Below are 120596 nucleotides of genomic sequence, written 5' to 3'. Positions count from 1 at the left end.
GATCCTGGAGGCAGGGGAAGAGAGGAGGCAGGAGGGGTGAATAATGGCTCACAGGCAGCATGGGCTGGGTCAGGGCACTCTCCTGGACGGCCTGCGGCCAAGGTTGGACAGAGAAAAGAACTCAGTGAGCGTGGTGGTGAGGGTCTGTGGGTGGAGGGGTTGGATGAAGCCCTGGTGATGGTCTGAGGCATTCAGGCATCTGGCCAACAGAGGGCACTGTTGGGCCTGGAACTGAAGACAAGCTTGACTCCCACCAGGAAATTCTGTCCCCAGCAGTGGAGAAAAGCCTCTTTTTACCAAGGGGACACTGACTAGGTGATCTCTTAAGGACCAGCCTGACGGAAGGAAGCCAGACAGCCACACGGACTGTGCCAGGGAAGGGCGCACTCTCCCCTCCGACTGCAGGAGGAGGCTCGGTGCCTCCGAGCCTGGGCCCCGCTGTCCTGCAAGAGACCAGGACATGAGGCCCGTGTCCACTGCCACCCGAGTCTCCTGAGACGGTCCAGGACCATGAAGGTCACTCTTGGTTCCCACAGCTGGGCAGGCCTCACGAGGAGGAGGGACCCGTGATGGCAGGCAGCTTTCCCCATCCTCGCTGAGAGAACCGAGCCTCTGGCTTTCAGATAGTACTTGTCCGGCTTCTACCAGGGTGGACAACACTGTCTGGAGCTGGGGGCGGGCGACGCGGGAGGCCACTGTCCCTGTTCTGCTTGAGTGTGGACGGAAGTGTGTTGGGGGAGACAAAGGGTGCCGTGAAGAGGGGGTTGTACCAGGCCCAGGGGTCAGGTCACCTTTGTCTTTCGATGCTGTGATCTTAATACTTAACCAGTCCACTGTGCTAAACTTCTGTCCCTAATCTGCTGGGGGAGGGCAGGGAAATGTGTGTTGGAAGACCTTTTGCAAGTTAGAGCAGCCCTGCTCATTACAGCTACGTTGCTCCAGCCAGCGTGGTGGCGCGCGCCTTTAATCCCAGCACTCAGGAGGCAGAGATAGGAGGACTGCTGTGAGTTTGAGTCCAGCCTGAGACTACATAGTGAATTCCAGGTCAGCCTGGGCTAGAGTGAGGCCCTACCTCGAAAAACCAAAACAAACAAACAAACAAACAAAACAACTATGTTGCTCCAATCTTCCCTCCTTTCTTCCAATTCTTTTTTTTTTTTTTTTGGCTTTTTTGATGTTGGGCCTCACTCTAGCTCAGACTGACCTGGAATTCACTGTGTAGTCTCAGGGTGGCCTTGAACTCATGGCATCCTCCTACCTCTGCCTCCCAAGTGCTGGATTAAAGGTGTGCGCCACCACACCTGGCTCTGATTCTTTTCTTTCTTTTTTTAATTTTTTTGTTTATTTTTATTTATTTGAGAGTGATAGAGAGAGAAAGAAGCAGAAAAAGAGAGAGAGAATGGGCACTCCAGGGCCTCCAGCCACTGCAAACAAACTCCAGACGCTTGCGCCCTCTTGTGCATCTGGCTAACGTGGGACCTGGGGAATCGAGCCTCGAACCGGGATCCTTAGGCTTCACAGGCAAGCGCTTAACCGCTAAGCCATCTCTCCAGCCCTGATTCTTTTCTTTATAACCAAATATACATAGCAAAGTTTGCTATATTGGCCATTTCCAAGTGTCCGGTTCAGTGCCATAAAACACACAATTTCATGTAACTATTATCACTGTTCATTTCTAGAACTTTCTCATCACCCCAAACAGAAATTCAAACAATTGAGGCGGTGAACATAGTGCTGCCCCCGAGGGTCCCCGTCCACGAGCCACATGGGAGAAGACCTTCTCCTTTTTGTTCCTCCTCTTCCTTAGTGAGACATGGTCTCACGAAGCTCAGGTTGGCCTTGAACTCACCAAAGCTTCTACCCTTCTGCTTCCACTTCCCAAGGGCTGAGGTTTCAGGTACATGCTACCATGCCCAGGCTCTTTTTGTTTGTTTGTTTGTTTGTTCGTTTTTTGAGGTAGGATCTCACTGTAGCCCAGGCTGACCTGGAATTCACTATATAGTCTCAGGGTGGCCTTGAACTCAAGGCGATCCCCCACCTCTGCCTCCCAAGTGCTGAGGTTAAAGGCGTGCGCCACCACTCCCAGCATGCCCAGGTTTTATGTGGCACTAGAGATCAAACCCAGGGACCTGTGCATACTGGGAAAGCACCTTGCCCACTAAGCTACAACCTCAACCCAGCCCTAGGCTTTTGTTTTGTCTGCCAGATAGATAGTGCCTCCGCCCACGTCGGCCTGCAGCATGACATCTAGGGTCATGTCCTCTGTCCACACAGCTGCACTACGAACCCCTGACCATGGCCAAGGCTGCCGGTCCTTCTTATCAAACAGACGAGCCCAGGCGCCATCCTGGCTACTTCCCACACCAGTGCCAGCCAGGGGAGCTCTCTAGCTTATGCATACTGGCAGCACACCCCAGACATAACCAAGAAGCCACAGGAGCCTCTGCCTTGGCTGGCACTCCTCTGGGAATGGCCCGTGCCCCTCCCCCCGGCCCCTGTTTTGTTTTTCTCACATAGAGGCTTGATGCGTAGCCCAGACTGGTCTTGAACTCTAAGTGATCCTCCTGCCTCAACCTCCTGAGTGCTGTGATTACAAGTGCGTGCCACCATGCCCAGCGTCCACTCTGTCCTGCCCTCCCCCCTCCTGCTTGTCTGTGGTGAGAAGACACTAATATTTGTCTTTCCAAATTTCTTTGCTAGTTTTCCACAGAAAAAAAGAATGGATCATTGAATAAATATTATTCCCAGAGCTCAGTTTTCGTAAGAGATAGCCTGTCAGGTGGAGGACAGCCCGTCTACCACCACAGCAGCGCAAGGGGCTCCGGTGGGAAGACACTGATGACATTTTTCCATTGGGATGGCCATGGCTTATCTAAACTCATTGAGCCGAAGCAAAAGTGTCCTCCAGTAGACTTTCCCAGCACCGACGCCAATGCAAACACGGAGTTTGGACCAGGACACATGGCTGTGAGCAATGGGTGCTAATAAACCAAAGTGGGGAACTGGGATTTAGAAACAAGCCTTTGTCTGCTGGCATGGACGTCACTGTGCCACCCTGCCCCGGGAATAGCACCAGAGAGGCCGCAGGGAAGAGAGTGCAGGAGGGAGAAGGAGAGAAGGCGCAGAGAGAGGAAGAGGACGTCTGATCACAGGGCCATCCCAAGTGGAAATCCAGCACAGACAACAGCTAGATCCTTGTGTCACAAACCTCCTCACCAGCTAAACATCGACTTTAAGATTACTGTTGAGGGCTGAGGAGATGGCTCAGTTGACAAAGCGTTTGACTCAAAAACGTGAGGAGCATGGTGACACATGCCTTTAATCCCAGCACTCAAGAGGCAGAAGTAGGAGGATTGCTGTTGCTGTGAGTTCAAGGCCAGCCTGGGCTATAGTGAGACCCTACCTCAAAAAAAAAAAAAGCCAGGCGTGATGGAGCATGCCTTTTTTTTTTTTTTTTTTGGTTTTTCAAGGTAGGGTCTTGCTCTGGCCCAGGCACTCAGGTACTCTGTAGTTTCAGGGCAGCCTCGAACTTATGGCAATCCTCCTACCTCTGCCTCCCAAGTGTTGGGATTAAAGGCATGCGCCACCATGCCCGCTTTAAATAATAAAATTTTAAAAATATTTTACATCTTTTTTTTTAATTTTTATTAACATTTTCCATGATTATAAAATATATCCCATGGTAATACATCTTTATTTATGAAAGAGAGAGAGAATGAGCCCACCAGGGCATCCAGCAGCTGCAAACTCCAAACCCATGTACCACCTTGTACACCTGGCTTACATGGGTACTGGGGAATTGAATCTGGGTCCTTAGCTTCACAGAGCCTTAACCACTAAGCCATCTCTCCAGCCCAATAACGTGTGTGTGTGTGTGTGTGTGTGTGTGTGTGTGTGTGTGTATTTTTTTACAAAGAGATGTGGTACACAACAACCCAGTATCACACTCCTCACCCTTGAGGAGGAAAAGCCACCAGCGGCCCTGACGCAGATGGACCTTATGCTACGGAAACAAGCCTCATGTCGCTCAGTGCAGAATCTAGTGGAAGAGGAGTTCCCCACACTCCTATTCTTCCTTGTTGCTCGAACCCCATGAAAATCTTTCCCCTTCAAGGGTAACTCCTCGGAACCTCACCACCCCACCCCCTAAGAAAAAAACAACAGGCTGCTTCTCTTCACAAGCCCACAGCATTTTGTTTGTGCCTTTCAGTATGGCTGCTCCACTATGGGAGTTTCTCAGCCTCCTCAGCTGAACCAGAAACTTCCAGAAGGTGCCTCCTATTGAGAGTGTCTTCACAAAGGCCTTTTACAGAGCTGCACACTAAGGCCACGGTGGCTGCTGAGGGCTGTGCGTAGTGAGAAGCTGGCCGTGGGCGCTTGTTCCCCTGCACCCGGGGCTCTCTTCCAGTATAGCCTGAGATGCTTAGAAACGCATCGCAAGTAGCCTTGGTGTCAAACCTGAGTAGCTAGCCCCTGTCTGTCACAACCTCGCTGATCCTGTGACCACGTGAGTAAATGTGTAACTGGTTGCAGCATTCGCCCACCTCTCCCAGAACCCATGGGTCACCGGGCCTTCCTGGAAGGGGCCCAGCAGGACATCTTCCTGGCCTTGGTCCATTCTGGCCGAGCTGGGCTTCTGCAACCCCTCACTTGGATCCTCCCCCAGGCTGTGTACAGAGCTGCCTGGGAACCGATCCATCTCCACCCCTTGGGTACAAATAGGCCTGCTGCCTGGCCAGGGGACAGCTTTGTTCACTCCGGCTAACGTCGAAGGTAAGCAGAGCCTCTCTCTCCTATGCCTCCTGTGGGCAGTAGCTGAGCTGGGGTTGGGAGAGGCCAGGGAGGCAGAAGTGGAAGGCACTGGCGGGCTGAGTGGCCTTTTTTCGGGAGCAAAGAGCTGGTGGTGGCCAGAGAGTAGTTCGGTGGTAGGGGACATGGTCACTCGCTGAGTCTCTTTTGCTATGAAGCCAGGGGTCCCAGTGGGCCGCCCTCCACTTAGCACACCCTGGGCTCACTGGCAAAGCTTGTCTTCAGCTAGCCTGGGGAACCAGGGCCTTTCTCCTCCGCTGAGCCCAGCTAGGGTCTCAGAGGCAGATGGACTGGGTCAGGGTTAGTGCCAGGCTGGCCAGCCATCCCCTGGGCCTCTTCCAATGCCAGGGAAAAACAGAGCTTGTTGTTGCGGCTGTGAGCAGCAGGTGGAGTTGGGTCACAGGCCTCAGTGGGCACAGGGGACGGTGTGGCTTTCCTATTTTGGTTTAAGGCCTGCGTCTATATCACAGGGCTCCTTACTGTGTCCTTCAGAACCTGGACTTGCCCCCCTGTAAACCAGGCCTCCTCATGATGGCCCAGGCTCTTTGGCTGGGCATAAGTCAGGGGAGCCAAGCGGCATGAAAGTGCTTTGCCAACGTCAGGCTTCGCCAAACCAAACAGCACCACAGTTCCTCATCTCTTTCAACAGACAACGTAGGCTGTGCGTAAGCGCTGCCCATGGAATCAGGTTTGGATCTGAGTCGTAGCCGTGGGACCTGGAGTGAGTCTCCAGACCTTTCTGTTCCTCTGCATGAATGACTCCATCCAACAGTATCTTGCTGAAGACGTGCCATGTCCCAGGACTATCTGAGGGGTGTAGGCCTGCGAACCAAAGGGCTTTTTTTGGGGGGGGCTCAAGTTTACACGGGAGGAGACAGATGAGCGTGGCACGTCATGAACGCATGGCTGCAGGGTGCAGGCTGCTCCTGCGGGCCAGTGCCACGTGGGCAAGGAGTCGCGGAGGCTGAGGCAGGCAGGGCCTGGGAGAGGTGGGGCAATGACATAGAATAGAGCTAAGAGGGCACCTGGCTGGCAGCAGGCAGCATAGCTGTGAGCTTCTACTATGGTGCCACAAAATGAGATATGGGGATGGAGAGATGGCTCAGTGGTTAAGGCACTAACTTGCCTGCAAAGCCGAACGACCTGAGTTTGCTTCTCCAGTATCCACATAAAGCCAGATGCACAAAGTGGTGCAGGTATCTGGAGTTTGTTTGCAATGGCAGAGGCCCCAGTTCTCTCTCTCTCTGTCTCTCTCCACTGCTCTCTCTCATAGCAAATAAAAAAATATTTTAAAATTGAGGTGAGAAGTCAGGCATAGTGGCACATGCCTTTAATCTCAGCACTTGGGAGGCAGAAGTAGGAGGGTTGCCTTGAGTTCAAGGCCACGCTGAGATTACATGGTGAATTCCAGGTCAGTCTGGGCTAGAGGGAGACCCTACTTTGAAAAGCCACACGCACAAAAAAAAATATTTTTAAAAAAATGAGGACAGAACTGGAGAGATGGCTCAGCAGTTAAAGCATTTGCCTGCAGAGCCTAACACCAAGTTTAAGTCCTTAGTACCCACCTCAGGCCAGAGGCACAACGTGGCGCACGCATCTGGAGTACGCACCGTGTGCAGCGTCTGGAGACTCTGGCGTGCCCGTTCTGTCTGTCTCTCTTCCATCTCTCTCTGCTTGTAAATAAATAAATAACATTCTGTTTTAAAAATAAGGAGATACAGAAGAGGCTGGCTGGGAGGGGCCAGGAGGGCTTTGACCCTGTTGGCTGTGGGGACCTTGCTGTGGGTTGACTCAGGGTGATCTTTACTGGCAGCAGGCCACAGCTGGGAGCAAACGGCCATCTCGGGCTGAGGACAGCTCTGACATGCTTCCTGGGACAGTAGTCCTGACAGTCCCATGGGACAGATGTCATGGCACCATACCTATGACTGTTTACACGCAGCAGCAGCAATGTGGGAGGGGAGGCGTTCACCTGTATGGCACATACTGCCCCGTCGGCACCTGAGGTGGGTACTGACCCCACCACGCCTCAGTTTACATCAGCACAAGCAGGCTCAGTCACTCGTGTGCATAGGAAAGTCTGCTAGGAACAGGTAGAGCTGTCTGCGCCGTTTTCGTCGGCCAAGTCGGATGCATGCGCAGGAGGGCTGGGCGCTGGCAGGTCAGACTCCAAAGGTCCTCCGGCAGTCAGATGAGCCGAGCAGAACAGAGAACAACTTGCAAAGTCCGCGTGGCTGAGGTGGGTCTCCTGACCCTGAGGTAGGAGGCCAAGGTGATCTCATAGCTTTGCGGTACTATGGTGGAGTTCTGAGATCACTGACTGGTGAAGAGGAAGGGGTTGTGTTGACGCATGGTGCTGGAGTTTCCAGGCCATGGTGGACTGAGCCTGTGGCTCTGAGCCCTTGGTGGGGGTGTCAGATGGCAGTGGGGGTGCTGGGAGGGACGTAGAGTAGAGCAAGCTGCTCCCTTCGTGGCCAGAAATAAATACATGTAGTGTGTGTGTACGCATGTGTGCGAGGTGTGTGCGCACCTGTGTGCACGTGCACGTGGAGGCCTGAGATTGACGTCAGACGTCATTCTCAGTTCCTCTTCCTCTTATGTTTTTAATTTATTTTATTTATTCATTCATTTATTAGAGACAAAAAGAGAGAGTTTGAGAGAGAGAGAGAGAGAATGGGTACACCACGGTCTCTACTCTAGCCACTGCAAATGAACTTTGGAAGCATGTGCCACTTTGTGCATCTGGCTTACATGGGACCTGGAGAATTGAAGCTGGGTCCTTAGGCTTTGCAGGCAAGAGCCTTAACCACTAAACCATCTCTCCAGCCCTCCTTTTTTTTTTTTTTTTTCAAGGTAGGGTCTCACTGTAGCTCAGGCTGACCTGGAATTCACTATTTAGTCTCAGAATGGCCTCTGGAGAGTTCTACCTCTGCCTTCCAAGTGCTGGTATTAAAGGCATGTGCCACCACGTCCGGCTCCTTCCCTCTTATTTTTCAGAGCACGTTTCTCACTATCCAATTCTGTTACTCACTGATTCTGTTTAACCAGCCAGCTTGGCTCCGCCTCTTGCCTCCCGAGAGCTAGGGCTGCATACCTGAATGAATCTCCATGCCCAGCATTAATGTGGGTGCTGGGGATCCAAGCTCAGGTCATCATGCTTGTGTAGCAAGTTCGTCTTCGAGCCATCTCCTCAGCCTTGGCCTTGCCACTTTCACGTGTGAATTCGGGGAACACTTCTGTCCATGACAAGTGTGTTTTCACTTGGACCACGCCCATGTTGTCCATGGAGCTCTGAGTCCATTCTCCTCTCTACTTGCGAACGTGAGTGGATTCTCTTGGGATGAATATGAATGGCCACTGAGTAATTAATTACCTGTCACTTTCACAAATGTTCTTCCAGGACCGGAAGTGAGCGTTTGAATCAGCGATGGCTCCCACTGGCGTGGGCCTGAAGGCTGCCTTCGTTTGCCTCCTGGTCTGGGCGAGCCTGGCGGCTGGCGACCGGGTGTACATCCACCCTTTCCACCTACTGTTCTACAGCAAGAGCGCCTGTGCCCAGCTGGAGAGTCCCAACACGGAGATGCCCCCAGAACCAACCTTCACACCTGTGCCCATCCAGGCCAAGACCACCCCGGTGGATGAGGCGACCCTGCGTGACCAGCTGGTGCTGGCTGTGGAGAAGCTGGGAGCCGAGGACCGGCTGCGGGCCGCCGAGGTGGCCATGATGGCCAACTTCATGGGCTTCCGCATGTACAAGACGCTGAGCGAGGCGGGAGGCTCGGCCAACGGCGCTGTCCTCTCCCCGCCAGCCCTCTTTGGCACCCTGGCCTCTTTCTACCTGGGTGCCTCCGACCCCACAGCCAGCCAGCTACAGGCACTCCTGGGTGTTCCTGGGAAGGACGGGGCCTGCACCTCTAAGCTGGATGCTCACAAGGTCCTCTCCGCCCTGCGGGCCATCCAGGGCCTGCTGGTGGCCCAGGGGGGCGCCGGCGGCACAGCCGAGCTGCTGCTGTCCACGGTGGTGGGCCTCTTCGCGGCCCCGGGCCTGCGCCTCAAGCAGCCGTTCGTGCAGGGCCTGGCCCCCTGCGCCCCAGTCGTCCTCCCACGGTCTCTGGACTTGTCCACTAGCCCAGGCCTTGCCGCCGAGAAGATCAACCGGTTTATGCAGGCCGTGACCCCGTGGAAGATGAACGCACCCCTGGCAGGAGTCAGGGCAGACAGCACGCTGCTTTTCAACACCTACGTCCACTTCCAAGGTGAGGCTAACCCTCTGGTCAGCACGGGTCCTGGCTGGTGCTGGGGCCGGAGGGGGACTGGGGAGGGTTCTCATTTGGGGGATGGGCAGGGGTGGGGGAGGGTTCTCATTTGGGGGATGGGCAGGGGTGGGGGAGGGTTCTCATTTGGGGGGATGGGCAGGGTGGGGAAGGGTTCTCATTGTGTGGGGGATGGACAGGGGTGGGGGAGGGTTCTCATTTGGGGGGATGGGCAGGGTGGGGAAGGGTTCTCATTGTGTGGGGGCTGGGCAGGGGTGGGGGAGGGTTCTCATTTGGGGGGATGGACAGGGGCAGCATGTTCCTGCTTATGTTTACTGGTGAAGCAATGGAGACTTGGAGAGCAAGGCCCTCCCTGTGCAGCAGCTCTGCCCTGTGCCAAGGCAGGCTCACATGACTTGAGAGGTTTGGGTATGGGGTGGCTGACCCAAGAAGGGACACCCCGTTGGCTTACTCACATCCCTCCCGGTTTGTCAAGGTTGTCACTCTTACTCCTTGTATGACTATGGCCAGGTGCCTTGTGGGGGGCAGGAGGCCCTCACCCCAAGTTGTTTGTTCAGCAAGGATGATGTATTAGTTACTTTCCTTCTCTCTGTGACCAAATACCTCACAGTAAGCGGCTTAAGGAAGGAAGGGTCTGTAGTCCACGGTGGCGGCAAAGGCATGGAGGCAGAAACACAGAGCAAGCTGGTCACACTGCAATTGCAGTCGATCAGGAAACAGAGCAGACAGGAAGTGGGACTATCTATCGTTTTCAAGGGTCACCCCTGGTGACTCACTTTCAGCAATGTTCCACCTTTTTAAAATTTATTTTTTGTAAGAGAGAGAGAATTAGAGCACCAGGGCCTCCAGCCGCTGCAGTTGTACTCCAGACATGTGCGCCCCCTTGTGCACGTGTACGACCTTGCACGCTGTGTCACCTTGCGCGTCTGGCTCACGTGGGACCTGGGGAGTTGAACATGGGTCCTTGGGCTTCACGGGCAAGCGCCTTAACCACTAAGCCATCTCTCCAGCCTGGGTCCACAGGTTACAGTGCCTTTTGCAACAGTGCTATAGACCAAGTATGCAAATCACGAGCCTGTGGGGGACCTTTGACATCCACATCACAACAGACAGACGCCCCATAGGCTAATGTCAAGGATAATACTGCAAGAAACAGTTCTCCATGGGAGATCAGAGGAAGCCAGTCACCAAGTCGGGGGGGGGGGGCTGCAGGGCACGAGGGGAGTAGACTGGAGAAGGCCGAGGGTGAACGTCTTTGCAAAGGCTGAGGAGATCAGGAGGACTGAGGGCAGAGGGGCTGGCTTGGCTAAGAGACGCCCAATGCGTTGCAGGAGGAAGGGTGCTCCTGATAGGTGGGCCAAGCAGGACCGTCCACTGCAAGTGGGGACGACGTGATGTCCAAAGGAGGGCAGTGGACGAGGTGCACTGATGCGAGACGTGCCTCGGGATTGGACCTGGTCAATGGGTGGGGGAGGGGCTCACTGATGAGCATCATCAGGACCATGCCGCCATGGTGGTGCAGACAGAGAGGGGTTGATCCACGACAATACCCTTGTAGTCTGTAAACTCACGTGAGGAAAGACTTCGGTTTGCCTTTGGGGCTGGGGAAGGGAGAGGCGTGATTGCTGTGGACAGAGGGAGCCCTGGGGCAGATGGAGTGCAATGGATCGATTGAGCTGTGTGTGTGTCTAGTGAAGCTTTGAGGCCTTGGGTGCAAGGTCCAGCTTGCCCTCTGCCCGGGATTTGCTGTCCCCTAAGCTTGAACGGCCCCAGCAGGTTCTATGACACCAGAGGATGTGGACCAGAGACATTTACTCAACCATTGGTGGGGTCCAGAGAGCTGATTTCAGGGACAGTGGTCACCTGATTCAGGTCCTAGCGTCTCTCTGGAGTCTGTGTTTTGTTTCTGTTGTAGTTGTTACAGGGAAATTTTAGTCCCTTCCCCTGTAGATTAAGAAGTCCTGCTCAGGTCCCTTGTGGACAAAGAGGACACCCTAGCTTCCTGCTCATGTGGCCTTGGTGTGTGTGAAGGGGCAGATATCTCACTCTGTAACCCCAATTTTCTTGAAGTCACAGCATTCCTCCTGCCAAGTACTGGGATTATAGGCACAGTCTTTTGGGATTGACTGGCTTTTGTCAATCCTGCAGGAGCTCTGAAGAAAAGCTAAGGGAAATCCAAGCCACACCTAGCCCACTTCCTAGTGGATCATGTCATAACTGCCCCTGATCTTCACTCGGGGGGTCCGCAGTGCAGCAGGACACTTGCTCCTGAGGTCTCTGCAGACCCAGGCCTGATCCTGCACCCTGCGAGGGACCATCTTCAGTTTCACCCCAATCTCTTGAAAATGACCCTTGTGATGCATGGGAGGACGGGGGCACATGAGTCGAAGTTCAGTGACGGGCCGGCTGTAGTGGAGGAACTCCCCGAAACAGGGACCAAGCTTGGGCACTGCTCTGCCCAAGACAACTCGGAGGGGGCGGGCTTCCTGTCCCCTCTCCGTTCACAGTCGCCCTCAGCCTGTGTGGGGGAGGGAAGAGAACTTCCCATTGCTCCAAGGCTCTGAATTCAGGTCTGTCAGCCACCATTGGGTCTTATCTCTGTCTTCATGGTAAAGAATGCCAAGAAATAGAGTTCCTTTTCCTGAACCTGGCCAACTATAATTAATGATGTGGGGTGGGAAATGGGGACTGAGGATTTCCAGTAGGCTCTGTCATTGTTGGACATGGACAGAGGGGAATGACGCTGGGTGATGCCACAGGGTGGGTTCAGACCATTGTAGGTTTCTACAAGCCCACAGATGTCCAACAAGAATGAACCCCAAGCTGGGTGAGGTGGCGCATGCCTTTAATCCCAGCACATGGGAGGCAGAGCTAGGAGGATCTCCATGAGTTTGAGGCCACCCTGAGACTACAGAGTGAATACCAGGTTGGCCTGGGCCAGAGTGAAATCACCCTCAGTGTGAAATGTTGAGAGTCAGGGGTGGAAGAGCAGGAATTACATAAGAAACCTCTACACTTTCTGTTCCATTCTGCTGGGAATCTAACACTACCCTAAAAAGAAAATATAATTTTTGTTTGTTTGTTTGTTTGAGAACGACAGACACAGAAAGAAAGACAGATAGAGGGAGAGAGAGAATGGGTGCGCCAGGGCTTCCAGCCTCTGCTAATGAACTCCAGATGCGTGCGCCCCCTTGTGCATCTGGCTAACGTGGGACCTGGGGAACCGAGCCTCGAACTAGAGTCCTTAGGCTTCACAGGCAAGCGCTTAACCGCTAAGACATCTCTCCAGCCTGAAAATATAATTTTTATTTTGCATGTATGTGTATTGCTTTCTCAATGCTGAGATAAAATACCCAACCAGAAGCAGCTTACCAAAGGAAAGGATTTATTTCTTTAAAAAAAATTTTTTTTGTTTATTTTATTTATTTATTTGAGAGTAACAGACAGAGAAAGAGGCAGAGAGAGAGAGAGAATGGGTGTGCCAGGGCTTCCAGCCACTGCAAACAAACTCCAGACGCATGCGCCCCCTTGTGTATCTGGCTAACATGGGTCCTAGGGAATTGAACCTTGAACCGGGGTCCTTAGGCTTCACAGGCAAGCGCTTAACCACTAAGCCATCTCTCCAGCCCCAGAAATAATTTATTTCATCCTGCAGTTGCAAGGGAAAGATTCATCATGACAGGGAAAGTGTGACAGGAGCAGGAAGGCTGTGTTACATCTTCACGTCAGCAAACAGGAAGTAGTAAGAGCCACTGGGGTTGGGATGTGATACCGCAGGGCCCACCTGCCAAGGTGTACTTCCTTTTACAGGGCTCTACCTTCTAAAGGTTCCATAATATTCCTCAACAGCGCCACCCACTAGGGACACTTATTCAAACTTATGAGGCTCTGAGAGCCATTTTTACATTTAAACTACCACATTCTGCCCCTGGCCCCCATAGTAGACACATGGCCATCTTATGATGCAAAATGCATTCAGTCCAACTTAAAGGCCCCCATAGCCTTTACTAGTTCCAACACTGTTCCCAAGTCCAGAGTCTCATCTGAGACTTAAGGCCGTTTCTTATCTGTGAACTCTATAAAATAAAAACACAAGTCACATAATTGTTTTTGTGCTTTTCAAGGTAGGGTCTCACTCTATCCCAGGCCAACCTGGAATTCACTATGTAGTCTCAGGGTGGCCTCAAACTCATGGCGATGCTCCTACCTGTGCCTCCTGAGTGCTGGGACTATAGGTGTGCGCTCCACGCCCGGCTTTCGTTACATAGAGCAAACAATGTAAAAGGGGCGAATAGTGAGACGGCAAGGAAAGATTTGGCCAATGCAAGACTGAAACCCGGCAGGGCAAGCACCGAGTGCTGTGGCTCCATGTCCAGTGTCTGCAGCTCCTGACTGAGTCATCTGAGCTTGGATAGCTCCGCCCCTGAAGCTCTGCTGCAGCCCCGGGCAGGATCTGCTCTGAGCCCACAGCTCTTCCTGACAGACACCCATGGTCCTGGTATCTCCATCAGCCTGGGGTCTCCACTGCAACCTGCAGTTCATCTTCTCAGCTCCACACAGTGTCTCACAAGGTCTCCACGCAGGGACTTCGACCCTGCCTCAAACTGCTTAGCCTCAGCAGCTCTCTAGAACTGTGGTGAGATCCATGACCCTCTATTTCTTCCAAAATGCTTTCAAAACTGGTAACATGTAGGCAATGCTGCCGAGTTTTTCTGCCACGTGAGAATGAAACTTGACCTTGAGGTGCAGGCAACTCATCCAGCATCCTTTCTTTAGGCCTTTTCCATGGGAAAGAAAAAAAACAAAGAATTTTTTTATTCCTATTAGCTAGAGCCTCCAATGGGCAGTTGGTCCTTACTTTAACAATAGCAACTGAAGCTGTTGCATCAGCCCCCGGGCCTGGGACTGCAAATTTGCTCCCATTTCTGTCTGTGTCACTTTAATGGTCCTTCATGTCTTTCTCCTCCATATTTTGTTCTCTTTCATTGTAGATCTATGTCATCAAGACCACACACTATGCTTTTCTGTCTTGAGATTTCCTCTGCCAAACACGTGATTCCATTACTTGTAAGCTGAGCTTTGTTCAAGTTCTCAGGACAGGGTCGGGACAGGATGCAGCCAGGTCCTTTGCCACAATACCCCATGAGCTGCTTCTAGCCCACTTCTCAAGTAAGTCCCTTTTCCCTCTGAAACCCCATAAGCCAAACCTGTGCAGTCTACATTGTTTTTGGCCATCTCATCTTTCAAACTCTCATCAGAATGGCTTGTTAGGCTCTCATGGCAGCATTGAACAACTTCTCCAGCTCAAAGTTCCAAATCCTTCCATTTTCCTCCTACAAACTAGTTCCAAAAGACTAGACCACGTGGTCACGTTTATCACATCATAGCCCTACTTTTTGGTACGGATTTTCTGTGTCAGTGACTTTCTCATTGCTAGGACAAAATGCCCAAACAAAAGCAGTTTATTCAGCTTGCAGTTTCAAGGGGGTGCTGTATCATGGTGGGAAAGCGTGGCTGGAGCAGGAAGGCTGTGTCACATCTTCCCATCAGCAGGAAGGAAGCAAAGCCGCAAGAGCCAGTGGGGTTGGGCTGTAACACGGTGAGGTCCACCTTCAGTGATAACCTCCGATAGCGAGGCTCTACCTCTTAAAGGCTCCACATCCTTCAAAAGTGCCTTCAGCTGAGGATTTAAGTACTCCAACACACAAGTCTCTGGGGGACGTTTTATATTTAAACCACCACTGTGTGTGTGTGCTTAGAGTGGACACACATGTTCATTTGTGCATGGGTGTGTATGCTTAGAGTGGGCACGCATGTTCATTTGTGTGTGGGCGCGTGCGTGTGGGTGCATGTGTATGTGAGCATGAGGAGGTGAGAGGACAACCTCAGGTGTCGTCCTCAGGAACACCGTCACCTCCTTTGAGACAGGGTCTCTCGTTGCCTGGAGATCACCAGCTAGGTTAGACTGGTTGGCCAGTGAGCTCCAGGAATACTGTCTCCACCTCCACAGTGCTCAGACCTGCTGTTTATTTATTTGTTTTTGTTTTTCGGGGTAGGGTCTCACTCTAACTTAGGCTGACCTGGAATTCACTATGTAGTCTCAGGGTGGCCTTGAACTCACAACAATCCTACCTCTGCCTCTAAAGGTGTGTGCCACCATGCCTGGCTGTTTTTTTATTTTATTGTTTCGGTTTTTGGTTTCTCGAGGAAAGGTCTTACTCTAGCTCAGGCTGACTTGGAATTCACTATATAGTCTCAGGGTGGCCTCAAATTCATGGTAGTCCTCCTACCTCTGCCTTCCCCCTGGGATTAAAGGCATGCACCACCACGCCCAGTTTTTTTTTTTTTTTTTTAATGTGGGTTCTGGGGATGAAATTCGGGTCTGTAGGCTTGCAAAGCAAGCACTTTATCCATGGAGCTATTGTCCCAGCCCTAATGTCTAACATTTTATTTATTTAGTGATTTATTTTGGTTTTTCAAGGTAGGGTCTCACTCTAGCTCAGGCTGACCTGGAATTCACTCTGTACTCTCAGGGTGGCCTTGAACTCACTATGATCCTCCTACCTCTGCCTCCTGACTGCTGGGATTAGAGGCGTGCGCCACCACGCCGGGCTCTAACAGTTTTTTAAAAAGTGAATTTGCAATACAGGACAGATCTGTGTTGAACTTGCCCATTCATGTAGGAGAAGGCTGAGTCCCTGCAGGTGACAGGTGTGAAATCAAGTCTTCTGTGGCTGGCAGAACCTCTGTGGGTAACCCAAGCAACCAGCCTTTGCGGAACGGTGCCTGAGGTGCCCCAGGGTGAGGAAGGTCAAGTCCTGAGGTTGGAACAATTCATCAGGGGCAGGGCAGGGGGAGGAGCTGAAGCGCAGTGAGGTTGGGAGACACCCATGGGCTGCTCGGTCCCTGTGCTGCCGTCCGCCCGGCCCTGACCCTCCCTCCTCATCTCCGCTGCTTCCAGGGACGATGAAGGGCTTCTCCCTGCTGGCCACACCCCAGGAGTTCTGGGTGGACAACAGCACCTTGGTGTCTGTCCCCATGCTGACGGGCACTGGCACCTTCCAGCACTGGAGTGATCCCCAGAACAACTTCTCGATGACACGAGTGCCCCTGGGTGAGAGCGCCACCCTGCTGTTGATCCAGCCCCACTGCGCCTCTGACCTGGACAGGGTGGAGACACTTGTCTTCCAGCATGACCTCCTGACCCGGATGAGGAACCTGTCTCCTCGGTAGGAAGCATGGACCCTTCCTGGAAAGTGGGGTTGAATGATACCGGCTGTGTGCGGGTGCGCACACACACACACACACACAAACACACACGCACACACGTGTCTGTTCACGCACTGTGCCTGTGGCCCTCGATGATGAGCAGTGTGGCTGTGGATGTGGCTCACTGTTGCCCTCTGGAGGTCTGGCTGGGGAAGCAGCTCTAGATTAAGAGAGGGAGCTGATGGGACAGGGTGCCACATAGGCCTGTACTGGGTGCCAACTCCCTCCATGGAGAGGCAGTGAACAAATATGGCCTGTTATTTTATCATTGTCATCATCTTGGTTTTCTTTTATTTTTTTTTCGTTTTTGGTTTTTTTGAGGAAGGGCCTCACTCCATCCAGGCTGACCTGGAATTCACTATGGAGTCTCAGGGTGGCCTCGAACTCACAGCGACCCTCCTACCTCTGCCTCCCAAGTGCTGGGATTAAAGGCGTGCGCCACCACACCTGGCTATCTTCTTGGTTTTCTGAGGTTTGTTATGTAGCCCAGGCTGGACTAAAACTTGTGGCAATCCTCTTGCCTCAGCCTGCCAAGTACAGAAGTGATAAGGATGAGCCACCAAGTCTGTCTGTTTTGCATGCCATTACTTATCATGACTTCCTGGCTCCCCAGAAGATACCTCCTGCAGGGCCAGGCTGAGAACAGTTCACTGCCCTTGGTAGACAGTGTTTCTTTCCCCCCTTACAGTCCACATGTAGGTTTTCAGTGCATTTGTTGTTGAGGTTTTTTCTAGGGAAAAGTTTGTCATCATGCACTGATGACAAACCACAGAAATGATTCCATCCATCTAGCTTAGTCAACCAGCGAGTTTATTGGGGTTACTGAAGGAGCCTGACTCAAAGGCATCACTGAGAGGCCACCCTGCGCTCTTCACAGCTCATGAAAGCTGCATCCCTGGGAGCAGGGATGAACAACTTGCAGGCAGCTCCACTGAAGAGCCTCCTCAATAATTGCTTACTGGGGTGGGGCCTTAGGAATCTTGTAACCTTTGGTCTCATTAGCTTCCTGAGGCTTGAGTCTTCCTCCAAAAGGAAATATTGACACCACAGCCAGGCTGGGCAAGGGCTTGATGCCCCCTTCCTTGGTATCAGGCATAAGTAGTATGACACCTGCTTTCCCAGGAGCCTTCACAGTGTACCCCAAGCCCCACAGTGGGCGGGAGCTCCCCCGAACCCCTCACACCATTATCTCCACAGCGCCATCCGCCTGAGCCTGCCTCTGCTGCGGCTGCAAGGATCCTACAACCTGCAGGACCTGCTAGCCCAGGCCAAGCTGCCCACCCTGCTGGGCACCGAGGCGAACCTGGACAAGATCAGCGACCCCAGCCCCAGAGTGGGAGAGGTGGGTGGCGCTCTGGCTGCATCTGGGGGAAAGCTGTGAGGTTGGCGGGGCAGCAGGGAGTGAGCAGGGCTGGGTGGGCGTGGCCGTCCCTCTCTCTGCTTCCTGGTGGCAGTACAGATTAGCCACAAGCTCCAGGTGTGTCCTTGACCCTGCTAGGCCTAGCCTAGCACCCTCCTGGAAACTACAGCATGTCAGGACTAGGGGAGTGACCACCTGGTCTGTGCCCAGTCCTGTGGCTCCTTCAGGGAGCTACCCCCCTGTGGATCTGAAGGATGCAACTCAAAGGATGTATCAGCACTGTGCTAGGTGCTGGGGAGCAAACACATTCACTGTGGGGGCACACGTCTGTGTTAGCCAAGTGGCACGTAAGGACAGGGATTTAGGGAACACTGGGCGTTGGCGGTCCATGCCCACTGGGAAGGCAGTGCACATACAGATCTTCCCATCAGGTTGGGCAGCATCCTCCCATACAGTTGTCCCGTACCCTCCTTGTGCCTTGACCCTGCGTGCCCTCTCATAGGAGAGAGGCCAATGTCCCTATTTTTTTAAAATCTTATTTATTCATTTATTTGAGAGAGATACAGAGACAGACTGGTGGGGGGAGAGGGGAAAATGGGCGTGCTGGGGCCTCTAGCCACTGCCTACGAAGTCTAGACGCATGTGCCACCTTGAGAATCTGGCTTGTGTGGGACCTGGAGAATGGAACCGAGGTCCTTTGTTTGGCTTTGCAGGTAAGTGCCTTAACTGCTAAGCCATCTCTCCAGCCCAGTGTCCATGTTTTGTAGGTCCTGAACAGCGTTCTCCTTGAACTCAAAGCGGATGAGGGAGAGGAGCCTTCTGAGTCTACCCAGCAGCCGGGCGAGCCCGAGGCCTTGGAAGTGACCCTGAGCCACCCGTTCCTGTTTGCCATTTATGAGCGAGACTCGGGAGCGCTGCATTTCCTGGGCCGTGTGGATAACCCACAGAGCGTGGCGTGAGCTCTTACAGCACAGGCCCTCGAGGCTGCAGGCTCGGCCATGGAGGCCAGCCGGCTGCGAGAGCAATCCCGGGCAAAAGGCCAGCGCTGTCAGCACCGGGCTTCCACCTCACTTCTAAGGAGGCAGCTCTGGTGGGAGGCCGTCTCCTTGGTGACCGTGCCCCGTGAATAAAGAGCAGCTGCACCGGCCTCCCAGGCAGTGAGTGGCACTGTTTGGAAACTGGGGTGGGAACTAGGAACCCTTTTTCAGCACAGGACAACCCGTCCTGGAAAGAATTCGAACAGAACAACTTTGTGAAACCAAAATGCATTCCCTTTTTAATCCAAGAACAGAAATTGGGTTTTGACATTAAAAAACACATTGTTCCTTTGCTTGGGATTTGTATTTAGCTCATTTGAGTGTGAGACTGTGACCTCCATGGAGTCCCACACCATCTTATTCTTTCTCATGGTTCAATGTGAGTTTTGAAAAATGTACTACAAAAGACCCTAGCATCTGAATTTATGCTAGCGAGTGACACCATTCTGGTTATCGCTCCCATTCTCAGTAACTGACTTGGAAAAGCAAGGCCAGCGTCCTTACCAGAACAGACATGCGCAGTTTAGCTTATGGACAGTGCAGACACCAAGCGCTCCTGAGGCTCATGGCACGGTCATCTGGGGACAGCTGAGTGATTTCTCTCTCTGAACACCTGTGCTGTGTGCGGGCATGGCCATCTGTGTCAGCCACAGGAGGGAGGGAGGGGAGGCCTATCCCCATGCCGCTCTCGCAGAGGACCTGGGCACAAGTCATTTCTTCAACCCAGATTGGGCCAGGTGAGGCCCTTGCTTGTGCCTGTGGGATTAGATCCCCAGCCTTCCAGATCTGGGCAAAGCTGAGGGCGTGTGGCAGGCGTGGTTATGGGGTAAGGACACACTGCCTCCTCCCTGCGCAAGCAGGGCACGGGTGAGTGATGCACATGGCGGGCACAGGTATGGGCCAGAAGGGCCCCCCCCCCCCCCCCCGCAGTAGTGAGGGGGCGGGGATGGGGCTCACAGTGGGGATCCCTGGTCATGCAAATGTAGCCTCTCTGGCTCAGACAGGACTGCTCCAGAGGCCAGTGTCCTGTGAGGACAGGTAGAGCATGTTCTAGTGACAGAGGCACAGCCTGATAGAAAAGCCACCACTTCCTTGAGTGTCATTTTCCCCTATGTCCCTATGACTTCCAACCTGGACACTCCTCTCTGCTCCAATGCCACCATGATGGATTAGATCTGATCCAGGGAGTCAGACCCCAGGCTGGGGAAGGCAAAGGCTCGAGGAGCTGGAGAAAGCAAGGAATTCCTCCCTCTAGCCCCGGGGGGAGGGGGGTGGGGGGATACGTCCCATGCAACCCAACACACACACTCGTTGCCCTCCTGGGGGTCCTCACAGGCTGCCCTTCACACAGCAGCCTAGGCTCTTCCAGAGTGGAACTGCGACCTCCTCTCTCCACCCCCACCCTGGGGTCCACTGACCAGGGAACCAAAGGCGCTAGCACAAGGGACAGGGGAGGGGCTAGGTCTCCCTTGGCTATTCTGGGGGTCCAGACAGGAGCACCCTTGCTTTACACCTGGTTGAGGATGTTTTTGAGGGGGGGGGAGGGAGGGAGAGGCAGATAGAGTGGGCAGATCACGGCCTCCAGCCACTGCAAACAAACTCCAGATGAATGCACCATCTTGTGTATCTGGCTTACATGGGTATCGGGGAATCAAACCTGAGTCTTTAGGCTTCACAGACAAGCACCTTAACTGCTGAGCCGCCTCTCCAGCCCTGGGTGAGGACTTGAGTTTTGTGGGAGCCCACAAGTGCGACCCCCCACTTCCCTTGCTCCTCAGTCACACCATGAGCTGATACTCCACAGCTAATTCCTGAAGCCCGGGGCCTGGGCAGGCCTGCACCATCCTGCTACCCACCCAGGGGGCATTCCATGTAGCTCCTAAGGGAGAGCAGCCTGCAGCTGGGCTCCTGTGACCTGGAAGCCAGTGATGTCCTAGTGGTCAGGGCCCGCAGTCCTGTTATGGAACATCCTGTCCAGCTCTGGCTTACTCACTAGTTTGCCAGGGCTCTGTGGCTACAGCAGGAGGGCTGCGGCTCGGAGGGACCCCAGCAGGTCCCTCCTGCTGTAGCCAGGTTGAGCAGTGGCGGGGAACAGGGAAGGACCTCCAGATGTGACCTTGTACTTCTGCCTTCAGAATCGGAGGACTCTGTTAGTAGTGGTCACTGGAAGCAGCCCAGGAAAAGAACACAGGTGTCCTCTCAGTGCACAGGAGGGAAACAGGTTTCCTTGCTTGCAATTGATTTTAATTTTATTTATATTTCAGAAAGACGCAGATAAAGACAATGGGTGTGCCATGTGCTACCTTGTGCATCTGGTTTATGTGGGCACTGGAGAATTGAACCTGAGTCCTTTAGCTTAGCAGGTTAATGCCTTAACTACTAAGCAATCCCTCCAGCACCAGTGCTTAATTTTATTTTATTTTTTTAACTTATATGAGAGACTGGGACAGAGTGACTATGGGTACATCAGAGCCTCCTGGTACTGCAAATGAACTCTAGAGGCAGGCACCATTTTGTGCATCTGGCTCTACATGGGTACTGGGGAACTGAACCTGGGCCACCAGGCTTTGCAAGCAAGTGCCTTTAACTGCTGAGCAATCTCTTTAGCCCCATGATTCTTTTGAGTCTGAGGTTTGAAGTCAGAAAACAGGTAGTTTTAGAGAAGTATCACCTCATCTTCGAACTTTACTGAATGAAAATAGTAAAGCTGATGAAGACAAGCGGAAGTGTTCTAGGGAGACAGACACACTTCCAGGAACCTTTAGATTTAAGCTCAGAGGCAGAGGACTGTAAGGCCACCACTGAGACAAGCTTGGAAGGTCAGCCCCACAGTATGGGACCTGTGAGCTCTGTACTGAAGCTGATGTGCATGTGACCACCTAGGGTTAGTGACTGGGGTCTGGAGCTTAAATTCCCCGTCAGCCATCCCAGTGACACACATGTTTACTGGTCTACAGGATAAGCCACATCTCTCCTCTTTGTAAGTAGGTAAGAAACAGCAGTCGGGGGATGGGTGTGTGGGGGGGGATACAGTGTCACCTCAGGTGAGGGATCTGCTCCGTGACGGAAGCCTGTGACCCAGCTGACTCCAGAGCCGCTCACCACCACCAGCTCCGGTGGATCCCTTCCCAGGTGCCTGCTGGTTCTCACCCTTGGGACAGAAACACCTGCTACAGGGGCTCTACAAATCAAGACCCTTCCAATTGTGCTGAAAGGAATGTGTGTCCCTACAAGGGATGCACGGGAGCCACTTCACTTGTATTGAATTTACAATACAAATCTCACGCTTGTGGCAGACGCTTTTATTTGGGGAAATCAATTTTTCCTACAGTTTCTGGCTCCTGACTGAGGTTTGGATGACAAGATCTGAAGTGCTGTTCTTATAAACCAATTGAGAGACAGGCTAGTCAACTTGCAGCCTCAGGAGGGTGGGGTGAAAGTGGCTCCCAGGTCAGGCTTGGCATTTGCACACCGTGGGGGCACCACACTCTCCAGCACTCCTCCTGTAGGGCCAGGACAGCCAGATACTCACACCTCTGTATTTATGTAACCCTACTGTAGAAATTGGCTCCTCCACACTAAGATTTACAATAAAAATAAAATTTGTTCTGTAAACTACAGTAAAAAGGCTCATATGTCTTAAAAACTATCTTCCATATAATGGAAAGGCTTTTGGTTCTTTCTGGGTGAAAGATGGCCCGTGCATGATGGCAAGGAGCTGGCCGCTGCTGAGTGACCAAGGACAGAGCTGCTTTCTTCCTAGTCCAGGTCCTGAGCGCCTCCTGGTCCTCCCCGAATGCCTAGGACTGCTCGGCTGCTGCCTGGTCCTTGGCAGCGAGGACGAGTTCTGCAAGGGCTGGGAAGCTTTTGATGTCACTTGTCTGAAGGCCCATCTTTTGTATCTGCAAAGGCCACGAGAATGAATGACATTACTGCAATTCAAGAGCCAAGTTGGAAAAAAGACTCAAAGACAAAAACCTCCTCCCTGCCTCCTATGAGGCCAGAAAGACAGCTCCCTGAGACATGTGGGATACTTTTACTTCTTGTACAACCTTATGCTTTGAGTCAGGTGCTTTACATTTCAAGAAACCACCATGACCACGTCTTTCAACCCATCACATTAGGCTCTTTTGTGGGTTTTAGAAAATGCTAGAAGAGAAAATTCATGCAAAAACAAATTCTAGAAAGGGAACTATTCTTTAAGTAGTTTTGCAAAGTGCCTTAAACGAGCTCCCATGTTCTCAGCCCATCACCAGTAACCTTTTTTAGAACCTAGTGACAGAAGACCTGTTGGCTCAGCCGGCTCCCAGTTTTAAGAGCAGCAGCAGGAGCAGCAACACGATCCTTCCCTCCTTCCTTTCGCAAGCTCTCCGGCCTTGAAAGACTTTTCAATTCTCTTATGAAATAAACGTGGTAGCCAGTATTTGCAGACTCTCTCTCATTTTATTTTTTGAGGTAGGGTTTCACTCTAGCTCAGGCTGACCTAGAATTTACTATGTAGTCTCAGGGTGGCCTCGAACTCATGGCAATCCTACCTCCGCCTCCCGAGTGCTGGAATTCAAGGCGTGCACCACCACGCCCGGCTTCTCTTCTGGCTTTTATGAGACAGGGTCTTACTACGTAGCCCAGGCTGGTCTTGAACTATGGCAATCCTCCTGCCTCAACTGCCTGAGTGCTGAGATGACATTTAGGAGCCATCACCATGCTTGGCTCAGAATAGAACTCTAATTTCACCTCAGGGTAGTGTGGGTTCAGAACTGCAATGGGAACTCTGACATGCTATAGACACTCCTGAAGAGACTACTGTGACGCTTTCCTTCTGGGCCCACTGCTACACGAAGAACCAGGATGCTGAGAAAGAAGGCTTGCTACATTTGCACGTTTCGTGACACTGAGGAGGTCATCTCTTCACGGACAGTCTACACACTGGTACTGGCATTGGCCTTGTCTCTAAAATCCTTTTCATGTGGCCTGGAGCCACATTCAGGCCCTGCTCTGGCCTAGGGCTGGGGGCAGTGTGAGCATACCTGTGATGCCAGGCGTCAGAAGGGAAGCCCTGGCACCTTGTACCCCTTCTTTCCCAGTACCAAGGCACAGAGCCTCATTCACAGCCATGTGGGCCTAACTCCTCCCCCAAGCCTTGGGGAGTCCACGTTCCTGCCTTGGTATGCCACCTTGGGGCTCAATGGAGCTTCAAGGTCCCAGTTAGGCCCCCAGAGCCCAGCCTCAGGCCACTGTCTGTACCTGCTCTCCCAGGTACTCCACATCCAAAGCCAACTGTAGCCGGATTTTGTCATCATCGCTCATGCCACTGCTGGGGCCAACAGGGTTTGAGGTGGTGGCTCTCCTGGCTTGTTTGAGCCTCTTCAGACTCTCCTCCATCTTCTTCACAGAGCTCAGTACATCTGACACGGTCTCAAAGTACCTTGAGCACAGTAGAGACAGTAGTGAAACCAATACTAGCGACACCAAAAAGGACCCAACTCTGTGAACAAGAGACTTCAGATGGAAATCCATTTACAACAAACTGTAAATACTTGATGGTTCTTGACCTTCTCTTAAGAAAACCAAGTCTTCTGCACACTAGTCCCTGAGAACTTAAGAAACCACACTCATCCTGAACAGAGAGGAAGCACGCGGGCAGTGTCCTTGCACACGGAGGCACCGCCGCACAACAGACAGCAGATGCATCTCCAGACTCTCAACAAGGCTCTCTGCCCACCAAACTTTCAATGTAACGTTCAAGTTACAAGTGAGTTCTTGTCTAACCTGGTCAACAAGCTGGTCCCTGACAACTGGAATGCACTGACCCACAGAACTACAGGCTTTCCACAGCACTGTAGGATCAGAGCTTACCTACCAGGGGGAGCTTAACTTGTCATGGAAATGGTGACTAATCAGTCAGTGAAATCAGAACCAAACAGCGGAATATGCTCTTCCACTTCCTCAGGAAGGGCTCCCGACATCTGGGGTGACCAGAGCATGCTGGACTGAAAGTCGAGAGGAGGCCAGGCTGGGCCAAGTGACAAGACAGGAAAAGCGGTGCCAGGGAGGGACGGGACAGAGGGCCCGCTGGAACCTCACTTCTCACCCAAGGCAGGGCCGCTGCGAGCGCTTACTTGTGAGTGCTGCTGGACAGCGCCCCCCGCAGCCACTGCTGCAGCACGGCCGGCTTCACCTTGCTTCCGTGTCTGCTCTGAAGCTGGCGACATGGCTTCAGCGCACTGTCCACGTAAGAGGAGGCTGTGGTTGGGACCTCCTGGAATGAGATCATTGGCAGGAGTTGAAGACACACAGAGAAACACAACTGAGAAGCAGGCTGGAGAGACGGCTCAGTGGTGAAGGTGCTTGCCTGCAAAGCCTAACAATTCAGATTTGATTCCCCAGAACCCACGTAAAGTCAGATGCACAAAGGGGCACATGCATCTGGAGTTTGTTTGCAGTAGATGGAGGCCCTGGTATGCCCACTCTTTCTTCTCTCTGCTTGCAAATATATATATATTTTTAATGAGAATCACTGAACCACCTGGGTTATGCGCACAACTCCACCTCTCCAGCACATACCTTGATGCCCACAGAAAGTCTGGGGGCAGTGGGGAGTGAGCAGCCAGGCTGCACATGCTGGGCTCCAGCTGCTTTGCTCACTTCCCCCGGGCACTGCATCCCATCATTTCCAGTAACAAGAGTCACCAGCCAAGACCTGCTCAGTGCAGGTGATTCGGCAGCTGCGTGGGGTTGAGTGCTGAGACCGCACCTCTAACTCCCCGCTCCAGGGGAAGCCGGTGTTGGTCTATCCCTGGCTAAGAAGGAAGCCAGGATAGGGCAGGCGGTTTTGGTTTATCCACTGCAGGAGAAAACACAGTACCTGACCTAACCACAAGGGAGCAGTGAGAGTCTGAGTTTACTGCCCAGTGCCCCACATGCAAACTCCCAATAAGCACATTATCAGGATGGCTTGAAAGGGAAGTCAACAGGTGACAAAAGGGGAAATCGAGCACTTGGAAATGTGATGCAGACCCCTCCCACTTCCCAGTGGGAGCGTCCTATCTGCCAGCAAAGAATGAGAAGAGGCCTTCACTACAAGTGGTGACTCTACTACATGTCCACATCTTCTCTTTGCTAAGGAGTTTAGGTTGGTCTTGACCTTGTGCCTCTCCTGCCTCAGGTTCCCAAGTGCAGGAATTATTATAGGCAGCCCAGACCTTAACAGGAAAAGAGAAAGCCAAGTATGGTGGCTCACGATCCATAATCCTAGCACCTGGGAAGCTGAGGCAGGAGGAATGCCATGAATTTGAGGGTGACCTGGGATACACTGTGAGCTCCAGACTAGTTGACTACAAAGAAAGCCCTGTCTCGGGCATAATAATAATGATAATAATGACGACAACAAGAGAGGAGGAGGCCAACTAGAGGAAATTGTGGCTAACATCAGTGAGAATGTGAAGCCAAGTAAGGGACAACCAGGAACCAGAGGAACCACAGCCCTCCTCACTCTCTCCAAACGAGCACACAGGAATGCTTGCCGCGTATTCTGACTAATGTGCACCACCTTTTGTCTTATAAATGCCTTGACAACATTTTTCTTTTATTATTATTATTTTATTTTTGAGAGAGAAACAGAGGAAGAAAGTGAGAGAGAGCAAGAGCCCAGCGTGGTGGCGCACACCTTTAATCCCAGCACTTGGGAAGCAGAGGTAGGAGCATCACCATGAGTCTGAAGCCACCCTGCGACTACACAGTGAATTCCAGGTCAGTCTGGGCCAGATGAGACCCTACCTCAAAAAAACAAAACCATCCCCGCCTCCACCCCCCCCAAAAAAAAAAAGAGGAGAGGGAGAGAATGGATGTGCCAGGACCTTTTAGCCACTGTAAACAAACTAGACACGTATGCACCCATGTGTGCATGTGCAACATTGTGCACTTGTGACACTGTGTGTCTGGCTACATGGGACCTGGAGATTTAAACATGCATTCTTAGGCAATCCCCTTAACTGCTAAGTCATCCCTCCATTCTTCTTTTTGGAAGTGCTGGAGTGAACTAAGGACTTGAGCATCCAAATGCTTTACTGTTAAGCTCTGCCTCCAGCCTGTACCTGTTCCATATTTTTTTAAATTTAATTTAATTTTTATTTATTTATTTGGGAGTAACAGACCGAGAAAGAGGCAGATAGATAGAGAATGGGCAGGCCAGGGCCCCCAAACCTTGCAAACGAACTCCAGATGTATGTGGTCCCTCGTGCATCTGGCTTACGTGGGACCTGGGGAATCAAGCCTCGAACCAGGGTCTTTAGGTTTCACAGGCAAGCGCTTAACTGCTAAGCCATCTCTCTAGCTATGTACCATATTTTTTTTTTAACTTTATTTATTATTTGAGAGAGAGAGAAAGAAGCAGAGAGACACAGAAAATGGGTGCACCAGGGCCTCTAGCTGCTGCAAACAAACTCCAGACACACATGCCCCCTTGTGCATCTGGCTTAAGTGGATTCTGGGGAATCGAACTTGGGTCCTTTGACTTTGCAGGCAAGAGCCTTAACCACTAAGCTCTCTCTCTAGCCTGTTATTGTATTATTAATGCCTCTTCCCATCTTTATCAACAAAAGGACAGGGAAGACCAGGGATTTCCAATGATATTGTGCAGGAAGCAAAATAATTTTTTCATACATTAAGACAAAAAATGAATTTTAAATAGGACTTCGAAATATTATTAAAATGTTTTCATTTGGAGAAAAAAAGTACTGTTCTTAAGACCAAAAGTCCACATGGTCTAAGCCCACCATCTGGGCTGTGGTGGAACTGGTCTTCTGCCCCTCCTGGACTTCCACCCTCAGAACTCTTCTCTGGGAGTGACACCAACCTTATTGGTCCGGCGGTAGAGACGGGGGACCTCCAGGGCACTCTTCAGGTAACTGAAGCAGGCCTCGCTCAAGTCCTGGGTGATCCTGCTGCTCAGGGCTGGCACGTGGGCAGACAAGGCGCTCCGAGAGTCCTCCAGGGCCGCTGCAAACAGGACAGCTAGACTGAAGCACTGTTCTGGCCCAGGGCAAGCTGTATGTTGAAGACTACCTACTATGGGACTTAGAACACTCTCTAGTAATCCACACCACATCATCAGGGGAATACAGAATGTCTCACATGGGGAAGCTAAAAACCACCAAGCAAAATGCAGAAACAACTAAGGATTTACAATTAGAGATAAATATTAAGTTAAATATATCCTATAGTCTGAAATTTTATTTTACATTATTTCTTATTCAAAGATTTCCTGAGTCTAAAAATTTAATTTTTACCTGAGATAGAAGAAAAATTCTTAAAGCCAACGACTTCAAGTTTTAGCTTGATTGTCTCCAAGAGTTCTGGAAGCTGAAAGGACACACACACTTGTTTGTACAGATGGCAGGAAGAGGCAGCTCTCTGCATGTCTGCGCGTGGAGCAGGAGCAGGAGCAGCAAGACAAAGCCGGACTGCCAGTGCTCCCATCAGGAAAGCAGCCAGTCTCACGCTGTCACAGTAAGAGACGCTGACAGCCCGGGACCACAGGCTTCACGGCCATTGAAGGCACAGCAAAACCCCCTTTTACAGTTAGTTCTCTGTGACACTAAATAAGTTCACAGAAAACATCATATTCTTACTGAAGCATCATACTTATTCAATCACACGAAATGTTAAGTTTGTGGAAACCTATCTAAAGGACATGAACACTGAAATCGTCCCATAAAAATTCTCTTAATGCTAAGAGCACAATATATGGGACCAACAGAGGAAACAGTTTCAAAATGTCAACAGCCAACTTCCCAACATGAGGCAAAGTGGATTAAAGCAGTTAAAACCCTGCCCGCCACAGGTCACGTCATGCCTACAAGGACATGGGGCACAGGGAAACTCAGCCAGTACCAAGAGCACCAGGGAGCGGACACATAGCACTCCAGCTGCTGGGGAAATAGCAAGCAGGGCAGAGGTTCACAGCCTTCTCTGGGCGCCTGTGAGCCCCACAATTAAAGGCCCAGGAGGCCAAACGGCACCGGCGCTAGCACTCTTAACCTTCGCTGAGAGCCGGCCGGCCGCCCGCACGCTAGGCAGTCTCACCTGCTCCTGTAACCTGTCCAGGTCTGCAACGGCAAACACCAGCTGTGTGCTGGAAACACACACAACTGGCTGTGCTTCTGAAGGGCGGCCCCCGTGGTCTTCACCAGCTCCTTGGGAAACGGAAGACTCTTTACTCCCAGCTGCCAAAGGCTTCTTCACCTCTTTGGAGTTTTCATTAGAAATGGGCCTGAGCAAAAGCTGCAAAATGATCGAGGGTTAAATGTTGTGCCACTAGCAAGATGTGTGGGCACTCACACACATGGATCAGTAACTCAACACGCAATGCTAGCTGTGCGCAAAGTGCACATCCAGGGAAGGACAGTGTGTCTGCCCCAGGCAGGGATGGCGATGAAAAGAATGACAAGCCAACTGACTGTGTGCAGGAACTTCAGGTCTAGTTTCCGGCAACAAAAAGTAACAAGAGAAAAATAGCAAGTCCATAAGCCACAGCACAATGAGCTTCTGGAATACCAAAGACTTAAAAAATGATTAGCTACCCCAGGTAAATAACTTACCAACTCATCTACTAAGTTGATAGCTACTTCATGTAAAACAATTAAAATGCAGGGCTCTAACATACCTCACAGTGCTTTGCCTAACAGGTTGCTCAAGGGACCAAGGGCAAGGGAAGCACATGGTGTCCAAGGGGAGAGGAATGTGGAGAAGCCACGTTGCCTTTCAGACACGGAGGGACAATGCCTGCTGTAGTGCGCGCTGGCCTAACCCAAAATAGATCTGGCCCTGCTGTCTCCAGAACCCCTGAGGTCTGCATTCTGCTAAACCTGTGAGCAGAGGGAGGGAAGACGGAAAAGAAGCTCTGGGTTCCACAGAGTTCCTGCCCCTGCCAGGCACCTCAGCCCACAAATACATCTTTACCACAGCCACACATAGGAGCTATCCGATCAAGAACTGGAGGCTCGAGGAAGCTACTGTTCCACATCCATCATGAGGGGCAGCAGAGCCACGGATGGACCCTGGCCGCCGGCACCTGAGCTTCACCCACCCCACAGCAGGCGGCAGCACACTACGCCCCGCGCGTGCTCACACTGCGCCGCAGTCCTCAGTGGGACTGGCACCTGCTCTGAAGACGCCTTTCTATTTACACTCTGCACTGTGAGGACTGGCTTTTCTAATCCTATGGTCTTTAAAAACTCACAAATATTAAATACCAAAATACATTTACTTGGATTTCTAATCCTCTTCGTTAAAATGAATATTTAGATTGGTAAGATGGCTCAACAGTCAAAGGAGCTTGCTAGTAAAGACTGCTGGCCTGTGTTCAATTCCCAGGATCCACATAAAGCCAGACCCAAAAACTGGTTATCTGTCCGGTGTTCTTTGCAGTGGCAAGATACCCTGGTGCACTGACACACACACACACACAAATTAATTTTGAAAACTGAACATCTGTTTTACTTAAAAGATGCCTTACAAATCTGGCTCTGAGAGGGAAATGGGCTCATTAGGGTGGGCTTATCATAATTAAACCTTGAGCATGTGAGGATAGGTACCCCACAGTTGGACATGGCCCCAAGAAGTCAGCCCACTGGAGTCCAGGGAGCTCTCATGTTCATGGACACTTCAACTCTCCCTTGGGTGTTCACCTCAAGATCGTTAACCCTGACAGGTGCTGGTTAGGGACGAACAGCACAGTGAGCAATTACCTCGCTGATGAACACAGAGAACCGGGCCAAAATCTGTAGCGTGAGCCTCCACAGCCGGTGTGCCAGCAGCGGCAGAAACATCTCATCAGACCAGCATCTCCTCAGGCTACTCCATGTTTTGTGAGATGCCAAGAGGCAATATGGACTTCCAGCTAGCAAAAACACAACAAAACAAAAACAAAACCAAGGACAGGGAGCACTGGTCAGTTATGAATGCCATCTAATGCTAGACATAGATCAGCATGCAACTCTGAGAAAGTGCCGGAATGATGTGGCTAAAAGAGCTGCTAGCAGAGCCCCCAGAGCATGTGGCATCTCCAGCATGTCTCCAATACCACACATGTGGTACTTTACCTCATGCCATCCCCAGGCATGGCATCCCCAGCATCGAACGCACACAGCACTGGGGCATCTTTTAATGACGAGTTTATCACACCACAGCTACCTATGCAAGCAAGGGTGGCGGTTTTGAATCTGCCCTATTTCACATGTCTAACTTTCTTCCCCACCTCAACGTGGTTACTGGCTACAGACAGGAAGTCATCTCCTGATGGCCTCCTACGGCAGAGACTGAAACTGACTCTGCAGCTGAGCAGGAAGGTTCAGAGCCAGCATGCTTGAGGCTGCACTAAAACAGACACTCCAGACTTTCATATCAAACCCAGAGCCTTTGTGGCTGCAGAAATAGCCACACTGCATTTCAGTGATCACTAGGGATGGGGTGAGATGAAACAAAAATCAATGAGGCTGTAAGGCTGTGGACACATTCTCTATGTCTGTATACCAACAACTGCCACTCGCCTAGTGTCCCAGCACTGAGGGCCGGAGCTCAAGAGGGCCAGGACTGTGCACAGCCCCTGATGCAGCCTATGGAGGGAGGCAGGTCACTGGAGCCTACTACAGAGTGCTAACTGCCTTTGTGGCTATAGGACCCTGACACAACCCTCTCATCAGAGTAATCATGACCCTGACACACCCATATGCCATCAGAGTGGAACATGGTGATGAGAACACACAGGGCTACAGCCCTCAATGGCTTATGTTCAAAGCAAAAAAGGTCAGTTTTCTATTTTGTAAAGCAGAAAACTCAATGACTACTTTTTTTGGGGGGAGGGGAAGAGCATGATTAAAAAAAAAGGAAACTGGCTAGGTATATAGCTCAGTGGCAGAAAGACTATCCAGCATGTGTGGGGCCTTTGCTTCAATCCTCAGCATTAAAAAAAAAGACATTATAAGCTAAGTGTTCTTGGACTGCTAGGCCAGCTGCCATGTTTAAGAAACATGTCCTTACAGTACAACTGACTCTACGGCAGTACTCTGAGGACAGGTTAAACTGGCTCGTGGACTCAACTAAGTTAGGGACTCCTGCTATTTCCTTTTAAAAAAAATATTTATTTGCAAGGGGGGGGAGGGAGAATGAGAATGATAATATAGGTGTGCTAGGGACGCCAGCTGCTGCAAACAAATTCCAAATGCATGCACACTTTCTGCACCTGGCTTTACATGGGGAATCGAACCCAGATTGTTAGGCTTTGTAGGCAAGTGCTCAACCACTGAGCCATCTCTCCAGCCCAACATCTGCTATTTCCCTTCTAAGTAGGTTACCTGGGGCATCTTCTAGCCCGTCTGCGAGTGCTGCTTCTAAGGATCCTGCCACTTCTCTAAACCTGCGAAAACAAGGCACAGATCAACGCTGGGGGCTGTCAGACTATTTGCCCTACCTGTCCTCGCTCTTCCCAAGTAACAGGACCCATATTTGCCCAGTGACACCCAATGTTTTCTGGAATGCCCAACTTGCCTTGGGAAACCTCCTTCTCTTTTTATTCAGCAAGAAATAAACTATCTCGATTTTGGAGTGCTCCCTCTCTCTGGTCTGAATCCTGCAAAGCACATGTTTCTCACATTAAACCCAGTCACAGAAGGCTAATCCAGAGGGAGCCCTCAGCCCCACTTGGTTGTAATCCTTCAGTTACTTCAAAGCCACACAAGTGCCACCGCCGTGCACTTGAGGCTTGCAGGAAATTTTGGAGGCACAGTTAACCCTGAGCTCGTGGCTTGTGCTCTCCAGCTTCTGCTGGCCTTCCCAGGCACCTGTCCTGACAGCTTTCCTGGATGACAGGTGGTCCCAGGGCCGCAGGTGGCCTTGTCAGTCCTCACCTGCACTAACAGAGATGGGGTGCTTGCCTGGCAGTGGAATGCAGTTGTTTTGCTCATGTGACAACTAGCTGCTTCCGCAAGCACTGTTTCCATCTGTACCAGTCTATATGTTCTCATCACTTGCTAGTTCCCTAACAGTAAAACTGACTTAGGTGCGATTCATCCAGGTGACACTTTGGGGAGCAAAAAGCCCCTCCAGCTGCCAAGGAAGCCTACAGCTGGCCTTTGCAAATGCAGGGAGGTAGCAGAGAAAACTTGTGAGAGCCTTGGGGGTCAGCCCAGGGCCAGCAGCAGGAAGGGCACAAGGACAAGAGGGCCTGCTGTGGGGGAGGGGCACACACCACTGAGCCCCTGGGCACCTTTCAAAGTCCATACCAAATACAAGAAAGGAGCATGGTGCAGTCTGAGGGCCAGTCCCATCGTGTCTATAATAAGGAGAGGTGGAGGAAGCCAAATGGTTCAAGGTGAGGCGACGTCCCAGCTATGGTACAGCTGGTAGACTAGAACACAGAACTCACACACAGTGGTGCTAGAAGGAGTCAAGTTTAACTGCAAATGAGGCGGATACAGGACAGCCCTGTGTGAACATTTATGACATTCTGAAACACACACACAGGAAAAAGCACAGGAAACAATGGCGGTGGAGCCTCAGCTAACATTTCACATAGCCAACAGCAAGGCTGTGCAGGATGGGGGGGAGTCAGATTGTGCTTATCAGAAAGGGAGGGGGGAGGGAAGGGGAGGGAGGGAGGGGGAGAGAGGGAGGGAGAGGGAGAGAATGCCTTCTACAACTGTGAACGGCCATGCCGTGGCTTTCAGATGCTCAAGAGTGTTATTCTTCTCTCCAAGGGATCTCAGGAGGAGGGACAGGGCTCTGAATTCTTCACTTTGGTTTGGGGAGAACTCCACATACCCCTCTACAGGAAGGCAAAGCCCACGGGGGATGGAAGCCACAGCAGGGGCTGCTTCTCTCTGCTCCAAGTGCTAGGCCGGCCCCTGTGCCTTCACACTGATTCCACACTGAGGGAGGAACATGGAAGCACATTCTAGACTGACGTCAATTCGGGCTCTGTCATCTAAAGGGCCAACACTAGCCCCTATGGATTCTAGGCAGTGACGAATCTGTGCACTTTTGTCTTCCTTGGGAGACTTAGTCCCACACCTACGGCCTAACATACTTAGAGGCCAGTGACAGGCAAGACAGCATGGTCTGTGGAACAGGGAAAGGGACAAAAGCTGAACTCACAGAGGGAGTGGGTTGGAGCTATTTTGTCCTGGTGACCAGGGTGCAGGCACATGTCACATGCAGGGTGTTCAATGCTCTTGAGACTGCAGCACTAGCTTTACTTAGGCAAATGTCAGAATTTTTTTTTGTGGTAAGCCCAACAGACTGGCCCCTCCTTTTTTTTAAATGTAGGGGGGCAGGGGAGGAGAGAATTGGCATGCTAGCACCTACAGCCACTGCAACTGAACTCCAGACAAGTGTGCCATCTTGTGCATATATGTGTGAACTTGCGCACTTGAATCACCTTATGCGTCTGGCTTACGTGGGACTTGGAGAGCCGAACATGGGTCCTTAGGCTTTGCAGGCAAGCACTTTAACCACTAAGCTATCTCTCCAGCCCTACTCCTGATCTTCCTGCCCCCACCTCCCAAGTACAGGATGGCAGGTGTGTGCCACCACAGCCTGCCTCAGGTGTACTTAATGTCTCTGAAGAAAAATGTGACAACAGTGCCATGTTTGTAGAGTCTCTTGTCTTTCTTCAAAGTAAACACCCAACACCCAGTAAAAATCAATACACAAATCTTATAATCCTTCTTGAATCATATATATATATACGTGTATGTGAGTGGGTAAGAGTGGGTGTGTGTTTTGAAACAGGGTCTCACTCTAGCCCAGGCTGGACTCAGACTAATGGTGATTCTGCTGCCCCAGCCTCCTAAGTGCTAGGACTAAAGGTATGCACTACTATAAATTTTTTTTTTTTGAGTAGAAAAACAAATGTACTGAAAACAAGTTTCACACTTTATAACTTTTTAAATTTTTCACAAATTCTAAATCAAACTGTTTATAAAGAAAAGCTCACCAATTTCTTTGAAAACTTAAGCAGGGCAAACCTGGGGACAGCAGAAGCTCTCACAAGGACTGCCCGAGTTCAGCACAATTTTAGGCCTCTAAGACATGGAACTGGAGGCAGGATGGCTGGTGCAGTGTGGTGCAGAGAATGGCAGAGGTGTATGTGGCAGCTGTTGGTTCCCATGGTAGTCTAAGTTCAAAGGCTACGGGAGAGACGGGACTCTAAGCACGTCTTCCTATCATAGTCATAGCTGTCAAAACAGTGCTCCCGAGGCAGAGGAGTCTGGTCCTGGCTGCCTTGGGGCTCAGCTAACAAATGTTTCCCGCAGACCCTGACCATTCCAGGTGAGTGGATGCACCGTTTCCTACAGGTGACATGACTGTGGAAGACTGCACGCAAGCACTGGGTCCATGTGAAGTCACCTCCTGGCTTCAGAGCACTGGGCCTTCACTGCCCAAAGACATGTCGCTTCTGGGGAAAGGACTCCATCGCCACTGTGTCACGTCCCGAAGCCTGGACACCGAAGTCTGTGATTCCACAGACTACTCTGCCTGACCCCTTCAGCAAGGTTGCTCCAGGCAGGAACTTCATGCTTTCTCTCAATGTCAGGACACTGCAGAACAGCTGCTATAGTGTGCTTCTCAGGGCAATACACCATGAAGACCCATCTGAATCTTCCCAGCATTTTATGGGCTTGCTTACTGACACAGGTGACAGCATCATGAGATATAGAGTGAAAGTCACTTTTCTGGTCAGAAGAAAACTCATCAGTAGAGGAAATAACCACCTGCTCTTCCCAAGTTGATGGTGGGACATCCAGCTGAATGCAGGCCCAGGACTAGAGGCTGATGGAGAAGTGTGCAAGGAGAGAAGTCCCACCCTCTGTGCTTCCTGCCACAAACAAGGAGGGACTATGAGGGATGAAGCTAGTCTCGAGCCCACTGGCTCCAGATTCAGCTCGTTCCATCAACAGAACAAATGCTCAACACCATGACATTTGCACATTCTCACTTGTAATCCTGTCCTTCCAGAGAAAGAGCTGCTGACTGGGGCAACATTCTCATCTAGCAAAATCTACTTAGCTGGGCAGAGATTTGGGTCTGTAATCCAGGACTTGGGAGGCTGAGGCAGGAGGATCCGGAGTTTGAGGCTAGCTTGATCTACAGAATAAGACTATGTTTCAAAAAGCCCAAAAGGGGGCTGGAGAGATGGCTTGGTGGTAAAGAGCGCTTCCTGCACAAGCATGAAGGCCTGAGAGATAGCTGTGAGCTCAGTCCCTAGGTCCTGCACCACCAGCAGATGTGGCCATGTGTGTCTCTACACTAGTCGTATGGGGAAGAGACCCAAGCATCAGTGGAGCTCATGAAAATGGCAAGAAACTCTGGCTCAAATAAAAACAGGTGGAAGAGAGATGGAACAGGACCCCGACACTGTTCTTGTCACTAAAAGCAAGCACACTCCACTGCAGGCAAGTGCATGGAGCACCTCAGGACACACAAACACATACACATGCATACACCATACAAACCACACAGCAGAAAAAGTTCTTTTAAGTAAAATAAAAATTTAAAAAATGCCCCACCTCCCGCCAAAAAAAAGTCCATTAGGAAAGTGGGTGGGGTGCAGGAGTGACTGACCTTATCTGAAAATAAACAGGCAAGTTCCACTTATTGCTGAGGCTGAGGTAGGCCGGGTGTGCGCGAAGCCTCTTCACACTGGCCTGGGATCCACACTGCCGTTCAAACTTTCTTACAAAATCCATGCTTACCGTGTATTTCTATAAGAACAAATTGCATAATTTTCTCTATCAGCAAGCTGGCCTGAGTCAGGAGCTAAAACTTCATCTAAGACTAACAGTCGACAGACCTGAGGCAGCTTCCTTTCAATGCGCCACTTACTGTAGCCGAGTCCCTGCTCAAAGCACCTGGGTGACAGGCAAGCCCATCTGGACGGGGCAGTGCTGTAAGTCCAGTGCTCTTTCAAGGCCAAGACACCCAGCGCTAGCATGGGGATCCAACAGGCAGGAGACTAAGTGGAGTACTTCATCATAAGCTCCCCAGAAGAAAATTTTAAAGGAAACAAGGAGAGAGAAGAAACCTTCACTCCCTGCACCACAGCGAGAGATGAGGACTGACAGGATGGACTGACATTATCAAGGCAGCAGGTGACCATTAACTCTAACCCTGTGACTGTCCTACAAGGGAGCCAGTATGACACTCATTCTCTTCTACAAATGTCATTGCCATTAGGCTCAGGTACACAGCTAGGAAATGAACATGGCTGCACTTGCCTTCTGTGGGGTCCCCATCCTCCATGCCCTAGTTTCCCCCAAAACCATGCTGGACTTTTCAGCCTCTTTTCCAGCAGAAGGGACTCAATCTTATGTCACCAAAACATGAGCCTAACTCCAAAGTCCACAAAGACAGGAATTTCAGTACAAGAAAAACGACAGGTCTTAAACTCCTTGCAGACAGTGTGGGCAGTATCCACTGCGATTTTCCCTGGGAGCTGCTCTAGTTGAGGAGCCGCAGCAAAGCAGGGACAGAGACTGTCTCCGAGCAAGATGCTGGAGGAACGTGAAGACGCCACTGTCTGGAAGAAGTGTGCACCAAGGCTTGAGCTGAAAGTGCTTCCTGAAGGAAGTGACACACACCTGTGCCAAGTGCAGCCAACATTCAGTCCTCATCTAGAATTCTGGAGTCCAGGTTTTCTCAAAACAGTTCTCTTCTGCGCTGAAAACTCTGCAGCGCCCCCTGTTGTCTGAGTTCTCTAAAGAGCCCAGCACAACAGAAAGCTGCCCAAACCGCCAGCCCCACTTCAGACTGGACAAAACCACCAAAGGCACCACGCATTCCCCTGCTAAGCATGGGGCAAGCAGCAGAGAGAACAACAGGGGTTCCCCACAACAAAACTCCAGATCTGTTGACAAGAATGGTCTGATGTCTGCCAGGCCACAGGCTCTGTACATATCCTGTGCTTTTCTATTTATCTAAATTAACAACAAGGGGCTGGGAAGATTGCTCAGTGGTTACACGGGCTTGCTTGCGAAGCCTGTTGGTCAGGGTTCAATTCTCAAGCCACTCACACAAGGGGGATGCAAGGGCATTCAGCTGCAACAGCAAGAGGCCATGATGCATGCATGCACATGCACACATACACAAATACAAATCTAAGAAATAAATTCATACATATTAGAAAAAGCAGCCACGAGAATTCCATGTGTACACTCAGTGCCCAGAAAACAGTTCAGACACGAGGGAAAAGCATCAGCAAGCTGAATGACAAGTCCTGAAAAGTCATTCAGAATGCAGCAAGTACCAGGGGTGAGGGAAGGAAAATCAAGAACTCTAAGAGTTTTTGAGGAGTGAAAAAAAAAATTGTAATTAAAGAGACAATGGAAATAAGTGTCCCAAAGTGGATGAAAGACACTAATCCTCAATGCAAGAAACTCAACAAAGCTCAGGTCTGGTCAATCAAAAGCAGTTCACAGGAGACATGCTCAGTGGAGCCTGGCATTCCAGCCCAGAAAAGCTCTTACAAGCAGCCAGAGGAAGAACAGTAAGAACCTGCTTCTCAGTGCACACATCTCCACATGCCGAGGGCTCTACCTACACCATAATCACCTTCCAGGCAGAAAAGTAAGGTCGTATTTTAGACAAGCCCAAAGTGAGAGCGAAATACAAAGACATGACATTTGCTATCAATGAGCCTCTTGACAAAGCCTTGAGTAGATGGAACTTCTTTGAGAAGGCACACGAAGAGTGGACAGGCTAACCCTGGGGAGGGATCCACAGAGCACGCCAACAGAGAGCCAGGAGAGAAGTGCCTAGTTAGAACATGAACATACCACAAGAGCCCAGACAGTGGTGGAAGCATCCTGTCTTGTTCTACAGATCAAAGAACACGGCATCCCTTGTGGTTAAGAAGTGAGAACTAGCATTCTTTCCATGGCTACTTCCTTTGTACAGAAGCAATAAGAAAGAGTATATTGTCTACATGAACAGAAGTTAAAAATACACAGTAAGGGCTGGAGAGATGGTTTAGTGGTTAAAGTGCTTGCCTGCAAAGCCTAAGGACCCATGTAAGCCAGATGTACAAGGAGGTGCATGCACCTGGAGTTCATCTGCAGTGGCTGGAGGTCCTGGCACACTGTTCTTTGTCCCTATCTGCCTCTTTCTCTCTCTCAAATAAATAAATTAAAAAAAAAATAGAGTAAAAGAAAAAAGTCTCCAAAAGTCTAAAATACAAAGGAAACAGGAAAGGACGGGAGGAAATAAAAGAGGAAAGTAATCTGTGGCAAAGACAATGACAAAGTAAGCAGTAACTTTTTTATTTATTTTTGGGCTAGGGACACGGTACAGTGGGTAAAGGTGCCTGCCTGCCAAGTCTGCTGCCTTGAGCTCAAGTCCCCAGTAACCACATAAAGCCACATGCAAAGTGGACCAAGTGTCCGGAGTTTGTTTGCAGTGCAGGTGGCAAGAGATGCGGGCACACCAAGGGTCTCTTGGGAACACCAGAGCAGATAGATGTGCGTGCTACCTTCTGTGTCTGGCTTTATGTGGGTGGCTGGGGAAGTGAATCCGGGCTGGCAGGCTTTGCAAACAAACTCCTTTAAACCACCAAGCCCAGGCAGGAACTTTTTAAAGCCATCTGCTTAAAAGACAAACACTGCTTATTACGTAAGAAACCCCAAGGCCAAGGTCCAGGGCAGGAGAGCACACAGCTATCAAGAGCTGCATGGTACCCAAGCAGCAGCTGGCCAGGCTGTCGCATGCTGAGCCCTATCCACATGGACACTGCCTCTGAAGACAACAGATGGGAAATCTTAGCTATGGGATCTTTCAAATAACAGTGTAAGGGTTTTCTTTAAATGCATTTACTTATTGGGGTGGACCAGGTGTCCCTGTCGCTGCATACAAACTCCAGACACATGTGCCCTTTTGTACATCAGGCTTTGCAAGCAAGCACCCATGAAGCTGCATGTGGTGGCACAGGCCTTTAATCCTAGTATTCAGGTGGCAGAAGTAGTGTATCGCTGTGAGTCTTAGGTCACCCCAAGGCTATATAGTAAATTCCAGCTTAGCGTGGGCTCGAGTGAGACTCTACCTCGAGGGAAAAAAAAAATCAAGAGCTGAAGAGACAGCTTAGCAGTTAAGGCATGTGCCTGCGAAGCCTAAGGACTCAGGCTCAACTCTCCAGAACCCACATAAGCCAGATGCACAAGGTGGTACTTGTGTCTGGAGTTCATTTGCAGTGGCAGCAGGCCCTGGTGTGCCCATTCCCTCTCTCAAACAAATAAATTAAAAAAATATTAAAATGACGACAACAAAACGCCCAATCCAACAAGAAGACACCCAATCAACCCGGGCACAACGGCGCACACCTGTAATCCTAGAACTGGGGGAAGGGGATACAGGTAGAAGGATCGCTGTTGAGTTCAAGGCCAGTCTGAGACTACAGTGAATTTAAGGTCAGCCTGGGCTAGAGAGAGACTCTGCCTCAGAAAACAAAAAAAAAAAAAACAATCAAGAGTTTCTATTTTCCTTCAAAATTACTCCCTAACAGTACACACTTGATTTTCATGAAAAAATAACCACATTGATAGGGGCTTTAATAGGCCCTTGGGACTTTTTAAAGTTAGAAAATGATGAATATAACTGTTTCTAAATCATGACTCTTATTTCTGATAGCATTACAGATAGCATTCTATTAAAATTGTGTATGTGCACGCATGAACACATGTGAGGAAGGGATGGGGGGAGGGCATGGGCATGCCGGGGCCTTTTGTTGCAAACAAACACCAGATGCTTGTGCCACCTTCTGCATCCAGCAGGCAATATTCTTTAACCACGGAGTCATTTTCCCAGCCCCTAACGTATGGGTTTTAAGGTAAATGCTCAGTTAATAATCAAAGTTTTTGTTTTCCAGAATCTAGGGGTCAAGACTGTAGGTGAGAATGTTACTCTTCCCAAGTGTCAGGAAGCTCAATGATCAATTACCTCGTGGAAGGTGTCAGGATCTCCAGGATTGAAGAGTGAGGGCAGCTTTTCCTCTAGTCCTCGCACTATTTCTGGCCACACAGAATTCACCAAGAAGTCATACCCAGGAACAATAGTACCTTTCTCACTGCAGGACAGGGGCAAAAGTTCAGTCATATTCATCAAAATCTTTCACTTACAAAAGACATATTTCCACTGTGTTAAGCCTACTAAAAGGCTCTCAGCGTACAATGTATTGCAACTGTTTTCAGGGGCCATATTTTGATTCTAGACTGTTTCAACTTTACCCATGGGTCTCAGGGTCATTTTCACTTTACATATCCCCTGGATCCTGTCTCCACACTGGTGTCAAGAAGGCAAAGTTAGCTGGGCGTGGTGGCGCACACCTTTAATCCCAGCACTTGGGAGGCAGACGTAGGAGGATCGTTGTGCATTTGAGGCCACCCTGAGACTACATAGTGAATTCCAGGTCAGTCTAGGCCAGAGTGAGACCCTATCCTCAAAAAACAAAACAAAAAAAAAAAAAGGAAGGCAAAGTCACTACATAAAATCAAAGCAGCTTTTCCTCTCACATACCACCTAGACTCTTGGTTTGGGACAGAGTAGACTCAAGACTCTGTGTGGTGGCATAGGTCTACAATAAGCCCCACTGTGTTCAGGAGCCCCAAATCCAGGGAGAAGGTCTTAGAACTTCCGAAGGTTGGCCCTGAGCAGGAAAGCCTGGAAGTCCTGAGAAAAGGGGGGGGGGTCCCACTGGGTTGGACAACAAACAAGTGAGTGTGGCCTGATGGTGACCACAGCAAAGTTAAAACAATGGGCTATTTATCAGAGAACTTGAACTTCAGGGAGACTGATCAACAGGAGGGGAGAATAAAGATGGTTTCCTGATTAAGTCTAAAATTTGTTCAACTGTGGATGCTGGGTCCTAGCTCAGCAGTAGAATGTCAGCCTAGCAATGCACAAGGCAAAGTCCTGAGTGGGATTCCCAGCACCACAAAACAAGAACAAAAGAGGTTATTTGTATGGTACGAAGTGAAGATTCATGGAAGGAACACTTTCAACTGCAAACTGGACTTGGGAAGAAGGCAGTGCAGAACAGGAAAAAGGTCAGCTGTGCATTCAGACACAGCAGTCTCAGCTTCACTGAGCCATCCCTAAGACAAAGCTAACGGTGACCTACAAGGCTCCTGGTGGACCTGCTCACACACTCAGGCCGTGCCTCGAGCTTACCTGGAGACAGCTCCTCCTGTGACTTCCCGGAGGAGGCGGCAGTGGTGAGGGACAAACTCCAGGAGCTTGTTGTACATGAGCTGAAGGCCATTGGGTTGGGACTCAACAAACTGCTGAACAATCACCTATGAAAAGGAGTATCATCTTAAAACAGCTTTTACAGGGCTGAAGAGACAACTCCGCAGCCAAAGGTGCTTGCTTTCAAAGGCTGACGGCCCAGGTTCAGTTCCCCAGTGTCCACATAAAGCCAGATGCACAAAGTGGTATAAGCATCTGGAGTTTGGTTGCAGTGGCAAGAAGCTCTGGTGCACCTACTCACTCCCACTTTCTCTCTCTCTGCTTCTGTCTCTCAAATAAAATATTTTAAACAAACAAACAAAAAAAACCCAGCTTTTAAAAGGGAAGTACAATCATATACTACAGAGGAAAAAACCCTCAAACATGCATCCTTAAAGCCACCATCTGCTAGGCTGGCTTGTTCTCTAAATGGTAGCACAGGGCAGGTCACACTTGGAGACAAGCACCTTAACAGGTGAGCCATCTCTCCAGCCTTCAGGTCGTATTTGGAACCAGTTGCTAGTTTTAGCTGCTGCTTTGACATGACATGGGGGTGACAGAGACTGGGCCAAGGCTGAGCAACCTGTACAACCACCTGCTTCCGCTGAGCTGCAAAGACAACAGCATGTTTTGGAAAATGTCCAAGTCAGACCATGGCTCCCACGATGGCTCCTCACAGCCTGGCCCTGGCTCCTTCTATCACCACTCAGTTTAGGGGCAGGATATGAGACAAACATGAAAACACAATTGACTTCATGATTATATTTTTGGCTTTAAAGTTTGGTATGACAGGAGGTATCTGTAAGTTTAGTAAGGCAGAGCTATGATTTACTTAATGTACCACAAACTTCAAATACTCTTTAATTCTGTTCACCAGGCTCAGTTCAGTGGAAAGTAATGGCATGAAGTTCTACCTAGAATATTTTTATTAACTGACAAATGATTGCATGATCTGCCCTCTTTCCTCCAGGGAGCTAGAAAATGCAGAAGAGATAAACAGGAAACCAAACATCACTTACTTTCATAATCCTAGTAAGGCTGGTCAGAGATTATTAAAATTAATCCTTAAGCTTCATTTTTGATTTGAGGACTCAATATTCCTACTTAAGAAATTAGATTTCAAGCCTGGCATCGTGGCTCTTATCTATAATCCCAGCACTCAGGAGGCCAAGAAAGGAGGATCATTGTGAGTTCAAGATCAGCCTGGACTACAGAGTGAGCTGTGTGTCAGCCTGGGCTACAGTGAGACCTTCCCTCAATAAAACCAAAACAAAAAAAGAAATTAGATGACCTTGTAGCTGTGGTGATCACAATCTCTGAAGATAAAGCCCAACAGCAAGCAGGACAGGCTCCTAACACGAGACCCCTGGAGGTTCCCAGCATGACAAACTGACTCCTACACACTAACCAAATGCAACCGAAGGACAATGGCCCAAGACTCACTCTGACTTGCTTTGGGTCCTTCACCTCAGAATACCCCCACTTTCCTGGGTCACCTACTCCTTCCTACTTCTCCCACCTTGGCCCGTCATCCATTACCCTCCCTTCTATATGCCTCTCTGTTCTGGTGCCCTCTTCAAATGCTGCTCTGGTCATTTGCTTAGTCTATTCAACCCACAAAACCAGTACTCCAAATATTTTCTAGTGCCTTGACTGGGGGTCATTTACATACTACATAATGGGACTAAATACCTCGATGCATGCCTTCCTCCTGGGTTAGACTCACCGCTGAAATGAGAATGCCACCTATAGAACCCCAGAATGCCCTCCAAGTTACAACCAGCTCTGGGCCACCAAAGGCCTACATGGCAGTGTTCCTTTCCTACAGCTGGACTGAAGGTACAGGGCTCCTCCCAGGCAGACCCCGGGGAGCTTGCCTCTGCCTCACACCCAGCAAAAGGCAGCAAACACTTCTCTGGGAACAAAGGCCACATGGGGAATACAGACCTCGTCTATATACGGCTTCACCAGGACCTGGCCAACCAAGGCCTCGGCATCCCGCGTCTTGTCAATGGTGGCATAGGTGCGCAGACAGTGTCGGATGATACTGATGTTGGAAGTCTGCAGGCCTTCCAGCAGGAGGCCCTCCAGAGACTGCTGCAGCATGGCTGTGATGCCAGCTATGCGCTGTGAGAACCACCAGAAAGCTCACATTAGAATGCCTTCCACACCAAATGGCTGTGTGCACACCCACCCACACACGGTGGAGCCTAAACCTGTAGGAGACAGCCTGTGTAAACTGAAAAAGGTAACTCTGCTGGGGTGTAACAGAAACCCTGCTCTCCACAATCTCTAAGCAGATCTCTGGTTCATCAAAGAATTTATAGCATTTCAGAAAAACGTTCTTTCCCACTAAAGCTACAGCATAAAAACTGTAAATAAACAAGGGGGAAAATCCAATGTGTCTACACCATATAAGTTCATAATGTCAATCTTTTAATTTACAGAATATGACTGAGTCATTACACAAAATCTGTAACATTTGACACTTGGGAGCAGAAGTCACCATCCCCAATCCAAGCCTAGCATCAAAATTCTGTAGCTCTCGCTGGGCATGGTGGCGCACGCCTTTAATCCCAGCACTCGGGAGGCAGAGGTAGGAGGATCGCTGTGAGTTCAAGGCCACCCTGAGACTCCATAGTGAAATCCAGGTCAGCCTGGGCTAGAGTGAGACCTTACCTCGAAAAACAAAAAACAAAAAACAAAAAAAAAAAAAAAAAAAAAAAATTCTGTAGCTCTAATGAGAACCAGACAGACTGCAGACAAAACTAGAATTACTGAGTTCCCAGGACCGAGTGGCGTCACCCCAGGCAGCACTCACTGGTCTCACTTTGTCCAGGAGGGGCATGCCTTTGCTTTGCACAGCATGGAACTGCAGCTGGTTAAACTCTGTGGCGATTCTTTCCAAAATCTGTCCAGTCAGGAGTGGGCTGTGGAGACGACAAGCAGAGAATGTATCCCAAGGGTGCTGACTTCCCACAGAATATGCCACACGACTAGCTACGTGGGGTCAACCCACTGTGTCCATCCTGGTCAGAGGTGACTTCCAGGGCCACCTTGCTCCAAGTTCAAAGCCAGCATTTGTACCATCAGTATGGTTCCTTCTAAATCACATGCCAGTGCCTCTAGCTGCAGCGCAATCCGTAGAGTGTAAGAGACTGGTGCTGCCAGGCAGGGAGCCGCAGAGCCGGATGGAAGCAGGGCTGCCTCACTCACGGGACCGGGTGTTCTACTGCCTCCTCCAAACGCCTGCCCCGTCTCCCTCACGGGCCCTCCCTCTACTAGGACCCCAACCTTCCACTTCTTTATCCGCTCACCCTCTTCTTCTGAAACACCTGCCATGCTTCTTAAATACATGTGACACCTTAATAAAAGTGGCCTTCCAAGAGCAACATGTTAAATCTTTTTTTTCTCAATTTTTATTAACATTTTCCATGATTATAAAAAGTATACCATGGTAATACCCTCCCTCACCCCTCCCACTTTCCCCTTTGAAATTCCGTTCTCCATCATCTCAGTCTCTCTTTTATTTTGATGTCATGGTCTTTTCCTCCTCTTATGATGGTCATGTGTAGGTAATGTCAGGCACTATGAGGTACGTTAAATCTTTTAAAGAGCTCTACATTTAGCTAGCAGCTTAAGGTTAGGTTAGCAGTAGTTGAAAGAGCAGTCCCTGCGTGCTGTGGGTCCTAGAGAGAAGTCACCCAGTGTGTGTCTGGTACGAAGTGGAATGAATGCACCTTTCCATAAAGCACATTACAAAGCATTAACGCCACTCAAGAGGAAGCCAGGCAGCAGGAAGCATGAAGGTTCTCCTGCAGGAGTGAGGCAGGACAGCCGTAACGCGAGGACGCAGGAATGCTGGCCTGTACCATCACATGCAAGGGCGGGGGAGCAGCTGCCCAGATGCGCCGGTCTTCAGGGTCCCTGTTTCTCATGGGTTCACCAGTTAAACAGCGTCTAAATGTGCCCTGGCCTCACAGGTACAAGCTGACTATTCACTAACACCCTAGCTCTACCTTCCCTACAGCCCACAGTGCTGATCTGAGCTAAGACGAGCCCTTCACAGGTAATCCAGGCGGCAGGCACAACGTCTGCCACGTTGAAGATGGAACTCCCCACCAGAGCAACACCTGTGGAGTCACCAAGAGAGCCGCCAGCTCCCTCTTCACTAAGGGCACTGCCTGACACCTTCTTCGGCACCCATTGGCACTGAGCCCTGGGAGTAAAGGACTGGCCTCACATCTCATGACCTGACAGGAAAGGCACACCTGCAGGCCTGACAGAAGCAGAGACAGAAGTCAGGGCTCCTTCCCCGAGGAGGAGGCTGACGCGTGGGCTCTGCGGCTGACTTCAGAGCAGGAGGAACAGCAGCACCACAGCGACAGAGGACAGGTGGCGCTTTTCAACTACTTCTCTCCCGCTTAGTACAGTGGGATGAGCAGCTAGCCGCCGCTCAACACTGCAAGTGTGTTTTGAGTGGATTTGGAAGATGAGAAATGAAAGGGGCAGGTTTTACAGCAGGAGGTACAGCGGAGGAAAAGCCTCAGCCAGCCAGCTGTCTGCACCCTGCAGCAGGAGCGCAGGGAGGCACAGGCGGAGAATGCCAAGGTGGCGAAGGACAGTGTGAGGCTTTAATTCAGGGAAATTTCATCTCGGGAGATGGGATCGGGACCTGACTGGGAAGATGGGAGGCCAGGCCTAAAACAACTTGCAAGCACTGAGAGAGAGAGCTCAGCAGCGCCCTCACCACTAGCCTGGTGTGTTTTGGAGAGATGAGCCACAGAGCAAAGAATGGCTTCCTCAAGACGCAGAGCGTGGCCCGGGGAAAGGGGGACAGCTTCCCAAGAGGAAGGGAAGGAAGCATAGAGCTCTTCTGTCCTGGAAGAGCAGGGAAAGAACACATGAGGCATTTTCCCCCCAAGATGAGTGCCAGGTGCCTGCAGGAGCAATGGCCAGACTGACCAAAGTCTGAGGCTGCAGGAGCTTGTGTCCTAAGAGCCCAGTGTCCCCAGGGTGTCAAGACTGCAAGGTCGGATGAAGTCACCCAGGTTCAGGTTAGGAATGGAGCAGTTTGAGAGCTGGTGACCCTGAGGTGAGCAAAGCAGGCTTCCGGAGAAGGTGGGTCGGGCAGATGGGGGGCCAGGAGAGGGGAGTAGGGAGGGGCTGTGGAACACAGCAAAGGCAGAGCAGGCAAAGCACAGTGGCCATCGCACTCCTCAGAGCAGAGTCCATGGTGACTCTGACAAGGAAAGACACAAGCAGAGGACTGCAGGGCTGAGCCGTAGTGACACCTGATCTGGACATGGAGGCTCCCGTGCAGGCTTCAAGGCCCTCTGAGCCCACACACAACCCACTCCAGCTCTCCCTGATGGCATGGCCAGCCCTACCCGCAGGTCTACTGTATTTGGTCTAGGTGCTTTCCTAGCAGCTGCTCCCCTTTCCCCATGCAGCATGTTTGGCTGTCAGAAGCAATGCTCTTAGACCAAACTTGGCACACCTGGAGGCCTGCGCTACGACCAGCGAGTGGCTCCTAAATGGGTATCAAGCAACCTTCAGGTTGGGTTCCTGAGACGTAGTCTCATCAGACAACGTTGCCAAGAGCTGCAGCACTCACGCCCAGGGACCCTATGTGCTCACTGTGAAGCTTCCCCCAGTGTACACCCCACAATTCCTGAGTCACTAAGCACCCTGGCTAGCTTTAAATTCAGAGGAGGACAGCAGTAAAACCTGTACAGTAAACAAAGGAAATGGTCATTGTTTTCTCTGACTATCAGCTTTCTCTTTGCTGTTTATAAATTCAAACTATATGTGTGTTTGTATATACAGACACACACTCACTCCCCAACCCCCCAAAATAGCCCAGGCTCTAGCCCAGGCTGACCTGGAATTCACTATGTAGTCTCAAGGTGGCCTCGAACTCACAGCAATCCTCCCACCTTTGTCTTGAGTGCTGGGATTAAAGGTGCGAGCCACCACGCCCAGCAAAATACTTTTTTTTAATGAAATGTTAGTGTCACCAGTAATATTGTGGGCCTGTCAAAGAATCCAAGATAAATATTGTTTCCATACTTTGAAGATCAGTAAAGATTCTGTTAGCCCAAAAATGTCTCTAGCAGAAAGCACAATGCCAGCCAGGAGTGGTGGTACACGCCTTTAATCCCAGGACTTGGGAGGCAGAGGTAGGAGGATTGCCATGAGTTTGAGGCCACCCTGATACTACATAGTGAATTCCAGGTCAGCCTGAGCTTGAGTGAGACCCTACCTTGAAAGCTCCCTCCCCCCCAAAAAAGAAAGCACAATGCCCCCAGCTCCAGAGAAAGTACAGGCGGAAATTGACTGCAACCACCCAGCCTTTGCAACAGCATGCATTGGCCATCTTTCATTTTTCGTTCTTTCTCTTCTCTCCACCCCTCTTGCATTTCTGAGTTAGAGTTTCCTAAAACCCAAGCCCCCTAAGTGCCAGGATGACAGAAGTGTATCACCACATCTGGCTGTAACCATTTTCCCTAAGCTATCTTTAAAACTACTAAACCACACACTTGAGTTTCTCTCTCTCTCTTTTCTGAAATGAGTTCAAAAAATGTTTTTTACCCTGGGCATGAAATATTTAGTAAAAGTACTTACCTGCTTGCTTCTAGTGAAGATGTTTCCTTAGAACTTTGAGAGTTTAAGATTTTTTCAATTTTCTCAACTGAGCGAATAACTTGTATGAGCCTTAACACACACATCTATAAAAATGGAAGTTAAACCATAAAAGTTATCATAACATTGAATGCTAATTATTTTATTTCCTTATCCTCATCTTAAGTAAGGGAAAATCAAAAGTCAACATTCTACATTTTAAGTATTTCAACATAATACTGGATTTCCAAGAATGTGAATTCAATTTACCTTTGGGAATAAGTATATTTCAAGACTCTATCATAAGCTTATAAGGAACAAAACAAAACAAGGCACTTTATTGCCTTCTTATACGGTTCACACTCCTTTTTAATTTCCTCCTCAAATGAACCTTTCTTTTGGCATCACTATACTGGGAACTAAACATAGGGCCTCAAACATGTTAAGTAAGAGCTCTACACTGAGCTATATCCTCAGCCTCTCTTCATATTTTACTTTGAGGGGCTGGAGAGATGGCCTGGCCATTATGGCACTTGTCTGCAAAGCCTAAGGACCCAGATTCAATTCCCCAGTACATATGTAAGCCAGATGTACAAGATGGTACATGCATCTGGAGTTCATTTGCAGTGGCTGGAGGCCCTGGTGCACCCATTCACTCTCTCTCAAAAAAAATATTTAAAGTTTACTCTGAGAGCAGATCTCACTAAATTGTCCAGGCAGGCCTTGAACTTGTAATCTTCCTGCCTCAACTTCCCAAGGATCACAGGCTGTGCCATCACACTTGGTTTATACTTATTTTCTGCAGATGAATTTTCATATTGAGTTTTTATGTATTTATTACAGAGATAGCGGCTAGGATATGAATATGGGCATGTCAGGGCCTCTTGCCACAGCAAATGGACTCCAGATGCATATGCCACTTTGTGTATATGGCTTTACATTGGGTACTGGAGAACAGAACCCAGGCCACCAGGCTTTGCAAGCAAGCTAAACCATTTCCTCAGCCCACATTTTCCTATTTTTCTTTTTTTGGTTGTTTTAATCTGGAAGCTACATTTTACCCTTTATAGTATTAAATTTGATTATAAATGTTCCTACCTTTAAAAAACACATATATTTTGTTTACTTATTAAACGGACAGAGAGAAAGAAGCAGAGAGAGAGAGAAAAAAAAAAAAGGGCATACCAGGGACTCTAGCTACTGCAAATGAACTCCAGACGCATATGCCACCTTGTGCATCTGGCTCATGTGGGTATCGCGGAATCAAACCTGGGTACTTAGGCTTCATAGGCAATTAACTTAACCACTAAGCCATCTCTCTAGCCCCTGTTCCTGCTTTTTAAAGACTTTAAAATTTTATTATTTTTTTTTTTAACTTATTTGAGAGAGAGAAAGGCAGGTAGAGAAAGAAAGGGCCTTTAGCTGCTGCCGCTGAACTCCAGATGCATGCACCGACTTGTACATATGGCTTACGTGGGTCCTGGGGAATTGATCCTGGGTCCTCTGGTTTTGTAGACAACCACCTTAACTGCTAAGCCATCTCTCCAGCCCCACATTTTCCTATTTTAACTTTAGTTCCCAATATTAGTAGTCTCCTCTCTAATTTCATGAGCACAATATACCTATATACCCAAGTGTCCATTCATTAAAAACACTCATTACCCAAGGCAAATACTATCAGAGTCTGGGAAACATTGTAACAAGAGATACACAGTTACTTGTTAAGAGTCACAAACATCTATTATGAAGCAAACTATTATTCTAGGAACTGGGAACACAACTCAACAGAAGATCCAAGATTCCCTATTCTCATGAGAATTGTGATCTTTTCTAGAAACATATTATGTGACTCTGGGGAAAAGCTAAGAAGGGGTCTAAAAGAGAATAATCAGAACCTCTCTCAAACATGTTTCTCTTGAGATTTTTTTAAAAAATTTCATTTACTTGTTTATTTGAGAGAAAAGAGTGAGAAAGAGGCAGAGAGAGAGAGAGCATGGGCACACCAGACACCTGGCCACTGCCAATGAACTGCAGATGTATGCGCCACCTTGTGCATCTGGCTTTATGTGGGTCCTGGACAAATGAACTGCAGTCATTGGGTTTTGCAGGCAAGCGCCTTAACTGATGAGCCATCTCTCCAGCCCTCCAGTGAGAGTTTGAAAACATAAGCTAAGGCATCAATTTAGAAAACAGTGAGGAGAGCAGGCTAGAGTGAGTCTTGTATTCCAATTCCTATTCTGCCACTGTTATTATGTCCATAAAAATGATAGAACACACACACAGGACTGCAGCATAGGAAAGGCACTGTGTGCAGGCGTCTGTGGGGGGGCAAAGGTAACCATACACATGCAGAGTGAAAGGACTCGACCCCCCCAATCCTTCATCCACCTCTCAAACGAGCCAGGTGCGGCCCTGCTGAGTAACCAGCTTGCGACCTGAGCTTCAGAGCACTTCCCTCTGGCACTCGTGGGCTTCCTTTGTCAAAACGAGGACTTCTAACCTAGACCACTCCGGCTGCCTCCTTGTTTTGCCAGGTCACAGAACTGAAGGAGAATGTAAGACAACCAGGAGAGGCATTTAGACACTGAGTTCCAGCACGTGGAGGCGAGGAAGCGTGAACACCACGGCTTCAAGGCCAGCCTGGGCTACAGAGTGAGTTCCAGGTCAGCCTGAGAAGGAATGAGACCCTGCTTCAAAAAAATTAAAAAGGCACACGCCTTTAATCCTAGCACTTGGGAGGCAGAGGTAGGAGGATCGCCATGGGTTCGAGGCCATCCTGAGACTACATAGTGAATTCCAGGTCAGCCTGGGCCAGAGTGTGTCCTTACCTTAAAAAAAAAAAAAAAAATTAAAAGCTATAAAAATTAATGCTATTATGAATAAATAAAGCTTAAGAAGAATATGCAATTTTCTTTGCCTTTTGAAAAATTACCCCCCCCCCATCCATAGAAGAGGTATGAGAAGACCTGGGTGCTGCCCTCTCTAGCTATACAGAGCTACTGCCACCACCACATCTTACACGTCACCCCTCTCACAGAGGACCTCAGGACAGTGGGTCAGACCATATGTCCGCAGTATTAAGAAAAGATGCTGAGTGAGCCATGTAGGGATGGGATACCACAGCATACCTTTTTCTTCCTAATGTCCTCTTGTTTAGACATTCGTTCATCTACTGCCCGAATTCCTTCACTGACAGATGACCTGAGACTCTTTAAAAGAATAAAGAAAATGTGCTGAAAAAATGTTGTATTAACATGGAGGTGGAAAAAGGACATGTGAGTCTGTGTACAGGGGCATCTGGGTAGAGATGTGGGATACAGGGTAGACCCTGAACATCTGTGGATGCTGAGGAGCAGAGGAGATTCTCAGAAGGCCAAAGAAAAGGGGACAGACACACCCATGGTCAGTGAGGCGCATCCCCGTGCCCCACAGGCTCCATTTTAGAGAAGAAATGAAGAGGGAGTTTGACTTAGGAGGGCTTCACCCAAAGGTCTTTGGAATTGGTCACGATCAGAATGCTTAGGGAAATCTAGGAAGTAAGAAGTCAGGAACAGATGTCAGAAGAAGGGAGAAAGCTAATGTTCAGAAGCGACTGAATTAGGCCAAGTATGAAGGCAGGAGCAGAGCGAACAGAAGAGCTAGACACAGGCAGCCAGAGCAGTCAGGAGAGCCTCTCATTTCCAGAGGGAGAGCTGAGGCACTGGGAGAGCCAGGCAGAGCCCGGAAATGTGGAACCCAGCACACCACCCCATGGAAAATGACTTCAAAGAGCCTCATCAAAGTTTAACAAGATGCCAGCACTCAATATCACTTGCAGGTTTCAGGACATAGCTCAAGACGTGGTGCCAGGTTACTTCTTTCTGATCATCCTCCTACGGACGCCCGGCACTGACATTGCTGATAGTCGCCATTTTCCCAACACTGCACAGGCAGTGAAGGTCCTCCTGTGTCATGTGCTCAGAGGTGACTATGTGCAGGCCTGGGGAAGGGGCTACTACACAGGTGACCCACACAGTCATCAGGGGCCGTGTCCAGAGTGTGCTCCTTAGAAAAAAGGGGCCTGGAAGTCAGAGGAACTGACAGACTGTGGAGTGGACTGTGGCCAGAGGACAGTGATGCTAAAGTCCCCTCAAATATGCACCCTGGAGGAATTCATCTCCACTGGCTTCTTTTCGCTGCACAGCATCTCAGGGAAAGGTTAAAACACCATGTGGACTGGGTATGATGTTACCTTGGTATCATTCTTCAGTTGCTCTAGGGATTAAATAGTTTTGTGGACTGGTCTAGGAATCTAACCATACTTAGGAAAATACTTGTAGAATTACAAATGCTTAAGACATAGGCTTTTTATAACCTCATGACTCCTTTCACTAACAGGCTAAATTTCAGCTCCACCCACCCACATTTTAAGGCCATCTATTCTAAGAATATGTCCCCTTCACATCAAACATGTTTTAGGTTTAAACACAAGCCAAAAATAGGAGAATCATTTGCAACATTTCTGAAGGGGAGGAGTACAACCACTAACCATGCAGAAAACAAACCACAAGCTAACAAGGGACAGGAACCCTAAGCAAACAAGCATATTGTGCTTTTGGAGACTGTTTAACATTATTTGGGGACTTACCAGAACCTCTTCTCGTAATTGTCCCAAAGGCACAGAAAGCTGGTTGAGGGCTCTGTCCATGCCAACCTAAAGGTAAAATCATGATGGCTCAAAATAATCACAATTAAGAGAGATAAAGCCAGGTGTGGTGGTTCCCACCTACAACCCTGGCACAGGAGGGTTGCTTTCAGTTCAAGGCCAACCAGACCTACCAGAGTTCAGCACAGCTTGGGCTATAGAGTGAGACCTTGCATCCCATTTTTGCCCTTCAGAAAAGAGACAGTAAACATGCTTAAGGATCAGGGCAGAACCAGACTTCCGCCATGGTCACTGCTAACAGGTTATGAGAACAACTGTGGACACACATGAAGGCCACAGAAACAAGGGCAGTGAGATTGAAGGAAGCCCCTTATGCACTGTTTGCCTTTGCATGATTTTCTTACTTTCTTTTGTAGTGCTGGGATGAACCCAGGGCAAATACTACTGAACCACAGCCTTACCCTATATGAGATTTTTAATGACTGAAAAAGTACATTTGAACGCTATCTGAAAATGATGATATTCAACTGGTTGACTGAAAGTCTAGTAAATATTATCTTGCCTAATATTGGAAATTTTGGAGAAAATCCAGTTAAACACAGTGGAAGTAGCGGTCCTGGACGCTGATCCAAGCACCGCAGGGCACTTCCCAAAAGCACATGGCTTGCTACTTCCATGCCGCTTACCGATTCCATAGGCATGCTCTTTTCGTACTCCTTTGGACAAGCATTTTTAATTTTACTATTATTATTATTATTTTGGTCTTTCAAAGTAGGGTCTCACTCTAGCTCAGGCTGACCTGGAATTCACTATGTAGTCTCAGGATGGCCTCAAACTCTCAGCGATCCTCCTACCTCTGCCTTTTTAAAAAAAATTTTTATTTATTTATTTGATAGCGACAGACAGAGAAAGAGGCAGACAGAGAGAAGTAGTGGGAATGGATGTGCCAGGGCCTCCAGCCACCGCAAACGAACTCCAGATGCATGCGCCCCCTTGTGCGTCTGGCTAAAGTGGGTCCTGGGGAAATGAGCCTCGAACTGGGATCCTTAGGCTTCACAGGCAAGCGCTTAACCACTAAGCCATCTCTCCAGCCCGACATTTTTTATTTTTAAAAGATATTAGTATGTGTATGTATGTAAGCCAGAGTCTCTTGCTGCTGCAAATGAATGCCAAGTGCCTGTGGGTGCTAGGGAACTGAATCTGGGTTGGCAGGCTTTGCAAGCAAGCATCTTTAGCCACTGAGCCATCTTTCCAGACCCATAAAACAGATTTAAAAGAAAACTAAATATGAACAAGACTAAAAAGAACTTTGGGAGTATTAAAACTCAAGCTACTTTTACAAGTAGCAGACACGCTCTTCACATTTCCTGAGAGCCAGCCTCCTGCAGGTCAGTGCTGGCCAATGCTCCTGGGCAGCATGTGCCCATGTCTCCAAGCCAATGAAGCAGCTCCCCAAGAGTGGCTGTGACCTGCCAGCAGCCCAAAAAGATGGCCTGTGGTGATCTCATTTAAGTGTTCCCCATAAACTTATGTGTTCTGAATGTGTGATCCTCAGCTGATGGCAATTTGGGAACTGGAGCCTCCTGGAGGTGATGTTGGGGCAGGCTTATGGGTGTAATAGCCAGCTTCCCTTTGCCAGTGTTTGCACACTCTCCTACTGCTGTTGTCCACCTGATGTTGGCCAGGTTGTGATGTTGACCTTCTGCTCATGCCATGTTTTTGCCTGCCATCATGGAGCATACCCTTGAGTCTGTAAGCCTTTTCTCCCACAAGCTACTTCTGGTTGGGTTCTGTCAGCAACAAGAAGGTGACTGCACCATGGCCACCCCCTGCTCCTGCCTTCACTTCACTATTTGCTGATACCTGACAGGCGTGCAAATGCACGCCTGGAACCCCAGCACTCTGGAGGCAGAGCCAGGACTACTACAAGTTTGAGGCCAGCCTAGGCTACATAGTGAGACCTTCAGCAAAGCCAAATTAGGACTTGAGAAATGGCTTAGCAGTTAAGGTGTTTGCCTGCAAAGTCAAAGGACTCAGGTTTGATTCCCCAGGACCAATGTAAGCCGGATGCACAAGGGGGCACATGCGCCTGGAGTTTGTTTGCAGTGGCTAGAGGCCCTGGCACACCCATTCTCTCTCTCTTTCTCTCCCTTCTTCTCTGTCAGGAAAAAAAAAGCCAAATTAAAAAAGAATGAATAAGCCACAACAGTCTTAGGAGAGCATGGACTAAAAGCAAAAACAGCAATCAAGTTCAGTTCTTCTGTGACTGACGCTAGTGACTGCTTGGAATTAGAAACTAAGGTTTCTGAAAGCACTGTACTTTCAGCAGCGAGTGTGGGAGAGAGCTTGTGCACAGAGCGCCCGCAGCAGGAATGCGGAGTGGGGCTCACCAGGTTTGTGGAGAGGTTGACGAAGTCTGCGTAGTCCTTGTTGATGAGCTCCACCATGGCCGTCTTAAGCAGCTTGTAGTACAGCTCCAGGTCGTCTCTCAGCTCTTCCAGCTGCACCCGCTTCCTGCAGTCAGACACGAAGTGGTCCACGTCGAAATCCTCCTGAGAAGCAGAAGAGCCAACGTTACTGCCACAGTGCCACAGGACGTTCAGACAAAGAGAAGGGCACTGCTGCTGAACGCACCTTCTGCTCTCACCCACCAGGGCAATGCATTCCAGCGACACGCCTGAGACCTCTGCCACAGACAGAGACCGCTTATAGCTACAAGGAATTTAGTTCCAAAATGACAAAATAATAAGCCAATGATGAAAATAAGACAGAAAAATAAAGAAAATAAGAATTTTAAAAACAAAACTTTCATGCTTTATAAAATAAGCACAATTAGTATTTTCACCATTTAATACTGTGTTGCACACGCTTCCAGACTTTTCTATACATATGCATAAACACACACACACACAGAATGCTAACATTTCTCCCTAGATAATGACACACCTCTTGCATGTGCTTTATGACTCATGGGTTTGCACTAACATGTACACAACAAAGGTATCCACAGAACAGACACAAAGCCAGCTTAAGCCCTTTTTTATGCTGGTCTCACACGTGGGTCACACCACCAGCTTCCTTTTGGCATTCAGAAGCTTCTGGTAGCCTGACCCACTTAAGCTAACAGGTTACTACTATAAATTTCACCTGGGACTTGTCTCTTACTAGCTGATCTGCTTGGTCACCAACAATCTGATGTGACAGTCCCCAGGCTTGTTAAAACTATCAGAACACAGTCATCATTTCATTAAATAACTATATAAACCATAAAAATATGACTGAGGAGATTATTTTAGGAAAAGGCAGAGGCCCCAATACAGGAAAAGACTTGATACAGACAACTTGCTAAGGCAATTTTCACAATATTAGATTTGGGTGAAATAAGCCCAGGAGGTTCAGGAGGGTCACAAAACCAAAGGTTCCTGCAGATTTTTCAGAAATGCCCTCAGGTTCTCATTCCACTGACAGAAACAAACTGGATACCTGAGACCACACAGAATCGGAACCAGCAGATTCTTAGTACTGGAATTGCAGGTGTGAGTCACCATGCTCGGCAGAGCTCAGGAGGAAGGGAAGCCCCCAGAGCAGGAGAGAGAACTGCACAAATGACTGCAGGATGAAGGAGGTGTGCTTCTCTGCAACGTGATGTCACATGATGAAGCAGAACAGATGTGGCAGCAATATACCCCAGTACCATTATGACTCAACTCTGTCAGCAAAACAACTTTTTTCTACACCACTGCATTGACACCTTACATCCTAATGTGACTGATCACTGGGTGTCAGTTCTCTTCAAGAGTGTCAATGGTCTCTTGCCACCAGTCAACTTCAACACAATTGATGCAGCCATATAATATTCTACTTAAAAGTTGATGGGGGGGCTGGAGAGATGGCTTAGCAGTTAAGCGCTTGCCTGTGAAGCCTAAGGACCCCGGTTCGAGGCTCGGTTCCCCAGGTCCCACGTTAGCCAGATGCACAAGGGGGCGCACGCGTCTGGAGTTCGTTTGCAGAGGCTGGAAGCCCTGGCGCGCCCATTCTCTCTCTCTCCCTCTCTCTGTCTTTCTCTCTGTGTCTATCGCTCTCAAATAAATAAATTTAAAAAAAAAAATAAAAAAAAAAAAAGTTGATGGGGGCTGAAGATACGGCTCAGCGGTCAAGGCACTCGCCTTCAAAGCCTAACAACTTGGGTTTGTCCCCAGGTCCCTTGTGAAACCAGGTGCAGAGTGGCACACGCGTCTAGAGTTCATCTGCAGTGGCTGGAGGGCCTGGTGCACCCATACTCTCTCTCTTTGCAAATAAACAAAAAAAAGGTGACTGGGACTCTACACTGAACAAACGGGGCACAAGCCCCTCACATGTCACATTCATTTCAACTCGCAGCTCCACACTATATACCTTTCCAGTCTCTTTCTTAAAAGACTTTTTTTTTGTTTGTTTTTTCAAGGTAGGGTCTCACTCTAGCCCAGGCTGACCTGGAATTCACTATGTAGTCTCAGGGTGGCCTCGAACTCACAGAGATCCTCCTACCTCAGCTTCCCAAGTGCTGGGATTAAATGCGTGTGCTACCACGCCCGGCCCTAAAGACATTTTTGGTATTTATTATTTACTTATTCGCACATGTGCACATGCACCAGGGTCTCTTGCCACTGTACATGAATGCCCATCTGGCTTTCTGTGGGTGGCTGGGGAGCTGAACTTGGGCTTGCAGGCTTTGTAAGCAAGAGCCTTTAAGTGCTGAGCCATCTCCCCAGCCTCCCTACCCCTTTTCTGGTCTTGTTTGACACTGAGGTTCCTCCACACTGCAGCCACTATGGACTAAGTGCAGTTTCTGGACCCATACATTCTTCCTCTCACTATGCTCCAGAGCCAAACCACACCTTATTGCTATTGTCCTTGTGTGTCTAGATTTGTGGCTCGTGCACAGTAAGTGGTAAAACAATGGCTACTACAGTACTAAGCAGGCTGCCATGATCGTGACAAGCAAGTGACAGTCTGTAGTCAAATGAACAATTTCAAGTGATCTCAATTCTCCTAATGCATAACCTAACCTCCTCACACGCAAAATTCCCTTCCTATTTCAAAATGTGTTAAGTGAGCTGGGCGTGGTGGCGCACACCTTTAATCCCAGCACTCAGGAGGCAGATGTAGGAGGATCGCCATGAGCTGGAGGCCACCGTAAGACTACACAGTGAACTCCAGGTCAGCCTGAGCTAGAGTTGAACCCTGCCTCAAAGAACAACAAAAATGTATTAAGTGAGACACAGATGTATAAATATAACCCAGAAAACAAGCACTCTATCCACCCTTTCTGCCACTCCTTTTTTTAATGGGAACACCAGCAGCAAATGACTTTTAACTTCCTGTTCCACCTACAAGAACCAACATTTTACACAGATCAGCTGTTCTCTGTAGTTTCCTCTGCACATGAACTGGGTCACATTTATTTGCACTACATACAAACTGCTTGGCATATTCAGGGGCTTAAGAGCCATGAAAAAAAAAACCAGATGTAGTAGCTCATGCTTGTAATTCAGCACTCATGAGGCTGAAGAGGAGCATAGTGAATTCAAGGTCAGCTTGGGCTAGAGCGAGTCCTAGCTCGAAATAATTTGTTTTTGTTTTTGTTTTTGGAGGTAGAGTCTCACTCTAGCTCAGGCTGACCTGAAATTCACTCTGTAGTTTCAGGGTGGCCTTGAACTCTCAGTGATCCTCCTACCTCTGCCTCCCGAGTGCCGGGATTTCGAAAGAAAAAAAATTTTTTAAAAAGGAGCCATGAATAAGCATCCCCTCAGTTTGCTGTATGCTGTTTGACTAGCTGCCCTTTGATTTCTACTTCCTGATGCAGCATTTACCAAAGACATCTGTCAGAGTGAAAAGAGGGTGGAGCTAGTGAGGCAGAAAGGCTACAGGCACTGAGCCTGCAGGAAGCCTAGGAGGTGGACACATTATTTTCTGCACTCTTAAGCTTCTGAAAGTCAGAAAAGGTCTTAACATCTAGGCATGCCCTTTCTTTCTCCAGCACCTCTGGTTCTTTCTATCCTCGTTTCAATGTTGGTGAGTTGATTCTGTATACTTTAAGCATGTCATTCAGATTACACTTACTATAGTGGTTTAGCAGGAATGACACTATATAAGATGTATGTATCCCTGGTTCCAGATGAGCCCCATATATGTAAAATATTAAATATATTTAATAATAAACATACTAAAATATAAAATTAAAGAAGACATAGATGTAAGTAGCTTTTCTTTTTTTTTGTACTTTTCAAGGTAGGGTCTCAATCTAGCCCAGGCTGATCTGGAATTCATTAGTCTCAGGGTGGCCTTGAACACACAGTGATCCTCCTACCTCTGCCTCCCAAGTGTTGGGATTAAAGGCATGTGCCACCACTTCCAGCCCGCTTTTCTTTTTTTAACCAGAGCTTTGGTCATGTGATCTGAATACTGACGTCAAAAGAGAGAGGCCTGGGCTGGAGAGATGGCTTACTGGTTAAGATGCTTGCCTACAAAGCCCAAGTACCTAGGTTCAATGCCCCAGCACCCACATAAGCCAGATGTACAAGGTGGCACATGCATGTGAAGTTCATTTGCAGTGGCTAGAGCACAACCATTCTCTCTCTGCTTGCAAATAAATTAATTAAAATAAACCAAAAGAAAAAAACCCAAATGGAGCTGGAGGATGGCTTAGCAGTTAAGGCATTTGCCTGCAAAGCCAAAGGACCCAGGTTCGGTTCCCAAGAACCCACAGAAGCCAGATGCACAAGGTGGTCATCTGCAGCAGCTGAAGACCCTGGCACACCTATTCTCTCTTTCTATATCTGCCCTCCCCAACAAATATGTAAACCTCAAGGCCACCCTGAGACTATAGTGAATTCCAGGTCAGCCTGGGCTACAGTGACATTCTACCTCAAAACACAAAACTTATATATATATACATATATGCATGGAGATATATATATATATATATATCCAATTGTAAGACTTGCACTTGGCTCAATATTTTAGGTACCTAAGGAGCCCAAACTTTTTAAAGTTCCAAACCCCCAAGCTACCTACAAAATGACCTCCAAAATTTCAATTTTTCTTAATATTTTTAGTATAAAAATACTTGAGTTGGGTGTGGTGCACGCTTTTGATCTCAGCACTTGGGGGAGGCACAGGTAGGAGGATTGCATGAGTTCAAGGCTACTCTGAGACTACATAATGAGTTCCAGAGCAACCTGGGCTGGAACGAGACGCTACTTCGCCTCCCACCCCCAATATACATTCATTTGATAAAGTATGGACACCCTCTGGTGCCTCCTGAATTGCAAACAAACTCCAGACAAACGTGCCACTTTCTGCGCCTGGCTTAACGTGGGTACCGGGACCTCGAACCTGGGCTGTCAGGCTTCTGCAAGTCCTCTGAACCATCTCTCCAGCCTCCACATCATCAGTTTTAAGAAATTAAATAGCCCAGCGTGTTGGTTCCCACCTGTACTTTCAGTACTTAGGATGACAGAAGGCTCGCGACTTTGAGAGTTTCAAAACAGAATTTGGACGTGAAGTTTGAAACTGAACATGAACACACTTTTTTTTTTTTTAAGGATGGTTCAGTGACAACTTGGAGGGAGTCACCGAACAGGCCAAGGCCGGCCCGGCGCTGGCAGGAAGTGTGGGCGTCTCCAAGGCTGTGCATGGATGAAGAAGTACTTCGCAGAGCGAGAAGCTGCTCGCCTGTGGCTTCGCCCCTTGCAAGTGCAGGAGGAGGTCGGCTTTCAGATGCACGGGCTCGGCTAAGCGGACCGCCGCGGTGGCCGGCTTGCGGGCCCCAGCCGCCCGCAGGTCAGGCCGGACGTGAGCCCGGGCGACGCTCGGCCCGCGCGGCATCCCGGCGCCCGCCACCGGCCGGCCCCGCACCCTCCTCCCCGCGCGCACCTTCATGAACTCGTCCTTGTCGAAGCACAGCGTGTCGGGCCCCGTGGGCAGGTTCATCCTGCGTCTCTCCATCCCGCCGCCCCTCGGCGCCGCCAACACTCGCCCAGGCGGGACGGCGGGAGCCGGGCGGCACGGCTGGGGACGCGGCGGCCCGGCCCCTCCACCGCGCCGGGCTACGCTTCCGCCAGCATGGCGGCGCAGCGCGGCGACCAATAGGAGAGCGCCGCGGGCGGCTGCGCACCTTCCGCGTCGAGAGCGGCGTGGGCTGGGGTGAGACCCGGAGCGAAGCTAAGCTGTACTGCCCCCAGCGGCTGGGAGGCGTCACTGCAGCCCTCGCGTTCGTGCTCTGGTGGCCAGCAACAGAAATAGGCAAGGAACCACCCTGCCTGCTTCTGTTCTGCTGGGAGAGGCCCTGAGGGGCCTCCTCCAAGGAGAAAAAGTCAGTTTCTTTAAAGATCACCCTGAAAGATAGGTCGGAGGAAGGCGATCCCTCTGTATTTCATGTTATCCCCAGTAGGAAGCCTCCACGCTAGTCTAATGGTGTAACATGTAGAGACCGGTTAGCTAGCACTTCGTGAGCAGGCCGGCTTAGAGTCGCCTCCCCAACGTGTCTAGTGAAGTCATGGGTAGGAAAGAAGATGCAAAGTAAACGGCACCCTAAGTCCCTGATGTGTTTGCTTAGATGTGGGGATGAAAGCCTTGTTTTCTGGTCATTTTGTTGTTTTTCAGGCAGGGTCTCATTCTAGCCATGGCTGACCTGGAACTCACTCTGTGAGTCCAGGCTGGCCTTGAACTTACATACTTCAGCCTCCCAAATGCTGGGACGCTAAAGGTGTGTGCTGCCATCACTGGCTTCTTTGTTTAAAAAAAAAAATGTTTTTTAATTTGTTTTAAAACTTATTTTGAGGGAGAGAGAGAGACAGACAGACAGAATGGGCATGCCAGAGCCTTCAGCTGATTCCAATGAACTCCAGACGCGTGTGCCCCCTTGTGTGCATGTGTGGCATTGCCTGCTTGTGTCACTGTGTGGCTTCCTTGGGAACTGGAGATTCCAACAGGAGTACTTAGGCTTTGCAGGCTAGTGCCTTAACCACTAAGCCATCTCTCCAGCCCTTTGTTTACTTTTTAATATTTTGTTATTTTTTAAACAATATTTTATGCATTTATTTGAGAGAGAGAGAGAAAGGAGGCAGGCAAAGAGAAAGAAAGCATGTGTGCACACCAGGGCCTCCAGCCACTCCAAATGAACTCCAGATGCATGCACCATCTTGGGGTCCTTAGGCCTTGCAGGCAAACACCTTAACTGCTAAACCATCTTTCCAGCCCCTTGTTTACTTTGTAATATTTTGTTTATTCTTTTTGAATAAATCACCACGTGCTCACTGTGCTCCAGTCACCTCTGGGGACCCTCTCCTCCAAGGCACCACCACTGTGGGTGTCATTGGAATGTACGCTAGATCACAGCTCAAATGTCACCCCGTTCACCAATTCCTCATGTCCAAAGAAAAAAAGTATTGTCCTTGTCAACAAAAAGCACCATCATTGAACCTAACAAAAGTTAGCACAGTCTCAGCTGACCCTGAAAGGTGTGGTCTTTACAACGCAAGGCCATATTTTCCAAGTAGAAACTCTCAAATCTTGGCAACTGGCTTCTCTCACCAAGAGAAGGGCTCTGGTGCCAGGCAGAGAAACAAAGATGTCTGTGAACCCTGCCTGGTCCCTAGAAGCCCTGAACTAGACTTTGGATCCTGTCTTTCCTGTCCCAAGCCTTTCGCAAAGAAATGAGCCTAGAGGTCGAATGGTGCTCATCCTCTCTACCTGCCCTGCAGACAGTGAGGCCCGATCCTGCTCATCACCTGATGGCACAGAGCACAACAGGGTTTCCAGCAGCTTGTGGCTTGAAGTCTGACCACTTTCCTGCTGCCTTCCTCCTGTAGACGGTACCTCCACCTTCCACAGGTGCCTTATGACCTGACTCACCACTTCCATGTTTCTGACCAAATGATTGCTGTTGCACTCAGGTTCACATGGCTGGCAGAAATCACCTGACCAAGAGCAGCTTTTGGGGAAAAAGGATTTATTTTGGCTTACAGACTTGAGGGGAGACTCCATGATGGCAGAGGAAAACAATGACATGAGCAGAGGGTGGACATCACCTCCTGGCCAACATCAGGTGGATGGTGGACAACAGCAACAGGAGAGTGTGCCAAACACTATCAAGGGGGAGCTGGCTATAACACCCATGAGCCTGCCCCCAACAATACAGTGCCTCCCTCAGCTGGGAACCTAGCATTCATAGCACCTAAGTTTATGCAGGACATCTGGATCAAACCACCACATTCTGCCCCTGGCCACCATAAACTGATATCTATACATGATATCAAATGCAATGCATTCCATCCAACTTTTTTAAAGTCCCCATAGTTTTTATCAATCATAATGATGTTCAAACATTCCCATAATCCAATGTCTTTCTTTCTTTCTTTTTTTTCAGGTAGGGTTTCACTCTAGCTCAGGCTAACCTAGAATTTACTATATAATCTCAGGGTGGCCTCGAACTCATGGCGATCCTCCTATCTCTGCCTTCTGAGTGTTGGGATTAAAAGTGTGAACCACCATGTCCAGCTCCAATGTCTTTTAACTGAGCCATAATACCAAAAAATCCCCTCAAAATACCCATAATGGCACAGAATAAACACTCACATTGCAAAAGATGGGCATAGCAAAGAAATATTCAACCAATACAAGATTTAAAACAACCAGGGCAAACATCACACTCTGTAGTTTCAAGTCCAACAACTCTAGTCAGTGACAAATCTCCCAGTACGATAATTCTAACCAGCAACAAGTCTCTGGGGTTCCAATTCCGCCCTTCCAGCTAGGCTACTCACAGTCTTGGAAAACTTCATCGGGGCCAGCTGCTCTGCTTGGCAGCCATCTCCTGGTCTGGGCATCACCAGTGGGTTTCCACTGTAACCCACAGTCCATCCTTACAGCTCCATCAGGTGTCCACACAGGCATCCAGCAAACCTGCTTCATGCTGCCCATGGCCATTTTTAAAACACAAGACCAAGTTGCAAACTCAATGACCCTCTCTTTCCAGCATTTCTTATGCTCCACAATATCAGATAGGGTGCCAATTTGTTAATCTAGGGGATTACAAGAAGTGAGAACTCAGTCCCCTTCAAAAGAGTCTACATTCTTCCTGTTGCCCCAGTGCAGGTCAGCTGACCCAATCTCAATGGTTGTAATCTCTCAATTGCAGCTGAACAGGCAGCAGTTTCAGCCTAAACATTTCCTTTTGTGCCGTATCCCTCTGCTCACATCAGTCTGTTTCTATGCAATGCAACCCTGAACAAGTTCTCAGGACACGAACATAACAGCAAGCCTCTCACACAAACTGCTTCTAGCCCAGTCCAAGCAAAGCTCTTTCTCACCCTCATCAGCCAAATCTCACAGTCCATAGTTCTTACTGCATTCATGTCTTTCAACTCTCACCAGAATAGTCCATCAATCTGTACTTACAGCACTGAAAGGCATCTCTTGGGCCAAGGTTTCAAATCCTTCCACAATTCTCTTAAAAATAAATTCCAAAAGGCTAAAGCCACACAGTCAGGTGTCTAGCAGCAATTGACCTCACTCCTGGTACCAACATTACTGTTGCAGTCAGGTTTGCATCTTTTGGGGGAAGAGAGGTTTATTTTGGCTTACAGACTTAAGGGGAAGCTTCATGATGGCTGGGAAAATGATGGCATGAGCAGAGGGTGGACATCACTCCCTGGCTAACTTAAGGTGGACAATAGCAACAGGAGAGTGTGCCAAACACTGGCAATGTGACCAGCTGCCTTACATTCCTGTCACCATGCCTTCCCCACCATGATGGACCTTGTCCTCAAACTATACACCAAATAAACCCACCTTCCTTAAGCTGCTTCTTGTCAGTTATCACAATAATGAGAAAAGTAGTTAATACAAGCATCATTTTTTTTCTTTTTGGTGTTTTGAGGTAGGGTTTCACTCTAGTCCAGGCTGACCTGGAATTCACTATGTAGTCTCAGGCTGGCCTTGAACTCACAACAATCCCCCTACCTCTGCCTCCTGAGTGCTAGGATTAAAGGCGTGTGCCACCACACCCAGTTTACAAGTACCATGTCTGATAAAGATACCTCCCTCACAGTACTGTGGGGAAGAGTAATTAGGACATGGACGTAAAGTGTGTGAGCGGTGCAGACTCAGTAAGTGGGTGGCTTGCCCTAGTTTCCTGTCCTTTCTCTGGCTCCTCCTCCTTCCTCTGGAGATTATGTTGACATATTTTTCTGTCTCTCAAGTTCCTCGCTCTCATCCCACATGGCCTTCCTTTCTGAGGAAGAATGGGCATGCCACTTTATTTCTAAGAAAGCAGTAAACCCTCTTTGACTTGGTATCTCTGGAAAATTCTTAGTTCCCTAATTCCAGTGGCATTGTGACAAGTTCCTTTTCTTTCTTCCCACTCTACCTTATTTATAGGTCTCCCATTTAAGGCAGGTTTGATACTGAATACTCAAAACCTGCAAAGAGAAATCATGCTCAGAAAATGTGTTGGGCATTTTGTCCAGCCATCACTCTGTTCTCACTCTGGACCTCACCTGAATGGCTTTATGAACACAGCCAGCATTTCCAATAGAAGCAGAAAGGCCGGACTACTGAGGTCCTGGGAGTTTTCACTTCTAGTTGGATCATGCATCTGCCCTGAAGACCGGATGTAGGTAGGTACGGTAGCCTCATTTCCTGAGAGTAAGGCAGGCAAGGCAGGGGTGAGGAGGATCAGGGACAATCAATCTCACTTCTTAGACTTGGAAAGCTCACACTATACCCTTTTCCAGTATGGGTTATTGAGCTCAGGGCCTCATGTATGCTAGACAAGTGCTCTACCTTTAAGATTTCCCAACCATCCTCCTTTTACACAGTTGTCTTATTTTGTTTTTTTGAGGTAGGGTTTCATGCTAGTCCTGGCTGAGCTGAAATTTACTATGTAGTCTCAGGGTGGTCTTGAACTCATGGTGATCCACCTACCTCTGCCTCCCAAGTGCTGGGATTAAAGGTGTGCACCACCATGCCCAGCTCACAGTTATCTTTTTAATTTTGATTTTGAGACAGGGTGGCCTCTTATATATATTCAAGATTTTATTAAAGTTTGTGTTGCAGTCAGGTTCATATTGCTGGCAGAAATCACTTGACCAAGAGCAGCTTTTTTTTGGGAAAAAAAGGTTTATTTTGGCTTACAGCTCAAGGGGAAGCTCCACGATGGCAGGGGAAAATGATGGCATGAGCAGAGGGTGGACATCACTCCATGGCCAACATAAGGTGGACAATAGCAACAGGGGAGTGTGCCAAACACTGGCATGGGGAAACTGGCTAAACTACCCATAAGCCCGCCCCCAACAACACACTGCCTCCAAGACGCATTAATTCCCAAATCTCCATCAGCTGGGAACCTAGCATTCAGAACACCTAAGTTTATGGGGGACACCTGAATCAAACCACCACATTTTACTCCGACCCCCATAAACTGATAACCATCCATAATGTCAAATGCAATGCATTTTGTCCCTTTAAAAGCCCCCATAGTTTTTATCAATCCTAATGATGTTCAAACATTCCCATAGTCCAAGGTCTTTTAACTGAGCCATACCAAAACATCTCCCAAAACCCATAATGGCAGAGAATAAACACTCATGCTGCAAAAGATGGCACTGGACATAGCAAAGAAATATTCAGCCAATACAAAATTTAAACAGGGCAAACATCAAACTCTGTAGCTTCAAGTCCAACAATTCTAGTCATCTCCCGGTATGATAATTCTAACCAGCAACAAGTCTCTGAGGCTCTAATTCTGCCCCTTCAGCTAGGCTACTCACTGTCCTGAAGAACATCTGGGGCCAGCAGCTCTCCCTGGCAGCCATCTCGTGGTCTTGGAATCTCCACTGGGTCTCCACTGCAATCCACGGTTCATCCTCATGGCCCCATGGGGTAGCCATGCAGGCATCCAGCAAACCTGCTACACACTGCCCATTTCCAAAACACAAGACTGAGTTGCAAACTCAATGACCCCCTCTTTCCTGCATTTCTTATGTTCCACAATATCAGGTAAGGTGCCAATTTGTTAATCCGGGGTGGGAGATAAAGCAAACTTTGAAGAGCAAGACACTCCTTGAGAACTCAGGCCCCTTCAAAAGAGTCTACATTCTTCCAGTTACCCCAGTGCAGATCAGCTGCCCCAATCTCAAAGGTTACACTCTCTCATATAATTCCCACTGAACAGGTAGAAGTTTCAGCCCAAAGAGTTCATTTCTGTGCCATATACCTCTGCTCATACTAGTAATATCTTTCTATGCAAATCAAACCTGCACAAATTTTCAAGACACAGGCATAACAGCAAGCCTCTCACACAAACTGCTTCTAGCCCAGTCCAGGCAAAGCTCTTTTTTTTTTTTTTCTTTTTTTGGTTTTACAAGGTATGGTCTCACACTATCCCTGGCTGACCTGCAATTCACTATGGAGTCTCAGGCTGGCCCCAAACTCACAGCAATCCTCTTACCTCTGTCTCTTCAGTGCTGGGATTAAAGGCGTGCACCACCACACCTGGCTGTTTTTCAGGCAAAGCTCTTTCTCACCTTCATAAGCCAAACCTCACAGTTGATAGTTCTTACTGCATTCAGGTCTTGCAACTCTGACCAGAATAATCCATCAAGCTGTACTTACAGCACTGCAAGACTTCTCTTAGGCAAAGGTTTCAAATCCTTTTGCATTCCTCTTGCAAATCAGCTCGAAAAGGCCAAAGCCACACAGTCAGGTGTCTAGCAGCAAATGACACCACTTTTTGGTACCAAATATAGTGTTGCAGTCAGGTTCACATTGCTGGCAGAAAGCACCTGACCTCTAGAGCTTTGGGGGAAGAAAGGGTTTATTTTGGCTTATAGATTTTAAGGGAAGCTCCATGATGGCAGGGGACAATGATGGCTCCAGCAGAGGGTAGACATCACCCCCTGGCCCATATAAGGTTGTAATAGCAACAGGAGAGTGTGCCCAACACTGGGAAGGGGAAACTGGTTAAACTACTCTTAAGCCAGCCCCCAACAACACACTGGAGGTGTTAGTTCCCAAACCTCCATTAGCTGGGAACCTAGCATTCAGAACACCTAGGTTTATGGGGGACACCTGAATCAAATCACCCCAGTTTGTAATTTTGATCTGTAGCCCCCTGGTTGGAGGAGATGTCACTGGGTAGATCTTAGGGTCCAGCCCTAAGGTGTGGTGATGGATTTGGAATTCCAGTCCAAAGTCATACAAAGTACTAGAGTTCAGCCTGAAGTTCTTGCAGTATGCTTGTTTGCTTTTTGGTGGTGGCTTGTGGCTATTCTCTCTCTGCTTGGACCTGTGAAAGTGGTCCAGCTTCTTCTGACATTATGAAACTTCCCCTCTATCTTCAATAATCTCTTTCTCCGTAACTGTGCCTGGTCTGGAAGTTCATCTCAGTGACCTGAAGCTGTCTGTTACACAGGGTCTCACTAAGCTGCCCAGGGTTGAACTATATAACCCAAGTTGGTCTTGAATTTTTGATCCTTCTGCCTCAGCCTACTAAAGAGCTGGAGTTACAGGCCTGTGTTACCAGGCCTGGCTTGACTCTACATCTTCCTCCAACTACTGCTATATTCCTTCCACCCCTCCCCCTTTGCTTACAGTATAACTTTAGAAATACTTATGTAGGCCACGGTTGCCAGCTGAGTTCCTTGCCCTTGAAAGCTCTCTGAAGAGTCCTGGTGCATAAAATTAAGTGAGTACTATTCTAGACTCCTTGCTTTCACATATTTCTTTAGGAAAAACTGACTTAGATGAAGCTGGGCATTGTGGCACATGCCTGGAATCCCTGTACCCAGGAGGCTGAGGCAGGAGGATTTAGAGTTCAGGGCTGGGGGCTGGAGAGATGGCTTAGTGGTTAAGGTGCTCACCTGTGAAGCCTAAGGATTCAGGTTTGATACCCCAGTACCCATGTAAGCCAGTTGGTTTGCAGTGGCTGGAGACCCTGGCGTGCACACAGTCTCTCTCTTTTTCTCTCTCTGCTTCTCTTTGTCTCATACACACGCACATAAATAAATAAATAAAGAGTTCAAGGCCATCGTGGGCTACACAGTGAGTTTTAGGGCAGCCTGGACTATTATATAGTGAGATCTTGGAGAGAGAGACAGAGAGAAAGAGAGAGAGAGACAGAGAGAGAATAGAAGAGGAGGCAGGAAAGAGAAGAAAAAATAAGAAAACCCAGAACAAAAAAAAAATTATGCCATATATTGAGGTGGGATCTCAGCACTCCCCTCAGTTCCCCAAAGCAGAGTCCCATGTGTACCCCAGTATGTGACTTAGCCTGATCCCTAAGGAAGCATTAAGATGCTGGTTTTATTTCACACAAATGCCTCCAGAGGTTGATGTGAGAACTGTCAGCCCTTAGGGTTACCTCTTTCTAGTTCCGGTTGAAAGTTAGCGTTGGAGAAAAAGAGTTTGAGGCTAATGTTGAAATGCTTTAAAACAAGAAAATATTAAATATTAAAATCAGAAAAGCTGAAGTAATTTGGGTTTAACATAGTGATCCTTTAAAAAATATTTATGTACATGTGTTTGTGTATATTCACGTATGTGTGTGCATGATCATGTGTGTGAAGGTAGGCGTGCACATTCTGTGGTGCATATGTCAAGGTCAGAGGACTTTGGGTGTTGATTCTCGCCTTCCACCTGTTGGAAGCAGGGCTTCTGGCTGTTTACTCCCGTGCACACCAGGCTAACTGGTCTTTGTAACTAACTACCTTTGCGTTGCTGGGACAAAGCACCCAGCCAAAAGCAGCTGGTGGGAGGAAGGGGTTTGTCTTGGCTCACAGTCTTGAGGGAAGCTTCACCATGGCAGGAGAAGGATGTCAGAGCAGAGGCTGGGTGTCACGTCTTGACACTGCAGCTGGCAGAAAGCAGCAAGCGTGAGCTAAGCTAGCAATGGCAAGCTGGGCACAAACAAATCTTCGGGTCCAGCAAGGCTCCACCTCCTAAGTGGCCACCAGCTGGGGCCTAAGCATTCAAAACACATGAGTCCATGGGACACATCTCATTTACAGCACCACACCAGCCCACGGCTTCGCCTCTGCTTCCCGTCTTGTCACAGGAGGGCTGAAGTGATAGACACTTGATATTGAACCCAGCTTTTGGTAGTTTCTGTGAGTTGAAATTCAACTCAGGCTTGTACAGCAAACACTTTTACCCACTGAGCCATCTCCTCAGCCCACAGTGATCCTTTTAAATCAAATTGTTTTGAGTGACTATCAAATATTTCCGAATGCAACAGAAACAAATAAAAAACCACATAATCCAGGTTTACACCTTTAATCCAGCAGCCAGGAGGCAGAGGTAGGAGCATCCCTGTAAGCCTGGGACTACAGAGTGAGTTCCAGGTCCACCTGGGCTACAGTGGAACACTACAATAAACCAAAAGAAAAAGAAAGAAAGAAAGAAAAAAAGAAAGAAAGAAAGAAAGAAAGAAAGAAAGAAAGAAAGAAAGCAAACATACAAATTAGCAATAGGCATTTTGATTTTTCTTTCCAGAGACAGCATGGCTTAGTAAATGAAATCACTGAAACCGAGGTTGCTGATGTTTTAAAAAGTCGTGTCAGTAACATTTTATTCCAGTGAAGATAATTTTTCTCCTATATCATCTTGCCAAAATACTTAACATTTTCAACTTACCATTGATTTTTAAAATCAACGAAATGTTACAATGACCAGTTTCACTAACAACTTGAGATGTTCCAGGTGGCTCCTGACCTCTGTGAGGGCATGAGGACAAAGCAGGTGTGGCTGGCGTCATCAGCAAACCCCTCTTTCCTTGAGCTGCACCTCCATGTCTGCGCCCTGTCCCTGCTGTGGTTCACTCCTACCACAGGAAGCTTCTTCCTACTGCCCATGCCAGAGCACAGGCCTCGCCTCAAAGGGAATAACATTTGGAAGCAAACGCGAGTAACCATGGATTGAGAACATAGGTTTAGTTTATTCCAAATACCATGTTCCAATGTGGTAACAGATTCATGAAGTTTATTTTAAAAATATTTTATTGATTGATTGATTGATTGATGGGAGAATATGGGCACGCCAGGGCTCCTGCTCCTGCAAATAAACTTCAGATCCAGATGTACAGGCCACTTTGTACATCTGGCTTTAAATGGGCACTGGAGAAGTGAACACGGGCTGCTAGGATTTACAAGCAAGTGCCTTTAATCACTGAGCCATCTCTCCTGACCCCATTAATGTATTTTTGAAATGCTCTGATTTATGAGTTCTGGATTTATTTTTCCTTTGTTTTGTTCTTGTAAAAACTTCCTGAGGGCTGGGAAGGATGGTTTACCAGTTCAAGATAGTTGCTTGGGGCTGGAGAGTTGGTTTATCCATTAAGGTGTTTGCCTGCAAAGACTAAGGATCCATGTTCCACTGTTGAGGTCCCACATAAGCCAGATGCAAGGTGACGCAAGTGTGCAAGGTCGCACATGCACACGAGGTGGTGCACGTGTCTGGAGTTTGATTATAGTAGTTGGAGGCCCTGGTGTGCCAGTTCTCTCTCTCTTACCCTCTCTCTCTCTCGCTTTCTCTACCACTCTTGCTCTCTCACATTAAAAAAAGGCCAGTCTCTTGGGCTTGCGTTAAAAAAAAAAGATACTTGTTTGCAAAACCCAATGGCTTTAGTTTGATTCCCCAGTACCTGCTTAAAGCGAGACATACAAAGTAACACCCGTACTCTCTCCCATTAGTAAGTAAACAAATAAGTTTAGATAATACATTGGTGGGAACATCAGGTCGGTGGGTTACAGCAAAGTGAGGAAGTGTCTGCTACAGGCCTCAGATGCTATCCAATGACCTTCTTAGTCTCTGGGTTGATGGAAGTTAGTAGCATGTTTGTACATTCAAAAAAAAGGACTTTACCTGTGTAAGGTTAGATTCGAGAGAGGACACTGAGGCAGACTATTCCTTGAGGCCACAAGATTTACTTACTGCCAATTACACAGTAAATGGCAGCATCTGAAGGGAAAGAGAGGAACTTTGGACCACCCAGAAAAGCAAGGATGTTCGTGTTAAGGTTTCCGAGGGAGGGTCAGGAATCTGGCACTGTAAGGAAGGAGTCTTGTTAAGTGTGACTTAGGGGATGTAAAGGATGTGAAACAGAGGGGGAGCAGGTTTGTGGTCTTAGTTAATGCACATCCATGTGGCAGGTTACCTGTAGTCCCTGTCCTCTTAGGGTCTGGTTGCCTGGGGAGCCTGCTAACCTGTCTCGGGGAAGGAAGAATTACAGAATCACAGTGGTGCATGGTTGTAGCTGCGGAGTAGAGAGGCAGCTGCAGGTGCATCTTGCCTTACCTGTACTTACCTGACAGTCACAAGGGTGTTGGGCCATCCCACAGATGAGCAGTAATGTCAATTGACGAGCTAAGAGAGTCCAAGATGGTTTGGCTCCAGCCCTACAGCATTCCAGCTCCCCACAATTCCAGAGTTCCAGTCAGTTGGCCAGCCTTGTGAAATCTTCACATAGGTGTGGCCCTTCTTTTTCTGGAAATTTCACTTCATACTACCATTTTCCAGAGTCTGGCCCCAAAATCTCCTCCTGAAGCCATCTTTGTGGACCAGTGAGATAGTAACCTCCAACCTCCTTGTCTTTGAGCACTGTTTTATTTTTCTTTCCACTCTGAGATAGATAAGTGATAGATGGACAGATGATAGATAGATGATACATAGATTAGAGAGAAATAAATATAAGGCTGGAGAGATGGCTTAGCCATTAAGGCACTTGCCTACAAAGCCTCAGGACCTACGTTCACTTCCCCAGCACCAACGCAAGTGAGATGCTCATGGTGTCAGATGTGACTGGATTTTGTCTGCAGTGGCTAGAGGCCCTGGTGTGCACATTCTCTCTCTCTCTGTCTGCCTTTCTCTCACTATCTCTCAAATATGTAAATAAAATACAAAAATATAAAAAGAAAGCTAGCTATAGATCAGATGATAGATAGGTGAAAGAGTAGATAGCTAGAAATATAGATTGGTAAATTAGAGATAGATACATAGGTAAATGGATGACAAATAATATTCAATAGATCAATAATAAAAGATCAATTGAAGAATGAATGACAGATGAGGCTGATCTATAACCCAATGGCAGAGCACTTGCCTTGCTTACTTCCCTGGTTTTAATCCTTAGCCCTGCAAAACAAAACAGAAAATGCCCTGACAGATGAATGGATAGATGGATGGATGGATGGATAGATAGATGAACAGGTAGATGGATAATTTGTTTGTTTATCATCTGATATTCCCATAAAACTGGAGCTCCACTGAGCAACACCTTTACCCTTTTAACCCCATCACCTCTAGGGTCTGGCTGGCAGCTGGCATGCAATAGGTGTTCCACAAATGTTGAGCAATGTCCAGTCTTCTTGTTTCTACATTCACCTCCATTCTATTCATTCCCTACACAGCAGCCCGACTGACCTTTAAAAAGCAAACAAATGTGGTCACCCCTCTGCGTATAATGAAAATGCCACTCATGTCTTTCCATTGCTCTTCAACTCCCCTGGACTGTTTCCAGCCAGGCCCCATTGAGATTCCAGTCCCATGTCCCCTGAAAGATGATGCTGTCATCACCACCAGCGAAAACTGCTTTCATTTTTTCTAATGCTGAGCCCTAAAATAGATGCAGTAGGAGCCTGGCCACGCTTGATTTCCCAACAGCCTCGTTACTCTTCTTCCTCTGTATCTGTTTACTCACTTCCAACTGTCCATTCTTCCCTTCTGCTCAGTCTCTTGTCATCTTTGCCAAACGAGGCCTCACTTTCATTTGCCTCCCACCTCTTGCCATCTGCCTCTCTTCATTTTCCACACAGAATCCAAGCCGATGGTTCTAGAATGCACGGCCTCTGTCCTTCTACCCAAAGTCACTCAGTTTCTCCCCAGGATGTCCACATTCTCTTTTCAGCACATCACTCACTGTAGCTGTGTATTAATTGCTTTTCTTAATGCTGTGACAAAATACAGGACAAGAGCAACTTAAGCGAGGAAGGAAGGGCTCATTTATTGAATAGTTGGAGAATCCTGGGTAGAAAGGAATGGCAGTAGGAGCAGCTGTTAGCTGTGTGGTGTAAGCTGGAGGCTTCTTGTTCACATCTGGGGGGTTAGGAAGTATAAAAATGGGGGTGGAGAGAGGCCATGGAGGTCAAGGTGCTTGCCTGCAAAGCCTAAGAACTCTTATTCAAATCATCCAGATCTCAAGTACTGCCACATGGAAGTGATTTAAGCTTGCAATGCCATGCATGTCCACAAGGGGTGCACGTATCTGGAATTCGTTCACAGCTGCTGAAAGGCCCTGGCATGCCAATTCTCTCTCTCAAAAAAAAAAAAAAAAAAGTATAAAAATGGGAATGCCGGGCTGAGGAGATAGCTTAGAGCTTAAGGCACTTGCCTTTGAAGCCTAAAACCCTGGTTCATATCCCTAAGACCCATGTAAACCAGATGCACAAGTTAGCGCATGTATCCAGAGTTAATTTGTAGTGGTTGGAGGCCCTGCCAGGCCTATGCTCTCCATTAATCAGCCTCTTCCCTCCCCTCTTTCTCTATCTCCCTCCCTCTCTCAAATAATTGAATATACTGATTAAATAAAAATTTTAAAAAATGGGAATGCTGGTGGACTTTCTACTCATATTTGGGGGTTAGGGGAAGCCTAGAGACGGGTATGCTGGTGGACTTTCTGCTCACGTCTGGGGGTTAGGGAGCCTAGAGATGGGAATGCTGGTGGACTTTCTGCTCACGTCTGGGGGTTAGGGAGCATAGAGATAGTACTGCTGGTGCTTGGCTGCTGCTCTGTTGGTTTTCCCTTTGTTATTCAGTTTGGGACTCTAGTCCATGGGATGCTGCTACCCACAGAGAGCAAGCATCTTCCCCTCAGTTAATCCTCTACAGACGTGCCCTCATGCAAAGTCCCAAGGGGGTTCTTTGTTAATACTCTATGTGTTACTATTTGTTCTCTTTTTGGATTTTGAAGGTTAGGTCTTGTTCCAGCCCTGGCTGACCTGGAATTCACTATGTAGTCTCAGGGTGGCCTCCTCCTCACAACAATCCTCCACCTTCTGACTTCTGAGTGCTAGGATTAAAGGCATGCACCACCACATGCAGCAGAGAGGAAAGGATGGGCGTACCAGGGCCTCTAATCACTGCAGACAAGCTCCAGATTCATGAGCCACTTTGTGCATCTGGTTTTCTGTGTGTACTGGGGAACCGAACTCCGGTTGTTAGGCTTTACGGGAAACTGCCCTAACCACTGAGCAATCTCTATAGCCCCTGCTTATGTGTTTCTTGATTCAATCAAGTTGACAACAGAAATTCACTATCACAAGTCCACTCCTTGTTATCTTGGCTTCTGGACAAATAGCCTTCCACCCCGGCCACCTGTAGTCATCACGAGTCCACATTGCTTCCTTGAGGTGGAGGCTCTAACTGATCCTGTAGCTGCCATTGTTTTTGGTGAGGCTGTATGACCTGCAAGCCCAGTAATTCTCCTGCCTTTACCTTCCACAGAACTTGCATTACAGGCAGGCGCAGCCACACCCAGCTCTTTATGTGGCTGCTAGAGATTGAGTTTAGACAGTTTCAGGACCTCTCAGGCCCTCATGATTGGGTGGCAAGCACTCTTACATGTTGAGCTATTTCCCCAGACTTTTTCCTTAATAAAAGGTATATTTATGTATTTGAGAGAGGGAAAGATGGAAAGAGAGAGAGAGAGAGAGAGATATCACATGAATGGGTGCTTGAGGACCTCCAGCCATTGCAAATGAACTCCAGATGCATGCACCACCTTGTGCATCTGGCTTATGTGGGCCCTGGGGAATCACACTGAGGGCCTTAGGCTTTCTAGGCAAGCACCTTAACTGCTAAGCCATCTCTCCCATCCAGTTTCTCCTTTTATTTATTTAGTTTTTAAAAATTAGTTTAGGGCTGAAGATGGCGCAGCAGTTAAAGTGCTTGCCTGAAGAGCCTAATAACCCTGGTTTGATTCCCCAGTACCCATGTAAAGCCAGATGCACAAAGTGATACATGCATCTGGAGTTCATTTACAGTGGCTAGAGGTCCTGGAGCACCTGTTCTCATTCTGTCTCTCTCCTTGCAAATAAATAAAAAATATTTAAAAAATTATTTAAGGGCTGGGCATGGTGGCACATGCCTTTAATCCGAGCACTTGGGAGGCAGAGGTAGGAGGATCACTGTGATTTTGAGGCCACCCTGAGATTACATAGTGAATTCCAGGTCAGCCTGAGCTAGAGTGAAACCCTACATCACAAAAGCAAAACAAAAAAATATATATATTTGAGGGAGAAAAGAAAAGAGAGAGAGAAAGAGAGATAGAGAGAGGAAACACACCAGGGCTGCCTGCTGTTACAAGCGAACTCCAGATGCATTCGTCCCTGTAATTTGGCTTACGTGGGTACTGAGGAAGCACCTTTAACTGCTGAGCCATCTCTCCAGCCAACAAAGTTTCTCCTCAATGGTGCTCTTTAATAATCATTGTCACTTTGTCTGCATTTGTCCTGTCTTTATCTGGATTCAAGCTCCTTTTCTCACCAAACTACATGTCTATCTGCCCACAACTCTAACTGGGTTTATGCGACTTTCCTTGCTATGCTGCACATTTTTAAAAAAATAAATTATTGTTTATAAAATATTTTATTTATTCATTTATTTGAGAGTGTGAGAGAGACACACATAGAGAAAGAGAGAGAGAGAGAGAGAGAATGGGTGTGCCAGGGACTCTAGCCACTTCAAATGAACTCCAGATGCTTTCACCATCTTGTGCATCTGGCTTACATGGGTCCTGGGGAATAGAACCTGGGATCTAAGGTTTCACAGGCAAACACCTTAACCACCAAGCTATCTCTCTAGCCCAAGCTGCACATTTTTAATATCTTTCCACTCCACTTTCTACTTGGTCTGTATGCGGGTTATGGGACAGCTACCAAAGTTTAAAGAGGGGCTGGAGAAATGGCTCAGCAGTTAAAGGCACTTGCTTGCAAAACCTGATGCCCCAGGTCTGCAGTACCCACATAAAGCCAGATGCGCAAAGTGGCACATGCATGTAGAGTTCGTTTACAGCAGCAAGAAGCCTTGGCATGCCCATTCTTTCTCTCTCTGTCTGTCTGCTTGCAAATAAGTAATAAAAATATTTTAAATACATGTATGGCAAAATAATATTTTTAAAAGTGTTAAGGTGTTGGGCATGGTGGCACACGCGTGGCCTTTAATCCCAGCACTTGGGAGGCAGAGGTAGGAGGATCACTGTGAGTTCAAGGCCACCCTGAGACTCCATAGTGAATTCCAGGTCAGCTTGAGCTAGAGTGAGACCCTACCTCCAAAAGCAAAACAAAACAAAACAAAAATGTCTGGAGGATTGGCTTAGCCATTAAGGTGCTTGCCTGTGAAGCCTAAGGACCCCAGTTCAAGGCTTCACTCCCCAGGACCCACGTTAACCAGATGCACAAGGGGGCGCATGCGCCTGGAGTTCGTTTGCAGTGGCTGGAGGCCCTGGTGCGCCCATTCTCTCTCTTTCTCTGTCACTCTCAAATAAATAAATAAATAAATAAATAAATAAATAAATAAAGGGGGGGCAGTCTGTTGGGATTGCCTCAAAAATAAATAAGTAAAATAAAGGGTTAAAGAGCCATAGTAGGGTTCAAGGAGTTCAATGATGTCTTACTGGAGGCAAGAGAAGAGGGCTGGTAGACAGGAAAAAAGAAAGCCCAGTGCAGTGTTGAGATAGCCACAAATCTACCCGGAGAGGGTTGGAGGACATTAGCTCACAGCCAAGCAACACACTTCAGGGACGAGCTGAGCCTCAGGGTCGAGTTGGGCCATGGAGGCAAGTTACCAGACTGAGAGAGCCACACGGGCTCCAAGGACTGAGGTCCCATGGGCAGTCAGGAGTCCTCTGCCTGCCGATCCCTTGACAGGAGGGCAGATGGCGTCGGGCGGGCTGTGGACCCCGAGATGGTGATTGTCCTCATCTGAACTGGATTCGGGGAAGGCAGCTGAGTCCTTCCTGAGCTTGTTGTGCTTGACAAATTACTGGGCCTAGTTTTTCTGGTATCATTTTAGAAGACTTATGTTTTTTAATATATTTATTTATTTGAGAGAGAGAAAGAGGCAGAGAAAGACAGAGGGGCAGAGGATGGGCTTGCCAGGGCCTCCAGCCACTGCAAATGAATTCCAGATGCCTGCGTCCCCTTGTGCATCTGGCTAACGTGGGTCCTGGGGAATCAAACCGGGATCCTTTGGCTTTGCAGGCAAACGCCTTAACCACTAAGCTGTCTCTCCAGCCCCAAGTATACTTATGTTCTCAAATGGTCACGATCTACTTTGATAAGTGTACAGGTTGTGCCTTTTCACCTTTTTTTTTTTTTTTTCAAAGATAGGGTCTCGCTGTAGCTCAGGCTGATCTGGAATTCACTATGGAGTCTTAGGGTGGCCTTGAACTCATGGTGATCCTCCTACCTCTGGCTTCCGAGTGCTGGGATTAAAGGCATGCGCCACCACAACCAGCAATTCTTTTCACTTTTAAAAATAAGTTATCTGGGCTACGGAGATGGTAGTAAGCAGCAGTTGATACCATTTTGGGGGTGGCTAATAACTCTGCACCTGGTGGACACGTAAGTGGTACTGTCTGTCTGGAACTAACCACGTGACACAGACTGACAAATGACTTCTTCCTCGGAGTAGAAAAGGTGTCATCAAGCCAGCCAGCTAACCTGCCTATCTGAGTGTGTTTCTGCAGAAATTTAGAAAAATAGTGATACCCTGCTATAAGCCTTAAGGACAACTGAGGTCATTAAGTCTCTGAATATGGCTACAATATTATGTTAATGTATTTTTGAAAGACCTAATTAAAATTTTACTGCAACTTGTTCTAAGTTTAATGAAACTTGAAAAGTTAATAAATTGCTCAAAAAAGAAAAACTAAGAACAAAGAAAAGGTGCTACCCTACATATTAAAAAAATTGGGGTGGGGGGCTGGAGAGATGGCTTAGCGGTTAAGCGCTTGCCTGTGAAGCCTAAGGACCCCGGTTCGAGGCTTGGTTCCCCAGGTCCCACGTTAGCCAGATGCACAAGGGGGCGCACGCGTCTGGAGTTCGTTTGCAGAGGCTGGAAGCCCTGGCGCGCCCATTCTCTCTCCCTCCCTCTGTCTGTCCTCTCTGTGTCTGTCACTCTCAAATAAATAAATTAAAAAAAATTTTAAAAATAACTGAAAAAAAATTGGGGTGGGGTGATGGAGAGATGGCTTAGTGGTTAAGGCACTTGGCCTTCGAAGCCTAAAGACCCAGATTCAGCTCCCCAGAACCCACATAAGCCAGATGCACATGGTGAAGCATGCATTTGGAGTTTGCTTGTACCGCATAGGGGCCCTGGCATGTCCATATTATCTCTCTCTCCTTCTCCCTCTCAATAAATAAGTAAAAATACTTTTTTTTTTTCAGCTGGATGTGATGTCACACTCCTTTAATCCCAGCACTAGGCAGAGGTAGGAGAATTGCTCTGAGTTTGAGGCCAGCCTGAGACTACATAGTGAATTCCAGGTTAGCCTGGGCTAGAGTGAGGTCCTACTTCGAAAAACGAAAAAAATAACTAAAGTTTATTCATGATGGCACACAGTTTATTTATTTATTATCTAATTGAGAGAGAGAGAGAGAGAGAGAGAGAGAGAGAGTGCATGGGTGCATTAGGGCCTCTTTTTTTGTTTTTTTCCAGGTAGGGTCTCACTCTAGCACTGGCTGACCTGGAATTCACTATGTAGTCTCAGGATGACCTTGAACTCTTGGCAATCCTCCTACCTCTGCCTCCTGAGTGCTGGGATTAAAGGGGTGTGCCACCACACCAGAGCAGATCAAGGCCACTTGAAGAACTCCAGATGCATGCACTACTTTGTGCATGTGGCTTTACTTTGGGTACTGGAGAATTAAACCCAGGCTGTTATGATTTGCAAGCACATGCCTTTAACTGCTGAACCATCTTTGCAACCCTTTTAATTTGAAGGGTCTCACTCTAGCCCATGCTAACTTGGAACTCACTCTGTAGCCCAGGCTGGCCTTGAAACCAAAATGTTCCTCCTACCTCACCCTCCCAAGTGCTGGGATTAAAGGTGTGCTTTATCCCTCCCAGTTAGGCCTTATAAATTTATTGGGGTGAAGTGGAACTTTAGGGGGCACATGGGCATATTAAAATCATATCAGGAAATCAGGCTCAAGAATTTATCTGAGCCAGCAGATGGAGGAATGGGGATACCTCCATTGATTTGCCATCTGCACATCTGCCGGTTCACCCGTCTGGACCCGCAGTCCATCCAGCCACGTGCTCGTCTGGACCTGGCTCTGCCCTTCGCTTCCTTGAGCTCAGCTCTGAGCCTGAAGCTTGACTTCCTGCTAGCAGCAGAAGCCCGCCCAGCTTGTCCAGCAGCAGGTTACTGTATCAATGCAGGTTTCATTTGTATCAGCATCCCAGCTCTGGTTCCTTGGGCCTCTTTGAAGCTCTTTGCCCCTTTAAGCCTTTGCCGTTATTCTGTAACTTACATACATGCATATATAAGTCAATGTGTGATTTGCAAGTTATTAGTAGTTAAGATCGGAATTAAATTACAAGACAAAACCATCTTTGCCTCAGCCAGAGCTATCAAGGAAAAGCGAGAGTACATGGCAAGTTGCTGCTTTGGAAAGCCACCGTACTTTGTGAACTTATTAATAAATTCCGACACGAGTGTGTCCCTTCTGGTCTGACACAGCAAGCTCATGACAATGACCTTATCTTGGACTCATAGTCTGTGACATTGCACATTCAGTCTTCCCTCAGATGTCTTAAAATGCATTACTTGCTATTTAAACAATGGGAAAAACACTCTCAAATGTGTCCCCCAGTACATTTCAGCACTTTAAGACCAGCAGTAAGTTAATGAATGCAGCCTGGATTAGTTCATCTGTGTGAGAGCCTCCTGCGTGCCTTTGACACATCTGGCAAAGGTGGGAAGTGGCACTTGCTCTCTCCAGTGGGCAAGGATCATCTGCCTTTTCTTGGTTTTCCTGCTGTCTGGGACAGAAGAGCCAGCCACACAGCCTCAAGCAAGAGACTAAGAACACAGAGTAAATATCGGTACCTCCGCTGACGTGTTAGGAATATAAGCATGTACCAGACATCCTCAGTGATCCAGCTTGGAAGGAAGACTCTCTTCAAGTTAAGGAGAACCTCGAGATTTCAAGGCAGAATGTTATGAGTCATTTCTTATTTGAATGTGTTTATTTCCGCAATGAAGTTTTCCTCAAGAAATAAAATACAAATGAGTACGGCATAAAACACAGATAAACTTCAGATTCTGTCTCTCAAATTGTCAAGCTTAACTCCCCATTCCATTACACATTGTTAATCATCTCGTGGTTCTTATTCCTTGTCTATAAATTAACCGCTAAATATTATAAATTTGCAGTTACAAAATGAATTTACAGGGCTTGGGAAATGTCTCGGTGGGCAAGGTGCTCGCTGTGTAAGCATGAGAGCAGAGTTTGATCCCTAGCACCCCCATAAAGGCCAGGTGTGGCTGTGTTCATCTGTAGCCCAGTGCTGGGGTGAGGGGGAGACAGGTGAAGGAGGAGAGAAGAAAGCCAGCTTCTTTTAGGTAGTTTCAGTTACAGATTGAAGGCCCAGAGAGACCCAGGAGATGCCACTGATACACCACCTCCCCCTGGCACAAGAGCTGAACTCTTGGCAGGAATGGAACTCATGTTGGATGGAGACTGATCTATAGTGCCCTCTGCTGCCCACAATCTACATAGATGGCCCAGGTGGGCTGGCTCTGGGGTCTGCCCTTCAAATCTACAAACCAACGGGTTCTTCCCCCTGGCATAGAAAGGCTCTCATCTTCTTCCTGTCTGGCCCTTTTTCTTCTGCATGGATCTCTGTCTGGATTCCCTCTCATCTCTGCTTGGGTACATGTGAGTGTGGCTTCTCGCTCACTCAGCCTGGCTGAGTAGGAAGGAGGGAGAGTGTAACGCTGTTTCTTGCTCTGCTTGTCTCTGCTTATAGTTTGGGCTGCCATCTCACTTTGATTCCATGTATGATTCTCCTCTGGTCTTGGACTCTACCATGCACATATTTCCCTTACACTCTAGATCTACCACATGGGTGTTCTCACTAGTTCTAGTCCTGCTACCTGTGAACTTTTTTTTAAACTCGGTGTAACCATGAGTGTAACTCTCTTCATTACTCATTTCTCCTCTGGATTTCTCTGTTGTCTCTGTTTTGATATTTCCCTCTTATTCCTTGAGCCTCACCACCTGAATTTCTGCCTTCTCCTGAACTCTTGGTGAGTTCCTCCTCAGCTCAGCTGAGCCAAGGGGAGCACCCCTTCAGCCCTTATTCTCCACACGGGCTCTTTACCCCTCTTCTGGATCCCCACTCGGCAGGAGCTCTTTGAACTTTCTTTTCTCTCTTTTCTTTCACAGTTTTCCCAGGCCCTCTACATGGGATCTCTGGCCATGTGGGTATTGTTCCTTGGCTTTGTACTTCCCTCAATTAATATAATAATTTTTTAAAAAATGAAGTAAAGGAACAGAGAGTTTCCATGCGTGTCCTTCCTGCCTAACACACAGCCTTCCCTGCTATCCACTGCTGCCAGAGAGGCACATTTGTTGCAATTAACAAAACTCTTATAGGAGACTTAAATTCATATGCCTACTGCCTCAGTTTCTCTAAATTCCAGTAAAAGTAAGAAACTGAAACTCATAAAAGAGGATGGATTCATTTACAGTTTAGACAGAAAAGGGTTGAGAAAGGCTCTTCTTTGCACTCCACAGTTCCTGAAGCAGCATTACAATTTTACAGACAACATGAAGCAGGGTTAGAGAGATGGCCCAGTGGGGAAGAGCGTTTGCCAAGCAAGCATGAGGACCAGGGGGCCTGATTCGCCCTGAGTTCCCCAGCACCCATGTAAAAGCTGGGTGCGGCCATGCACACCTGCCACTCCAGACCCAGTGGGACTCCAGAGAGCAGCGAGTCCCTGGGGCTCACTGCTCAGCCAGTCTGACCCCCAAACGGCAGCTCCTGCTTCAGTGAGAGACCCCATCTCAAGAAAACATGTGGATAAGCAAAAAGAGGACACATGACACTTCTCTGGCTTCTGCACATGTGCAAGGGGCACACACATCTGCACTCACATACATGCACCACACACACACACACACACACACACACACACATGTATGTATGCACACACACACAAAACACAATGAAACAAAAGCCAGGAAGTGTGCATATGTTAATTCAGCTGTAAGGTAAGTTGTCACACTGTGGACTCTCTTGCTGCAGCCAAGGTCTTCCTCTGTCCCCAGAGCTTCAGTCTTTCCCTCTTCTAGCATGGGATGCCTGGGGAAATTTATTCATTTTTTTTTTTTTTTTTTGAGGTAGGGCCTCACTGCAGCCCAGGCTGACCTGAAATTCACTATGTAGTTTCAGGCTGGCCTTGAACTCATGGTGATCCTTCCTGCCGCTGCCTCCCAAGTGCTGGATTAAAGGTGTGTGTAAGGTTTGGGAGTGACCGAGACCACACAAACCACTCTGAGACAAAGAGGAAAGCTTTTATTTGGGAAAAGCACGAGCTGAACTGCCAAGACTGACTCACAAGTGAGGAGCACAGCTCACCTGAGTTTCAGGATAGTGAGCTTTATAGGGCTTATTCTATTGGGGGAAGGTGAGGAAGGAGAAAGAACTCATTTGTTAAGCTGAATAGAAAAGTTCCTTTAGGGGAGATCATTGCATTAACCATTTAAAATAGCTAGGGTGTAATACCAGAACACTGACCATGTAATTTATGAGATAAGGGGCAGGAAACCATGACCTGGGGCCCTGGGGTGCTGTTAGGCAAGGAGGGGATAATGACAGGGTGGTTCCTTGAAGAATGTGGATAATCCACTTTCCTGCCCATCCTGACCCAACATTGACCTAACATTGTGCACCACCATGTCCAGCTGGAAATTTAATTTTTAAAGGTCTATGGCAGTTTGAATGTATGTCCCCCGCTGACGCTTTAAAATTAAACTTGTAACTTGGATCTCCAGCCACCTGGCTGGAGAAAGTGTCACTGGGTATGGATCCTGGAGTCCGGCCCTAAGTAATCATGGGAAGGGGGGCGTATCTGAATTCCAGCCCAAAGGTGCAGGAGGTCTGAGCTCTGGCCAGGGTCTCTGCTGCTGGCTGCTTTGTTTGGTGGTGGCTAACTTGTGGTTTCTCTCTCTGCTTGGATTTGTGAATGGGAGCCCACGTCTTCCACCACTAATGGAACTTTCCCTGGATCTGTAAGCTAGCGATAAGTCCCTTCCCCCCATAAAATTGTGTTTGCTTGGATGTTCATCCCAGCATTGTGGAGCTGCCCTTGTTGCAAATGGTGTTGCCATCATGTAAGGTTCTCTTAGTCCTGTACACTCTGTGGATTTGGAAAAATGTACCGTGATGTGCACCCCAACGCCATGTCACACTGAAAAGTTTAGCACCTAAAATTGCCCCCCCCCCATCTACCTACTTATCCCTCTCCCACCGTGATCCTTGGACAGCCCTGATCTAGTTCCTGTCACCTCAGCTTTGCCTTTTCCTGAGTGGCAGAGTTGGAATCCTGCACCATGTAGCCTTTCACCCCAGTTCCTTTCACTTAATATGGTGCATTTAAGGTTCCTCTGTGGCTTTAGTCATTTGACTGCTCTTTTTTTTTTGTTTGTTTGTTTTTTGTTTTTTGTTTTTTTGAGGTAGGGTCTTGCTCTGGCTGACCTGGAATTAACTATGGAGTCTCAGGGTGACCTCAAACTCTTAGTGATCCTCCTACCTCTGCCTCCCAAGTGCTGGGATTAAAGACGTGCACCACCACACCCGGCTTAGCTCATTTCTTTTGCTTAATGATACTAAACTGTCTGGGTGGACCATGGTTCATTTCTCCCTTCACCTTCCTAAGGACATTATGTTTTCTTCCAGCTTTGAGCTGCTCGATACATCTATGTGCAGTGTTTTGCATGAATATACATTTTCAACTCACCGAGGAGCATGACTGTATGTTGTAAGTCTTGTAAGAAATGGCCAATCTGTCTTCCTAAGCAGGCACACTCTTTTGCATCACCCAGCAGTAAGGAATAGTTCCTGTGGCCCTACGTCCTCGTCAACACTTGGTATTGTCAGAATTCTAGATTTGGCCTTTCCCATGGTTGGGAGAAGTGTCTTATTGTCACTTGAGATTGCATTGTAAGTGGTGAAGGGGACAGAGCCATAGCTCCACAGTCACCCTCAGCAGACTAAAGAGTTCTCTTAACCTTTTAAGGACCTCACAGAGGGAAACCCAGGATTCATAACTTTGACACACCAAAAAGAGTTTCACGACTAGCCAGTATGAAGGAGGGTGGGGTTTTGTTAAAGATACGTTAACGTAGACTTTAAAATACAAGGCTAAGGAACAAAGATGCTCGGATGGAAAGAAAGACACAGCACTAAGCATGGGTGTGAGCTTTTCAAAGAAGAGCTCTAGAAATGAGGACATGCTCGGCTACGGGTAAGGGCTTCCCAAGGGAGAGTCACCCTTCACTGTCTTCACAGTAGCCATATTTAGAGGACTTTGCGAACCTATTATCTTCAAAGGGTTGCAAGAGAGCTGAATGAGATCACAGGCGGTCCCTGAGGTCACCTTATGGGATTCCAATTGATAAGGCAAAATTCTTGATCACAGGGATGCAAGAAGGCATGATATCTTCTCTGTAAAGGATATCTCCATTGGTTGACTTTTATCACCCAAATACAAGTTTTTGTCTGGCAACAGAGTTTGGAATAAAAGCTCTGTACTTAACAAAACTCTCGCAAGTAGTTTAAAGCATTGTAATTTTTTTCACATTTCATTTAAACAAGTAAATTGATTTAATCTACAAAAAGCAATCTAAAAGTAAATAGGTAGAATCCATGAACTGCAATTAATACTAATTAGTCTCTCAGTTTCTTGGATCACTTATCACCTTGCCTCCACAGAAGACAAACAGCGCTGCAGGCTGGGGAGATGGCCCAGTACAGTACTTGCCTTGCAAACATGAGGACCTGAGCTCCATCACCAGAACCCAATTAAACAATAGTAGCCAGGGGCTGGAGGATGGCTTACCTGTTAAGGCATTTGCCTGCAAGGCCAAAGGACCCAGGTTCAATTCCCCAGGACCCAAGTTAGCCAGATGCATAAGGGGGCGCATGAGTCTGGAATTTGTTTGCAGTGGCTGGAGGCCCTGGCACGCCCATTCTCTCATTCCCTCTCCCTCTTTCTCTGTCAAATAAGTAAATAAACAAAATAAAATATTTTTAAAAATAATAGCCAGGTGCAGTGGCATGTGTTTATAAGCCCAGTATTGGGGACATGGAGACAGAAGGGTCCCTGGAGCTTGCAGCCCAGCCAGTCTAGCTTACTTTGTGAATTCAGGGCTAACGAGAGACTTTGTCTCTAAAAGAAAATATGGATGATATCTGAGGAACAACACCTGAGGCTGTCCTCTAACTTCCACAGGTATGTACACACACACACACACACACACACACACACACACACACACACACACACCAAACGGTGCTAGACATTATAGGAATGCATGAGCTGGGCCAGACACATCCCTTCCCCTGGGTTCACATGAAGGAATGAGTCATTTTTTCTACCTCAAACCACCTGCCAAAGTTACCCAGAAATGGATCACAGACCCATGCCAAAAAGCTGCAACTCTAAGACAGCCGAGCAAAGTTTAGAAAGAAGGCTTCCTGCTTTGGAGCAGACGGAGAGGTCTGAGCAGGGTGGATGGATCTGCTCCAGTTCTCAGTTGGAGCAGGAAAGGCTAACCTGGATGTGTTCTGCCCAGTTCTCGTGACCACCAAGGAGAACCACACACGCATGCAAGGGCAAGGAGCTTTAATTCAGGCTTAAGCTCAGTCTCTTGACTTCACCAACGCAGTGGATACGTGCAAGAGCCTCGAGTAGCGGGACGGTAGGGTTTATATAGAAACTCGAACAAGGAGGTAGGGGATAGATATATGATTGGTTGATTTAAACAGTATTCTTCTGGTTGGCTTGGGATTTCGGCGGGCAAAATTGGGGGCAGGACAGAGGCAGGAAGTTTTTGGTGGGCAAGGTTGGGGGCAGGACGGAGGTAGGAGCTAGGGGAACCCCAGGCAGATGAGGTAGTCTTCATTGTGATCAGCTGGGGCAGAAAGAACAGAGAGGACAGGTCTCAGGCTGTCCTGGGCATGTCTAGGCTAGGGGTGACTCTGGCCTTTGGATGGACACCTTCCCTAACCATATGTCAGGGCGGTTGCCTTCTGCCTAAAAGGAAAACCTGAAAGTTAGGTCCAGCCAGGTCAGCACCTTATTGAATCCCTTCATGGCGTTAATTTAGTTTCTGGGACTTTCAGATGAACTTACCTAAGTCCAGCACAGGCTAAAGTCAGCACGTCCATCAGCAGCCTAGGTTGGTGCCCAGCAACAGGGAAGAGTTGGTGACTTTTCCCCCTAACACTTAGAGGTACACTCTCCACATCCAGAAATAGCTCTCAAACAGAAGATCGGGGAGGCTGCGTCTGCAAAGCCTGGAGGAAGGATGCCTGGGACTTTCCCAGAATCCTAGGGTGACCACTGTTCCTAAGACTCCTCATCCTGAGATGAATAGGTGCTTTGGGGGACACATTCAAAGGGTTCTGACTGTGGGCGCCATAAGTTGTCTTGGTCTGTTTCATGATGCCGTCACACAGGACCCCAGACTGGATCTCACCGGTCTGGAAATGAGGGAGCCCCAGAGGAAGGGACCTACACTTGGCAAGATCTTTCTTCTTCTGCCTTCAGGAAAACAGAAAGAGACCAAAGAAGATGAGTTTGTGCTTTTATCAGAACCCAGCCCTGGACTGGAGAAATGGCTCAGCAGCTAAGTGTGCTTCCTGCACAAGCGTGGCCTTGAGATCCTAGTCGTGCAGGAGAGGACAGAGGGTGTCCAAGCCCTGAAATCAGAAACAAGACTCCCACTCAAAACAAGACAGGGTAGAAGAGCAATGCAGTGGGACACCTGACATCCCAGGTGTTCTGCTCCAGCCACCATGGACGAGGGCCCCCCCACCCAGACACCTGTGTGGGGCGCCACACACATGCACTCATGCATGCCCGCGCGCGCACACACACACACACACACGCACACACACACACACACAGAGGGGGAGAAAGAGAGAGAGAGACAGAGACAGAGACAGAGAGACAGAGAATGGGTCCCCAGGACAGAGACCTTATAGGCTAGTTGCCACACCCGCTCTGAGGCCCTGCCTTCTTTCTCAAAGACCCTTCTCCCAGCACCACTATAGTGGGAATTAAATTTCCAACACACGCTTTTTTTTAAAAAAGTATTATTATTTATTTTATTTGAGAGCTACAGACACAGAGAGAAAGACAGATAGAGGGGGAGAGAGAGAATGGGCGCGCCAGGGCTTCCAGCCTCTGCAAACGAACTCCAGACGCGTGCGCCCCCTTGTGCCTCTGGGACCTGGGGAACCGAGCCTCGAACCAGGGTCCTTAGGCTTCACAGGCAAGTGCTTAACCGCTAAGCCATCTCTCCATCCCTCCAACACACGCTTTTTGAGACACGTTCTGAGCTCAGCCGCATCCGTGTCAACCTCCACAATTACCTCTGGGGTAGAGATGGGATCGGTGGTTGGTAGTTTAGAAGCACAGTATGCCCTCCCCGGTTCTGACCGTGTTCTCTGCTGGCCTGGGGTGGGACGACAGGACTGGGGGAGTCCTTTGAATAAACAACCAGACGACCCTCGCGCTAGCTCAGTGGAGAGTCACAGGAAACAGCTGAAGCCCTGAAACGTGCAGGAGAGTCGAGGCCCAGTTTCGTGATGCAGGGCCTCTGTCCCTGTGCACTGTGGGGTGCACTAATCACAGTCATTAGGGACTTGGTGACAGAACGTATATCAAAGGAGGAAGCCGGAAGTGAGGAGAAACAATTAGATTTAACACACAAGCTAAAACAATTATGCAGCGGCCCGCTGAGCTCTGCTTCAAATATATGCGTCGCTCTGAGATTCCAGCAGCCCAGGCCGCAGCAGAGAAGATTGGCCTCATTGGCAAGTGAAGCCTACAGGGGTCTCCTAGCAGACATCCTGGGAGGTGCTGTGAGACCCTTTGCAGTTAAAGGCATCGAAAGCCTCCGGCAGTCTGCGGTGACTCTGGAAAAGAGGTTGACATTTCTTCTAGAATCCACAAACTGCCCCAGTGAGGGCTGCTTCTGCCAGCTTCCCTTTTAGTGCCAGGTCTCCCTGCCCACTCTCCAGAAGAGCTTAGTTCACTCGTTCTAAACTTACAAGGTCTGTGAACTAGGGTCATTCTCATCGAGGGTTTTGAGGAGTTTAAATACAGATCAAGAATAGTTTTAGCTGGGTGCAGTGGCGCACACCTTTAATCCCAGCACTCAGGAGGCAGAGGGAGGAGGAGCACCGAGAGTTTGAGGCTACCCTAAGACTACATAGTGTTTCAGGTCAGCCTGAGCTAGAGTGAGACCCTACCTCTAAGCCCCACCACACCCCTCCCCCAAAAAGAATAGTTTTAGGTTATGAGGGAAACCAGCCACTCTCTAACTGGACTGGATGCCCACTCCACGGGAGGGAATACATACCTGATACTGAAAACCTAGTCAAAAGCCTATGGTGGGGGAGATCATGAGCCTTAGGAGAGTAACGCCTGCTCTTGTCTGGCTAAATGCATATATTATGCAACCAAAGTTCCCAGTAATCAGTCTTCTTAATGCTCATACCCATATATTAATGCTATACTCACTTGTGGCTAGAGAAGCTTCTCTTTTCAGATGGTGGTGACCACTGGGATGACCCAAAAGGCACCAGTGTGCTGAGAAGACGTGACGGAGGAATGTCCAGCGCTGACACATCTCTATCACACCCACAAGGCTGAGGGTCCATTGCGGAAGAGGTGGTGGAAAGAATGTAGGAGCCAAAGGAAGGGTGGGACTGCTTACTATGCAATTGTCCAGACAGAAAGTGGCCTCGACATCCATGACCTCACAGAACCTACGAGAACCTTTACGAGACCCTCATAATAGAAGGAAAAGATGATGACATCAAAATAAAAGAGAGACTAACACAGAGGGGGAGGGGATATGATGGAGAGAGGATGTGTGAAGGGGGAAGTGGAGGAGGGAAGGGAATTATCATGGTTTATTGTCTGTAGGTATGGAAGTGATCAATAAAAAATGCCAAAATAAAAAAAAAAAGAAGAGTTTAGGGGCCTGGGGAGATGGATGGCTCCGCAGCTAAAGCATTTGCTGAACAAACGTGAGTATCTAAGTTTGGATCCCTAGAATGTACGTGACAGCTGCAGACCCACTGTTGGGCCTCTGATGTGAGGCCTAGTGGAACTTCCTGAGCCTAACTGCCTCCGCCCAGCTATGCCTCAGCAGGGGGCCAAATGGCCTCTGTCCTGCTACTTCCACACAGGAAATTAGAATTCCTCCCCGTGGGCACTTAGAACTCAGCAGGGGCCAAATGGCCTCTGGCCTGCCACTTCCGCACAGGAAGTTAGAGTCTCCGGCTCATGCGCGCTTACAACCAATCATCTCAAAGGTTGCGGTGTGCTATTGGCCCCTTACATCTCACCCCACCCTAAAGTCTCCACCTTCCTTCTCAACATTATATAAACACCCGCCTCTAACAATAAAGTGAGTTCCTGCTTCGAAAGGACTCCCGACTCAGTGTGGTTTTTCTCCCATGGCCAGGAGAGGTTTCTGGGTCATCCGATGCTCATCATCCTCTCGATCCCTAGGAAGGAACCAGCAGGCCTGGTTCTGCCCTCGGCACTACCTGAGCGGGAAGGAGCCCAACAACCCACTGGCACTTGGAGTGTACCTCACAGAAGAGGGAACCCTCCTGTTCCCTGTCACCATAAGAGGGAACTGCCCTACTGATTGCTTCCAGGTACCTGACCCTAACAGTGAGGTGACAATTGCCTAGATACTGGCTGGCTTAAGCTGCTAAATTCTGGGGTAACTCCTTATGCAGGTGTGGATAATGACTACACTTGGGCTCCATGAGTGTAAGGTAACACTCGCACCAGGTACGTGCCAGCTTGGGACTCAGGAGTAGATGAACCCACCAGCTTGTGCAGGGAGTCACTGAGCCAAATGGAGTCAGTCACTGAGCCCCATCTGCCTTTGTCAGGAACATTTCCTCCCCTTCCTGCTCAGACAGGAGCTGACTCTAGAGCAAACAGCACCGTGGGAAGAAACCCGGGGGGCTGTGGGATGAAGACAAACATCTTCTGATGGGGAGGGTGTCATGGTTACAGGCTGGGCGCTCTGGGCACTCTTCTTGATTCTTCACTGACTTGTAGATGCTGCCTTTTGAACTGGTCCGGCATCTGTGATGTGAAGGTTTGCTAGCTAAGCTGTCTGGCTATTCACTTTTCCATTTTCTGCACCAGACCTACTGAGGGTATAGTTCATGTGGGGTTGTAAACTCTCAGTCCCTGGGAGACCCTGACCAGCTTTGTAGCCCTGGAAGTCACCCCTGCTGTGACTATGCTGGCTCTTGTCTCCACCCACCTCTATTTTTTTCTTTGCAAAATATATCCCTGGGGCTGGAGAGATGGCTTAGTTGATAAAGCACTTGCCAGTGAAGCTTAAGGACTCATGTTCCACTCTCCAGATCCCATTTAAGCCAGAAGCACAAAAGTGAGGCAAGAGCAAGGTGGCATATGTCCACTAGGTGGCGCAAGCTTCAGGAGTTCAATTGCAATGGCTGAGACCCTGGCATGCCAATTCTCTCTCTCTAAAATAAAATTAAAAAAAAAAAAAAGAAAAAGAAAAAAAATATATCCTGGAGTAATTGATGTCTTCAAAACATAGGTGTGTTAAAGCTTGTAATGTTACATCTGAAAAACATGAAATGTATGAGGGCATAAATGTGCCCACATGCAAGGCTCTTGAATTGACGATTTTTTTAAAATATTTTTTTAATTAATTAGTTTATTTATTTATTTGAGAGCGACAGACACAGAGAGAAAGACAGATAGAGGGAGAGAGAGAATGGGCGCGCCAAGACCTCCAGCCTCTGCAAACGAACTCCAGACGCGTGCGCCCCCTTGTGCATCTGGCTAACGTGGGACCTGGAGAACTGAGCCTTGAACCGGGGTCCTTAGGCTTCACAGGCAAGTGCTTAACCACTAAGCCATCTCTCCAGCCCCGAATTGACGTTTTTAACCAGGTGTAGTGGCACATGCCTATAACCCACACTGGGAGGAGGAGGCAGGAAGATCAGTAAGTCAGGTCATCCTTGGTTATATACTGAGTTTAAGACCATCCTGGGCTACATGAGACCTTGTCTCAAAATAAACAAAACAGAGGGCTGGGAGACAGCTCAGGAAAGCACTTGCCGCACAAGTGTGAAGACCCGAGTTTGGATTCCCGCACCCATGAGAAAGCTGAGTGCTGTGGCACATGCCTGCAGCCCCAGTGCTGGACAGGCAGAGACAGCGGGGTCCCGGGGGCTTTGCGACTAGAGCAGGTCTAGCCGGCCTGGGGAACCTAGGTTCACTGAGAGAACCTGTCTCAAAAAAATAACATGAGGGCTGGAGAGATGCCTTAGTGGGTAAGCGCTTGCCTGTGAAGCCTAAGGACCCCGGTTCGAGGCTCGGTTCCCCAGGTCCCACGTTAGCCAGATGCACAAGGGGGCGCACGCGTCTGGAGTTCGTTTGCAGTGGCTGGAGGCCCTGGCGCGCCCATTCTCTCTCTCTGCCTCTTTCTCTCTCTATCTGTCGCTCTCAAATAAATAAATAAAAATGAACAGAAAAAATAAGATGAGGGCTGGAGAGATGGCTTAGCGGTTAAGGTGCCTGCCTGTGAAGCCTAACGACTCCTGTTCTAACCTCCAGGTCCCACCTAAACCAGACGCACAGTGATGCAAGCATGCAATGTCGCACATGTGCACAAGGGGCACACGCATCTGGAGTTAATTCCCGGTGGCTGAAGGCCCTGCCATACACATTCTCTCTCTGCGTCTGCCTTTCTCTCTCTCCTCTCTCTAAATAACATAAAAAAAGATGGAAAGAAATTGAGAAGATACGAACCTCATATGTGCTTGTGCAACCGCATGCACATGAGCGCCTACACATTCGTGCACATGCATGCACACTTGCATGTACACCGCACGCACACACTCTCTCACACACAAACAAAATTGTTATTTATGTCAGTTTTTCTATCATAGAAAACTTAGAAATAAGCCAGGCATGGTGGTGTGTGCCTTTAATCCCATCACAGACTACATAATGAATGCCAGGTCAGCTTGGGCTGGTGCAAAACCCTACCTGGAAACCAAAAAAGAGAGAGAGGGCTGGAGAGATGGCTTAGTGGTTAAGGTGTTTGCCTGCAAAGCTCAAGGACCCAGGTTTGATTACCCTGGACCCACGTAAGCCAGATCCAAAAGGTGCTGCGTGTGAATGGAGTTCGTTTGCAGTGGCTGAAGGCTCTGGCTTACCTATTCTGTCTTTCTCTCTATCTGCATCTTTTTCTCAAATAAATACATAAATAAATAAATAAATAAATAAATAAAGTAAAAAATGAGAGAGAGAGAACAGAAGAAAAAAAGAAAGGTTAGGAATATACCAAAATGTCATTTAACTTCTTCTTAGCCACTATGTTTTTTTTTCATAGGACATGTCCTAAAAGCTTGGTCACCACTGTGATGAGATCTTTAAGGGGTGGGACTTAGTGGGAGGTGATTAGGTTTTGGGGGACACTGCCCTTAGAGGGACTAATGCTTATCTTGCAGAGTGAGAGGTGAGTGGTTAAAAAGGAGTTATGTCTGAATCTCTCTGACTTCTCATCTTTCCATATGACTTCTTTTCTTTTCGAGGTAGGGTCTCACTCTAGCCCAGGCTGACCTGGAATTCACTATGTAGTCTCAGGGTGGCCTTGAACTCATGGTGATTCTCCTACCTCTGCCCCCGAGTGCTGGGATTAAAGGTGAACATCATCATGCCCAGCTCCATATAACTTCTTGTTCATTCTCCCACCATGATGCCTCTGTCATGTTGTGGCCCCTCACCCTCACCAGAGACCAAAGAGACAGGCTACCTAATCTAGGATTTTTAGACTCCAAGTGTCAGCTAAATAACCTCTTTTCTTTTTTTAAAAAAAATTTAGTTGACAACTTCCATAATTATAGACAAGAAACCATGGTAATTCCTCCCTCCACTTTCCCTTTTGTAACTCCACTCTCCATCACACCTCTTCCCCCTCTCAGTCAATCTCTCTTTTATTTTGATGTCATCATTTTTTCCTCCTATTATGTGGATCTTGTGTAGGTAGTGTCAGGCATTGTGAGGTCATGGATATCCAGGCCATTTTGTGTCTGGAGGAGAGCATTGTAACGAGTCCTACCCTTCCTTCGGCTCTTCCGCAATGGACCCTGAGCCCTGGAAGGTGTGACTGAGGTATTTCAGTGCTGAGAACTCCTCTGTCACTTCTTCTTAGTACCATGGTGCCTTCTGAGTCATCCCAAGGTTACTGCCATCTGAAAAGTGAAGCTTCTTTAACCAAAAGTGAGAGTAGCATTAATATATGGGCATGAACTTTAAGAAAAGTGCTTAATGGCATTTTGGTGAGCATAGTATATACATTTAGACACCAGCAGGTGTTACACCCCTAGGATCATAACCTCCCCCATCATAGGTTTTCAGTATCAGGCATGTGTTCCCTCCCATGGAGTGGGCCTCCAGTCCAATTAGAGATTGGTTGGTTTCCCCCATAACAGACATGCCACTATTGCACCCGTTGGCTCATTTGGCCTGGCCGTCCAAATTTAAGGCCTGCAGTGTCTACTGTTGTTTATCTCCACTGTTGATTTCTCTCTCTCTCTCCCATGGAAGTGCATGCAGGGTAGTCTGTCCAGTTTTCTGTCAGCTGGTCTACAGGGAGGAGGTTTTCTTCTGAGCTCCAGCAGGGTTTCTCAGTGACCTTGCAGCCCAAGTATGTGGAGTCTTCAGCAATAGGGTCTTACCATTTATTCATGGTAGGAAACCAAGGGCCTCGGCAATGGCCTGTAATGTTTTCGGGAGGCATCAGGGACCTCCCTGGCCAACAACTCACTGGCAGGTATTCCATCCCTGGCACTGAAAATTTTCTAGTAACAATCTATGGCTTCTGGGTATGCCATTGTCCAAAAAAGTAGGTTTCCACATGACTTATTCACACCCTCTTAGATTTTGATTAGCCCTCCCCAACCTTTCCTTTACTCAGTCTCTTCCCCTGACCTCACTTAGGCCTTTCCATCCCCAGTAATCTGTTCTTCTACTTACATATATACAATACCGTCCTATTAAGTCCCTCCCGTCCTCCCTCTCTTTCTATTCCCTTTGTATCTCCTTTATAGTTTACTGGCCTCTGCTACTGAATGTTTCCAACTCACATAGAAGTCCAAAATTTTGTAGCTAGGATCCACGTATGAGAGAGAACATGCTATGTTGGCTTTCTGGGCCTGGGTTACCTCACTTAGTATAATCCTTTCCAGATCCATTCATTTTCCCGCAAATTTCATAACTTTATTTTTCTTTACTGCTGAGTAGAACTTCATTGTATAAATGTACCACATCTTCATTATCCACTCATCAGTTGAGAGACATCTAGGCTGGTTCCATTTCCCAGCTGTTGTGAATAGAGGGGCAATAAGCATGGTTGAGCAAGTATCTCTAAGGCAGTGAGACGAGTCCTTAGGATATATGCCTAGGAGTGATAGCTGGGTCATATGGCAGATCTATTTTTTAAAAATTTTTTTTTTTTCGAGGTAGGGTCTCACTCTGGTCCAGGCTGACCTGGAATTAACTCTGTCATCTCAGGGTGGCCTTGAACTCATGGCAATCCTCCTACCTCTGCCTCCCGAGTGCTGGGATTAAAGTCGTGTGCCACCATGCCCCGCTTATTTTTTAAAAATTATTTATTTATTTATTTGAGAGAGATAGAGAGACAAAGAGGAAAAGAGAGAGAGAAGGGGGGAGAGAATGAGTGCGCCAGGGCCTCCAGCCACTGCAAACAAACTCCAGATGTGTGCACCCCCTTGTGCATCTGGCTTACGTACGTCCTGGGGAATCGAGCCTCAAACCCAGGTCCTTAGGCTTCTTGGGAAGCACTTAACTGCTAAGCCATCTCTCCAGCCTGGCAGATCTATTTTTAGCTGTCCAGGAACCTCCACACTGGTTTCCACAGTGGCTGCACCAGATCGCATTCCCAACCCTCTTTTCTTTTTAAGTCCTCAGCTTCAGATTTTGTGTTACATCCATGAAAATCAGACTAATTCACTAGCCTACACCTCGTCTGCTCTTAGAAAATTCCTTTCACAAAAGTGTTTGAAATGCCACATTCTGGCATCATTTCTGAAGGCTGTAATGTGATGTTGATGAGCAGTGGCTTAAAATGTGTTTAAGGAATTCGGTGTGTGATCTTGAGACGGTTTGTGACAGCATAGGATTGGTAAGGCAGGAAGTCCTCTTGGATCTCATTACTGCAGACTCGGTGACCTCTGCAACGTTATCTGGCTGTAATGGGTGACGTTGGAATCACCTGTGGTTCTGTGTAAGCGTCGTTTCTAAAGCACCTGCTTATCCTTGGGTGAAAGGCAGGCTATAAATAACATCATCGAAGCGGCAGATTGTGTAATTGGCACGGTATTTAAATGGCTGGTGGGTGGCTTCATGATGAAAAGTGCAGCGTGCCTGAGGAGGGAGGCCCGCAGCGCTGCTCTGAGCTCTGGGGGAGCGGGGAGGGGCCCCCACCAGGTCCACCCAGGCACAGGGCAGGTGGTGTGGGTGCCACCTTTGGTTCCTTCACCAGTGTCAAAGCTCAGGAGTTGTAACCGGCTCTAAAGTTTTGGGAACAAATAATCCTTGTCCACACTTATATTAATTAAAATTCACTAGAGTGGTCTGGAAGTTCTGTTGTTAAAAAGCACTGTGTTGGGGCTGAGGAGATGGCTTGGTGGTTAACGGCACTTGCCTGCTAAGCCTGCTGACCTGGGTTTGATTCCTCAGTACCATATAAAGCCAGATGCTCAGAGTGCCTCAGTGGTCCATGTGTCTGGCAGGAGGTCCCAATGCACCCATTCTCTCTCTCTCATAAATTATTATTATTGTTATTATTATTTTTGGTTTGTCGAGGTAGGGTCTCACTGTAGCCCAGGCTGACCTGGAATTCACTGTGTAGTCTCAGGGTGGCCTTGAATTCACAGCGATCCTCCCTACCCCTGCCTCCCGAGTGCTGGGATTAAAGGCATGCACCACCGTGCCTGGCTAAAAATAATATTTAAAAGAATCACAATGTGAGTTGGTGGGTCATGGCCCAGCAGCAGAATACTGGCCTAGAATCCACCAGTGAGTGGCTAGGGGCGCAGCTTGGTGATAGAGTGCTTGCCTAGAACCCATATGGGAGGTACTGGGGCGGTGGGTAAGCAGTAGAACACGTGGTTAGCATGCCTGGAACCCTGGGTTGGACCTTGAGTACTCAAAACAAAGAAATAGCATGGTGTGATAGAAACACCTGGTGGTCACCATAGTACGCTTTTCCTAGGGCCCAGTGAATCAACTCACAAGTGACTCAGAGGAACATCAGTGTGCTCATAACTGCTTCCTTGTGGGGGAGGAGAGGCAGTGGGATTGCTGTCGAGAGCGGCGGCGCCCCCACCAGGGACACCCGGTGGCTCTGTGAGCACAGGCGGGCAGGGCTGGCAGGAAGCTCAGCTCCCAGACGCTGGTGCTTGTTGCACGGGACACGCAGAGTAAACGTTGAACCTGAGCTGAGCTGACTGTCAGGGTGCTTCTCAGAATGGAGCCCAGGACCGGGCAACAGGGAAGCTGCAAGGCTGGCTTCTTCTTCTTCTTTTCTACTTTTAAAATAATATATGTTATTATATTTTTTGTTTATTTGTCTTTTAATGCGTGCACCAGGGCCTCTAGCCGCTTGCAAACCAACTCCAGATGCATGTTGCCACCTTGTGCATCTATCTGGCTTTACATGGATACTGGGGAATTGAACCTGAGTCCTTAGGCTTCAAAGGCAAGTGCCTCAACCGCTAAGCCATCTCTCCAGGCCCTATTTATTTATTGGAGAGAGAGAAAGAGGGAGAAAGAGAGAGAGAGAAGGGGTATGCCAGGGCCTCCAGCCACTGTAAATGAACTCCAGATGCATGCTCCACCTTGTGCGTCTGGCTTATGTGGATACTGGGGAATGGAACCTGGGTCCTTTGGCTTTTCAGGCAAATGCCTTAACCACTAAGCCATCTCCCAGTCCTATGACGTTATTTTTGTAACCAATCCTTATATTGTGACATATGACTTTTTTTCAGATTTCTCACTATCAAAAGTAACCCTGTGATGAATATGCAAACTGTTAATCTGTGCAGACGTGTGATTACTTCCTTTGTATTAACTTCCAAGTATAAGATTGCAAGTCATATTGTCATATCAGAGGGGGAAGTGGAAAATGGAATGGGATGATCCCTCTGTGCATTGCAGGTGTTTACTGTTAACTAAGGAATAGGGATGATCCCTCTGTGCAATATACCATGACCTCCCTGTATCTCTTTGTTTCTAAATATCTTTGCATTACATAGCATAGAATGTTTCTTGCCTCATTTCCACCTATGTGACTTATGTAACCTTGTAACTTCTTGTAATAGCCCCCCTTGTTTAACAGTGTGCAATTTTGTGATTTAACTCCCAATCCTGTTTTTACTATAAACATCATGTGGTTATTTCCAATAAAAAGCTGATACTCTGAAAAAAAAAAGATTGCAAGTCAAAAGGTATGTTACCAAGTGTGATAGTTAAGGTGTTGTCAACTTGATCTGTTTAGTAATCCACAGGCTGCTTCTAGGAAGGATCAACTAAAGGAGGAGGTCTTTCTCCCAGGGTGAGCCCTTCCCCCAGAGTGGGCGGCCCCGCTCAGAGAGGGACTTGATATAAGGAAGCTCTGGGTAGAAGAGTTCCCTTTTTTCCTTCCTTCCTTCCACTTGGCTGCCGGAGCTGCTCCCTACCTTCTAGCGTGGATTGAAGACCAATACGGACTAAAGACCAGCATCAACCGAAGACCCACGTGGATCGAAACCCAGCGGCTCCTCAGGAAGCCTCCAGGCTTTCCGGCACCATCTGCAGTGCCGGGTCAGGACTGCTGAGGCATCTGGCCACGTGGACTGAGCAGCTACCAGGTTCGGTGATTCTCAGGCCTGCAACTGCTATTGGACTACTGTAAGCTAATCCAATAAATTCCCTTTATAAAATAATTCATTCTAGTAATTCTGTTCCTCTAGAGAACCCTGACTAATACACCAAGTATGTGGTAAATTTGTCAAATAATTCTCCAAAAACTTTGCACCAAGATGTAATCACTCCACCAATATGTCATCACGAATATGTTGAGATGCTTACTTTCCCACACTCTCTCAGCAGAGAATGACGACGCTGAAGAGCAGTGCCAGCCAGCCAGGTGGAAGACAGCACTTGATTATTTCGACGTGGCTGATTACTCATGAAGTTGAGCACTTTCCCATGAATTATTCAGCAAGATTTATTGAGGTGAGACACATGCAAAGAAAAAAATAAATGGGTTATCATAAGAGGAACACATGCATATGATCGGACACATGACACAGGTGACAACCGACCATCACAGAATTCCCCCCGGAAGTCACTGCCGTGTTCCTCTGGCTGCTGTAATCTGCAGACTTCCCAGAGAAAAGGGCGTAATTTCTGGTCAAAATGTTCCTTAACAAGTTCTCAACTTTATGGTGGTGTGAAAGTGATACCATGTTCTGGTAAAAAACATTCATTCATTCATTATTTATTTTTTTTTATTGAGGTAAAAAACATTCATTCATTCATTATTTATTTTTTTTTATTGAGGCAAGCCCAACAAACTGCCTTTTTATGTGAGAGTGAGAGAAAAAGAGAGAATTGGTGTGCCAGGACCTCCAGCCATTGCAATTGAGCTCCAGACACATGCACCCCTTTGTGCCCATGTATGACCTTGCATGCTTGCGTACTGTGCATCTGGCTTATGTGGAACCTGGGGAGTCAGATGTGAGCCCTTAGGCTTTGCAGGCAAGAGCCGTAACCGCTGAGTCATCTCTCCACCCAAGCATTCATATTTTAAATATTTTATTTATTTATTTGAGAGAGAGAAAGAAAGAGAGAGAAAGAGGCAGATAGAATGAGAGAGAATATCCATGCTAGGGCCTCCAGCCACTGCAAATGAACTCCAGACACATGTGCCACCTTGTGCATCTGGCTTCACGTGGATAGTGGGGAATTGAACCTCCCTCCTTTGGCTCTGTTGGCAAGGACCTTAAACCATCTCTCCAGTCCAACATTCATTTTAACTTTGAATTTTCTGGGGCTCTTAAGGTGTGATACAATCCTCTCTTGTGATGCTGGCAGTGATGACTCAGCTCCCATCAACTCCGCCATGACCAGGGCAATGGCTGCTGTTCTACAAAGCGCAGTGTTGCTGGACTCTGGTGTTTGGTGGGTTCTGAGTATTAAGACTTACTGACTTGAGCTGTTGTCACCTTACAATGGATTTATTGGAATGTAACCTCATCCTAAATTGACAGGCATCTGTATTGATTGATACCTAGTGCCACAAAAATGATAAACCACCCCCCAAAAAAATTCAGGGCTGGAGGATTGGCTTAGCAATTAAGGAACTCTTCGTACAAACCCTAAGGACCCAGGTTCAATTCCCCAGGACCCAGGTAAGCTAGATGTGTAAGGTGATGCAGGCATGTGGAGTTTGTCTACAGTGGCTAGAGGCCATGGTATGCTCATTCTCTCTCCATATATATGCCTCTTTTTCCCTCTCAAATAAATAAATAAATAAAAATTTAAAAAATTCAGTGGCTGGAACTGCAGTCATCTCTGGCCATGGGTGTGGGAGGTCTACAGTGCGCTTCTTTATTGCTGGTGTGGCTTCTGTTACTGCTGGGACGATCACTTTGGTTGTAGAATCTGGGTATTGTGTCTGGTTGTGGGCATCTGATTTGTTGCTATTGTTTTTTCTCAAGGTAGGGTCTTGCTGTAGCCCAGGCTGACCTGGAATTAGTCTCAGGCTGGCCTAGAACTCATAGCGATCCTCTTTCCTCACTCAGCCTTCCAAGTGCTGGGATTAAAGGTGTGTGCTGGGCTGGAGAGATGGCTTAGTGGTTAAGTGCTTGCCTGTGAAGCCTAAGGACCCCGGTTCGAGGCTCGGTTCTCCAGGTCCCACGTTAGCCAGATGCACAAGGGGCGCACGCGTCTGGAGTTCGTTTGCAGAGGCTGGAAGCCCTGGCGCGCCCATTCTCTCTCTCCCTCTATCTGTCTTTCTCTCTGTGTCTGTCGCTCTCAAATAAATAAATAAATAAAATTTAAAAAAAAAATAAAAAAAATAAAGGTGTGTGCTGCTGTCAGACATAGGCAGGGCCCTGGGTCAAAGCAGGCCTAAGTGTCTGACAGGACTAAGTGTCTGACAGGACTCAGTGTCTGACAGGACTCAGTGTCTGACAGGACTCAGTGTCTGACAGGACTAAGTGTCTGACAGGACTCAGTGTCTGACAGGACTCAGTGTCTGACGGGACTAAGTGTCTGACGGGACTAAGTGTCTGACAGGACTCAGTGTCTGACAGGACTAAGTGTCTGACAGGACTAAGTGTCTGACAGGACTAAGTGTCTGACAGGCCTAAGTGTCTGACGGGACTCAGTGTCTGACGGGACTCAGTGTCTGACGGGACTCAGTGTCTGACAGGACTAAGTGTCTGACAGGACTCAGTGTCTGACAGGACTAAGTGTCTGACAGGACTAAGTGTCTGACAGGACTAAGTGTCTGACGGGCCTAAGTGTCTGACGGGACTCAGTGTCTGACGGGACTCAGTGTCTGACGGGACTCAGTGTCTGACGGGACTCAGTGTCTGACGGGACTCAGTGTCTGACAGGACTAAGTGTCTGACAGGACTCAGTGTCTGACAGGACTAAGTGTCTGACAGGACTCAGTGTCTGACAGGACTAAGTGTCTGACAGGACTAAGTGTCTGACAGGACTAAGTGTCTGACAGGCCTAAGTGTCTGACGGGACTCAGTGTCTGACAGGACTAAGTGTCTGACAGGACTCAGTGTCTGACAGGACTAAGTGTCTGACAGGACTAAGTGTCTGACAGGCCTAAGTGTCTGACAGGCCTAAGTGTCTGACGGGACTCAGTGTCTGACAGGACTAAGTGTCTGACAGGACTCAGTGTCTGACAGGACTAAGTGTCTGACAGGACTAAGTGTCTGACAGGCCTAAGTGTCTGACAGGACTCAGTGTCTGACAGGACTAAGTGTCTGACAGGACTAAGTGTCTGACAGGCCTAAGTGTCTGACAGGACTCAGTGTCTGACAGGACTAAGTGTCTGACAGGACTAAGTGTCTGACAGGCATAAGTGTCTGACGGGACTCAGTGTCTGACAGGACTCAGTGTCTGACAGGACTCAGTGTCTGACGGGACTAAGTGTCTGACAGGACTAAGTGTCTGACAGGACTCAGTGTCTGACAGGACTAAGTGTCTGACGGGACTAAGTGTCTGACAGGACTCAGTGTCTGACAGGACTCAGTGTCTGACAGGACTAAGTGTCTGACAGGACTAAGTGTCTGACGGGACTAAGTGTCTGACAGGACTCAGTGTCTGACAGGACTCAGTGTCTGACGGGACTAAGTGTCTGACGGGACTAAGTGTCTGACAGGACTCAGTGTCTGACAGGACTAAGTGTCTGACAGGACTCAGTGTCTGACAGGCCTAAGTGTCTGACAGGACTAAGTGTCTGACAGGCCTAAGTGTCTGACAGGACTCAGTGTCTGACAGGACTCAGTGTCTGACAGGACTAAGTGTCTGACAGGACTAAGTGTCTGACAGGACTCAGTGTCTGACAGGCCTAAGTGTCTGACAGGACGAAGTGTCTGACAGGACTCAGTGTCTGACAGGACTCAGTGTCTGACAGGACTAAGTGTCTGACAGGACTCAGTGTCTGACAGGACTAAGTGTCTGACAGGACTCAGTGTCTGACAGGACTCAGTGTCTGACAGGACTAAGTGTCTGACAGGACTCAGTGTCTGACAGGACTAAGTGTCTGACAGGACTAAGTGTCTGACAGGCCTAAGTGTCTGACAGGACTAAGTGTCTGACAGGACTCAGTGTCTGACAGGACTAAGTGTCTGACAGGACTCAGTGTCTGACAGGACTAAGTGTCTGACAGGACTCAGTGTCTGACAGGACTAAGTGTCTGACAGGACTCAGTGTCTGACAGGACTAAGTGTCTGACAGGCCTAAGTGTCTGACAGGCCTAAGTGTCTGACAGGACTAAGTGTCTGACAGGACTCAGTGTCTGACAGGACTAAGTGTCTGACAGGACTCAGTGTCTGACAGGACTAAGTGTCTGACAGGACTAAGTGTCTGACAGGACTAAGTGTCTGACAGGACTAAGTGTCTGACAGGACTCAGTGTCTGACAGGACTAAGTGTCTGACAGGACTCAGTGTCTGACAGGACTAAGTGTCTGACAGGACTCAGTGTCTGACAGGACTAAGTGTCTGACAGGACTAAGTGTCTGACAGGACTAAGTGTCTGACAGGACTCAGTGTCTGACAGGACTAAGTGTCTGACAGGACTCAGTGTCTGACAGGACTCAGTGTCTGACAGGACTAAGTGTCTGACAGGACTCAGTGTCTGACAGGACTAAGTGTCTGGCAGGCCTAAGTGTCTGACAGGACTCAGTGTCTGACAGGACTCAGTGTCTGACAGGACTCAGTGTCTGACAGGACTAAGTGTCTGACAGGACTCAGTGTCTGACAGGACTAAGTGTCTGACAGGACTCAGTGTCTGACAGGACTCAGTGTCTGACAGGCCTAAGTGTCTGACAGGCCTAAGTGTCTGACAGGACGAAGTGTCTGACAGGACTCAGTGTCTGACAGGACTCAGTGTCTGACAGGACTAAGTGTCTGACAGGACTCAGTGTCTGACAGGACTAAGTGTCTGACAGGACTCAGTGTCTGACAGGACTCAGTGTCTGACAGGACTAAGTGTCTGACAGGACTCAGTGTCTGACAGGACTAAGTGTCTGACAGGACTAAGTGTCTGACAGGCCTAAGTGTCTGACAGGACTAAGTGTCTGACAGGACTCAGTGTCTGACAGGACTAAGTGTCTGACAGGACTCAGTGTCTGACAGGACTAAGTGTCTGACAGGACTCAGTGTCTGACAGGACTAAGTGTCTGACAGGACTCAGTGTCTGACAGGACTAAGTGTCTGACAGGCCTAAGTGTCTGACAGGCCTAAGTGTCTGACAGGACTAAGTGTCTGACAGGACTCAGTGTCTGACAGGACTAAGTGTCTGACAGGACTCAGTGTCTGACAGGACTAAGTGTCTGACAGGACTAAGTGTCTGACAGGACTAAGTGTCTGACAGGACTAAGTGTCTGACAGGACTCAGTGTCTGACAGGACTAAGTGTCTGACAGGACTCAGTGTCTGACAGGACTAAGTGTCTGACAGGACTCAGTGTCTGACAGGACTAAGTGTCTGACAGGACTAAGTGTCTGACAGGACTAAGTGTCTGACAGGACTCAGTGTCTGACAGGACTAAGTGTCTGACAGGACTCAGTGTCTGACAGGACTCAGTGTCTGACAGGACTAAGTGTCTGACAGGACTCAGTGTCTGACAGGACTAAGTGTCTGACAGGCCTAAGTGTCTGACAGGACTCAGTGTCTGACAGGACTCAGTGTCTGACAGGACTCAGTGTCTGACAGGACTAAGTGTCTGACAGGACTCAGTGTCTGACAGGACTCAGTGTCTGACAGGACTAAGTGTCTGACAGGACTCAGTGTCTGACAGGACTAAGTGTCTGACAGGACTCAGTGTCTGACAGGACTCAGTGTCTGACAGGCCTAAGTGTCTGACAGGCCTAAGTGTCTGACAGGACTAAGTGTCTGACAGGACTCAGTGTCTGACAGGACTCAGTGTCTGACAGGACTAAGTGTCTGACAGGACTCAGTGTCTGACAGGACTAAGTGTCTGACAGGACTCAGTGTCTGACAGGCCTAAGTGTCTGACAGGACGAAGGGCCCCAGGCTACGGAGAGGCTGCAGCAGCCTCAACTGCTGGACACATCTTGGGGGCCAGACTGGTAGGGGAGCTCCTCCCCCCACTTGGGTGGGTTGCAGTGAGCCTGGACCCCTGGACAAAATCTCAGGCTGAGATCGGCAGGAAGTAGGGCCACTCCCTCTCCAAGCCCAGAATACCTGGACAGTCAGGTAAGACTTAGGCTTTGGTCATAGCCCTGTGACCTTTGGCCAGTTGCCTAGAGAACTCCTTATATGGCATCAGCCAGCAGCCTTCCCACAGCCCATCCCCCTCTGGCCTGTACCCTATACCTCTTCCTGCACTCCGTAGATCACCTGACTCTCTCCCCGCGTGCTGGAACGAACATCCCTATATGCCAACTAGGCATTGGTATGCAACCTCTGAACCCACCCATCCCCTTAAGACCCTCTTCCCGCTCTCTCTCTCTCTCTCTCTCTCTCTAGTGCTTATAAAAATTCAGCCCTCTGACAAATAAACAGGCTGTTCTCTGAAGCTGTGTCCTAGGCGTACTTCCTGTCACACTCACGTCCACTCAACACCCTGCTCTGCAAGTTGCCTGGATGCCTCCGGGGAACCGCAGCCCTGAGGATCCAGAGACCCACATGCCACCACACCTGGATTGGTATCTGAGTATTACATCTGGTTGCAGAAACTGACTACTGTATCTGGCTGTGGTGCCTGCTTATTATATGTGGCCCTTATAACCATACCTTCCTCCCAGTCCTGCTCAGCCACCGTATCTCAGAGCTCTTCCTCCTAATGTATCTTCTGGCATTGCTCAATATTTTGAAACACTGTCCTCCAGGCTTGTCCTAACCAATTCCACTTCACTCTCTCCTGATAAGCTTAAGCAAAGATGAAGGAAAAAGCAGCCAGTCCAGCCCCAAGCATGGGGTCACTCAGAAGTGGACAGGCTTCTCCAATGTCCAGGTGTGGCAACTCCTTGATAGTGGATGGAGCTCAGACGCCTCTGATCGGCCCCTCACTTGCTCTTTTGCTCAGGCTCAGCTCACTTCTGTGTGCGTGTCTGTCCACATGGAATTACCATGTGAAAGTTCAAATTTCTTACCTCTTCCCTTTGAGTTTTGGTTTGCTTCTTTTTTCCCCTTTGAGTCTAAGAATTAAATTAACAAAAAGCAGACAAATATGACAAGGTATAAAAATGTGCTCAGTGCAAGTTTTAAAAGAAACTTTATTTATTTATTTGAGAGGCAGAGAGAGAGAGAGAGAGAGAGAGAGAGAGAGGGAGGGAGGGAGAAGGAGAGAGAGAATGGGCGCACCAGGGCTTCCAGCCTCTGCAAACGAACTCCAGACACGTGCGCCCCCTTGTGCATCTGGCTTATGTGGGTCCTGGGGAATTGAACCCAGGTCCTTTGGCTTCGTAGGCAAACGCCTTAACTGTTAAACCATCTCCCCAGCCTCAGTGCAAAATTTTTAGGGGTGGGCATGAAAGCCTCATACAGACACTTTCCAGAGAGGCAGTCAGAGCAGATGGCAGTGTTTGGAATCAGAGGAAGATTTCAGCTTTGGGGGAAGCAAGGCCCTGGGGCTGGGAGAGTTAACTGGTGGAAAGGCTACAGAGGAGGATGAGGTTAGTTTAAAAACTTTGCCCGGGTTCCCCTTGCCCATATGCTAGTCTAATGGAAAGCATGAAGCTTTCCTTCAGGCTGAGGGGGGCCGGTCCTCTTGGCAATGTCATCGCCTGTATTTTATTGTTATTATTATTTATTTTATGAGAGAGAGAGAGAGAGAATGGGTGCGCCAGGGCCTCCAGCCACTGCAATTGAACTCCAGACACGTGCACCCCCTTGTGTGCATGTGTCTCCTTGTGCGTCTGGCTTACTTGGGTTCTGGAGTGTCGAACCTGTGTCCTTAGGCTTCGCAGGCAAGTGCCTTAATCTCTAAGCCATCTCTCCAGCCCATCTCCTGTTTTGAAGAAGCAGACCGGGTGACGGAGCGATCTCACACTGGCTGTATTTAATTGCCTTTAACTCCAAGGAGCCAATATGTCAGAGCAGCTTGCTGGGGACTGCATGTTCTCCAAGCCTCTGACTCTCAGAGCTCTGCTGTGGCTGCCTGATCCAAGTCAGATCTGAAACTGAGGAAATTCAAGACTCCAGCCTTCCTAGGGGAGGAGGCTGTCTTCCCCCACAGCCCTAGGCAAGTCTTGTTTGGAACATCAGTCTGGGAGGGAAGAAAGGTGCTTGCTCAGAACTCTGCTTCTGCTGGGGAAGAGACTGTGACCCCCACCTGGGGCAGAGGGTGTGAGTTTCCAAACCCTACTTGGAGGAACGTAGTGGGCAAGGCTGGGAGAGGGCTCAGTCATGAAGCCTCCTGCTGTGCAACTGCAAGGACCCAGGTTTGGATCCCCAGCGCCCTCATACAGTGCTGGACTTGGCCGACGAACCTGAAAGCCCCGCACTAGGGGACAAGAGGATCCCGAGGGCTTGCTGGCTAGCTAGTCTAGACGAATCGGTGAGATCTAGGTTCTGAGAGAGACCCTGTCTCCAAAGGAAGTGGAGGACACCTGACATCAACTTCTGTCCTCCACATGTGGATGGGTATCTGCACACATACATGCCCACCACACACATATACGCACGCCGCTACACACATACGTGCAAAAAAAGAAAAAGAAATTTAATGGGCAGATACCAATTTCAGGAAGAGATATGAAGGACCTTCCTGCTGCTGCAAATGATCTCCAGACACATGCACCACTTTGTGTATCTGGCTTTACATGGGTACCGGGGACTCGAATCCAAGCTGTCAGGCTTTGCAAGCAAGCACCTTTAACCACTGAGCCATCTCCCCAGCACCTCTTTTAATGGAAGCAACCAACGTTTCCATGGAGGAAGAAATATCTACATAAACTATAGAAACCAAACTGCTTGCTGTTTAAGAAAGATGTCAAGTTAAATAGGCTGGCGAGGGAACGCTTCTGATAGATTCTTGGGTGAAAGAAGGCAAGTGGAGAACACTGCATCTCGTAGGACCCACTTAGCCAACGTTGTGCCTTCTGTGCCTTCTGTGGTGTTTGCATAATGCTCTGTTATCTGCTCATCCCATGCCCCACATGATCCATAATGACTTTTAAAAATAATTTAGTTATTTGGAGAGATAGAGCGTGTGTGTGTGAGAGAGAATGGACATGCCAAGGCCTCAAGCGACTGCAAACAAACTTCAGATGCATGTGCCCACTTTGTGTATCTGGCTTTATGTGGGTACTGGAGAGTCAAACCTAGGTCGTCCAGATTGTTAGGCTTTGCAGGCAAGCGTCTTAACCCGCTATGCCACCTCTTCAGCCCCAGTGACTTTTATTTTGAGGCAGGGTCTTAGCCCAGGCTGGCCTTTAATTCACAGAGATCTTCCTGCCTCAGCCTTGCAAATGCTGGAATTAAAAGCATGAGCCACTGTGCCCAGCTCATCCACAATTTCTTCCTTAGTGATCTTTGCAAGGTAGAAAGCAGAAGCTGTTAAAAAGCTGAGACTTGTGAGGGGCTGGAGAGATGGCTTAGCAGTTAAGCACTGCAAAGCCAAAGTATTCTGGTTCAGCTCTCTAGGATCCATGTAAGCCACATACAAAAGGGGGCCATGCATCTGCAGTTCATTTGCAGTGGCTGGAGGCCCTGGCATGCCCATTTTCTCTCTCTCTCTTTCTCAAATATATATAGTTGAACCCTGTGAAATGTTAAACTCATTGAAAAAATTATATTCCCCCAGTATAATTGTGTCTTAAAAGAGAAGATTGAGGAGGTTAGTGAGATGGCTCAGTGATTGAAGGCACTTGCTTGCAAAAGCCTTCCAGCCCTGGTTCCACCTGGGTGCAAGTCCCCAGCACCCACGTAAAGCCAGATGCACAGGGTAATGCATGTATGTGCCTGGGGTTCATTTGCAGTGGTAGGAGGCTATGATCTGCCCACCTTATAAGTAAATAAAGTATTAAGAATGAAGAGAAGAGTGAAAATTACTTATGGTCACAAGAAGCTAGAGAGATACCAAAAATGGTGACACATGTGTGACTCTAGCATTTGGGAGATGGAGGCAGGAAGATCTCAAGTTCAGGGTGATCCTTGACTATATAGCAAGTTTGAGGCCAGCCTGGGCTACATGAAAATTTGTCTCAAAAAATTTTAAAAAGATTAATGATTAAGGTACTTGCCTGCAAAGCCAAAAGACCCAGGTTCAGTTCCCTAGGATTCACGTAAACCAGATGCACAAGGTGACACATGTGTCTGGAGTTCATTTACAGTGGCTAGAGGCCCTGGTGTGCCCATTCTCCCTCTCTCTGTGACTCCTTCTCTCTCTCTCAAATAAATAAAGTAAAATATTTAAAAAACAAAATAAGAAAATAAAAAAGGGGCTGGAGAGATGGCTTACTGGTTAAGGCCCTTTCCTGAAAAGCCCAACAGGTTTGATTCTTCAGTTCCCACATAAGCCAGACGCACAAGGTGGTGCATATGCCTGAAGTTCTACACCCTCCCATCTGCCTCTTTCTCTTTCTCTCTCAAATAGATAAATAAATATACAAAATATTTTTTAAAAAGAAGCAAGAGGGAGTATGGCATTTCCCCTGACTAAATTATAGTGGGTGGCTTAAGTATAGAAGTTGGTCACTGGGGCGAGGCTTTGAGGTGATGTCTGCTTCTAGTTCTCGCCTGCACTCTGCCTTTTGGTCGACTGTAATGGACACAGCCTTTGACATGAGCGCCTGCTACCAGGAGGACCTGAGTGGCTCCGCATGTACGCCCCACTGGGAAACGGTCAGCCCTCTGAAAGTGTCAACCAAAATAAGACCTGCCAGGGCCTGGAGAGATGACTCAGAGGATGAAGTACCCGAGTTCACCCCCAGACCCTGCAGAAAAAGCCAGAAACTGGTGGGCTTCTAGCACACTGGCTCTGACAGCTAAATGGAAGGTGGAAATAAGAATTTCCTGGAAGCTCACAGAGAACACAGCAAAGTCACAGGGTGACAATCTAGAATGAGAAACCCTGCCTCGAATGAGCTGCACAGACAAGTACCAACTCAAACATTGTCCTCTGACCTCTATTTGTATGCTGTGGCACACACATACACACACACACAATAATAATAAAAGTCTTTCCACCCTAACTTATTTTTTTTTTTAAGTATTTGGTAACAGCAACACAATTCAGAGGCTGTGATGCCCTGAAAGAACAGGTATACTGATTAACCTCAACTGTCAACTTGATGGGATCTGGGGCAGACACACCTGTGGGCAGGTGTGTGCGGGTATTTTCTGAAAGGGTTAACTGAGGAGAGACAACCCTCCCCCAGAGCGGGTCACGCGTGTCTTGCTGCTGCCGCTGACCGTGGACTCCACCTTCTTCAGCCCCACAACGCGGACTGAGGGCCAGCAGCTCTCGGGGAGCTTCTAGGAATTCAGTGTCACACGGGGACTGCTGAGGTCACCAGCTTCATGGACTGAGCTAGGTACTGCGTCCTCAGCCTCACCAGCATAGACACCCTCTGCCTTGACAGTTAATGGATTCTCTACTTCTCTTCTAAGTTTGAGAAGACATTGAAATCAGAAGGACAGGCAGTCACCAAGACTAAGTAGGCGCAGGCAGATGGGAACACTGTGACAATGTGACCAAATACAAAGTGATTCTGACATGACAAATACACCGTTTTTGTGTAGTATGTGTGGCGCATGCGTGTGTGGTGTGCAGAAGTGTGTGCTCCATGGGTAGGCATGTGTCCTTTGTCACTCATTCGACTGTTTCCTTGGGACAAAGTATCTCACTGAATCCAGTGCTGAGGTTTTAATCACACTGGCTGACCAGTAAGTCCCCCGTCTCTGCTCCCCGCAAGACCAGGGTTGAGGGTGCGTGTGGCAGTGCCAGCTCTTTACCCGCTGGGAGCTCAGAGAGAATCGGGCCCTCTCGGGTCCCCATGCGCCGCGAGTGCTTGTACCCACCAAGCCATGTTCCCCCTTATTTCACTCTTCATTCAAAGGCCGCGTGGCATTGGGGCGCATGCCTGCAACTGTAGCGACACAGCACTCAAGATGCTGAGGCAGGTGGATGGTGAGTTCCAGGTCAGCCTTGGCCACGTAAAGAAACTGTCGAAAAACAAAACAACAACAAGAAGCATGAAAAAGCTCACCAAAATATGTGGAAAGGAAAGAGAGCAAAGAAGCCAGTAGGTGGGAAGGGGAGGGAAAGAGATAAAAAGAGGAAAGGAGGGTGAGAAGACAGGGAGGAGAGGGGACAGGTAAGAGGAGAAAAGAGGGGTGAAAGGAGAGAAAGAAAGAAGAGAGGAGATGAGAGAGAGGGGAAAGAGAGAGGGAGAGGCAACCAAGAGGACTGAGAGAGGAAACACTGACTCTCCACACTGCCAGGGCTGGGCGGGGTGCAGGTACTTGGTGGGCAGCAAGCGCAGGGTCCCACATGTGAGCTCGCAGTCTGGGGCACAGAGGCGATGCTGCAGTCATCACTCACTGGGCTTCAGGGAAGTGAAGAGCCACGATTTCATAAAAGTGCAAACCGAAGGGGCCATTTTCCCAGCATTAGGCCTGTGGCACTGACCTGTACAGCTGGGAATGCAGTTCATGAGCTGAGTCAAGATATTTCAGAGAGGTCTGGGCACGGGGCTCAGCTGGTAGAGTGCCTGCCTAGCACACACAAAGCCTTTAGTCCTACCCCAGGGCCTCGTAAACTGGGCATGGTGGTGCATGCCTGTAATCCCAGCACTCAGGAGGTAGAGGCAAGAAGATTAGAAGTTCCAGGTCATCTTTAGTTATATAGTGAGCTCAGTGCCAGATGCGCTACATAAAAGCCTGCCTTAAAAAAATGGAGAAGTGGGGCTGGAGAGATGGCTTAGCAGTTAAGCGCTTGCCTGTGAAACCTAAGGACCCTGGTTCGAGGCTTGGTTCCCCAGGTCCCACGTTAGCCAGATGCACAAGGGGCCGCATGCGTCTGGAGTTCGTTTGCAGAGGCTGGAAGCCCTGGCGTGCCCACTCTCTCTCTCTCCCCCTCTATCTGCCTTTCTCTCTCTGTCTGTCGCTCTCAAATAAATAAATAAATAAAATATTTTTAAAAAATGGAGAAGTGGGCTAGAGACATAGCTTATTGGTTAAGGCATTTGCCTACAAAGCCAAAGGACCCAGGTTTGATTCCCTAGGACCTACGTGAGCCAGATGCACAAGGTGGCAATGCGTCTAGAGTTCATTTTCAGTGGCTGGAGGCACTGGCACATCTATTCTTTCTCTCTCTCCCTCCTCTGTCTCTCATAAATAAATAAATATTTTAAAAAGAGAAAACTGAAAAAAGGGAGGAGAGGCCTGGGAAGATGGCTGAGTGGTTAAAGGTGCTTGTTTGCAAAGCCTGATAATCTGATTCAATTCCCCAGTACCCATGTAGAGCCAGATGCACAAAGTGGCATTTGTGTCTGGAGTTTGTTTGCAGTGGCTAGAGGCCAGAGCATGAGCATACACTCCTTTTTCTGCTCACACATAGAAAGCCGGGTGTGGTGGCACATGTCTTTAATCCCAGCACTTGGGAGGTAGAGGTAGGAGGATCGCTATGAGTTCAAGGGCAGCCTGGAATACAGAGTGAGTCCCAAGTCAACCTGGGCTAGAGTGAGACCCTACCTTAAACAAACAAACAAAAAAAAAATAAGGGGGGAGGGGCTGGAGAGATGGCTCAGTGAATAAAGTGCTCACCACTCAAACTGGAGACGTGTGCTGAATCTACAGATGTGGCCGGTTTCTGTAATCCCAGCACCCTGATGCTTGTATCAGGATGGAAGCCAAGACAGATTTCCTGGAAACTCGGGGCTCATGGCAAGCAGAATCCAAAGTGAGAAACCCTGCCTCAAGTGAGGTGGACCTGTGAAGGCCAACCCGAACGTTCCTCTCTAACCTCTGCATGTGTGCAGTGGCACTAGAGCATTTGCACGCGCACGTGAGCACGTGTGTACACAAGTAGGTATTTGAGTGGATAAAGAAGTGGAGATGTGTCCCTGGTAATTACCATCCTTTCCAGAATTCTGGTTCGTCTTGCTCTTGAATCTTGGCTCCTGGCTGCCTCTGAAAGTCCAACCGCAGCTGGGAGGCATGGGCACACAGTCCCTCACCCTCCATGCTGGTCACTTCCAGAAACTGGGCTGAGCTGGAGGGGGAAGGGATCAGCTGCGTGCCTTCTGCTGCCACGTGGTTGCTGGGGCTGCGCTGGCCCTGGCCCGGCGGGGACGCACATGGCGGTCTGTGGGCCGCTTCCAGGGTTCACCGCGCACTTGCTGTTCAGCGCACAGATGGCTTGTGAAATATTTTCCCCCACTTGCAGTTGCTTTGGAATGAGGTTGCTTCTCCCCTGTCTCCCATCTCCCCTCCTCTCCCAGCATCTTGTCCCCCTCCTCCACCAAACAATGCTTATTTTAGCAGTGTCTAAAGTTGTTTTGTTTTTTTATTATGGGCCTCAGCATTTTACCAACCTACTTCTCTTTGCAGCATCTTAAAGGCAACTAGGTGGAAACTATTTTCTCTGTGAACATTTTACATAGATTAAAAACATTATTTTTTTCAGGGTCTCATGTATCTCAGGCTGGCCTCAAAATCATTATGTAGTCGAAGGTAACCGTGTTCTTACCTTCTAGCCTCCACCTCCTGCAAGCCAGTGCTGGGACTGCAGGTGTGAGCCAGCAGGACCGACGTTGACAAATGGGTTTCTTTTCTCCTTCTCCTTCTCTTCCTCCTTCTTTTTTTTGTTTAAATATATTTTATTTATTTATTTATTTGTTTATTTGACACAGAAAGAGGGAGAGAGAGAGAGAGAATGGGCGCTCCAGGGCCTCCAACTACTGCAGACGAACTCCAGACGCATGCACGCCCTTGTGCATCTGGCTAACTTGTGTCCTGGGGAATCGAACCTGGGTCCTTTGGCTTTGCAAACAAATGCCTTAACCACTAAGCCATCCCTCCAGCCGATATTTTTTCGAGGTAGGGTCTTGCTCTAGACCAGGCTGACCTGGAATTTACTATATAGTCTCAGGGTGGCCTCAGAATCATGGTGATCCTCCTACCCCTGCCTTCAGAGTGCTGGGATTAAAGGTGTGGGCCGTCATGCCTGGTTTACAAATAGATTTTACATACAGTCAAAAGCAATCTTCACCATGTTGCCTACCCCACACCAGACTGTCCAACCATGCTTTCCCTATTTCGGGAGTCCACTTTGGGTGAGATCATTTTCATTTACCCCCCAAATACCAATGATAGCCGTGGATTGTGTCTCCTGGTGATGGAACCTTCAAGTGTGAAAGTTCAGTTCCACAAACTTCAGAGGTCAGTGACTCTGGGTAAGGGCCTTTTGGTCACCATTGGATATTTTTTTTTCTGCAGCCGTCCACAGGGCTGCAGTGGTCAGATGTACGTGTTCCCCCACTCACAATGGTGCATCCAGTTATACAGCATCCACTCCTGCCATTTCCCAGGTCAACCCATCATGAAGGGCTTTGAAGTGCACCATGGAGGCTCTAAGCCACGAGGTACTGAGTAGGCTGATGTTAGATGGAGGAGGTTTTCCTAACCCAAAGCTGGCAGAACGCAAGGCCTCACCCAAGGCACCCACAGACCCCCCAGTGAAAGCTCCTGAAGCCCTTGTGTTCCTGGTGGCCAACGCTGTAGAGCTTTGCTTCGCTTTGAGGTCACACTCACTGTCTGGGAAGGCGGCACCCCGGCTCCAGCAGTGTCCCCTGTGCAGAGTTAGTTGCAACTGCACGGTGAGCTTGCGGTCTTCTCTCAGCCTTGTTCCTTGCCAGGGCTCTACACTGGCTGAGGGAACCTGCGCATCTGAGAGGGGAATGGTTTCCCACGCAGCCTCTGTCTCCTGCTATGTGCATTGTGGTGGGCCACTGCAAAGGGAATTCTTGCTCAGGTCTTTGAGTTGTGAAGGGTAGATATTCCCCTTTAGACAGGCTTTCCAGAACCTGGAATATGGTAGCGCAGCTTGTGACTGCATCAGAGGGCCATGCTATATAGGACAACTAGGCATGTTTATTCTGAGAATATAGTGTGCGTCTGTGTGTGCATGAGAGAGAGAACATGTATGCAGTTACCAGAGACAACCTCAGGTGCCATCCTTTGAAGCACCATCTTCCTCCTTTGAGACAGGGTCTCCCTTTGGTCTGGCTCACCAGATAACCACTGAGCTCTCTCCTTCTCCACCTGGTATCACCAACACACATCCCTCCACCCAGAGTGTTTCGTTTGTTTGTTTTTGAGCTAGAGTCTCACTGCAGTCCAGGCTGACCTGGAACTCATTCTGTAGCCTAGGCTGGCCCCAAATTTATGGCAATCCTTAGTCCTGACAAATTTATGACAACCCTCTTGAGTGCTGGGATTAATGGCATGAACCACCTCATCTGGATCACATCCTACTTTTTATATATTTTATTAATTTTATATATTTTATTTATTTATTTGAGAGAGAAAGAATGGGCACATCAGGGCCTCTAGCCACTGCAAACAAACTCCAGATGCATGTGCCACCTTGTACATTTAGCTTTCCGTGGGTCCTGGGGACTCAAACTTTGCTCCTTAGGCTTTTCAGGGAAGCCCCTTAACTGCTGAACCATCTCGCTAGCCCCACATACCTCTTTTTACCATGAGTTTTGGGGACAGAACTCAGGTTTTCATGCTTACAAGGCAAGCACTTTATTGACTGAGCCATCACCCTAGACATTATTGAACTATTAAGACTTAATCCGTGCTATGAAACGCACACTGGCCTTGTGTCCCCATGGACCAATTTGTCTGTTCTTGTGACCCATGGTGTCTGTACCAGCTTTTTTTTCCATTACGAAACAAACACCTTGCCAGAAGCAACTTGGAGAAGGAAAGGGTCTATTCTGACCGACAGTTCCAGAGGGTGGAGTTTGCCATGGCGGGGGCAGCACGGCAGGAGCAGGAAGGCAGCGTCAGACCGTCACGTCAGTGGGAGGAAGGGGGGTGGTGGTGCTGCAAGCCCAGCTACCTTTCTCCCTTTTATTCGGTCTAGAAACCTGACACACAGTTAGGGTGGGCTCTCCCACCTACTCTACAAAGTCCCTCACAGACAGGACCTGAGATTTGTTTCCATGGTGATTCTAATCCTGTCAAGTTGACAACCAGAGATTAACCATTACACGCTGTGCAGTAGTGCATCTGGTTTCTTTGGCTTAATGTGTTCATGTTTCTGAGAGTCATCCAAGTGGTTTCGTAAGGCAGTAGTCCTAAAGCAATCGTTTTTGTTTTGTTTTTGTTTTTCAAGGTCGGGTCTCACTCTAGCCCAGGCTGACCTGGAATTCACTCTGTAGTCTCAGGGTGGTCTTGAACTCACAGCGATTCTCTTACCTCTGCCTCTCGAGTGCTGGAATTAAAGGCATGTACCATTATGCCCCGCCTAAAGCAATCACTTTATCCCTTCTCATGACAACATCAACATCAGGGAGGGGATTGTGGACCCATTAGGAGTAACTGTCCTCACACAGCTGCAGCTCTTGGGATCCATTTGTCTGTCAACACCCACAGTGGTTGAAAGAGCCCAGCTTTGAGACAGACAAGTTCAAATCCCTGTCAATATTTTTTGTTTGTTTTTGAGGTGTAGAATCTCATTCTAGCCCAGGCTGACCTAGAACTCACTTCCATAGTTCCAGGCTGGCCTTGAACTCACAGCAATCTTCCTACCTCTGCCCCCCCAGTGCTGGGATTAGAGGTGTGCACCACCACCCCTGGCTTCAACTTGAAATATATATATTTGCAAGCAGAGAGATGGAAGACAGACAGAGAGAATGGGCACACCAGGGCCTCCAGCTGCTGCAAATGGACTCCCAGATGCATGTGCCATGGTATGCATCTGGCTTTTCATGGGTATTGGGGAACTGAACTCAGGTCCTTAGGCTTTGCAGGCAAGTACCTCACTGCTGAGCAACCTCTCCAGCCTCTGGCATCAACTTTTTAAAAATATTTATTTATTTATTTATTTATTTGAGGGAGAGAGAGACAGAGTATGGGCATGTAGGGGTCTCTCACTGCTCTAACAAATTCTAGGCACATGTGCTACATTGGGCATTTGGCTTTTGTGGGTAATGGGGAGTCAAACCTGGGTCAGTGGGCTTTGTAAGCAAGAGCCTTCAACTGCTGAGCCATCTTCCCAGCCCTGCCTGTCAAGTTTGAAGCAGAATTGGAGCCTTTTCTTCATAAATATTTTAGCACTTTTAAGTTTTTATTTTGGTACATTCTTTATTGGGAAGGGAATGTGTAACATGTTAAGTCTTGGGACATCTTTACAAAGCCTACTGGGAATAAAATGAGTGTAAGACAGAGAGTCAGAGAAGTGAGTTCAAGGTGAGTTGCCCACTTAGTGATCCAATAAATATTCAGTAGACATTGATTACATGTCCAGCATCCCACAGTGCTGTGACTGATGGAGAAAGAAAGAGAAGTGTGTGTCCCTGTCCTCCTGTGCTCAGAGGCAAACGCAGTCCTCGCTGTGATACGGCCTGAGATATGCATCCTTCAATGATTTCCATGTTGTGAGGGGTCACAGAGCAGACTTGCCCACCCTGCTGCACCCCCGGGCTCCACCACGAGGCCTGCCGAGCCCCTGGGCCCCTGTCCCTAGGCAGCTTGCTGCTCCTCACCTGCTGTCTTGGACAGCTCGCTACTGCGTAGAATTCTGCAGCAACTCCCCCAGTGGTGTTTGTGTCTTTACCAAACAAAAGGTAGACTAAAATACTAGGTGGTAGAAATTTTCAGCTTTATTTTAATATTATGATACGCACTGTCATTAGTCCAAACACCGCTATGTATCACCTGGCGGTCCTCATTCACACTCGCTCATTGCTTCCATGTGCGACAAGCCACCCACGGTGGGTCCTGTTTTTCATGCTCGGGATGGGTGTGCTATAGGTCCATTTTTATCTGTGTGGCCAGCCCCCAAGGGGAGCTGGGAAAATAGGCCCTGAAAGAGTGATAACCAACCTTGTTTCTCTGCAGCATCTTCAAAAACGCCTGCTTTCAAAGAAGACATTCTACCAACCTTTGCTGAATGAATGAGTCATAGATCCTGGTGTGACTTGGGACGGGGGCTATGACTAGCTTTTAATCCTTTTCCTTTCCACCTGCCTCCCTCTGTCCCTCTCCTCCTTCCCTCCTCTCTCCCCTCTCTTTCTCCCCTGTTCTTTTCCCTTCCTTTCTCTTTATGGTGCTAAAGAAGGAATCGAGGGCTCCCTGCTTGCCAGCTCTCACCCTTGAGTCACTCCAGCCCACCCGGCTGCTCTCTAATCTGAGACACACAGGGGGCTATAGGTTCCCTAGCAGAGCCCTCCTGCCTTCCTCATACGACTTCCGCGCTTCTTCACGCAGCGTCACGTTTGCGAGGGACTGACCCTGAAACCTTGATAAAGACCTTGATCTACTCTGACACCTACTGGGTGCTCAGGACTAGATTTCAGAGTGGGAGGAAGGACATTGTGGGCTAATGATGTCTCCTGACCTGGAGAACCCAGTAGTCCCTGTTATCCAAGGGGACGAATTCCAAGATGTCCAGTGGATACCAAAATCTGTGGATGCAAGTCCCTTATATGAAATGGCATGCATAGACACCCCTCATTTTCTCAAGCATGAAAAATACTGCAGTGAAAATTCAAGTACACAGCTCAGGATGCACCTCACTGCCCATGTGGGGCCCATGAGCGAGTGCTGGATAATTTGGAGCCCCTGGAAGCAGGCTGGGCCCATTGTCCATGCCCACCCCCCACTGTGGCTGGGTGAACCTTGTCAGGTCCCACACTGTTCCCAAGGGTCGGAAGGCCACTGGGGACCACAACCTGACTTCCTTAGAACCAGTCCCAGGGAATGACAGACAGCCTTCTTCCCCATCTCCCTTGGCCTTGGGGAGCTGGGCTTAGTGGACCCTTTTTCTCCCCACCCTGTATTCATGCTGCCAGCCAAGCTGGGGGGCCTCTGCCTTTTGGTCTAACGGATGGCAGCCAGGCGGCTCCCCAGGTGCTCCCCTTCCTTATGTGTTCAGACCGGCGGGGGCTATGAATAGCTGCTGAGAAAGGCAGCTGCCGCTCCGTTCCGGGGAAAGTGGAGCACAGAGACATGAAAGCGTATTTTCAAAGAAAAAAAAAAAGGTCCTCTTACAGACTCACGGGGCCACCCGCACCCCAGTGGGCCTGCCAAAAATAGGCCTCACAGCTCCTCTGAGAAGCCATTCCTGCCTCAACGTATCCGCCACCCACCAGGCTGAAGTGAGAAAGCTACAAGCCACTTTGTCACGGAGCCAAAAGGGTCAGCCCTGACTCTCCAGAAATCCTCAGTCCTGCTCACCAGAAAATGCCCTTCTGAGCGCAATAGACGGAACGCAGGGAAACAGCTCGGTGATAACCGTCCCCTCTAGTACAGCGGCCCGTGGCGGCGGGTGCTCGGCCTCACGGTCATCTTGGTACACAGAGCACCCAAACCCATCTTATCTCTGCCACCTCCTTAAGGTGAAGAAGCAGGCCATGGGGTTTGCCAGTCTATCAGAATACCATGAGTGCCAACAGGCACCCAGGCCAGCACCAGGGACTGCAGGACCTCGGAGAGGATGGGTCAGACCCTTAGCCCTTAGGGGTCCTCAGCCCTGACTCTCACCCTCGTGACTATCCACTTGCCATGAATACTGTGTGCAGAAGCTCCCCGAGGTGGCCGTGGGCTCCTCGCAGCCTGGGCACTGGCCCTCGTGCCTTCCTCATACGACTTCCGCGCTTCTTCACGCAGCATCACGTTTGCGAGCGTCACTCGCGTGGTACATGGACGTGAAGGGCCAGCGTGCAAGTCCACCTATCCGTCCACCACATGCCACATTCCTGCTGGCATCTGACTGTGACCTGGTGAGGGACCCCGGGGGAGAGCAGCCCATGCAGATGAGAGGCCGTTGAATGGGGACTGTGCGCGCCACTGAACTCCTTCAGTTTTCTGTGTTTTCTAGGCAAGCGGAAGCTTGGTGTGGCTTCCCTGGCAAGATGTTTGCCTCTTGATGACAGGCGCGCAGGGGTAATGCACATTTTTAATTACTGGCTTCTTGCATTTGATGGAATCC

General features: G+C 48.6%; 2 protein-coding genes across 5 annotated transcripts; one reads left to right on the top strand and one right to left on the bottom strand.

Moving 5' to 3' along the window:
* Positions 1-293: 293 nt before the first annotated feature.
* Positions 294-19041, top strand: Agt (angiotensinogen). Of its 4 annotated transcripts, none has more exons than XM_045150871.1 (5): positions 294-315; positions 8210-9065; positions 16045-16312; positions 17550-17694; positions 18480-19041. In XM_045150871.1, the coding sequence occupies exons 2-5, from the start codon at positions 8237-8239 to the stop codon at positions 18669-18671; spliced, it is 1434 nt and encodes a 477-aa protein (XP_045006806.1). In that variant the 5' UTR covers positions 294-315; positions 8210-8236; the 3' UTR covers positions 18672-19041. The 4 variants fall into 4 exon arrangements, with proteins under 4 accessions (XP_045006806.1, XP_004659683.2, XP_045006804.1 ...); XM_004659626.3 differs by lacking the exon at positions 294-315 and adding an exon at positions 4556-4773; XM_045150869.1 differs by lacking the exon at positions 294-315 and adding an exon at positions 7009-7048.
* Positions 19042-22030: 2989 nt separating this feature from the next.
* Positions 22031-61330, bottom strand: Cog2 (component of oligomeric golgi complex 2). The gene is made up of 18 exons (XM_004659625.2): positions 61204-61330; positions 55677-55838; positions 53269-53334; positions 51770-51850; positions 48645-48748; positions 44839-44947; positions 43965-44144; positions 41961-42085; positions 40731-40857; positions 36369-36508; positions 32102-32163; positions 30497-30648; positions 28833-29030; positions 28037-28109; positions 27604-27746; positions 24869-25008; positions 23994-24174; positions 22031-22651 (listed from the first exon to the last, which is right to left on the bottom strand). The coding sequence occupies exons 1-18, from the start codon at positions 61273-61275 to the stop codon at positions 22550-22552; spliced, it is 2217 nt and encodes a 738-aa protein (XP_004659682.2). The 5' UTR covers positions 61276-61330; the 3' UTR covers positions 22031-22549.
* Between the last annotated feature and the right edge of the window lie 59266 nt (positions 61331-120596).

The sequence above is a fragment of the Jaculus jaculus genome, chromosome 5 (genome assembly GCF_020740685.1).
Source record: "Jaculus jaculus isolate mJacJac1 chromosome 5, mJacJac1.mat.Y.cur, whole genome shotgun sequence".
Lineage (NCBI taxonomy): Eukaryota > Metazoa > Chordata > Mammalia > Rodentia > Dipodidae > Jaculus > Jaculus jaculus.
Note: the sequence above shows the minus strand (reverse complement) of the source record. Positions and strands in the feature narration are given on the sequence as shown.

What these genes read in the sequence shown, in the direction of transcription:
- Agt (XM_045150871.1), top strand. Translation starts at nt 8,237, where the DNA reads ATGGCTCCCACTGGCGTGGGCCTGAAGGCTGCCTTCGTTTGCCTCCTG. An exon ending in ATGAGGAACCTGTCTCCTCG is followed by an intron (nt 16,313 to 17,549) that starts GTAGGAAGCATG and finishes TTATCTCCACAG; the next exon opens with CGCCATCCGCCTGAGCCTGC. An exon ending in CCAGCCCCAGAGTGGGAGAG is followed by an intron (nt 17,695 to 18,479) that starts GTGGGTGGCGCT and finishes CATGTTTTGTAG; the next exon opens with GTCCTGAACAGCGTTCTCCT.
- Cog2 (XM_004659625.2), bottom strand. Translation starts at nt 61,275, where the DNA reads ATGGAGAGACGCAGGATGAACCTGCCCACGGGGCCCGACACGCTGTGC. An exon ending in ACAAGGACGAGTTCATGAAG is followed by an intron (nt 55,839 to 61,203) that starts GTGCGCGCGGGG and finishes TCTGCTTCTCAG; the next exon opens with GAGGATTTCGACGTGGACCA. An exon ending in TCTCTGTGTTCATCAGCGAG is followed by an intron (nt 29,031 to 30,496) that starts GTAATTGCTCAC and finishes ATCATTTTGCAG; the next exon opens with CTTTTGCTCAGGCCCATTTC.